Raw genomic sequence first — 144179 nt, 5'->3', positions numbered from 1 at the left:
TTTTTGGGTTCCCATCTTTCTTGTATGTTTATGGCGCACGTCCATATCATTAAAGCTTCCTGGAAGGTCACTTTGACCATTATCTGATCTATATTTAGCTTGTCCGAGGAGATATTCCTCCTCGGACCACTTTCCAATTTGTATCTTACTCAATAAGTCTTAAGTCTGAACCCTTCTTTACTATTCGTTTATCCTCAGACTACTCACGTTCTCGGCCAAGGCCCAAGGCCCTATATACAAATTTGGACCCAGCCCCCACATAAAGCTACATGTAGTAAACTATGTATATTTTTATGATTATAGTAATAACATTGCAAATTTGTATATTTTTAAATTGATTAATGTGGGTGATTTTTTTTTTTTTTTTTTTTTTTAGAGAAAAAATGTGGGTGATTTTAGAATTTAAAAATGTAAATTTGACATATTTGTTTACCGTAAACATTGATACAAATACAAATGCTCTTAGTACTAGTACAGGTGGGTTGACAATGGGTGCCCCAAACAAGGGTCCAAACATATTAATGCATAAATGTGTCTTAGTACCGATTTTGACAACGCTATTGGATTTGACATTGCATATTAGACTTGACAATTGACAACTTCATTGTAGTAGATACCCACCCCTCCAACCCTATTAAGCGTTCAATAAATGTGCGGAAGCAATTATAAATTTGGAACCTAATTGCCTTGTTAACTTCAAAATCCACTCACTATGGCCACAGTCAAGAGTCTGAACCAGCTGAGCTGCTGGTTAGTAATGCACATCCAACGTGGGAATGTGCTGTGTCTCATTCCTACTATTCTCGGTTCTTCAAGTGTCTCATTCCTAATATACTCATACTATTCTCAGTTCCCACTTCTTAAGGATGATGACCCGTATTAAGCGTATCTGATGACAGGAATGAAGTCAAAATATTGATTGAGGGGTCAAAGTATTAGAAGAAAAAAATCACGAAATACCCGCAGAAGTATGTGTGTAGTGTGCAGAAATGCATTAATTATAAATTTTCTAGTTCTCAATTTATAAATTATATGTGTGAAATGAAATTTTGCAATTAGGTAGAGATACTACAAATTTTACAACAAAAAAAATTACAAACTTAAGTGTCATTTTATATTTTTATATTTTGTTTTGTTTTTGAAAAGGTTAAAAAATAGCTTGTTGTTTTTATCAAAAATAAAATGACTTCTTGTTAGATTTGTAGTTGTCATTTGGGCTATTTAAGTTAATGTTTAACTTTATTTTTGTTGCAATTTGGGCTATTTTATGGTTCAAGAGGCCAAGAGTTATGTTTGGGGTGCTAAGTTTATTTTGGTAAGGATCAAATTCTAAATAAACCTTAAATATATTACATTATTATTATTATTATTATTTTAAACCTTATGATGGCCATGGTCTTTTGGGCTAGTACTCGAGGTTGTCCCTGGCTGATTAGGGCATAACTAAAATAAGGCATTATTTGGTTTGAGTGAGTGTTTTTTTTTTTTTTTTGGTTGCTGGGGGGACAGAAAAGGAGGAGAGAAAAATAAGGGAGATTTTGAATAGTGCTCTTATTAGGGCATAACTAAAATAAGGCATTATTTGGTTTGAGTGAGTGTTTTTTTTTTTTTTTGGTTGCTGGGGGGACAGAAAAGGAGGAGAGAAAAATAAGGGAGATTTTGAATAGTGCTCTTGTTTAGTTAAAGGTGTGGAAAATCGTTAGGAAGGAAAACAAAACACCCTAGGTCCACCATTTTGGGATGTTTTGTTTTCTTCCTAAATTGAGAAGAAAATGGAGGAGAAAGAGGGGCTTAGATGAGAATTTTCTCATTTCCCCCTCTTCTCCCTCCATGTTAATTTTTTTCCCCTCTTTATGTTTCAATGTTAATGTTTTGTTTTGTTTTTTCCTTTCTAAACATTTAGGTTTTTTTTCCTTATAATAAACTTTTTTTCTATGTAATAAGGGTATAATAAATTTGGGGTCATCCCTGGCTGATTAAGACATAACTAAACTAGGGCATTGTTTGGTTTGAGTGATTTTGGGGGGATAGAAAAAGAGGAGAGGAAAATAATGGGGATTTTGAATAGTGCTCTTATTTAGTTAGGGTGTGGAAAATAGGGAGGAAGGAAAACAAAACACCCTAGATCCACCATGTTGGGATGTTTTGTTTTCTCCCTAAATTGAGAAGAAAATGGAGGAGAAAGATGGGGCTTGGAAGAGAATTTACTCATTTTCCCCTCTTCTCCCTCCATGTTAATTTCCTCTTTTTTTCCCTTTATGTTTCAATGTTAATGTTTTGTTTTGGTTTTTCCTTTCTAAACATTAGGTTTTTTTTTTCTTATAATAAACTTTTTATTTTTTATGTAATATGGGTATAATAGTAAATTTATACAAACACCATTTTATATCCTCTTTTTATTTCTCAACCAAACAAATAAGTTTTACATATCTACATCTGAGAAAGGAGTGTCATCTGCATGAATCTGTGCTTGTTCAAGAAGCTTTGCTGCTTTCTCCCTTTTTGGACAATTTTTTGCAAAATGGCCTGGTCTTCTGCACACAAAACAGACTTTTGAAGTCTTTCCTTTATATTGCTTCCTTATGAGAAACTTCCATTTTTTTCTTCCTAAAAAATTTCTTCCCTGGTCCTACAGTGTGTCTCCTTTTCCAAGGATATTTCCTGAAATGATCTCTTCTTTTTGTTAGACAGTCACAATTTTCTCATAGCACTTTATCTGCAAATCTTTCCTTTTGCAACTATCTTTGAGTCTACTATGAACTTTGTCAATTTCTAAAAGAAATTTTCTCTAGTTATAGAGCTTTTCTAGAGCAATAAGAACATGCTGATAGATTTCTCCCAAAGAGGCTTGTTACAGGGTTATTTTTTGGAGGTTCATCGTGCTGAAAGTTTCATCTCTCAATGGTTCTGGGAGGGAGTTGAGGAACGTACGCTTGGAATTGACATCATCCATGCCATTGAAAGAGTAGAATCGTCTTGACATTCTATCAAAATGCTTTTCCAAATCTTTTCTTTCAAATGAGCAACACTTCATAGCCAATAATTCTTCTTGTGCTACTTCTGTATGGTGGGTCGGTAAGCCAAGGAATTCATTATGAAGAATTGTGAAAAAGTCTTCCAATGTTTTGGATTGGGCTGCCAATCTTTGCCGAAATTCTCCTAAATTAATCCACCATTTTCTTATTCTTCCTATAAGTCTCGCAACAAACTTGGCAATGACATGAGCAACAAAAGAATTTGGGGCTTGGAGTTCAGCTATGCACCATGAATTCATGTTAAAAATTTCATCATGCCACTTAGAAGGAGGAGCATTATCAATGGTAAACAAATGTATTGAATCTGTGGTTGATGGGTGGGTTAGACGTGTTTGGATAACAAGGACAAAAGGTGGTGGAGGAAAAATTGGCGGTGGCAATGGCAGTGGAGGTGGTTTAGGATGAAGGACATCATCTTCTTCTACAGTTGGTTGATCATCTGTCATAAATACTTCTTCTAGACCAAGATCAGACAGGTCTAACTCAGTGGTATCAATTACTGGAAGCACAAAAGGTTCTCTCGAATTTTCAAGGGTAAGGTTTTTCAAGAATGATGAGATTGGGTTTTGGGGGTCAGGATCCACAACCAACATATTCATGTCTGGAGGTTTTGAAGAAGCACCAATGGTTGGATCTAGAGGTTGACATTATGGCTCCTTGTCCTTTTTCTTAGAAGAAGGTTCATTCTGTGGCCTAGCTTGAGGTTCTAGTTTGAGTGGAGCTGGACATGTTATGGCTAGGAAAATTCCACTTGGCTTGAAGGGGTTATAATCAGGATGTGTCATGGCTAATGGTTGGAGATTTTGTCCAGGAGAGGTTGATGAATATGGAGAGGTTAAGGGTATGGACAGGTCTTTATATAATGATTGTCGAGGTTGATAAGGAGTATAGACAAGCATCGGAGAAGGTTGGTTAACTTCTTTCTATGATCCTTCTATGGATTGAAGTTGTGCCAACAATTGTTTTCTTTCTTTTTCTTCTGCTCTATAAGAAGGAAAGAAACAAACATATCTTTAACTATGGAAACAATTGTTGCAAGCTCTTTTTCAACCATCTTGATTTTTTTCTTTAGATCATCGATAATGTCCAAGTCCACCTCCAAAGTCCAAAGGCAAGATGTCATGCATTTGTATGTGGACCTATCGTATCATATACACGAGCTTGGAATTTTAAGGCTAATTTAAAATTTAATGTTTTTTTTTATACCATATATTGTGTTATATATGGTAGTACAAAAAAAAAAAAAAAAACAATTAAACATAGTTCAACATGCAAATGAAAATACTTTATAAACTAATTGATACATACACAAAAGATTAGAATGGGAATTAGCTCTTTCAAGAACCCCAAAGTTAGTTCTCTAGCGCCCTCGGCCTCCTGGATTATTGAAAATAAACTTTGGCGCAATAGTCTCTAATAACTTAATAATGCTTTTGTTCATATAAAAAATAAAAAATAAAAACCTTAATAATGCTTTTCGCCAAGTGCTGCACTCACAAAGCCGAAATTTTCTTTTTATGGCCTCATTCTCACTTCACTGATCCGAGTGATTCATTATGGGCCGAAGCTAAGGCGACTCTTTCTTTCTATTGCCTACTCTCTTTGATGATGCACAAAATCGGCAACAAGTCGATTGTCTATACACGTAACAATTGGAGGCACCTAAAAAACAAAAGGTGAAGAACCTATAGAGAGCACTAGTGGGGTGCTAGCCAAAGACCCTCTGAAGGTTAAGTCAGCGACAAAAAATCTCCAATAACTCAAAGTATGAGAGTTAGGAAATTTCACATACCTTGAAGAAGAGGAGGCTTCATGCTTATATAGTAGTATAGGGCTAACCAAGATCTCATGAACGTAGGATCTTCCCTTGTAAGGAAGATATGGACTCAATGTTACAAGATCTTTGGGTTTAATTTCCCATATTTAGAGAATTCGGATATGTAGAAGGATCTTTAGGCATGGCATGCGAATTCTATCTATATGAGGATGCAGGAGTGGAGAACACACAAACGGTGTGGAACTAAGTATAAGGAGTCATTAGTATGGAGATGCTCGTCGGCACCACGGGGCGACTGACTAGTCATATCTACTATCTCATGTCCCTTGAGGCATGAGTGACATGATGATCCCTCAGGAGACCAACAATGCTTATGAGCCTGACATGACTCAAACGGAGCCTATCTAGACAAACAAGGTGACATTCTTCTTTGGTGACTAGAGGCTGAAGACTCTTTAGTGGCCGAAGACCCTTTAAAGGCCGAAGATTCTAGGGTGTTAGTTGAATTTTTAGGAGTTGAAAATATTCCTTATCACTCTTAATCTTCCACATTGACCTGTTACTTCTATTATTGAAAATATTTGAAACAAACTGTCTTCTATTTTTTTTTGGGGGAGGGGGGCGGGTTGTGGTGGTATTGTCTATATAAACCATGTTATCAAAGAAGCAAACTCTTTGACTCATGATATTGCCCAATGGACCATTGTATCTTTGTTTTGGGGATTGATCTCCATCTCCTTGGTTCCATTTTCTTTGTTCAAGAGTCAGGACAGTGATGGAGATGCCCCCTCTTACTCAGGTTTTTGTCTTCGCTTTTTGTTTACAGAAGAGACGTATACAAAAAGTGTCTATCGAAATCAAACGGAGAGAATCGTTTTCCAAATGGTATACAGCTTTTACCTCTCTCTCATAAATTATTATAACGGTACTAGGTAGATATAAAAATAAAAATACAAAAACTAAAATATCCTCAAATTTTTTTTGAGAATCAAATAAAAACTAACAAGTAATGCTACTACAGTCACAAACTATTTTATAATATTTTTTAAATTGCTATTATGACTAACTTCTTACTAGTTCTCATTTAAGCCACCAATAACATTACTTTTTTTTTCAATAATCACTCTTCACATTAATAGTTTGCAAAAGTTTTTGTAAAAAAGTTTGTATCTCAAGCATTTTCCAAAACTAGATAGAGTAATGCTATGACCACAAACTAGTTTACAACATTTTTACAAACCATTGATGTGACAAATTCTTACTAGTTCAAATATGGGTCCACCATTAATATCACATTTTTGCTTACTAATAATTATTTGAAAAATGCTAAAGTCACATCAACAGTTTGTAAAAATGTTGTAATATAGTTTGTAACATTACTCAACTAAATATCCTCAATTAAAGTTGTAGCATACGTTTTTTGAGAGAACTAAAATAATCAAGGATATCATAAGTTTGGTCCCTAATCTTTACACTATATTTCAATTTGGTCTCTAACTTTTTAACTGTGTCATTTTAGTCCTTAACCTTTTGATATTGTGTCAAATAGCCCCAACTGTTAAGTGGTGGATGAAAAAAAATGACATAACTAATTAATTTTAATACCATCTAGAATTCCATGTAAGATGCCAAGTGGCCTAAATTATTAAAATTAAAATTAAAACAAAACAAAACTCAAAACATTTGAGATCTAAAATCCAACTTGGCATGGAAGTCCAGGTTAACTTAATCAATCCCTCCCAAATTAGACGGTGTCACAACAATTAAGAAAATAATCAAAATCCCCCAATCCAAAGACCCAATGTTGAATTTTGGTCTATCTTAACAACATTGACAAAATCGGACTCTCGCGCAGTCATGATGCCACGCCTTTCGGCATCAACCTTAACGAACCCCCTCTTTCTTCTCCTTGCGATACCCACCTCTTTCCCTCATCGCTAAGCAATGAACGTCGACGCAAAGCCATGCTTCTCGATATCAAAAAATAATTCTTTCGGCTAACTCTCCTCTTTGTTTTCCACTTAGTTAGCTCGAGGGATTTCAGATCCAAATGTTTTTTTTTTTTTTTTTTTACAAGATAGAATTTCTACTCTAGTCTAATCTAAGCATAAATGTGTGTGAACTCCTTCCTGGAGACTTGAACCTGACCCTTTCCCCCACACTTTATAAGCATTTATACTTATGAAGTGACCACCGCACCAAGAGTGCGCAGTGGTCAAATGTTTTTAGTTTGGCTAAGGTTTTTTTTTTTTTTTTTCATATTTAAAGGCCACATGGCAACTAGATAGCATCAAAATTTATATTTTAATCATCGTTAGCCACATCAACCTTTTCTATCCATCACTTAATGGTAGGGATAATTTTGACACAACATCAAAATGTTAGAGATCAAATTGACACATTTAAAAGAACAGAGATCAAATTAACATATAGTAAAAAGGATAGAGACCAAACTTGTAATTTACGGTATTTATCCAATAATCAAATATTAAATATAAATTGAAGCTTTTAATATATAATATATATATAGAGACAGCCAAATTATATGAAAAAAAAAAAAAACTGATCACTGTAGATTCTTAGGACCTCTTTGGGAATTGAAGTTTTAGTAACATAATCTAAAGGTGCATTACTTTCTATTTTTTCAACATTTTTTCTTTTAAAGATTGTATCGATGGTTCTTTATAAATGCCTTATTTTAAAATTTTAAATTACAATAAGGATCAATTAGTAATAAAACCATATTAGTTCTTGATGATGGAATTTGATCAATAGCTTGAACAATTACATTAACACCTACAAAATCGAAACAAACAACAACGGAGATTTGCTAAGCTATGTTGGCAGGGAAGACTTTGATGCTTATAAGTTCATAGATGATGTATTAGAGAGGATTCTTGAATTGTAGAATTAGGGATGTTGTTCATACCTATTATAGTGAACTAGCTTGTAACACCATGCATATACATTGTTGGGACTTGGTTTGAGCACTTTTATTATTAGATGAGTGAACTCAGGCCCAACTAACCCAATACAATAAATTTGTAGAGAATTGGTTTAATAACTAGGCCTTAGTGAGGGTTACAACAACTAGACACGGTTATGAGCTGATTTGAATAATAAGGACATGGACTAAAATATGAAATTCTGTCCTCGCCCCTCATCAGAGGAGCTTGTAGTTCTTATTATTTCTTTAGTGCTCCGTTACAAAGGTTTCAAAAATGATACAAATAGCTACCGTGTTTTCTGTTTCTAATTTCCGATCCCCTTTTCCTGGAGGATCTCTTACATTATATATCCCCTTTCAGTTGATCTTGGCCCTCATTTGTTGACCATGCAGGTCACTACTCGAGTGCTTGTCCCATCAGCCGCCTTTCCAAACCTTCTGTGAGTTGCAGCGACCAAGGTAGCACTGTTCAGGGGTTATTTCCTCATTAATGCAGCCAGAACGTTAATTATGGACATTTAATGCAGAGGTGACAGTTTCTCCTTTAATTGCTCCTCCACCATGCTTCCATGGCTAGCCCATTGTACTTGTCATTCTTCTTGGGATGCTCTGGGAGGCTGCCTTTGATGGCATGCCGCTCTTCCCTTCTATGATCTCGGTTGGTCGAGAACAGGATTGTCCTCGGCGATGTTTATTGGCAATTTAGACTTTCTTCGTTCGTCCTCGAACATTTCTTCCTCCTCAGCGTAGGCCTTGGGCTTAGTATAAAATGAGCCGGGATTGCCAAATTCTTTGACTCTACATACTTAAATATACTTTATATATATATATATATATCTATAATTTAAATACTATTGATATATAGTTATTCTTATATTTTGTTAACTCTTTAGAAAATCAAGTAAGAATATTATTAGGTAGAAAATATAAATTGTCCATATTTTAAAAAAAAATTATGAATTATTAATTTTTGATATTGTGAAGCATTTTTTTTTTTTAACAATTCATTAATTCTAGACTTTTAGTTTTTGTACTCAATAACTCACTTGGATGAATATTTATGATGTGGTCTCACAATTGGCTCCAAAATTAAGAAACAAAACTCTCTAAAAATAAATAATTTAGGACACATGACACAAAATTAGACTTTAATTGTAAAATCTAATTGGATTTTCTTTAAGATTTACCTATATATAGATATGTCCCCATATCTATGTTGCCTTTCGGGATTAGATTACTTCAGGATATCAATAACACTGGTTTCTCCACACACACACAAAAAAAAAAAAAAAAAAAAAAAGAAGTATATCAATAACATTATTCTGTGCAGTCTATTTCCTCTAATTTTTGGAATTATCATTCAAATAGTCAAATGTCAGGATTGGCATTGTTGATCATAGGATTCAGATCCTCTAGATTTTCTAGGGTACTCTGGTAGTAGATTTCTTTAAATCCTAACCATTCTTTTATGATTTAAGGGTCTAAATTCTATCATATCAATATTCTACTAACAATACTCTTAATTGTTTTGTTTGCAACATTTTTTTTAAAAAAATTTTAAGAGTTGCAATATTCTACTAACAATACTTTTAAAATAATAAAATAATATTGCAAACAAAACAATTAAGAGTATTGTTAATAGAATGCTAACATGGTAGAATCTAGACACTTAAATTATAAAAGAGTGGTTAGGATTTAAAAAAATCTATTGGTGGAGTACCCTAAGAAATTTAGAGGATCTAAATCCTTGATCCCAACATTGGTAGGTGAGTATGAATGCATGGGAGAGGCTCAAGTCCAATGTTCAGTAACAGTGGACCCGTTGAAATGGTGACACGTCTATTTTTAGACACATGTCACAATCAAACTGGGTCCAATACACTTAAAGTACTAGACCTAATCCGGACCCTAAATGCGTCCCTGTAAAAGAGAATGTTTAACTTAATTAGTTGGACTATATATTGGTTGAGCTTAGAGAACCCAAGCTAATTTACCACATCACTAGGCTAGGCTGCCACATTAGCAACCTCAAGTTGGACCGATTTGAGGTGTCAAGTCATCATTCTCCTCATCAGTTCCTGTAAATATTAGTTGGATCTAATAAAAATCATTATATATATATATATATGAATTCTAAGTATATTGAAGTAATAACATTAGAGAATTAAGAATCATACTATTTTGCCTTAAATAGTTAAAACGTGTAAGAGCATTCACTTTAGTCTCACCAATTTAATATTTCAACAAAAATTTATCTAAACTCAACCAAAATAAACGTGCATAAGCCTCACTAAATTAACTAAATTTTTTAAAGATGATAGTCTTATCTCTATATGTAGTGAGCCTCTATTTTCGTTACATTAAATTTCAATGTTGATAAAGTATTAAGGCTTATGTATATGCATAAAAATAATAAATAACTAAACTAGCAAAAGTAAAGTTTTTTTTTTATTAGTTTAGCTAAATATTTGAGGAGACTGAGACGTATGAACTGGTCACTCTCATGTTAAAGCACCAAATCACTAAGATTTACGATAGATCCAACTGTTTAATACTGAACTTAGCTTAGCAGAGTGATGGAACAATATCAAGAACCCACTGCATTATGTTTGGAAATTTCAGTTTAGTGAAATATCTAACTCACTATGACGACATCATTGGCCGGAGTAAAAGTAAAAATGATGTAGATCATAACAACTCAATAAGCCAGCTACTTAACTTGAAACTTGAAAGAAAGAACAAATAGATAAATGAATAAAACAATTTTTTTTTCTTGAACTTTCCACCGGTTAAAGATTCTATATATATCGAAGCCGACTTAGACGTAATGATCAGTCTAGAAATAATTAAGGTGAGGTAAGAAAAGTAATCAAAATTTCTGTGTTTCTCGAGGGATTCGTCTAATGGTTTTCAATGGGTTACTTTATTTGAGCTTGAAAAAAAAAAAGAATTGTTAACAGTGCTGAAAGCAACTATTTTTAGAACTTGTTTGTTGATTTTAGTAGAATTAATAAACTTTATTAAATCAACCAGTTATAATGTTCTATGAAATCCAGTTAATAAGTCACTGTAAACAAAACACTAAGTATGGTAAAGTGTTGTAAACTAAATGACATAGAAGTGAAAATCAACAAACGAATCCAAAGGAAAAAACAGTCTAGTGGTTATCATCAAGAATCTATTAACAGGCACTCTTTGATAGATCAAGAGATTTTTTTGAGAAGGTAGAGGAATCCGAAACTACCTCAAACTTAAGCTGATCGAATCTTGGACTTAGTCTTGAACTCAAACATCAATGTCACAACTTAATCAAACCTTGCACAGGTTTGATTAAGTTGTGACGTTGATATTTGTAAGGTTTGATTAAGTTGTGAGTTGTGAGTTGTGACATTGATATTTGAGTTCAAGACTAAGTCCAATATTCAGCTCACATTGTCATGGATTTGCCAAAACTATTTCTAATAAGTGCACAAGGAAAATTATTAAATACTCAGGGAGTACAATAAATGCGTAATTCCTCTTCTTACATGAATTACGGATTTTATTCTAAATTTAATTAATGTGATCAATTATTATGTAACAGGAATGGGTATGCATTTATATTACTATAAGAGCTATAATGGGAAATGCTAACGAGTGCCTTAAGGGCAATTCCTTAAGAATCTAGTTAAAGAAAGTTTTTATGGAAAAAGAAAAAAAAAAACAATTAATGTTTTGACAGCTTTTTATTTCCCATAAAAATTATGTCAAAACTTTTTTAAAATGGATTTTTTAACGAGTGTCTTAAGGGCACTCGTTAGCATGACCCTTCTATAATTACTCAGTGCATAAAGGACATTGGTTAAGATACATTTTGATGATGCTGAAAATATCACCAGTAAGCCACACAATGCTCGTATACTCGAAGCGTCACCTGCACAAAGAAAAGAGAGGACTTAACAGAGAGCACCAATGTGGTGCCGGCCAAATACCCTTCGAAAGTCAAGTTAGAACTTCTTACCACTCTAGAGTGCTAGAGAGGGATCAATTATGTGTACCTTGGTTTGTGAGGGTATTGGGATTTTTATAGTAGTAGAGGGTTGACCTCTCTTTCTTGGGCTAGAAGTCTTTTCATTATAGGAATCCTCATGAGCGTATATTGCATAATCCTTTCCTTGTAGGAGACTAACACTAAGCGTGTGATACAAGACATTTCCTTATATACTCATGCGTGATGGCCAAGTTACATTGGAGCCGTCAGCTTTAGGGTCGTCAGCTTTGCCAAATCCCTTGTCAGGATCGTTAGTTTCGCCTACTACCTCGTTAGGGTCGTCGACTTCGCCTACTACTTTATTAGGATCGTCAACTTCGCCTACTCCCTCGTCAGGGTCGTCAGCTTCGCCTACTCCCTCGTCAGGGTCGTCAGCTTCACCTACTACCTCGTTAGGGTCCTCAACTTTGCCTATTCCCTCGTCAGGGTCGTCAGCTTCGCCTACTACCTCGTTAGGGTCGTCAACTTCGCCTACTCCCTTCAGCTTAGTAGTCTCAGCTTTCTATTTATGACAAGTGAGGCCGATGGGTCTATTTTGAATGTTGCTTCATGATACTATATTCATGAGTATTCACATTCACAATTTCACCCTTATCAAGTAGTAACGTTAGGGTCGTCAGCTTCGCCTACTCCCTTCAGCTTTATTAGCGTCGGCTACCCATCTTCATTGCCTAAGGTCAACTCATCGGCTATGCGGTGAGTTTCGTGGACTCCCTAACATTGTCACTTACTAATGGATCCCGACAGAGGTTTGCTTACCTTCTTCAACTTGTTCTCATCAGCTTCCTCTTATGCTTACTGCCTTCAGCTTACTGCCTTCAGCTTACTGCCTTCGGCTTATTGTCTTCAGCTTACTCTTCAGCTTACTGCCTTCAGCTTACTGCTTTCAGCTTACTGCCTTCAGCTTATTGCCTTTAGCTTACTGCCTTTAGCTTGTTCATCAGCTTACTGCCTTCAGCTTACTGCCTTCAGCTTATTACCTTCAGCTCACTAGCTTTAGCTCACTGTCTTCAGCTTATTGCCTTCAGCTTACTACCTTCAGCTTACTCTTCAGCTTACTGCCTTCAGCTTACTGTGTTCAGCTTAGAGACTGACGGCTCTTATGCTTACTGCCTTCAGCTTACTGCCTTCGGCTTATTGTCTTCAGCTTACTGCCTTTAGCTTACTACCTTCAACTTATTGCCTTCAGCTTACTGCCTTCAGCTTACTACTTTCAGCTTGTTCTTCAGCTTACTACCTTTAGTTTACTGCTTTCAACTTATTACCTTTAGCTCACTGCCTTCAGCTTATTGCCTTCAGCTTACTACCTTCAGCTTACTCTTCAGCTTACTGCCTTCAGCTTACTGTCTTCAGCTTAGAGACTGACGGCTTCATCTTGCGTGATGTCTTCAGTATGCATAATAAAGCTGACGGGCCTTTGGAGATCAATAACTTCTTTTATTTTTCTAATTAAAAATTCCCCTTATTAGTTGCCCCCCCACTCCATAACCTCATCAGCTTTAGCTGACGGGTTATGGAGTTAACATCGTCAGAAAGGTCACTCATGTGTGACGCCTCGAGCCGCCTTTATTAAATGGTTGAGCACGTGGCACGAACTGATTGGTTCTGTTTCTAAACGAGCCTCTACAGTCAACACCCGTGGGCGACACTATTTTTGTGGAAGGTGACGATCTTACCAAGTCCGTGGCGGACCTAAAAGATGATAGCGTCGTCCTTGCCCAACCTGTTGTGGACCAGCCCGTCGTCCCTTTAACTCCGTCGGCAAACCCTCATGCTGAAGACCCTAAATGCTGAAGACCCTTTTGCTCCAAGAGTCCAGGCCTTTCTTCCAAAGGGTGATGAAAAGCCTCAAGACCCCCTGGCTTCATGAATTTAAGCTTTTTTCTTTCTTTATTGTAAATGTAAGCTAATTTCAGACAATATTTGACACCCGCTTCTTTATTTGTAGTATTTTACGCCCGTTAGTTTTTATTTGGCATGTGTGTCTATCCTTGGCATTTGTATGTATGTTAGGATACATTTGTACTTGGTAATTTAAGGCGAATCCATCCACTTAAGGTGTCTTTTAGACACATCTTCTTTAACGGTTTCAAACCATCTTCTTCTTTGAACACGTCCTTTTTGTGGACTGGTGGATTTGTTCACAAATCCGTCCATTTGTGGATAATGGTGTCAGCTTGCTTTTACTTGATGAAATCGTCCACTTGTGGAACAGGTCATACATTCGTCCACTTTGTGGATAAGTTCATTCATTTTTTAGGGGTCGTCCATTTTGTGGACTTAGGCTCATCTACTTCGTAGACTTGGTAATATGCCCATCCACTTTGTGAACTTAAGCTGATATGCTTTGTAGACTTTGGTCAAGTTTGTGGATTTATATTAAACTCCTCTACTTTATAGACCTGGCAATAGGCCCATCCACTTTGTGGACTTACGCTTGTCTACTTTGCAGACTTGGTAATAAATTTGTCCACTTTGTGGACTTAGCAGTAACCTCAATGATAAACTCGTCTACTTTGTGGACTTAATAATTTTTCATTCACTTAGGGTGAGGTCATCCACTTTGGACTCATCAATGTCGTCCACTTTGTGGATTTAATAGGGTCGTCCACTTTGTGGGCTTAATAAGGTCGTCCAGCATGTGGACTTAATAACACATGGTTGTCCACTTTGTGTCCATTTTATGGACTTCATAATTTTTTCATTCTCCTGGGATGAAATTTTCCATCTTGTGGACTTAATATTAGGGTCGTCTACTTTGTAGACTTGGATTCCTCCACTTTGTGGACTTGTTGAGGTGACTAAGTGTTGGTACCTTGTCATCTTGTGAGTCGTCCACTTGGAGTCATGGACTAATTGAGGTGACTAAATTTTGGTGCCTCATCACCTTTTTGGCTTTCTACTTGTAGGCGACTTAGTTTGGTGATCATCCACCCATAGTCGACTTTGATCATGCGTCTACCAGTAGGTGACTTTGCATAGTGACCGTCCACCCGTAGGCGACTTTGGCCATGCGTCTACCGGTAGGTGACTTAACATAGTGACTGTTCATCCGTAGGCGACTTTGGCCATGCGTCTACCCGTAGGTTGCTTAGCGTAGTGACCGTCCACCTGTAGGCGACTTTAGCCATGCGTCTAGCCGTAGGTGACTTAGCGTAGTAACCGTTCACTTGCAAGCGACTTTGGCCATTTCTAAATAAACTCCTCTTATTATAATAAACCATGCATTCATAGAAAAAGTAGTTCTTAAAAAGAAAACAAAGACCTGCCCTTTGGGCTTTAAAAGAATTATTGTAGCAAAAACTAAAATAGAAAAACTGAAAAGTATAGCTAAAATTCATTAAGGTAAACTAGAAATAAAGAGGTGTTGCTCTTTATGCCATCCTTTTTACTGGTAGTACTTCCGTAGGTGCTTGGTGTTCAACGAGTGGTGTAGCTTCTGTCCGTCCAACGTCTCCAGTTCTTGCCATCTTTTGCCCTCTGTCCTGTCGCGTATCATCCTGCCTTCCTCTCTTCTCTCGAGTCAGAAGCACGTCTTCAGCATTCATGTACTTGGTTGCCTTGTAAAGCACGTCCAACATAGTCTTCGGGTCGTTCTTGTATAGTGAAAATAGGAACTTACCCTTCCGCAACCCATTTGTGAAGCAACTACAAGTATCTTATCGTTAGCTTCATCAATTGAAAGCGCCTCTTTGTTAAAGCGTGCTATGTAAGACCTTAACTTCTCATCTTCCCGCTGCTTGATGCTTATCAAGCATGCTGTAGACTTCTTATACCTATGTCCCTCGATGAAGTGCGAAGCAAACTGGGCGCTTAGCTCCTTGAAAGTACTGATGGAGTTAGGCATCAGCATGCTAAACCATATCCTTGCGGGACCCTTCAGCGTAGTGGGGAAAGCTCTGCACATGATCTCGTCGGGTACCCCCTGAAGGTGCATCAGGGTCCTAACGGACTCCAAATGATCTAGAGGGTCTTTGTTTCCGTCGTAGTTTTCCACCTGCGGCATACGGAACTTTAGTGGAAGGGGGAAGGAGTTGACAGAGGTGGTGAAAGGCGAATCGGTTTGGTGGACCAAATCGTCAAGGTCGCTGGATACCTATCCTTTAAGGGCATTCATCATAAGGTCCATCATTTCCTTCATCATCTGCATCTCTACGACCATGTAAGGGGGTGTTGTATCTAAGCCGAAGGGACGACTAGTATCCTGTCGTTCTTATCAGCCTGGGGCGTTGCTGCCTTCAGGTCCCTCTTGGTTCCTTCTTTTTGCACTAGTTCCTTCTTGATCATCTCTTTGGTTATTCGGTGTTGCATTTTTCTAGCGCAGCTATTCTTCCAGGTTGTAGTTTTGTTTGGTGAGGTGTTCCACAGCAGCAGGGAGAGTTTGAACTTGTCTCTCGAGGGTGGTCGTGGGTGGTTCCTCTTCTCGAACGTCGTTAGTGATTGTTATCGAGCGAGTGAGCACCATGTAACTCTTTTGTCCAGGAAACTATAGTATGGCTTGCAGATCGCAACAAAACGTTCCCCACAGACGGCGCCAACTGATGATACTGAAAATATCACCAGTGAGCCACATAATGCTCGTATACTCGAAGCATCACCTGCACAAAGAAAAGAGAGGACTTAACAGAGAGCACCGATGTGGTGCCAGCCAAATACCCTCCGAAAGTCAAGTTAGAACTTCTTACCACTCTAAAGTGCTAGAGAGGGATAAATTATGCGTACCTTGGTTTGTGAGGGTATTGGAATTTTTATAGTAGTAGAGGGTTGACCTCTCTTTCTTGGGCTAAAAGTCCTTTCCTTATAGGAATCCTCATGGACGTATATTGCAGAATCCTTTCATAGTAGGAGACTAACACTAAGCGTGTGATACAAGACATTTCCTTATATACTCATGCATGATGGCCAAGTTACATTGGAGCCGTCAACTTTAGGGTCGTTAGCTTTGCCTACTCTTTCGTCAGGGTCGTCAGCTTCGCCTACTACCTCATTAGGGTCGTCAGCTTCGCCTACTACCTCGTTAGGGTTGTCAACTTTGCCTATTCCCTCGTCAGGATCGTCAGCTTCGCCTACTACCTCGTTAAGGTCGTCAGCTTCGCCTATTCCCTTTAGCTTAGTAGTGTCAGCTTTCCATTTATGACAAGTGAGGCCAACGGGTCTATTTTGAACGTTGCTTCATGATACTATATTCATGAGTATTCACATTCACAATTTTACCCTTATCAAGTAGTAACGTTAGGGTCGTCAGTTTCGCCTACTCCCTTCAGCTTTATTAGCGTCAGCTACCCATCTTCATTGCCTAAGGTCAACTCGTCGGCTATGCGGTGAGCTTCGTGGACTCCCTAACATTGTCACTTACTAATGGATCCCGACGGAGGTTTGCTTACCTTATTCAGCTTGTTCTCATCAGCTTCCTCTTATGCTTACTGCCTTTAGCTTACTGCTTTCGGCTTACTGTCTTCAACTTACTCTTCAGCTTACTGTCTTCAACTTACTCTTCAGCTTACTGTCTTCAACTTACTGCTTTCAGTTGATTGCCTTCAGCCTGTCTTCAGCTTGTTCTTCAGCTTACTGCTTTCAGTTGATTGCCTTCAGCCTGTCTTCAGCTTGTTCTTCAGCTTACTGCCTTCAGCTTATTACCTTCAGTTCACTGCCTTCAGCTTATTGCCTTCAACTCACTGCCTTCAGCTTACTCTTCAGCTTACTGCTTTCAGCTTACTGTCTTCAGTTTAAAGACTGACGACTTCATCTTGCGTGATGTCTTCAGTATGCATAATAGAGCTGACGGGTCTTTAGAGATCAACAACTTCTTTTATTTTTCTAATTAAAAATTCCCCTTATCACATTTATACTCCATTAAATTATGCATGTCTTTAAAATTAAATAAAGTCAAAATATGCACAAATATCAATAAACACACAGAGGATCACGATGAATTTGTTTGTGCAAACTAATGAATTGTTGAGAAGTATATTTCTCTTTTTAAAAAATTTGCATTGGAGTTCATATATATTATTCATAAATCTATGCTGTAGCTCCATTCATAATAATCTGCTTGCTTGCTCTTGGTTACGTATATTTTAGTGGAGCTTGCTAACGAGTATCCGAATAGCACTAATTAATAGAAAATATTCTTCTAAAAAACACGGTAAACATCCAATTTAAAAACACCCATAAATTATATCATATTTTACATGAGTTCTCAGGTTTTCAAAGCCATAGAGTACTTCAATTAAAAGTTTCAGTCTATTTCCAGTATTTATCTCATTTATTTTGGACACTAACGAAACAAAGAAAAACAATAAACCATTTATAAAAGTTTAATTAGTGCTTATTTGTAAATCAATTTGGCAATCATTAATTAACAAAGAGAATTGAAAGTGAAAACTTTGTTTAGAGAAAAAAACTTCACTTAAGAGTGAAAAAGTGAAAATGAATATGTCTTCTATACTAAAAATTGATGTTGGTTACTTTTTTTAATTTTTTGTGAGGGAAATGTTGGTCACTTAATTAGGCCAAAAAGCAAAATAAATCTTCATTTTATTTGTTTCATTATTGCCTAGAATAACAAAGAAGGATAACAGAAGTTTCAAATTGAAACAATTCCTTAAGTTTGGCACTTTTTTTTTTTTGGGAGAAAAAAATAGTGCACTTTAGTTGACAAAATCAAAAACTTGAGAATTAATTTGAAACAAAATATAAACTTTGGACCTTGCTATATAATTTTCCTAAAACTTTAAAAGTTTTATTTAATTAAATATTAAATACAATCTTTAGAGATTACTACTGTTAACAAAGGTCTATCTCAGCAAACTATGGTATTTCAAGGATTGTAAGAGCAACCACATCAGTTAGTGTAAAACTTTCCTTCTATTTTTACACTAAAAGCCTTTTTTTTTTTTATACACTCATTTTTACAAAACAACGACATCAGTTTATCTATTTTATCATCTATTTTATTCAAATAATCATTTTCTCACTTTTTTTATTATTTTATCTCAAACTCTCTCTCTCTCCATTCACAAGACTCCATTCTAGAGTCTTCTCTGAAACTCCTCTCTATTCCAACATTTTCACTCCCCTTTGAAACTTCACTTTGAAATTTCAATCCAAGCATGGAGACGATCTATTCCATCTGAAACTCTAATCCAAGCACAGCATTGATCTAAAACTCCTTTCTAAAACTCTGATCCAAGCACAGCGCCAATCTGAAACTTCGATCCAAGCACACCGATCCAAGCATTCCGATCCAAGCATGCCAATTTAAGCACTCAAATCCAAGCACGCTGATCCAAGCATTCCGATCCAAGCACGCCGATCCGCCACAAGCGCCAATCTACAAGTGCCGATCCACTCTCTCTGTTTTTGTTGGTGTGTCCGTGTGTGGGTGTGTTTGGTTTTGTGGTGTCTGTGGTTGATTTTGTTGTTGATTTTTTATTTTTGTAGTTGATTTTTTATTTTGTGTCTGTGGGAGTGTGTGTATCAGAGGAAGAAGCGGATGATAAGGGTGTTGGTTTTGCAGATGGAGAAGAGAAAGAAAAAAATGAGCGAAATTAGAAATTATTAAAATAATGTATAGAAGAGCTACCGTAACCGTGCATATATGCACAGTTATTGTAGTTCTTGTGCATTTATGCACAATTTTACACCCACTGGCGTGGGTATTTTTTTGGTCAAAATGTGTAAAAAGAGCTGTTTTTTTGTATTTTGCAAGATTATTCATGGACAAAGGCGGAATTGCCCTTGGACTAGGGGGGACAATGGCCCCCTCTAAATTTTTTTAAAAAAAAATATTATTATATATATATATGTGTATTAATTTTAGCAATTTTGCTCTATAAAATTATATTTTAATTCCCTTTAACAATATCATTAATTTTTTTAAGAATAATGGTATATTCACAAACTTTTTATAACATTTTTACAAACCATTTGGTAACAAATTCTTATTGGTTCGCATAAGGACACACCACTCACATTATTTTTTTACTTACCTGTACACTTATTACATAAGTAATTTATAAAAAACTTGCAACTCTAGTATTTTCCTTATCTTAGTGAACATAAATAATAATAAAAAAATTATAGATTTAAAATCTAAAACAAAATATACAAGCCTAAAAAACCAAATAGTTCAGCAACAAAAATTACGCATAAAACTAAAAACAAAATTAAGCTCAATTATTTAATTTTATCCAAAATAAATAACCCTACCCTTTAAAAAATTCTAAACAAAAATAATTTTGTTCTTACCTAAAAAAAAAAAAAAAAAAACTCTCAGCAACTAAGTAACAGAATCAAAGGTTAAAATCGCTGCACATAGCCAACAGTAAAACCGCCTCTCTAACTCAAAGTTCTGGTTCCGTTCCCTGGACTAATGCGGTTGCTCTAATAGATGATATTTTCCATCTTTTTCAATTGCTTTCAATCCCGTTACCTTATTATTTCAACATTATTTTTTATTGCCGGCCATACATGGTTGATCTATTTAATTTAGTCGGGTTTTGTTTCTTTCATTTTGTTTTTTTCTTCTTCTTCTTTTTTAGTCGGAGGGACAAATTACACTATATATAATTCAAACCAAAGTAGCTTATACAAAACATGCAAAGAACTTCTACTACTCCCCCATGGAAAACTTTGAGTCCGAGGTTGTCGGAATGCCTTTCCTTTACTTAATTGCTTTCACTTTGGTTTCAGCTTTCTCCTATCAAAATATCTTTTCAAGTCTCAAACCAAAAATCTCCCTAGTAGCTCTTTGGGGTATCCTTTAATTGGAGAGACATTGAGTTTTCTTCGAGCTCAAAAAGAAGATCGAGGCTGGGATTGGTTAGAAGAAAGTATATTGAAATAAGGTTCAGTGTTCAAAACCTCCTTAATGGGTTCACCAACTGTGGTTATAATTGGTCAAGCTGGTAACAAGTTTGTTCTTGGTGCTGAAGAAGATGTTTTTGCTGCCAAACAACCAGTTACCAGCAAGGCATTCTCGGAAAGCAAAATATATTGGAACTCACTGGTTCCAGGTACTAAATCACTAACTGTATACGTCGATAATTTGATATCGCTCAACTAATTTACTTATAAATCTTTTTAAAGGTGCAAGATTTTTGAGTTCCACTAATTTGATGGACCTATTCTCATTTGTCACACAGGTATAGACTGATAAAGGGAGCATTAGTGACCTTTTTAAAGCCTGAAAGCCTTCAAAATTACATCAACGAGATGGATAGTTTAGCCAAGACCTTAATATTGAGAGAAACTAAAGAAAAAGACACAATTAAGGCTGTGTTTTTTATGAAGAAGCTTACATTTACTATAGCATGCAACATCCTTTTTGGCATTAGCACTACAAAAAAAAGGGGTTTATGGCCACGTTTCCTATAACCGCGTTTACAAACACGGCATAAACACCGCAACAATAGCCCTATGGAAAACGTGACTAAAGGTCATACCTAAAGCCGCCTTTTTTTACCCTGTAAGATGTATTCAGCATCTAAAGCACTTTGGTCTCTTCCTATAAACTTCCCTGGCACTGTTTACTTGAAAGGCCTAAGAGCTCGGTCAAGTATTGCCAAACTGATTTTGCCTATATTGAGGAAGAAAAGGGAGGAGCTTTCAAGTGGGATTCTGAGCCCTACAAGCGACGTCATATCTTGCATGCTAGCATTGAGAGATGAAAATCCACAACCAATAGACGACGATGTCATTATAGACAATTGCATCACCCTAGTGATTGCTAGTCATGATACATCTACAATTCTTCTAAGTCTGATGATACGGCAGCTGGCTAGAGATCCTGAGATCTACAAGAAAGTTTTAGAAGGTAATTAGTCAATTTTATGGCTGCATCTCAATGACTGTACGTATTATCCTATCGATTGCTCAAAGTATATTTGCCTTTGTGCTGAAAGTTGGTTAAAATATAACTGTACCTCAAAAATGGTACTTCAAACAGTTGTATCCAAGCAAAAAAGTTAAAAAAGCTAAAAGAAAAAAGTGTTGTCAAACACACATTTCTCTAACATTTTTTTTCCTGCATAATCTTATAACAAATGGACATTGTAAGGAAGAGAGAAGGAAAAGAAGATAAGCTAACATGGGCCGAGATACAAAAGATGAAATACACATGGCGGGTTGCACAAGAGCTGATGAGAACAATCCCTCTTGTCTTTGGTGGCTTTAGAAAAGCATTGAAAGATACTAGCTATGGTGGTTATGCCATTCCCAAAGGATAGCAGGTAAGGTCTATTTCATGCCAGTAGTTACAATTCACCGGGCACAACTTTGCTTGTCAACTATTACTTTGTAATACAATTGTATAAGACGATTGTTATCCAACATCAGTGCATGGTAGTACTCAACTCACAACTTTATTTGCTTCTTCAAGTGTTTTGGTCCTCCGATGGAACTCATATGAACAATGACATATTTGAAAATTCAAAAGTGTTTGATCCCTCTCGGTTTGGGAACCCTTCCAAGCCAATCCCTCCTTATGCTTACATGACCTTTGGAGGAGGAGTCCACACGTGTCTAGGAAATGAGTTTGCCAAGGCTGAGACCCTGACTACTATCCACAACTTGGTGACTATGTACGAATGGTCACAATTGAACCCTGAGGAAGTGATTACCCGTCAACCAATGCCATACCCATCCATGCATCTTCCAATTAAGATCAAACCAAGGCATCTATTTTAGAGGGCTTGTCCCACATGTATTACTTTATTAATGTTGCATTCTTGTTTTGCCTGCTAATTAATGGAGCTTGCTTTATTTTAATCAATGTTGTCTAGCCAATTTCGTATATATGTATGAACATCAAAACATGTTCGTTTAAGAGACGTGAGACGGGTGAGAGACCATTCAAGCACGAAATCTAAGCGTACAACACCAGATGTATAAGCTTTTAAAATTATCTAGCTTAATTTAAACTCAAATAAAACTATTAAAAAATGGGTACTGAAATTTTCAAATAAAGTAAATGATAAATTAAAAAATTTATCAGCATTATGTTTATTAACTTCTAGAACTTCTATAATAACCATATTTTAGGACATCAAAATTACAATAAAGGACCAATAATACGAAATTTAAAGGTGGAGGTAATAAAGTTTATAGCATTGTATAGAGCTTTTGAACTTTGATGTTTGCATTGAAGTCAAAAAATAAATCAATAATGATGTTATTTATATATGCGTAAAAATTCAAATTATTAATACCATACGGTTTATACCATATCATTCAAAACAACAAGATTATAATGTAAGAAATAACAATTACTCTAATGGCATGCATCACTCTCTCTCAAAACATATCACATAAAATTTTCTAGTGTTTGGACTTTGGATTTGTACAACCATTTCAATGAGTTTTGGTTCATGTCAAATGTTCAACAACAACAGCAAAGTATCAGGTTAGGGCTAGGGTTGTGGCTCTATGGTTAGTGGTTAGGATTGATCATGGATCGGCCGAGCTCGAGTTGAGTATCAACCTACAACAACATTGGGTTCGAAAATGTTCCAACCAATGAGATTGAGAGACAACAAAATCGTCCATTCCGGATTAGGTAGGTGGGACAATTTTCTTGATCGGTCCCCTTCCCTGACTACTATCCACAACTTGGTGACTATGTACGAATGGTCACAATTGAACCCTGAGGAAGTGATTACCCGTCAACCAATGCCATACCCATCCATGCATCTTCCAATTAAGATCAAACCAAGGCATCTATTTTAGAGGGCTTGTCCCACATGTATTACTTTATTAATGTTGCATTCTTGTTTTGCCTGCTAATTAATGGAGCTTGCTTTATTTTAATCAATGTTGTCTAGCCAATTTCGTATATATGTATGAACATCAAAACATGTTCGTTTAAGAGACGTGAGACGGGTGAGAGACCATTCAAGCACGAAATCTAAGCGTACAACACCAGATGTATAAGCTTTTAAAATTATCTAGCTTAATTTAAACTCAAATAAAACTATTAAAAAATGGGTACTGAAATTTTCAAATAAAGTAAATGATAAATTAAAAAATTTATCAGCATTATGTTTATTAACTTCTAGAACTTCTATAATAACCATATTTTAGGACATCAAAATTACAATAAAGGACCAATAATACGAAATTTAAAGGTGGAGGTAATAAAGTTTATAGCATTGTATAGAGCTTTTGAACTTTGATGTTTGCATTGAAGTCAAAAAATAAATCAATAATGATGTTATTTATATATGCGTAAAAATTCAAATTATTAATACCATACGGTTTATACCATATCATTCAAAACAACAAGATTATATTGTAAGAAATAACAATTACTCTATTGGCATGCATCACTCTCTCTCAAAACATATCACATAAAATTTTCTAGTGTTTGGACTTTGGATTTGTACAACCATTTCAATGAGTTTTGGTTCATGTCAAATGTTCAACAACAACAGCAAAGTATCAGGTTAGGGCTAGGGTTGTGGCTCTATGGTTAGTGGTTAGGATTGATCATGGATCGGCCGAGCTCGAGTTGAGTATCAACCTACAACAACATTGGGTTCGAAAATGTTCCAACCAATGAGATTGAGAGACAACAAAATCGTCCATTCCGGATTAGGTAGGTGGGACAATTTTCTTGATCGGTCCCCTCCCTGTCTATTTTTAAGAACTTAGTGTAGGTTAAGTCCATAGTTTGAAACCTCAAGTGAACTCATGACATTTGTTTGGCTTAAGATTATTGTTGTCTATAGCCGAAAGCTACTGGAACCAAGGTGCAGGTGGGGTTAACGCTATTCACAGGACACTTCATAAGCCTAAGTTTAAAAATTAAAATAATGCAACCCTTAAATCTCACTCAATAAGCCAATTACAAAAACTTGAAGGAAAAAACAATTTTAAAAAACAAAAAACAAAAGTTTTCTAGTTTTTCTTGAAAGGTTCCTCCGGGGCAGTTGTCCCAACAATATTGAACACGCTGCATTGCTTGTCACATGAAAGGACCAATTGCATATCTCCATCAATTATCGTACGGTTCTCATTATTTCTGAGTTTTTCCAATCAGTTATTATTATTTTTTAATCAGGCAACCTTAAAATAATAATTTGTTAACTGGGTTTTGGTTACATACATGATAGTGATACATCTCAGCGGGCTTTCCTATTTTTAATAGCTTTTTAATTTCGTCATCCTCATTTGATAGTGATACATCTCAGCTGGCTTTCCTATCTTCAATAGCTTTTAATTTCGTCATCCTCATTCTTTGCCGGCCATGGTTGATGAGAACTCGGATTTGTGTAATACACAAGAACTTGTTTAGACCCTCAAATTAAAATTATGGCTAGATAGCTTTTACTCTAACTTATACTAAGTGCGAAACAAGAGTAAAGAAATGCAAACAACCGTTATCACTACCCTAAACTATATTTATCCATTATCAACAATAAAATGAAAGCTTAAGAGTAGAGAAAAGAGATGCAAACACATGATAACACCGAGACATGTTATTGAAGAGAAAACCGAAAAATTTGAAGAAAAATCTCTCCACGACCCTCCAAGTCGAAATTGATCAACTAAAGAATAAAGTTGGAGTACATGAATAATAAAAGACCCTCCAAACTTAGTCTACCCCATGTACTTGAATCCTCTAAGCTCCTGTTACCAACTGACTTCTCTGAGCCTTGTCTTCTCTAACTTTCTGTATCACGCAATTTAGCTTGATTACATCCACCAATGAATGACCCCTTCCACTGCTTCCCAACAGCACCAAGTTCTCACTTTACACTCAGGATGAGTTTGGTAACTATTTGGGTTATCAATCTCTCAAGGATAAGGAGATGGAGAGGTAGGAGTTGAGGAAAACCACAAGGAAATGTGTAGAAAATTGTAGATATAACAATCTCTAACTGTCAAGTATAATTTCTAGGGTTTTCTCTCTGAAAAACACCTTTTACAATTTGTGAGTAATGAGAGTATATATAGTGTGGGTAAAGACTTGGTAAAGCAAAACATAACTTTTTGCTAAACATAAAGTTTCGCGAGTACTTTGCGGGATGCCCTTTCCCGCGAGACACTCGCGAAAATCTCCAGCCTAGCATGACTCTTCATCTTCCAGTCATGTGCTCTACACGTGGCTTTTTTGTGGGCAAGTTTCTCGCGAGACACTCGCGAAATCCACTTGTTCATCCTTTTAATCTTGAGTCTTCACACTCTCTTACACTCATCTTTTACAATTGAAATCCTACATACATACAGGGAAATATGATTAAAGAAATTACAATCAAATTTGGCACAGAATTAAAGCCAACACAAAATAGTTGTAAATTACAACTTTATAATTGATAAATTTCTTAGTTTTTTTCTTTTCTTTTTCTTCTATGTTTCTATAAGATTTAGACCTTGTCAAAAATAGTGATTAGTCAATTTTAAGACCGAGTTGTTAATTAGATCTATTATGAAAGCCTTAGGTTAATCAAACAAGCATCAATATCATATTAATATTTTTTTTGTTCAAATATTTTTATGGTGATGTCCTACTTTTTATGACTCCAGCACTTTGTCACTAGAGCTTCACTTTTCTTTCCCCTTATATTTTGTTATTTGTGGATTGGATCCACAAAGGAAATGAATATGACACATGATATGATGACCCAGGAAATCTTATGAAACAACTTATTCCAAAGGAAAAACTTGGGAGACCAATCCCAAGATTGAGAAATCCAATATTAGATAGAGATTTATAGTTAGAATAATCATATTCGTTGTAAATCTAACTACAGTTTCCGAACTAATGAGCACTAAATCCCACAAACGTCCTTGATATAGATGTGTTCCAAAAATAAACCTCCAATCCACTACTCCAAGACCACTTTTGAAGGTTTTCTCCAACGTAGACCTCTAGTCTACAACTCCAAGATCACAAAATGTATTTTTGGGTGACGAAAATTTTCGTCACCAAATGTTCTCATTTCATTGCCTATAACATTTGGCGATGAAATCACTTTTGTCACATATACCCCATCGCAAAAAGTCCTAGCAAAGAAAAAATTCATCACCAAAAGGTTCATTTATTATTATTTTTTTTTTTTAAATGGCGACAAAACTGTTTTGTAGCTATAACCAATTCTTTTTTTTTTAATATTCCATATTAGGCAATGAATAGTTTTGTCACCTAAATCAACATTTTTTTTCCTTTTTTTTAAAATTTTTCTATATTAGGTGACAAATGTTTTCATCACTAAATGTTATTTACGTTTATTATTCAATTCAATAGCTATGAAACATTTCGTCACTAATTTTTTTTATTCTATTCTATCCAAACTATTAGTAACAAAATATTTTGTCACCAAATATTTATTATTTTTAGTCTAATTTTATAATTTTATTTATTTCTTTTGATATTAACATATGATTACATTATTAGAACCTCGCATTTGAACAATACATTTATATGCAAATCATCCATACAATCCCAAAGTAATTAAATAAAATAAGTATTAGATTCAATCCATCCATACAAGTTGTTTGCAACACAATTCTAACACAAGGTGTCTTATAACAATTCAAAAACATTAATGTAATATAAATAGTGTTAAAATAAGATATCTTAAAATGTTTTCAAGTAATGCCAAAAGAAAATACCCAAAAAGTCACCAATAATATATCAACATAAATATAAAATATTAAAAATAAAAAAAATAAATAAAAACTACACGAAAATCATAAAGTAATATCATTAACTATGTTATAAGAAATATTTCTAACAATACATTAAAACTAGTAACATCATTGAATTAAAATCGCGACTCCTTTTTTTTTTTTTTTTTTTTTGTGGTTGAGAAAGCCACAACTCCTAAACAATAAGTTGTAGAAAGCAAATATATATTTTCAAGTGTAATGTAATACAAATATTTTCTAACAATGCATTAAAAGTAGTCACACCATGTAATGCACAATTGCTAAAATAAAATACTAACAATAAGTCTTTTAGCTCTAAAACGAGCTACCCCTATAGTTTAGAGTGTCATTGTAACCCTTGCTCCTCAAAAATTGTAAGATATTATTGTTCACCTTGTCTTGCTTTGATTTTGCCTCCTTGAGCTCAACTATCTAACTCTCTAGATACTAGATATATTGGACTAAGGAAGTAGATGAGACGGCAGTCCTAAGAGATGAGGAAGGCCTCACGCCATGTCCCTTTATAATGCCAGATTTCTTCTGAAAATTTATGTTAGATATCTCCTTTTATGCATATAGCAGCCCTGTCGCAGACCAAGGCGGTCACATCCACAATGTCATAGGTACCCAACCATCATCTGGCCCTCCGAAGTGGGTCTCTGATCTCTACCACCCATCTCCCGAACGGCCTTTTCCAAATGCCTCGATACTTCTTAACCCCATTGGGCTTCCTTTTCACCATTGATTTCTATGTTGGCTTTGCATTTTGGTTCACGGCTCGACTTGAGACGTATTTTGATAAATATTTCATTCTGGTCTCGCTAATTTGTTTCTCCACTTGGTGTTGAACAATTGGCATTTCTTCATCATTTTCACTACTTGACAAGTCGATGGCATCATTATCGGTGGCGTCAAAATCAGCGACATAGATCCGGACAATTTTTGTTTTCATGCCATTGGATTTAGGAAACTGTTTGCCCAAAGAAACCAACTTATACATAATATACTGATGTTTTGAATACTTCACTAATAACTTATCATTCAATTTTTATGAGGAGACTTGTGTGAAAGTGATTTTCTAGACATAGATTATTAAGATGACTTATTAGTGAAGTTTTTGAGTTGCAGATAAATTTCCATCGGATACAGTGTTTGGACTGGCTTCTTGAGGAAGGAAAAGGAATTGTAACTATTGTTTCATGAGATTATATTTTTAATTTATATTAGCATTATGCCCATGCAATCAAAATTCATATGTAAACAATTTTTTTTATTAATTTACTTAAAATTAAATAATAAAATAGATAATAAAAATAAATTAATATTTTTTTGTAGGTGTAANACGGAAGAGGCCTCGCCGCCCGAGTTGGAAGGTGGGCCGCCATGCCGCTGGAGCACGGGAAGTAGACGCCAGGTCGATCCGCTTGTTGCGCCACCGTTCCCGGATGACAATACCGGCCGCAGGTCGCGGGGGCACGTTGCCCGAGCCCGTCTGAGTTTGGTCTGTTGTGCGCGGCCTTTTTCGAACTCGGGTCGGCGGAGCGGGAGGCGAAGCATCATGGCCGGGAGTCTGTTGTTGCTGCACGGTTGGCGGGCACTGGGGACAAAGCGGTCTAGCGTCATCTTCCTCCTGGCCACCATGGCGTAGCCTTGATCGATCCTGTTTCGGAAGAGTCAGTCGGCTTCCGCGGCAGCATACTCCCTTCCCGAACAGATGCTGGGGCTCTACGGGTCTCTCGGGCTGCGCAGGAGTTTCTTGCTGGATCTGCTCGTGGGCACGTCTCCTACACTCGTGGATACGCGCTCGGCTGAATCGTCGCGAATTGGCTGTCGCTCGTCTGAACAGATGTACCGGGGACCGAGATCACGCGCCTCGCCTACAGTTAGCCTTGGGGGAGGAAGTTTGCGTGCCGGACGTCTATATACGAGATGAGAGGACTATCAACTAGCAGGGCTTGGCTGAACGGCTGCCAAGTTGAGTAGACGGGATTGACTCCGAGGATGAGATGGGACGCTCGGAGTTGCCCGTCCGTATGTACGAAGATTTCCGACCTGAGCAAGAAGTTCAGATCCCGAAACATGTACTACTCTGATGTCCGGCTTGAATCTTTGGTCTCTGCACAGAAAATAAGGGTTAACATTCACATAACCGGACCGAAGTGAAGAAATCAAAGAAAATAAAGGTTAGTCACCGACCAACGTCGCGGCGAAAACCGCAGGGTATCTCCTCGGCAACCAATTGCCGCTCACCCGAACGAAATCTTTTGCCGAGTTACGGTTCGAATCTGGTAGGCATGAAATAAGCCGTACCCGCGCATCCCTAGTCTTTAAGTAATAGTCAGACTCGACATTGCCGCACAGGCTATACATCTGATTAATGTCGTGGTGGTTTAGTTGCAACCCGTACAACTGGTTCAACCTACTCACACACACTCACCATCAGGTAAAAGTTGGGAGGGGAGTTGGTCGGGACAAAGGCCGTAAAATCTAAGGGTACTAAGAATCAGAGGGTCGACCGGGAACCTAACCCCACCCTCTAAGATGGCCATCAAGGGAAGAACACTGTGTTCTCACCACGGCGCCTCTGGATGTCAATATCACCCATATTGCAATAGGCAATGTCTACATCGTTAGGAACGTTATAGGCCTCCCTAAATCTAGCCAAAGCATGCTCGGTTAAAAGGAGGTGAGAGTAACTCATTTTTTCAAAACGAGTGTTTTTCAAAGAAAATTGAGAAAAGAAATTTATAAATACCAAAGAATCGATTGAACTGGCTAAACAGAAAAATGAGAAGAAGGAGAGGAACTTACTGAGGGCTCTAAGGAGGAAGTGTGTTCTGGGCCAGGAAAGAACCACGAAGGAGGGATGCTCGGCAGAGTGAAATATTCTAAGTGAGGAATGCAAAAGTGAGAACCAGAGACTAGAGGGACTATTTATAAGCATGGAGAGTGAAATGGGAAGCATTAAATGATCCCTGGCGGGAAAACACGCGGACCGCCGCCTCAACTGCCACACGCGTAACGCCTCGATTCACGAACCGTCAGGTAATAATGACGGACAGGTCGTCAGTCGACTCCAATCGCGTCTTTTGAGACGCATTAATGTCCCATCCACGACCGAGCACGACCTTCGACTTCCCCGACGGGTATCTACCCCCTACGACCCTTGATTCACCCCCGAGAATGGGGAGCGAATCAAGGGGGGCTATTGTACGGCCCCGCGTTGTATCTACATTGGGCCTTGGACCCTGGCCTGGGTATATGGCCATGAGGCCAATCCCCTTATACCGCGGCAGCCCACCCCCGGGCCACGCGTACTGCAAGCCCGAGCCTTGCTTCTTCATCGTTTCTCGGCACACCTTTCCATGGAGTAATAGATATTTGACTCACGGGAAGACCCGCACTGTACCTACCCGGCCGCGCCCCGGAGAGCCACCGCTCCCGAGGACTATCGTGGAGGCAGGAACCAAGTTCCAACGCCACCTCACAATTTCCACTCCTACCTGACCACCCACTTACGATCGATAATAGTGGACCGCCGGTTGCACTCGTTGGCAAGTAATTATGACCTCTCCACTAAACTATGGCCTATAAATGCAGGAAGTTTGGAGAAAAGGGGGTTGGAAAAAATGGCGCGCAGTAAGGAGAGTGTATGAAAAGAGTGAGCAAAAGAGAAGGTGACTCAGACCCACAAGGAAAGAGAAGAAAGGACCTTAGGTCTTAGCGAGAAGAACGACCCAGTGTGGGAAATCCAAACCCACTATACAAGTAAGTTGTGAGCCCAAGTGAGGCCAGTCAACGGGTTTCGGTATCGGGCGCGCAAATAACCTTTTTGCCCTCACACCAGACAATTACCAAATTCAGAATAGTCATGTATTATCCACAACAAAGTTGCACGCATCTGGAAATGCTCTTCATTATAAGCATCATAAGTTTCTACAAAATCTTCCCACAACTCCTTCAACTCGTCAACCAATAGTTTCAGGTAAATATCAATCTCATTTCCCAGTTGATGGGGTCTAGGACTAAGTAAGGACAACATAAAATATGACTTCTTCATAAGAAACCAAGGCAGTAGTTTTAGGGATAAGTATGACTGATAAGCCACATACTATAGTTGTTGTTCATGTTCCCAAAAGAGTTGAATCTGTCTGTAGCAAACCCTAAGCGCACATTGCAAGGTTGAGGGCAAATCAGGATATTGCAAATTAAACTCCTTCCATTCCTCACTATCAATTGGATGCCTCATTATTTCATTGTTCACATGTTTGTCTATGTATCATCTTATGTCCTTAGCTCTTTGTTTTGACATGTACAATCTTTGCAATCTCGGTGTCAATTGGAAGTAACGTAATACTTTATGAGAAATCTTCTTACACGTCTTCTTACCACAACGCATTGAGTATCACTTGTGATCTAGTGCGCCTTCACACAGCCTGATAGGCGCCCACCAGAATTTATCAAAGTTTTCATTTTCCTTTCAGAATAGTGCACAATCATTTTTACTGGCATGAATGTGCTCGTATGACATGCCCAAGTCATGTAATTTCTTTTTTGCTTCATAAGTTGACCTCGGAACCAAGTTATCTTTTGGTAAAATCTTAATCAACAATTCGCATATCGTGTCAAGTCCCTTATTACTCAAGTTGGTCATTACCTTTACATTCAACATCTTAATAACAAACTTCAATATAGTATAATCTAGGCAACCCAAATACAACTCATGCATTGCATCTTCCTCAAATTTATCTAAATTACGCACTTCCTCATCTTGGTTTGCATTTCTTGGTTCCCCTCTAATTTAGTCAACCATCAAGGCATCTATACCATCCAAATGATCACCATCCAACATTTCATTATCATGAATGTTCTCATTCTATACACAAGGTTCTCCATGATTATACTATTTAGTGTAAGATTTCATAATCCCATGACAAAGCAAATGAACACACACAACATAACGAGAATGTCGATAAAAATTCACACATTGAATACACGGGCACGGAATATTACCACTGGAGTCCACAACTGCTATTGCAAAATCAATAAATGAATTCACCTCACTAATATATGGTTCACTTAATCTACCACTAGGTGTCTTACCTAATGTCATCCAACTTTTATCCATGTTTGATTACATATGCAAGGAGAATGTCAATTCATCAAAATAATGACAAGTCATGCATAATGTATTCTAACATCTAAGTCTCTAATCTACTTAGATAAATCCCTATCCCATTCAAGAATGCACAAGTCTAAGTCATGTCAAACAAGTCATACTACTTCGTCCATCTCCAATGGATATCCAGCAGCAATCCTCATAGTTCCCTATGACAAGTTCTTTCTCTATTTTTAATCTTTTATATTGAGAGTTAATGTTTTACACAATCACCATAATTTTTTTTTTATGAGTACCATAATCTTTTATTTTAAGTGCAAATAAAATTGGAAGTTTAAAAATTAGTTAATGTTTTTCGTACTCAAATTTATATATACCTTAATACTTAAACAAATATACACAAAGTAATCAACACTCCCAATATTAATTTAAACCACCATATAACATCATGCAAGCCACCCACTTGCTCCAATTCAACAACCCATCACAAAACCAATTATCAATATCACAATATAAAATTGCTTACAAGCATTGAAAATTTTTTTTAAAATTAAAAAAATATAACTCAACAATATGTATCCAAAATTTCTAAAAATAATAAATGGTGTCAAGAAAAACAAAAAGTAAAAATCATTGCATCCTATTTTATTTTTAGAAAAATAAGATGAACCCAATAGGCAACATTTACTATATACCTTTGTTGAAATATTGAGCTTTACAAGGCAATCTGATTCAAGTTGTGCTAAAATGGGTATAAATAAAAAAAATATTAAAAAATCCAAACCCATAATACAAATCAATGGACAATATGTGAAAAAAAAAGTAAAAGATCAAAGATTAGATCAAGAAGAAAAAAATAAGTTGCAGAAAATCTTATTGCATATTAGATAACCCACAAAGATTAGTAATTTTTTTTTCAAGCAAGTCTAATCTGCAACAACATACCATTCAAAACCCATATTAGATTACCCACAAAAATTAAAATAAAAAATTAGTTTTTCCATTTCTAGCAATTTTTTTTATAAATAAATCTTGAAATAAGGAAAAAGAAGTTACCAAAGAGAGAGAGAGAGAGAGAGAGAGAGAGAGAGTATCATCGAAGCTTGAAGAAGTAGGTTCAAAGGTGTGAGGTGGTTGACAGAGTGGAAGAGACCAAGGACAGTTGCTATGGTTGTCAAGGGAGGTAGTGGCAACGGCGGAGTGGAAAGAGAAAAGGGAATGAGAGTGAGTGGGGAGAGAGAGTGAGGTGGGTGTGAGAAGGGAGGAGATCGGAGAGAGGTGACAATAGAGGGAGGCAATGGTGGCTCCAGTGGCTATGGGGGAAATAGTGGGGGTAGTGGAGGGGAGAGAGAGTAAGGGGAACAAGAGAGTGAGTGTTGGCTTTGAGAGTGAAAAATGAGGAGAAAAAACCTAAGTCTAAAAGTTTAAGTAAGCTTTTTAGTGACAACTTATTTCATCCCTATTAGTGACCTTTCGCGACGAAAATTGTTTTGTCACCTAATCTATTCCCAAAAAACCTATAGTGACGAAATTATTTATCGTCAAAATGTTACACTTTGAGTGACAAAAACCTTCGTCATCATAAATCAATTCAATTTCGCACCCCACTTTTTTCTTTGGTGCCCTACTTTCAGAACAACTAATAGTGACAAAAATATACTTTTGTGGCCAAAAGTTTTTTTTTTAATAGAGAGAGAGAGAGAGAGAGAGAGAGAGAGAGTATCATCGAAGCTTGAAGAAGTAGGTTCAAAGGTGTGAGGTGGTTGACAGAGTGGAAGAGACCAAGGACAGTTGCTATGGTTGTCAAGGGAGGTAGTGGCAACGGCGGAGTGGAAAGAGAAAAGGGAATGAGAGTGAGTGGGGAGAGAGAGTGAGTGGGGAGAGAGAGTGAGGAGGGTGTGAGAAGGGAGGAGATCGGAGAGAGGTGACAATAGAGGGAGGCAATGGTGGCACCAGTGGCTATGGGCCGGGGAAATAGTGGGGGGTAGTGGAGGGGAGAGAGAGTAAGGGGAACAAGAGAGTGAGTGTTGGCTTTGAGAGTGAAAAATGAGGAGAAAAAACCTAAGTCTAAAAGTTTAAGTAAGCTTTTTAGTGACAACTTATTTCGTCCCTATTAGTGACCTTTCGCGACGAAAATTGTTTTGTCGCCTAATCTATTCCCAAAAAACCTATAGTGACGAAATTATTTATCGTCAAAATGTTACACTTTAAGTGACAAAAACCTTCGTCATCATAAATCAATTCAATTTCGCACCCCACTTTTTTCTTTGGTGCCCTACTTTCAGAACAACTAATAGTGACAAAAATATACTTTTGTGGCCAAAAGTTTTTTTTTTAAATATATAAATGGCACCCTACTTTTATATATTATTTTTTGTTGAAAAAAATATTTCGTTACTAAATTTCGTTACCAAAAATACATTTTGTTTTAGTGTAGTTTGCAACAATTTCAGATCTACCAGTTTAAATTATATGTATATTGATTTCCGGTAAAGACTTTGAAGTAAGAAGATACAAAACCTTTTACAACTCAAATGAGCAAATCCCCGAAGTCTTCTAAAACGTGACTTAGGGTATCTTTTATTTACTTACTAAAGTAGGTCTAAAACCCTAAACATTTGATGGGCTAATGGGCTGAAATTTTTTATACTGTAGATACGCATTTTGATAGTTTGAACTTAAGTTTCGATTGGTCAAAATTAGTGAAATTTATGTTCTTGAATCAATAGTTTTCTTGTTCTTGTACACTGACTAGCAACACCTTGATCATTGTTTAATCATTTCTATAAACTTTATGATCTATATCTAGACAAGTTTATAATGCTCACGTGTTTGCCAACAAACCTATACAAATTTAGAACCTAATAGTTTCTATTTTTCGTATAGAGGGTCAATTACACTATAAAAAAGCCATAGTTGCTTCATATAAAGAGCCTTTAATGCAAAACTCAGAGTTCGAGTTTGTCCAAATGTCTTTTCTCTTCTTAACATTAAGACTGTCTATCCATTAGATTTAAAGGCTCTTTATATGAAGCAACTATGATTTAAAGGCTCTTTATGATCTGTATCTATCCATTGGCCTATGATTATGACAACAATGCTATGTACGATGGCGCATCATTGTCATAATCGTAGGCCAATGGGATTATGTCACTTCATTATCCTTGAAAGGAACAATTTTTATTAATCTCTTCTCAAACAACAAAAAAAAAATGTTGTGTCTAATCCTAATAGTAAGGATTCACTATAAATTTTAATTCAATATTCCAATTTAAGCCCATTATATGTCGTTTTGATTGTTAGAACTTCTAGCTTTGTTCTCGATGAAGTTTTGGAAGATCAAACGATGAAAATTATGATTTTTCCACTATGCCATAAAATGACCGAATTTTCTCTTGAAATGAAGTTAAATGGAGGTTGCAAGATGGGGTGTCTACAATTAGCCTATTATTAACTTGTGTCAACAAAAAAAAAAAAAAAAAATCTCCACCAATGGTAACCTAAGCACAAATTAGTGTTGGCGTCCCAAAGTCATGATAGAAGGAGCCATGAATTAGTTTTTTGAGAAAAAGTGCATAAATAGTATGAAGTGTCATTTGAACTTAAGGAGCAAGTTAGATATTTTTTAAAAGTTTTAGTAGCAATTTTTTTTTTTAACCCAAATCAACATAACAATTGTTGCGTACAATATGAATCACTTCCCGACAAAATTGTTTGGTAGTAATTACTACTAAAAGTTTTAGTAGTAATTAACCCAAATCTATATAACAACGGTTTAGTAGTAATCAATAAATATATATATATATATATAAGTAGAAACCTCATTCGAAGAGCATGAGATTTTACCATATGACGCTTTATATGAGTAGTTTTTCATTTAACCTTTCACCTAGCCTCATCTTCTTATCAATGACCAGTTTAAGTCATAAATGCAAAAAATTAAGAGATTTGGTTCCACTCCCTTTTTCAACTTTTGGAACTTTTCCACTTTTAATTTCATAAATGAAAGGTTTTCTCCGTTCAATGTTAGTTTTTCATGATATAACATCTGTTATTTTATATATTTCAGTTTCACAAAATATCAAAGAGCCAAAATAAAAGGAGAGAGAGAGAGAGAGAGAGAGAGAGAGAGAGAGAGAGAGTAGCTTTGGTTTTAGGTGCATATAATCTAAACTTCTTAACAACACTGTCAAAGCTTGATACAGTGCTTTAGTGGCATATGAGGTTTCTAAAAGGTATATTTAGGAAAGACATAAAGCTTTTATATGTGTTATTTGTGTTTATTTATATTTTTGGGAAGTGCTTAATCTTTGTAAGTGATTGAGGTAATAAGATGTATGTAAACTTAAGCTTGAGATATGAAATAGCATAATTTTATATTTCTTTGTTCAATTATTGTTATATTTTTAATCTCTTGATATGTATATTTAGTTTTGTAAATTAAAAATTATAAACCTTAAATCTTACATATTCAACCTTCAAAAGTTTTTGTGTTTTTTTTTTTTAATAAATACTCCTTAAAAAAAGAAATAATAAGAAGTTTTATATTGAAAACATCAAATGTAATAACCAAATATACATGTACACCTCATAAAAAGTAATCAATAGGCAAGTGGTGGTATTTTTAGGGTCTAATTAATTATGGTTACATATGGATATATTGTATATATTACAAATATTTTTTTCTTCATTATTTTAGTGACGTAGAATACATAATCAAAATTAATCTTTCAAACATTATAACACATATAAGTATTATAAAATAACTAATAATGAACATGCGCATCGCACAGGACATCCGCTAGTTACTACTAAAAGTTTTAGTAGTAATTATGTTGTATGCATGCATACAACATAATTTACACCCCCACCAAAATGAAAGAAGAAACAAATACTGAATGACACAATAAATGTAACTTTTGCAAATTATTTAGCAAAAATAAAATAAAATGTAACCTTTGCCTTCACAATAAAATAATAGGACAAAGAATAATTTGACTAAGCAATAATTTTTTTAATAAAAAAAAGAAAAAAAAAAGGCTTAAAATAAGGCATTTGAAGAAACTTTCACGAACGATTGGCAAATGAAATTCCTCAAAATGCGAGGTGGTGGGGATGTGTTGGAGTATAAGGGGAATATGGTGAGCCCATGACAAAAGAGGGGGGTCCGGGTTACTGCCAACATGGGCCCTTGGGTTCATTGGGCTTCTTGGTCTAGATGACACCACGCCATTGTGACCAGACCCTCTTTTGCCACTCCTCCTGGGCTCCTTCTCAGCCCACATAAGCTCTACCTGCTTAACCATGCTAGGGTACCTCCAATTACAACACCCTACCTTCCCTGCTCTTTGTATGTACCTATCAACAATCACAAAAAACCAATGGCCACAAATAACATTATTATTCATAAAATAAGCAATTAAGGCATTCTATATTGGTATAATGCAGTAGATCTAGATGACACCACGCCATTGTGACCAGACCCTCTTTTGCCACTCCTCCTGGGCTCCTTCTCAGCCCACATAAGCTCTACCTGCTTAACCATGCTAGGGTACCTCCAATTACAACACCCTACCTTCCCTGCTCTTTGTATGTACCTATCAACAATCACAAAAAACCAATGGCCACAAATAACATTATTATTCATAAAATAAGCAATTAAGGCATTCTATATTGGTATAATGCAGTAGACATAATATTTTTCACAATATTTTTTCTCGGAACACGTTAAATTAATAAATTATAATTAGAGTAACATCATTTTCATATGAACCCACTATTGATACCACTTTTATTATGCATTGAACGTAACAAAGTTATATTTGCAATTGCGGAAAAGTTGTGTTTTTAAATTTGATGATATGCTTTATTGATGGATGACAATCACATTTGACTATGTCATACGCAATGCTTTTACTCTAATATTTTTGAGATAAATGTCTTGTGGTACTTCTATATCTGGTTTAATATACTTTAAAGAGGTGATCATGTTTCTACTGTCCAAATAATTTGGTGAAGAGGTCCTTGTCTTCATCTACGGTCAGTTTGCTAGCTAAGTGCCAAGTTTATGAGAAGGTTCACTCAAAGAGCTGGCGTCTGCACATGATTGCCGGCCTATTACTAAAATTCTCCATAAACAACCATTATATAAGACGGCTTTGGAGACCCATTATCCGTTAATATTTTTGTGAGTTTTTGGGAACCATCTGATTAATTCATGAATTTGATTTGTGATCCTAGCTAGTTAATCTAAAACTCATATCTTTTTGCTGGGTATGTTAATTAAGCTGTAAAATACTTGGTTGTACTCGAGCCCATGCAGGTCTAATTTTGTTTTGGGGTAAGGGGAATATAGAGAATCTCCTCCCTAAACATTCTATGCACTTCCTTCCTTCTGTCATCTTTCCCATACCTATGTTTACACATTGCCTGCAATACACTCTTCCACAAACCTGCACACAAAAGTTCTCGTTACGTGTTTCCATTCAAATGATGTAAAAGAGAGAGAAATATAAATCATTGAACTTGGAGGAGGAATATAGTTTCTCACAAGGTGAGACTAAAGGTTGAGTTTAGTATTGGCTTAAAAAACTAACTTTTTTTATTACTTAGCTTATACTATTTCAGCTATCTTTTAACTTTATTTATAGTACTTTTAGCAAAAAAATTTCAGTTTCAGCTAAATAAGCTATTTCCAAACGGACTTTAAGTGTTTGTTTAAAAACAATTTATCTAGTTTTTTATTGAAAACTTTTTGTTAAAAGTGTACTAAAATATATTTGTACTTTGAAAAATATAGATTTTAAAAAACCATACATAAAAGCTAAAAACTAATATCAAACATATATTAAATGTTCACGATTAAAATGTTTTCTTAGAAGTCCTAAAACATTGTGATATATATATATATATATATATTGGCTAATTGTAAATTGTTTCGCATTAGAATAGGTTAACCATATCGATTTAACAAGTTTAATAAATTTGTCAATCTCATGTTGACCTAATGCCATTATTCATGTCAAGATAGGTTAATTAGCTCATTTTGACCTATATAAATAAATTTAATCTCATCCAAAATAAATTTTAATTTTAATTTTAATTTTAATTTTAATTATTGAATTGAATAATTGAAAGAATTTTAATTGTTATATTAACCAATTATTCTATAAACTACAAAGCCGCTTTTTAACCAAAATAAATAAATAAATAATTTCCTTTTATTTTATCTTAAACATTTATTTATAAATTTGAATGAAAATTCATTGGGTTGAAATAAGAAATTTATAATATATTCTAATAGATGTTATTATAAATTCTAATTTATGTAGAACTTATATATTTATATATAATTGATATAAGTTATGCGCTTACAAAATATAAAAGTATGTTAATCATGTCATATTAGGGTTTATGAGTTTCAACAAAATTATTAAATGCGTCATATTAAGATTGATCAATGTAATAGAACGTCTCTATTTAATCAAGATCACAACCCACCAACACACAATTAGATAGCTTTTATATGTGTGTGAGAGAAGCTACCCACGGACACAGTTATATGCAGCTTATATATGTAAAAGCTTTTCAAGTATGATACGCGTACGTACCAGGCATCGATTCCGGAGTATATAGACGTAGTTAGAGCAGATGGTACAGATATTAGAGTGAGGAATCCCAGGCCTCCTTCGTCCAGCTCTCTCTGGCTGGGTACATGGAAGCCCTGCGCATGACACTGGCATCATCATAAGCTATACTACCCTCCACTGCGAGTGGCCATTTGGATTCACATGGTTCCGATGGCTATGATGATGATGATGGCTTTGGCTTTCAACACCAAGGCTGTGGTGATGATGAACGCTATACAAATCACCGCTGTCCCTCTGGAAGTGGTCCAGATGATGATAATTATGATGGTGGTGGTGATGGTTGTGGTTGTGATTATTGGATGCTTGCAATGCTTGGCTGAAATCAAGGCTGGGAATTCTGAGTAAAGGGGTTCCTTCTTTTGAGGTTTTGATGACTTCGGGATTTAGTTCCTTTGAGTTGGATTTTTTCTTGTCTGTTGCATTTTGTGTCGCAACTGCAAGGTCTTGAAAAGTAAGGTTGACAGAATCATCTGGGATTCCCAGATACATTTCCTCAAGCTCTTTCCTCGCCTTTGCCAACGTTGACAAATCCCCCATGTTAGTGTTCTGATGATCCTGATCACATAGAGAGAAAGAGAGAGATAAAGATTTGGGTGAATATTGTTGAAACTAAGGTAATGGGTGAATTGTTAAAAGGAGGCAAAAATTTAAGGTGTTATATTAAGTTACCGTGGAAATGACGACGATGACAAAACGACAAGCTATGAGATCGGTCTTGGACATTGCACAAGATTCTCTTCCAACTGCTACGTAACACTAACATGTGAATACACAAAGTTGAAATGGGTGTTGATTATTAATTGACAATCTTAAAATCCTCTTGCCAAACGACCTTAGTTTTTCACGGTCACTGAGCAAATGGAATTTTGGCCCCTGGCTACTATTACAGCTTCATTTTGAGACTCGTTATATCCGAGTAATAAGTTCATGGAAAATGTGTGCAAGTTCATTCGGCTACTAGCTTGGATCACTACTTAGGGACATTAATGTGCATTGTCTCCAAGTATAGAAATTATTCGTACGGCACACACAAATATCAAGAACAATTCGGAGAATGTAACTATGTAAGAATGAATTTGTAAGATCGGAAGCCAAAATATTCTATATGTCCGAACGTTCTGGTTAGTTAATGAAGGCTAGCTATTTCTTGGTTAACTCTAAGATCCTAACTTCATAAGTAAGAATCGTTGGTATCCGATTGTCTGTATTGTGACTAACCCCTTGTTATTTCCAATATATGGTTCACCTCATGCATAGATAAAACTAGGAACAGAATTACCAGGCAACTATAGGAAGCAAATTAATATGGATGTAGTTAAAGAACTACCTCAGTTGCGGGTGAGAGTATTTTTGTTAACACCAAAACACAAAATAAAAATTAGGATGCTCAAAGTCAAAAAGGTGAACTTAATTTGCAAAGTAACCCTTAACATTAGTAACATGGTGTTTTCATGATTAAACTGAAATTAGTCCGGTTCAAAAAAAAAAAAAACTGAAATTAGTCATCTCAACCAAGGGCGGGGCAAGGGGGTCGAGGGGAGCACTTGCCCCCTGGCCCGCCAAAAAAAAAATTAGGCACTTAAGAGATATTATAATTTTGCCTTATGATGGTTTTATTTTCTTGTTTTCATCAGTTCTAAACGTATGGAGTACATGAAGAGAACTTAATCTAAACTCCAGGAATGGGACCAACACTACTGTGACTACTAGATATTAAGTTCTTTGAAAACTGGGCTATATTCTCCTAGCGTTACACATCTTTTTTTTTTTTTAGTGCAACATGTCTTAGTCTCGGGTATTAATATCGGTTAGCAGGTAAGCTTTGATATACTGTTCTATAGTATACTCTATTTTTTAAGAAGTAATAGTATTTTTCTATTCTTTTATTTTAAATTATGTAGGTCTTATTACATTAAAATATCACTAAAATATAGGCAAAATTTGCCGAATAGTAGCTTTTTAGAAAAAAATTTGGTATATAGAATGCGGATGAAACATTTTAGTAAGTTGGACTGTTTTTGGAACTCAAGTTTAACAAACTCGAGTTCCAACCCAATTCTCTCTTGCGTGAAGTCTAACATGGACCCAAAAAAAAAAAACGTGGAAATCGAGTCTAGGAAACTCGAGTTCCATTTCAACAGAACTTGAGTTTCCTAAACTCGAGTTCCACCTTTTTTTTTTTTTTTTTTTTAAATAAATAAATAATTTCCTTTTATTTTATCTTAAACATTTATTTATAAATTTGAATGAAAATTCATTGGGTTGAAATAAGAAATTTATAATATATTCTAATAGATGTTATTATAAATTCTAATTTATGTAGAACTTATATATTTATATATAATTGATATAAGTTATGCGCTTACAAAATATAAAAGTATGTTAATCATGTCATATTAGGGTTTATGAGTTTCAACAAAATTATTAAATGCGTCATATTAAGATTGATCAATGTAATAGAACGTCTCTATTTAATCAAGATCACAACCCACCAACACACAATTAGATAGCTTTTATATGTGTGTGAGAGAAGCTACCCACGGACACAGTTATATGCAGCTTATATATGTAAAAGCTTTTCAAGTATGATACGCGTACGTACCAGGCATCGATTCCGGAGTATATAGACGTAGTTAGAGCAGATGGTACAGATATTAGAGTGAGGAATCCCAGGCCTCCTTCGTCCAGCTCTCTCTGGCTGGGTACATGGAAGCCCTGCGCATGACACTGGCATCATCATAAGCTATACTACCCTCCACTGCGAGTGGCCATTTGGATTCACATGGTTCCGATGGCTATGATGATGATGATGGCTTTGGCTTTCAACACCAAGGCTGTGGTGATGATGAACGCTATACAAATCACCGCTGTCCCTCTGGAAGTGGTCCAGATGATGATAATTATGATGGTGGTGGTGATGGTTGTGGTTGTGATTATTGGATGCTTGCAATGCTTGGCTGAAATCAAGGCTGGGAATTCTGAGTAAAGGGGTTCCTTCTTTTGAGGTTTTGATGACTTCGGGATTTAGTTCCTTTGAGTTGGATTTTTTCTTGTCTGTTGCATTTTGTGTCGCAACTGCAAGGTCTTGAAAAGTAAGGTTGACAGAATCATCTGGGATTCCCAGATACATTTCCTCAAGCTCTTTCCTCGCCTTTGCCAACGTTGACAAATCCCCCATGTTAGTGTTCTGATGATCCTGATCACATAGAGAGAAAGAGAGAGATAAAGATTTGGGTGAATATTGTTGAAACTAAGGTAATGGGTGAATTGTTAAAAGGAGGCAAAAATTTAAGGTGTTATATTAAGTTACCGTGGAAATGACGACGATGACAAAACGACAAGCTATGAGATCGGTCTTGGACATTGCACAAGATTCTCTTCCAACTGCTACGTAACACTAACATGTGAATACACAAAGTTGAAATGGGTGTTGATTATTAATTGACAATCTTAAAATCCTCTTGCCAAACGACCTTAGTTTTTCACGGTCACTGAGCAAATGGAATTTTGGCCCCTGGCTACTATTACAGCTTCATTTTGAGACTCGTTATATCCGAGTAATAAGTTCATGGAAAATGTGTGCAAGTTCATTCGGCTACTAGCTTGGATCACTACTTAGGGACATTAATGTGCATTGTCTCCAAGTATAGAAATTATTCGTACGGCACACACAAATATCAAGAACAATTCGGAGAATGTAACTATGTAAGAATGAATTTGTAAGATCGGAAGCCAAAATATTCTATATGTCCGAACGTTCTGGTTAGTTAATGAAGGCTAGCTATTTCTTGGTTAACTCTAAGATCCTAACTTCATAAGTAAGAATCGTTGGTATCCGATTGTCTGTATTGTGACTAACCCCTTGTTATTTCCAATATATGGTTCACCTCATGCATAGATAAAACTAGGAACAGAATTACCAGGCAACTATAGGAAGCAAATTAATATGGATGTAGTTAAAGAACTACCTCAGTTGCGGGTGAGAGTATTTTTGTTAACACCAAAACACAAAATAAAAATTAGGATGCTCAAAGTCAAAAAGGTGAACTTAATTTGCAAAGTAACCCTTAACATTAGTAACATGGTGTTTTCATGATTAAACTGAAATTAGTCCGGTTCAAAAAAAAAAAAAACTGAAATTAGTCATCTCAACCAAGGGCGGGGCAAGGGGGTCGAGGGGAGCACTTGCCCCCTGGCCCGCCAAAAAAAAAATTAGGCACTTAAGAGATATTCTAATTTTGCCTTATGATGGTTTTATTTTCTTGTTTTCATCAGTTCTAAACGTATGGAGTACATGAAGAGAACTTAATCTAAACTCCAGGAATGGGACCAACACTACTGTGACTACTAGATATTAAGTTCTTTGAAAACTGGGCTATATTCTCCTAGCGTTACACATCTTTTTTTTTTTTTAGTGCAACATGTCTTAGTCTCGGGTATTAATATCGGTTAGCAGGTAAGCTTTGATATACTGTTCTATAGTATACTCTATTTTTTAAGAAGTAATAGTATTTTTCTATTCTTTTATTTTAAATTATGTAGGTCTTATTACATTAAAATATCACTAAAATATAGGCAAAATTTGCCGAATAGTAGCTTTTTAGAAAAAAATTTGGTATATAGAATGCGGATGAAACATTTTAGTAAGTTGGACTGTTTTTGGAACTCAAGTTTAACAAACTCGAGTTCCAACCCAATTCTCTCTTGCGTGAAGTCTAACATGGACCCAAAAAAAAAAAACGTGGAAATCGAGTCTAGGAAACTCGAGTTCCATTTCAACAGAACTTGAGTTTCCTAAACTCGAGTTCCACCTTTTTTTTTTTTTTTTTTAGTGTAATTTACTAAAATGTTTCATCTGCATGCTTTTTTGCTAATATTTTTCCAAAAAAATGCGTTTCTGTAAATTTTGCCCTAAAACATGTGTATTTCTTTTTTATATCAAGTAATATACAACTACATGTCCTAATGAATATTCATAGTATATATCAATTTTGTTTCCTGAAGTCAAATCTTGAGTCTTTTACTGTTCTTAACCCATTAAATGTAGAGCTGTACAGATAAACGACAATGATGCCATATTTAAGGTAGATGGTCTCAACTTTCAACTGCATGCGCCTACAAGAAAACAAATGTTTTGTCAAACCTTTTGAAAACTAGTAATAGATTTCCTGCATGTGTCCGCTCCCCAAAGCGTGTCTGGCTAACTAGCTTTCATGCTTTGTAGATGAAATCAATGCATGTATGCATAATAAAAGGGTAAAATAAATATGTCCAATTCAACCACAAAAGAAAAGGACCTATTTACATGTAATAGCTATATATCTTTGTTTATTGATGAAAAGAATGATTGGTGTAAGTGTAATCCTAATGTTGAAGAAGGAAGGGTGTTTATTTGATGTGTCATATGACTTATCTTTATTGGTAGATGACATAAAAGTCCTACATTAGATTGATGACAACTAAATCCTTAACTCTTCGCCAACATTAGACGAAAAAATAATATCACAACCGAATGGAGGAATGAGAAAGACATGCAAGAAGTATTGTGAGCCTTTGCAAATTGTAAAGAAAGAACTCATATCCCCATGTCGTGGAAAAAACACAATAAAATATATATGCTTTTCTATGTTAATTGTCGGGACACCTTTAGGTTTTCTTTTTTTTAAGTTCTTTCATGACATACTACGTGATTTATTTTAACTTATCATCTTCCTTTTTTTTCTTTTTATATATAGATTGTAATTCTTTTGTAATTAGCTAACGAATACACTAAAACAAAAAACAAAAACCTAAGGCTACCAATTGTGTAATTGGTTAGAAAACAAGAGTCATAGTGTCATACTACTATATCGTAGACTACTGTAGTTTGACTGAGACAAGAAGCCGTAAAAGCAGAAACCTGGCTTAACCTTCCTGGACACATTGGTTAAGGCAATACCCCAGGTGCTAGTTGCCACGGATGGCTGTATAATTACCATCGAGACATGTTGTGGATCAACCCCTGAAGGGCCTCTCTACTGCCTGATGGATGACTTATGGTGCAGAATTCGGACTAATGATCCCATGATGTGCACCAGATGGAATCCGCAAAGGGCAGTCAATGTAACTATTTGGAACATATTGGCCAACATGTACTAGTCTATTAATATTATGCCAGAAATGGCAAGCCTATTTGTTTCAACGAATAGGCTGAGCATGGACTGTAATGTACAAACATGCTTGCTGGCAGAAAAAGAGAGATGAACAACTAATTATAAAGACAATTAGTAAAAAACAAGAGATTACATTTGTAAACTGTAGAGAGAAAGATTTGTAACACCGCCTCATTAATATTAGAAAACAAACAAAACTATACTTTCAAAGAGAGAGAGAGGGAGGAAAAAAAAAAAAAAAACTCTTTCATTAAAGATGGTTTCAATCTAAATTGGACTCATGATAACTTCCTCCATCACCTCTACTCTCATGCTCCCAAACCCCAGATGCAAGGCTCCCTTCATCAGACAAGCGTTTCTTGTTCTCTCCAGAAACTTGTGGGTGTATACCGGAACCTAGACTACCCTGTTGATCACATGTAAAGCTTGTCATCCTTTGCTCCATATAATCCTCTAATGGAATGCTGGCTGCTTGAACAAGGCTCAACAGGCTCATTCCTGGTACATCCAGATCCAGTTGCATGTCTTCACGATTGGGATGAGAATTCAAGTCTATTTGTCCATTGCTGGTCCCAGCCACCTCAGCTTTAATTCTACTCTGACTTGCTTCATTCTCCAGATGATTCGTTGGCAACTGTGCATCTTTGGGTTTGCCATTCATTTCTGATTTATTCCTAGGGTGCTTATGATCCTTCTGGGCAGTCTCTGCTTCACGTTCTGATTGGCGTTTCTTCTTGCGCAGCATAAGGGTTTTAAACCTGCGCTTTACAGTCATGCATACGTTGCATGTGCAGGTGGGGTTGTGCTTGCCCTTCCCGCTTGGGGGCTGGATGCACACAATACAACTGCAACCAGGGCGGTGTCGGGGATGTTTGGTGGTGGCTCCAACCGATGGTTCACCTGAATCCCCCACATTGTCTCCCAGAACTGCAGCACTAGCCAAAGCATCCAAGCCAGAAGGCTCACGTTCTTGAGCTGACTTATGGCTTCCCACAATTCTTCGCTTCTTGAAATCTGGGGAAGATATAGAGGGGGCTGAAATGAATCAGGAAATATTTTGAAACTCTGTTGAGAATAAAGATCATAAATTTTGAATGATGTTAACAGTGACCCCATGACCAATTCATGGATTTATCATAGGACTGACTTCATCACTTGCAACAAACATATGTGCCTTTGTATGGAATAAAAGAATATTGTCCATCTATTTATCTAAAACACATATAGATGAAGTCTGGTCCTTTACAAATTTTCAAATCCATATATCCACATAGAGTCAAAACTGAAACACCTGTTTTAATAGAAACATCAAGACACTGTACATGCGTGCACCATTCTTACAAATGAATTACGTCTTAAGAATTTTATTATATATAGTTTTATTACTAAAACCATTTTGTAAAGTACTGCAACACAGAAATATCATTATTAAGAAGAAAAATAAAGGCCAATGTCATACCTTTGCTTGCTCTCAAAAGATTCTCCAATTCCTTTTGACTGATCTCCTCCAGAACAGAACAGGAACACCTATGAGAACATCACAAACCGTAGGAGTATAAATTATAAAGAATAACTTTCGTCTCAAGAAAGATCTTCAAAGGGAGAAAACAGAATCTTCGAATAATGTTAGACCTGCTTGAATCCCATTCATTTTCTGAACATGTCCATTTTGGAGGGAGAAGAACTTCCACAGGCAACCTTCGCCATTTGGAGCAATCATCACACTGAGCCCATTGTTCCTGGCCCCTAGATGAAAGTACTCAGTATATTCAGCATATATAAATATCTAACACTTGATTAAATGCACATATTCTTTGGCATGCATGCAGTGATCTGAAAATGAATTAGAGGTTGGATCTTCTGGTCTCTACAGTCTATTGTCCACTGTGAGTTCTAAATTCATCATATTTGTACAATAAGGGTCAGGAAAAAAAAAAAAAAATGGGGGGGGGGGGAGGGTGGTATTCCTCGGACTCCCACCTTGTAAATCTGTCCCTGAATGAGGACTTATTTGCCTGCATGGAAAGTTTCTACTCCATTGCATCACTTATTCAATTGTTTTTTTGGTACGTTAATGCATTGAGTCACACCTTTGACATTCAACATTTTGGTAATATAATAATATTTATTTGAAGAAGATGCAGCCTAAAATATTAGTTTAGACAATGAACTCCAGGAAACATACAAAATCAGTGCAAATAACATTTCAAACAAAGTATTTATCAAAAACAAACATTTCAAACAAACTGAAAAGAAAGAATGAAATAGCTGGTAGAAAACTACCCCAAAAAAAAAAAAATGCAACTATCCCCTCAGAGCTGGGTTACTTCACCAATACAAAATGAAAACTAATAAGATATTACCAATCAAAAAAAAAAAAGATAACTAATAAGATATATTACACATGCCCTTACCTAGATGGCCGAGCAGTGAATATAGTCCTTTTTCCAAAAACAGGAGGTTCCTGAACAAGATGAACAAGGAATCAACACTTAAATCAATTACACCCAGGGAATATGCTGGAACCTGAGGTCCCACGCTTTAAACCCATTAGATATTCATTACTGAGTCAATGGTAACGATCATGATATACTTACATCATATTCCTCAAATTCATGGTCCTCAATAGTAACAACGCTAGGCTTGACACTTGGAGGTGGACGAAGCAAGTCCTGTGCTTCTTCCCATGTAAGTCTCAGCTCCAAAGCCTCTTCACTATTCATTAGCAGTCTCTTACTTTTAGCACCAATATTTCGAGTCCTCTTCTTCTCTGAAATTGGCATTGGTTGCTGCAGAGAATCTTCATTTGTCCCAAGTCCATGGTTATCACTTGTATGCAACCTGATATCCCCATCCCCCGAATGCAAATTTTCAGATAGGATTAGGTGAGGTTCTGTGCTTCCTTTCATTGTTTGAAAAAGCCCAGAGTAACCGTTTCCTGAAGGCAGATTCTCAATAACACCAGAGAAGGAGGCTTCCCCAGATGGTGTGCCATTAGGAAGGGCAGATGTGTGGGCATCCTGTGAATTTAACAATTGTATAGAAGTAATTATATCAGTTTCCAAGACACAAAAAGAATTAAGATTTGATCTGAAAGCAAGAAGATGAAGATGGTGGAGTGAAATACGCCAAAAAAGCTATACCTGTGTATCAACAGTGTTTGACGCCCTTCGAAACCCCATCACAAGTTTGCCTCCGGGATCTATCCGACTAAATGTTACTGCATTAAAACAGAGAAAAATGGTGAAACAAAACATAACATATTAGACATTAACTTCCAATTTTTCGATTAAAAGAAGTACAAAAATGTGATAAAACTAGAACAAGAACTTCTACAAATGCACCAAAATCTCTTGATCATCAAGCCAAGAGCTGAGACATGAATGTGAAGACATACTTAGTCCTGAAAGAAATCACATTACATATCTCACCAAATACCGTTGTACAGAGACATATATCAATGACAGGAGGCTATATAGATACATTTGAATTCCCTTCAAAAATAATTTAAAGGTGTACAACTAAGAAAAAATCTAGATTCCCATTATTCCGCAATAAATAATCACTAGGGGCAGAGCTAGGTTAAGCTGGTCCATGGCCCCTTAAAACATTAAACTTGTTTTGCTGCCTTAGCAAATAATATAAAATCTTTAAAATTTCGGATCCCCCCACCGTCCTTCTAACAACTTTTAGGGATATGTTGGAACTACATGGAAACAGTGTCATACATGACACTAACCACTGAAATATCACAAAAGGGGAGCATTAACAAGCAATATTCCAATGGATATGATATCAACAAAGCTGACTGAAGAACACACTAGTCGGACTCTAATATAAAAAACAAGAGAAGTAACAACTACACAGTATCAATAGATGGGATCGTAAATATAAATCAAAATAGTAATAACATTCCATGAGAAGGATTACAAATACTAAATTGTATACAAATACTAGCATGGCTCAAAAATTTTCCTCTTCATGCCAAACAATGTTCAGAAGGTTTTCCATAACATACTGCCATGGAGCGTCTCACAAATCAGTCCGTGACTTAAAATACAATTTACAGAATAATAATCACAACATACATGTATGGAAAATCCATGAATAAATATGAACCTTTATACCAGAATATAATGAAGCATACCAGTGTCACCCGCTCGTAATTGCATAGACTGTATGCAAGGGGTTACACCCTCTAAAACATACATCCTGCTGTTGTTATTGGGCCAAAATCTGAACTGAAACGTCCACTCATTCCCCTTCACATCTTGAATCCTTAAAGGCAAGCCTTCTGATTGAGAAATAGGAGGAAAATATGCCTGCATTGACTTTCAGCTTACACACACCCCAGGAAAAGAAAGAAAAAATGCAAGAAAAAGAAAAGGAAAAAAGAGAGAGAAAAGAGAACCAAACAACCAATTCAACCATATTAGAAAATGAACTTCTAAACCTACCTCAGCACATGCTTTTGGGAGAACCAAACGACCAATTCGACCAGCATCACTGGCACTCAGCACTTTCTCAAACAATGGCACAATAGTGGAATTCAAACTTTAAAAAATAACAAAGTTAAGGGAAGCACTATGTGTGAATCACTGGATAAACAATACTATATATAACATTATTAACAAAGTTATTAATTGATCATGGAGAATAAAAATAATAAAAAATAAAACCCAAGAAAATAGAAATGTGACAAAATCAGGGATACTCTCCAGATAATTTCTCCAGTTCTTGATCAGTAATCCTTGGCCAGTATCGAGGAAGTAATTGATTCTTCCCCCGTCCTTCAGCAGGTGGCCTAGCAATTCGCATCTGAACCACCCCCTTATTTGTCTCTGAACTTGCACTGAGGCCACTTTTTAGGGGTTTGGGCAATATAGGGCGAGATCTTTGCCCTTTTTGTAAAGGAGAAGGTGTTTTGCTCTGCTCATCTAAAGGTCCACCAGAAAATGGTATCATGAAATTTGGAGTTCCCAAGGTCATACTCAAAGACGGCTGAGTTAATGATTCATGCATATCTTTACCCTCTAACAATTGTCTACTACTCTCTGACTTGGCAAATGTTACTGATCCGACGGATGGTTGAGTCACATTAGAAAAGCCTGTGCCAACTTGAGATGCATTTGCTTCTCCTGTCTGAGATTGAGGCAAAAGGTTTGGTGCATTATCCTCTGCGATTCTGCACAATTGCATAAGTTTTCCCTCGTTGACACCCTCACTGACCAATTTTTTCTCAAAAGGACTGGATAATGAATCACCAGCATTATTCAATGTAAATGAACCAAATCCATTAGGAATTTCACCCCTCCAGATCTGCATCAAAAGAATAATAAAAGTCTGTGTAAAGCATGTAGTCTGACAGTCATATAATCTACTTCTATTCTATTGACACTGAAAGCATTGCATGTGACCACCCCATACATCCAAAATGTTGGTCAAAAGAGAAGGTGGATAGCATCCTCAACAAATAATACATTCAGCCAAACATCTATTTAAAAATAAGTTCTAAAAAGGAAGCAAAAAGCCCTTCCCATGATCATTTTAAGCACATCATTTATGACTGATGAGATTCTGCATCCATTTCTGTGAAAGGAAGGAAGAGAAAGTGGGGGGCAAGAATGAAGAGTAGTCTGACCAAATTACAAACATTGTCAGACTTCCAACAGTGTACATACATACACAAACACCCCAAAAAGCATGACCAGGGATGAATTAGACTGCAAACAAATGCTTAACCCATATATAACATAACTGAATGAGCTAAAATACAGTGATTGCAACATTTCAAGACAATTATATAACCTAATATATTGGTAAATCTTACCGAATAAAGTCCAGAGCTCTTTGCACAGCTAATACACTCTACACCCCCAAAATCCAGGTACTCATACAAAGGCTTAGACATTATGCATCCACAGTGGATACGCTGTCATTTAAAAAACTCAATTAAAAAGAAGAAGATGAAGGAAATAAAGAAAGAAGGAAGGAAAATCTTGAAACAGGGGGAGAAAAAAGGAAGAAAATAAGAAGGGGAAAAAAAAACACACCACTTTAAGTTTACCTTGTTGCATAAACTGCATTCCCTCCAACCAGTTTCCTCCAGGTGGAATTTATCACAGAAAAGCAGATCCTCAAAGAAAGATCTAAGTAAAGACATTGCCACATCAAGAATAAGCCAAACAGGACATTGTGAATCCAAAATGATGAAAGTAAATAAACAAATAGAATGATATGACATGCTTTATCAATTATCTTTACGGCATAAACTAGAAATTGTTGTAGAGACCATCCGAAGTTCTGTAATCATGAAAATTAGTGGAGGAATTTTCAAAGCATAATTTAAAATTTCTAGCTCATACCATGAACAAAGAGAAAGTATTTATATTTCTTACAAGCAGAAGTGGAAGCAACATAACAAAAGTTGAACAAAAATCAAATAGGATAACCGATAACTTGAACATATAAATGCATAAGGTTGCCCGTGCCCAGGGACATTTGAATCACTTGATAGCTATTATTGTATTACATTAAACAGAGGATAACTGTGTTAATTAGATAAATAATCCAGATAAGAGTAATTCTTAAAAGGTTTTCAAGAATCCAGTACACAGTAAATCCAGTCGCCTATAATGCAGTTGATATCCTTAACTAAATTCGGTACCTAGTCGAATCGGAACATATAAATTGCATAACATGATAGCCATTGTGAACCATGCATACGTTCAATAGGCTGTGATTTCAGATTTCTCTTTTTTATTTCCAATTTCCCCGTTCACAAATTTATAATTTCAGGGGTAAAAATGAAAATTTGAGCGTCAACTATAGTCTATGGTAGCAGAGATACTTAGTTTAGTTAATATTATCGTAAGAATAGTTTCTCTTATCTAATTATAGCTTTTCTAACAGCAATGCCACCAATTTTTGCGTTATAGAAATTCACATTCTAAGCTAGACAAATCAACAAACACAAAAATCTCAACTTTAACACAATTAAAATAGCTTCAAAAGCAGCCCATTAAGTCAAACCCCCAATACACGGGGGGAAAAAAAAACCCAATAACAAAAATTCAATTCAACACCTTTCTTAAACCCAAACTACCCTTTGCAAAATCAAATCAAGCCCAATAAAGTGTGATAAATGAAATTGCATTGGATTCCCAGAGCAAAAGGCTATGAATAAAAGGAAAATTACCCGCACTTGTGGCAAAGATCGGCGAATCCACCGGATCGTAAAGGCCAGCCTCTCTTCCATTCGTGCGTATTGGTCGCTTTACACGAAGCATTCATGCAAATCTTGGACCCCATTAACCCAAAATCGAAGTCTGTCAAGCAAAGCAAGACACAAATCGAAATCAAAACCCTAAAACCCCTTTTGATAAAAATCGAAAATTTAATCACAAAATCATCATTAGAGACAGCACACACATAACACACACGTACGGAGACAGACAAGACACAGAAACACACATACACATACGTTTGAGATTCGACAATGATTAAGGAAATCTTTACTAACAACTATAAAAATATATAAAAGATTAAAAGAACCAACCTTGTCCAAAATCTTTAGGCCCCAATCTAGAATTGGTCATTCAAACAAACAAACAAACCTAAGAAAAAAAAAACATGTTTGTTATAGACTTTAATTTAAGAGCCCAAATAGTACTAAATAAAAAAAATAAAAATTTTTTTTTTACTAATAATCAGAACTAGTTGAAGAAGAAGAAGAAGAACCAGAGTGAAGTGGATTGAGATTGGCGGTGGTTCATGGAGGGTGAGAGAGAGCGTTACGGCGGTAGTGGGGCTGTGCGTGTGGGTAAGACCAAGAAAGCGTGTGTTTTTAGAGAGAGAGAGAGAGAGAGAGAGAGAGAGAAAAGAGGAGAGAGAGTGCATGCAAAGCAACAGATGCATAAAATGCATGCACGACACTTGAAGACACGCCGCTTAACAAAGTCGTCGCTCTCTCTCTCTCATCTCTCTCTCTCTCTCTCTCTCTCTTTCTCTCTCCTCCTACTACTTAAAAAAAAAATCTTCCGATAATTATACAATACTACTCCTGAAGTACGATAAACACATCTTACTAATTGATAATTTTTAATTTATGCCATACGCTCTGATTAGCATTTTTTATCGTCAAATCAAAATACTAATTGATTTTTTTGATATACGTTGGAATCAAACTCGGATCTTTTCTTGATAATAACAAATTTTACCGATTGAACTTAACTGAAACCCACCACACTTATTATACATAGTGTATGATATTGAAAGCTTTCATTATTTTTGTAAAAGGGAAGAGTACAATTGTACGACATTATTGTGTAGTGTATATAGTATCTTTTTTTTTATATACAAGATAGAATTCTACTCTAACATAATCTAAGTGTATATATATGTGAAACTCCCTCTTGACAACTTGAATCTCAATCCTTATCTTTCAAACTCTATAAGCACTTATATACACTAAGTATATAGATAATTAATTGGAGTAATTCTTGCGGACTCTCCCTGGTCCATTTAATTGTTATTAGGACAGTTGATACGATGACCTGGTGGTTTTGTGGGGGTGCGTGACCTGTCAATTGGATTTTAGGGGGAGGGGGTCCACTGTGGTGGCCTGCGGTCCAATTGAGTTCGCATGAGCTTTGTCTCCATTGGGACACGTGTACTGTGTAACGTGGGGGAAAAGGCAAAAAAAAAAAAATTGTGATATGGGTCTATTTAAATCCAAAGAGATTAGAGAGAGAGAGAGGATGAGAAGGTTCAACAGTGAACTGTGGGTGGGTCTGTTACAATAATACAACGTGAAATTTAATGCTCTTACAGTTGCATATAATTCCTCTCTCGGAGGAAAAAAAAATGTTGCATATAATTCCTCACCTTTCCTTTTTCTTTTTTCTTTTTTGGCTGAATATACCTCCCCTTTCCTTTGTCTCTTTACGTTAAATTCCAATGAATTGATTTCTTGTTATTTTCCTAGTTGGTGTTGTAGGCATGCTTCATATTTCACCTTCTTATATGACATGATTTGTTGTTATTATGATTATGGTTCAATTATTCTATACATATTCTTTGTAAAGGAATGATTTTGATTATTTTACAATTAAATAAAGGATTATTTTTATATTATTTGTGTGATTATAATATATATATATATAAAAAGAGAGTACAAGTCTGAGAAAATTTATACTTTTTTTTTAATTTTTATAGTACAATAGTTGGGGGAAGAGAGATCTCTATTAAAAATTGGCATTGTTGATTTTTGAACTATAAACCATAATCAATGGGCTAATCATAACCGGCCAGCACAAATGTATCGTCATCAATGGTATCGTTATTGTTGTCATGATGATTATCACCATTGTTGTAGTAACTATCGTTATCGTCGTCTTCTCTTCCTCTCTCACCCTCAGCGTCCTCGTCATCCTCTCATCATCCTTTTCTCTTTTCTTCTTCTTCTCCTTCTTCAGTGTTGTTGCTTCCGTCCTCCTCGTCATCATCTCACTATACCAAAATAAGTATATAATATCAAATGCTAATGCAACAAAAATCAATATAGAGGTATTAGACATATTCATTATGTATTATTGGCATATTCATTTGACCCTACAAACAACAAACCTATCAACTTATTGATAGGGTCAAATGAATATGATTGATTCCGTAAATTGAATATGAAACTTTTTTCTAGTATAATACATAATCAATTATTGATTATTTTCAGGATTTAAAACACTAAATTCCATTTTCTGTAAATGGTTTATTTAAATTGTATTAAGAAACAAATTTTGTGTGCCTTTTATTTTGTTAACATTAAATGAATTCCAATTTTATCTGTCAAATCATATTTAGCATGTTTCTTTGAGCCCAAAAGGTGCCTCACATTCACCTAACAAAATAGACTTGCATTGCTCTTTAAGGTAGCTTATACCAACCCTCTAAAGGTTCATTAGGCTTATGCCTTCAATCAAGAAGCTCATTGGGTTGCTCCACCAGAATGCTCGAGCCAACTTCGATCTCTATAAGCGCGCCCCACACACGGATCATATACAAACTCAAGGAGGAAGAGGATGCGATGTGGACGATGGTTGGTCACAATCTAAGAATTTGAGAGAGAATTTTGGGTTTCTTTTTTTTTTTTTTTCTTGAATTTTTTTTAATGGAAATTTAAAATTTTAAAAATCAAAACTACATTGTTTTTGAGACATTAATGGCACAATTTTGATGGATACCAACGAAATGAATGAATCGAACAACGTTGAAAATAAAATGACTAAATTGAACGAAATTAAAGTTATTTAATTAAATAGAGTTTTGGGCAAATTTAGAGGATGTAATTTGTAATTTAGGCTTATTGCATTAAAGGTATCATTGCAATATCTAAAATTTACTGCAACTTAATTTTTTGTTGCATAAGCCTATTACCTTAGACTCAATATCCCGCATTGAATATTTAATAATTGTAATAACAACTTTTTGCAATGACAATTTTTTTTTTTTTTTACTAATATTTTGGTAACAAATTTTTTTTTTTTTTTTGGGAGAAATTTTGGTAACAAGTTTACATTGCCCAATGGAGAAGTCTTCTTAACTATATGGATAAAAGTGGAGACAAAATCCCAAGCTTGCAGCACACCTAAAAAAAAAAAAAAAAAAAAACCCTTATAGTGTACAAAACTCATACATGTCAGTAGGGGTGCTGGGTGTGCATGAGTCAAGTTGAGTAAGCTTGCAGCACACCTAAAAAAAAAAAAAAAAAAAAACCCTTATAGTGTACAAAACTCATACATGTCAGTAGGGGTGCTGGGTGTGCATGAGTCAAGTTGAGGGTTTTTTCAACCCAACCCACTATGATGGGTGAAAAAAAAATTCAACTCAACCCACGTGGATCAAGTTGGACCCATGGGTTGGACCTTTTTTTAAATTATTATTGTTGTTATTATTATTATTATTATTATTATTATAATAAAATTGAGCATTAGAACAACATCATCACAAATAAGAGAAAATTTAAAGCCAAATAATCTTAAGCATAACATCAAACTAACACAAACTATACAAGGAGAACTTAGGGTTTGGAATTTATTTAGGAAGATGGGCAAAAAACTAAATATCAAAATTGTATAATATATTTTTAAATATATATTAAATATATGTGTGTTAGATTGGGTTAGGCAAGATTTGTGAATCTTATGACCCGAACTCAACCTAACCCACTATTAAAAAAATTCACAACCAACTCAACCCACCAACCCTTAAAAACTAACTCAACCTGGCGGATTGGGTTGGATGAGGTCGATTTTAGCAAGTTGATTGCACACCCCTACATGTCAGAGTCATGCCTTGAGTTAGAATCGATAGGCTGATCATAACCAACCAGCCCAAAGCCATCATCATTGGTGTCATTATTGTCCTTGCTTTCATCATCATCATCTTCTCCTCCTTCCTCATACTCACCACCATCATCATCCTCTCCTTCTCCTCCTCCTTCTTCACCCTTATTGTAGTCTTTATCATCATCATCTAGATATTAAACATATTTTATTATATTACTATATAAATATAGTATTACTAAGATTATCCAAGAATATTGTAGTTGAATTAGTACCTCTTGATGTTTCTACGTAAACAGACATAGAAGGTATGTAAATTTACACATAAGTTAGAATTTTTCCTCTAGCATGGTTAATGGAAAATTTTGAAAGGCAAAGGTGAAATGGCTCTCTAGCTCCACCTCTGTCTAAGGTTCAAATATTTGCTTCCTATTGGAATTATCAAATTATTTATATATATATATATATATATATATATATAATACTATTTGATTGAAATGATACAGTGTCTTGGAGATCTTAGACAATTACCTAAATGATCAAAGAGAAAACCAACCAAGTCATTATGTTTCACAATAGTAAGAGAATGAAAAGGTAAAGTTTCTTCTCCTTACATGTATGAAGATGCATTTTAATATTATGAATTGTTTCAAAACATATAAAAAATCAAAAATAAAGCATTACATAAGTATATCAATTACACTACATAAATTAAAATGATTATACTTAAGGTATTTTTTATTTTTTATAATTAGATAGTTACAGCGGTGAGGAAGAATTTAAATTTTGAATGTCTTTATTAAAAACACTAAAATATGTCAACCGGTTAAACTATAAAACTTTTGATTTATTTAGAATCAATCTAAACTGTACTTACAATTACAAAAGTTATTGTTATTATTATTATTATCATTCAAATATCCATTTCTCCCGTATTCAACCCAAACTCATTAAAATGTGGATATAATTTATTGTAAATCATTCCCAATGCGTTCCTTGGCTTCTCAAAAAAAATTACTAATAGCAAACAAATTGTAACCAGGGTCGGTAGCGTTTGATTCTTCTTACTATTTTTTAGAAAAACTTTGATTCTTCTTTCTAACCAATGAAAATACCGAGCATATTAATATCAATCGAGAGAGATAAGAGGTTACTATTTTACTTTTGGGTTGTGAATAACTAATACGAACATTGACATTTTGTTCCTCTTTAATTTTTCGGCATTTGAACCTACAAGTGTGCGTGACATTTACATTATCTTATTATTATGCTGACTTTCTCGAGCAAGATGCAAAAATAAAGTAATCGTGTGATATATACTTGATGGTATATCTTTATAATAAAATTTTCAAAGTCAATATTTTGCATCTACTCCTTATTACAAAAAAATATATATATATATATATATATATAAATTAATCTGCAACTACTTTTAATGATATTATGGACAAATCTATTTATCTCGGAAACTTGCACATTTGTAAATAACCACGGGAGTCGAATTGAACTACAATATTTTTGATTTTCAAAGAAGAATTTAGAAGCACTAATTTAGGAGTTTGGTTTACATTTAGTACTTTTTCAATTGAACATGTCTTTTTATTTTAAATATACAAGAGTTTAGCTTACTTTCGGTACTTTTTTAATTGAGGTCTTATTTTGTTTTAAATACACAATAGTAAGTGGTAGTGAGTTTTAATCTCCATATTTTATTTAGTTAATGGGTGATGTGGCAATTTATCATTAAAAAAAAAATTTCCAGTTGAAAAAGTACTGGAAGTAAGCCAGACTCAATATACAATAGCAAGTAACAGTGAGTTTTAATCTCCACATTTATTTAGTTAGTGGGTGATGTGGCAGTTTCTCATTAAAATAAAAGAAGATTCCAATTAAAAAAGTATTGGAGATAAGCCAAACGCCTAATTTAGTAATTTCATTTTTTTTATACGAGGTAATACTCAATAAGTCAATACTAATTTCACTAGGAATGAAACCGAATATCCGTACAAGTAATTTCTCTGTCTTTGTGATATTTCTAAGATGGAATCATGATATAATTTGCTTTAAATAAGTTATGAGGGGGTACGAGGATCCAAAGCAGTAATCAAGTGGGCAAGGTTGTTTCCGAGGAGGGTACTTTCATGAGGAGTCTTTGGAAAAGAACTTCTTTTCTACTAAAGGAGTTCGGGATATTGTCGTTAAGAAAAAATACCGGGAACCAAGGACTCCATATTAACCTCGGAAGGTCGAGAATGAGCATGGTGCAATCCCAAAGGAGACAAAGATAACTTGATATAAAACAAGGAAGAGAAGAAAAAGGGAGGACAAGACGGCCATCCCCTTCATATTAAATGCACCACAACCACTTAGCTAGCCGCATTAATAGGAAAATGATCCTAAACAGTGTCCCACACAGCTCATGTTCCAGTGTAAAAAACTTCTAGCAAGGCATTGATGAGACAATTGCCAGGAGAGTTTAATCATAGCCCTCCAAATGTAAGATCCAGATGTGTTCTTGCTGAGTTATATAAAGCCAAGAAGCGTCTGGATCAGAATGGCAGTGAGATTTTAGTAGAAGAAAAAAAAGGAGAGAAAACGAAACCAGCCATTGTACCTTTTTCCTCAAACAAAACCCAAGGACAAACACTTAGTCAATTCTCAATCTATTTTGTTAATTGTCAAGTTCCAGGATTATCATCTTTTGTTATAAAAAAGGATATTTAACGTTGATCTTGCATTCCATCTCTAAAAATTTATTATGTGGGTAACATAGTTTCCATCTTTTCTTTTTCTGCCCGCCACAAGTTACTTTTGCTGGGACTTGCGCCTTTTTTGTTTTTTTAATGAAAAAAAAAAAAAAAAGGATTTTTGCTGGGACACACAATTGAACCCACACAACGTACTCCTATTCTAATACCTGCCGTTATTGAAATGTACAAGTTATTCATACAGTTCTTTATTTGAATTAATTTTTTAAAAAATATATATTTTATATAATGTTATTTAAGTTAAAGTCGAAACAAGTCAGCCGTCCTGTTAAATTGGCCGAAATTATTAGTTTAAATTTTTAATGTAAGTATCATGGCTTTAGATTAAATTTAACACCCATACAAATATATAATTATTATATTTTAAAATCCACCATACTGCAAATGGTAAAGTGATGCACTTCTTTTGCTAAGGTAAGGTCAGATTTGGACAAAAGAAAGCACGTTGAATGGAATAACATCTACTATACAATATCAAATTGCTAACGTGTTTTCTAAGCCTCAAGCTTCTTTAATGGCACAACCAATGATCCGATGGTCCCCACCTCCACTGGGTTTTATCAAGATCAATGTGGATGCAGCTATTGCTCAAAACAACTCAGCTATTGCGGTGGTTGCCATCATGGGAATGTACTGAAGGCTTGGTCCAAGTTACTGCCAAAGAGATCACCAATTGCTGCTGAAACTGAAGCTATTTTATGGGCTCTTCATCTTGCCAGAGGCGAAAACTGGAGGGAGATCATTGTGGAAAGTGACTCAAAAGTTAGTATTGATTCTATCCTTGACCACTCAGGTTGCCCCCAATGGGCCATCTCCTCTTTGGTGTCTGACATTTGTTTGCTGGCAAATGCCAGAGGCGAAAACTGGAGGGAGATCATTGTGGAAAGTGACTCAAAAGTTAGTATTGATTCTATCCTTGACCACTCAGGTTGCCCCCAATGGGCCATCTCCTCTTTGGTGTCTGACATTTGTTTGCTGGCAAAATCCTTTGTTTCATGTTTGTTTTTGTGGGTTAAAAGAAGTGGAAACGCTGCTGCCCATGAAGCAGCAAAGTACACACTGATGTCCTGTTCTTCGTTTTCATTTTTTCCGGGCAATCTTCCAGCCTCTGTGGCTTTTGCTTGTAAGGAAGATGCCCTTTCTTTGTCTTGTTCTTCTTGTTTTTGATATTTATATTGAGGGTTATCAAAAAAAAAAAAAATTCAATAAAACATGCATATAATATATTGTTATAAAAGTCTATTTGTATAAAAAAATAAAAAAATAAAAAAAGTCTATACACTTGGTTTTGCGGGTGAATCATGCATGCATTCTTAACAATCATGAAAAAAAAGATGAAAAAGGCAATTTTATAGACATGATAGGATTGAAGCCTATGGATTGATCCTTATTATCAGATATATATATATATATATAATTGATTCCAAATTCCTTATTTGACCACAAAAGGTTGTATTAATGTTTTTTGATTCCAAATTCTTTATTTGACCACAAAAGGTTGTATTAATGTTTTTCTTTTTTCTTTTTTTTTTTAAATAAAAACAACTTACCAATTAAGTTAACTGAAACCTACTCATTTATTATTATTAATACAATTATTGATTCAAAAGAACAGATGGTAACATGTTATAGCAAATACCTGGATAATAAAAAATATGCCTGAGAAACATCAATTTATCATTTTTGTTCTAAGACTCTAAAGGTAAAGACAGACATTGAGAATCTGAGATAACTAGATAAGAATGATCCAGCCAAAGAAGAAGAAAAGAAAAGAAAAAACACACAGATAAGAATGAGGTTATATAAAAAATAAAAAAATAAATAAAAAAAAGAAGAAGAATGGGGTTATAGTGTGGGATGAGGCCTGGTTAAGATTTTGGGCCCAAGGTCATCATGTCATATTGGGCCCAAACTAGGTCAATCTGAAACCCATGAATCAGCATTTTCTATTCTTTGTCAACAAAAAACGTAAAAAAAATAAAATTAAAAAAAAAAACCGGGAAAATGAAAAAGCATTGGCGGGAATCTCATACGTACATAGTATAAAAAAACAGGTACATGGCTGGTCTGTGCATCAGATTTGAATTCTTAAAAGTCGAAGACCAAACAACTCTCCCACCAAACCAAATACTATAACTCTTCATTACCTTAATTTCTTCGCAAATCTCTGCTTCTGATCCACCATTGTGTCATATCTTCATCAGGTCAGTCAGTTTTTTTTTTTTTTTCGTTTTTGTTTTTGTTTTTAGGGTTACTCAGCTAATGTTGTTTGCGGTCAAGAGCTAAATATACATGGGAAATTATCAAAATGTTTTATTTTTATTTTTACCAGTATTTTTTTTTTGTTTATTGTTTGATTTAATGTGCATGGAGTTTATATAATGGTTGATTAGCGTGAACTATGTTGTACATCTTAGATTTGGTGGTTAATAACTGGGTGTAAATTCTGTTTAAGTGGAACATTGGATTCAATATATGCTTTTCTAATTGCAACTTTGTTTACTTCATTGGTCATTTAGAAAGCTTCTTAGTGTGTGTGTGTGTGTGTGTGTGTGTGTATTTGTTGAAAAGGAAGCCAAATTATTTGAGGATTTTCTTTTCTTTATCTTGTGATTAAGTGTGAAGTGATTAAAGAAATCTGTTAAAATTATGGTTAAATGATTAAATTCATTTTTTTCCCAAGTTTAAATTTTTAAGACAATCAGTAATTTATCAGAGGCCTATTAAAAAATGTCACTATGTTAGTAAGCTATATAACTTGGGAAATTTGGATCCTGGTTTTTGTAGTATCATATGCTCCTTCATAGTTTGTTTACATTTGTTAATTTGAGTACTCCCGTTTTTGCTAGTTGGGTGTAGTTTGAGACTGTGAGGTGTTGCAGGTATTGGGTGCTGTCATTTCAAACCTTCATAGTGCAGAAAAATCACACACAACAAGTTTGCCTTGGTGAACAATACAAGAAGCCTCAGATTAGTGAGGGCTTATAAGCAACTTCTGGTGTGCAATTTTAAGAAGGAACATAGAGGAAATTGTTGCTAATTGTGTATGGATTGTAAATTTGAAACCCGGTTCAGTGACAATGCAGGGTGTGGAAATTGTAATGCTCTTTTGGAGAAAAAGGACCCTATGAAATTGTGGCAAGAGATGAAACGGAATGGTTTCCTCTCGCCACCTGCTTTCACACCAACACCAAACAAGCGTGCTAGCAAACACAAAAATGAAATGCCCAATAGAAAAATGAAGTTTGCCAAGATAGAACAGACTAACAGGTTTACTGAGGTTACAACACGAAATGGGTTGCTTGATGAACTGAATCCTGGGATCATGAACCAGTTAAGAAACAGCAAGGTTGCAAAGGTTAAAAAGGTAGACAAGTTCAGTATGGTTGCTGCACCAAGTGGATTGCTCAATGAACTGAATCCTGGGATCATGAGCCGCTTAAGAAACAGTGAACAGGTCTATTCAATAATTTGGGCCTTGGTTAGAAGTGAGATGTTAGAAAATACTCAAAGCAAGCAGGAAAGCCGATTTAAAGAGGAAATCAGGGATAATGATGTGAGTGAAGGTTCAAATACTATATCAGTTGGCAGTCAAGTCAGTGGATGCTCCATGTTTCTGACTAGGCGTATGCACATGAATTCAGAACACAGGGGAGGGGTTGATGATATGAGTGTAGCAGTGAGAAAAGATGAAGATGGGTTTGACAAACATGAAGTAAAGTCATGGTCATCTGTAACCACGGCTTCAGAGAACGCAAACTCTAATGACGAAATTGTGTCATCAGAGAATACAGGCTCTCAGGAAGAGTCAGCAATGGTTCCTCCTTTTGATCGCACAGGTATGTTGTGACCAAAATTAATAGAGCGATTCTCATGCTTATTACTTTTCATTAGTCATATATCATTATCTTAGTGAAGGCTGGTTGGAAATGGAAAAATCTATGTAAAAGGAAATACCAAACACCTATGGCCATAAAAATTGCCACTGTCAACATAAGTCATCGTTTGTTTTTTCAAGTATTGCAATTGCTTAGAGTCAGGTTGCCTTGTCAACTGAAGCCTTACCCTATACTAAAAGCTTCTACCGGGCTAGCTGGAAAAACAAATACAGTTAGTGTCAGATTCTTTTCAAGAATGGAATACTTTGCATTTCCAAGCTAGGCATCCAGAAAGGGGTTATTCAATGGATCTGGCATGATCTTAGCAAGCATATCAACAAGGTTGCTTATTCCTTTCCAATCCACAGTATTACATTTTAGAGATTATGCAAACTTGGTTAGGTTTCTGGATTGCACTCCCGCCATTTTGGCCTGTTTCCTTCTCAACAAGGTTTTAATTCGTAAATTTAGGACAACCCCCAAGGGTGGAACAATTGGCTGGGGACCAAATCTCATGAAGCGGAGGCCATTAGGGCTCAAATGAATCATTGCTCTTAAGCTGCAGTTTTCTCTCTTTTTCACACCCTATAATCATTGCTCTATTCAATGATTGTTGACTGATTGTACTCCAAGTCCATGCCCACTCTCTCTCTATGCTTATATTACTTGATAAATAAAGTCCAAATAAAGTGCCAATATCAGATGATTTTCTTCAGATTATGATTTTTTTTTCTAAGACTGATTATCAGAAAGCATATGACATCTTAAACTGATTTGGATTTTATCCTTGCTTCCCAGTTGCAAATCTAGCTTCTCAATGGTTGGTTCTCCTTTGCCAGAATATCAAAGGGCGCCTTGCAGGTGCATATCACTCTCTTGAAGCTTCTATGAACATTAGGGGAAATTGTTAAACTTAATATTTATGTTTATATAACTTCCTGTTTGTTTGTGCAGCACTAAAGCGTAGTAGGATGAGAGTCAAGGATGTAATCCAGGTAGAACTGCCTTTTCTGGTATCAAAAGAGTCCTCACCTGTCAAAGACAATGACCAATTATCTTCTGTGGAATGTCCCATGAGTACAATTCCTTACATGCATCAAGCAAAGTGGACTGCACTGTTTGATCAGATGGATAAAGCACTTTCTGAGGAAATGAATGATCTAGTAAGTTCAATAGGACTTAATATTATTGTCCGGTGTATCATCTTAGTTGCTAGGTGATTCTGAACTGTGAAATGTATGCTTCTTTGGTTGACATGATTAACTTCCATGGTCAGAACTTGAAATGTGCACTGCCTGAAATGAAAAGAAATGGGGGTTGAATGTAGATTTATAATGGCTTTGGCTTAAAATATTTCTTTATGAATTTCACTTCCACTACTTATTAAATCACATAATAAAGTGGCATCCGTGTATTTCTAGATACATTACTAAGTCCCATGCAAGCATATTAGTGCTGAAGGTAAAAAGGTTTGTGGCTTTTGCTTTTGGATAACATTTTCAAATAAAAATTTATGCTTCTCATTTTCTTCTTGAAGAATGCTTTATGGATATCCTAGAATTGAAGGATTATTTTTCATGTAAATATTAATTTTGAGAGGGTATTTATAGTTGGTAAGCTGGACTTCTATTTCAGGAAATCTGGCTGAACCAAATTGAAGAAATGCAATTACATGTGGGTCAATTGGAATGCAAGACAGATATCAGTTGACAGGCATAAAAGAGTGCAAAACTAGGTATTGCCTTTTAACCATCAACAAGCACCCCCCCCCCCTCTCTCTCTCTCTCTCTCTCTAAAAAGAAAACAATAATAGTTAGATTTTTTATTCAAATACTCAAAAAGAGTTAAGTTCTTAAAGTTCTCAAATATTGTGGGATAATTTTTCATTGAGCTGCTTATCACAATTTTACATGAAAGGATGATATCTAATTATAACTTAGAATGTTAAGAAGTCTAAAAGAGCAATTGAATCAAGAATCTTTTCCTTGGTGTTCGTGTAATCCTTTCTCAGAAAACATGGAATTTTCTAAACCATTTAAGAAGACTCATGTGCAACTCTGCAAGTCTGTATGAACTATGAACTGCCAAGTCTTTCATTAATTTTCCAGAAGTTCACATTCCATAAGTTCTTTAATTTGAATATTATACTCATCTAGATCCTGTTTAGTATTGATCATGGGTTTAACTCTAATAATGACATTGGGATCTTTTAAGAACTTGTTCACTTGTGTAGTGGAAAGTTTAGTTTGACCAATATTATATGCTATACTTTTCAACTGATTGGGCTAATTTATTTCATCAGTTTCAGAGATTTCAGAAGATTGTGTGAATTTTCATCACATACAAGAGGAATAATCTGGGTCTTGTTGGCAGTGGTTGGAGATGAATCTATACAGCTGAATCACTGATCGAGATCATACAAGTGTAATTCATTGTTACCCTTTGTAAAGTCCTGGAGATTATGCACTAGGCTGGGTATTACTTCAACTTAAAGCCATGAGTTTCTCATTCACTAATTGCCATGTTCTGGGTAGACCGACAATGTTTTCCCATTCTGGCCTTAATAAGTTCTTAGAGACACGAGACTGGCTTCATATCATCTCTCTCTAGTATGTACAGTTGCAGCTCATTGATCTGTTTTTCAAATCTTTTTTAAATGTAATAATAATGATTTGGTCAGATTTTCTGAAACGAAATTTAATCAAGGAATCCTGTACAATGGTTTGGGTTGGTCTCTTTTTTTTGATAGACACATCCTTTGGAACCATAAATAGCTGGTTGTGAACAAACTGCTAGGTTACCTTTTGCCCTTCTTTCAAGCCAAATGTGTTACATAACCAAATGTATCCGGTATCAAAAATTCAGTCTCTAATAAATTATTTAATTATTCAAGAGATAAATTGTTTACTTCTGCTATTTACACTCAGTAATGAACAAAGTTTGGTCATTAATTGTTTAGGCTTGACTTTATAAAAATCTTGTTTGTGCTTGGTTTGTTTATAATTAAGTTAAACTTGCACTTAATTTTGAAACTTGATTAACAAAATAGTCAAGTTTAAGAAGTTTTTTTTAGTGAACAAGCTTGTGAACACAGGTTTTAAGGTTAAATTAGTGGAGGCTTGAGTTAGGCTTTTTAATAAAATTTTGTCATGAGTTTGATAAAAAAAATAAAAATAAAAGAACTACAAAATATCTGAACATGTGATTCTCTCATTTGCAATCTGATGGTGCCTATTCAAGGCCTAGGCTTTAGGCCCCCACATGTCTCCAAATTTTTTTGTAAAGGTTCCAACTTTCAACACCACCCCCCCCCCCCCCCCAAGGTCCCAAAATTGCAAAAAAAAAAAAAAGAAAAAAAAAAAGAGAAGGATCCAAAATTTGTAGAATGATAGCTATTTTTTTTTAAAAGAAAAAAAAAAGTGAGTTTTACATTTCTTTCCCTCATTTTCAAGATATCATCATGAGACGCTCTTTCATTAGATGCTAAGCAGAGTGGACTAATAAATAAGTTCCCATAGTGAGAGTTAAGTGAAGGTGCTATTCCAGGGGGAAAACAAATGGTTTAGCACCAATGTATCTTGCATCTTTAAGAATGTTCAACATATATATAGTTATATATATAGCATTGTTGAAGATTGCTTTAGTTTGTAATTAGCTTTGCAATTGTGTACTAAACTACATTAGTAGTTGTAAATAGAAGACTGTAGCTTAGTAGTATTCATATTTGGTTAGTTTGTTAATACTTAGTACTGTCCACTGTATAGAAGCTATAGGTTGTAAGTTAGTTTTTCTATAAGTTTTCTGCCTCTGTATCTAGTATTAAAGAACAGAGCAAGCTAATTATCAATACAAGAAATTCTTTCACAATTCTTGCTTCTTGCTCTGCATCTCTCTTTCTTGTGTGTTGAGCAATCCTCCATTGTAGAAGCTAGGTTCTGGATGAATTTCAACATGGTATCAGAGCTTAGAGAATCAATTCCCTCTGGTATTCTCTGAATTTTCTTCATTCATTTCCTTTAGTACTTTCTCGCGAATCAAACAGATTTTCCATCTGTGTTCTTTCTTGATTCTTGCACTATTGTTTCACTTCTAAATCTTGATCTAGGGTTTTCAATTGCTTAATTGAAAATTCCATAATTGGTTCCTGATTTAGGGTTCTTCAATTGCTTAATTGTAGTCTCTATTTTCTTGGATTTGTTTGATCGATATAGTTTTGAGATTGATACTCTGTGATCAAGAAGGTTCTTTGATTGACTAGTACTTTGAGGCTATTGTTTTTGGATTTCCTATGTGTTGAAAATGGCTGATGCTACTTCTAGCACCTCTGTACTCGTTGCTCACCATGTTGCTTAACCATGGGAAAATCCTTCTAGTCCTTATTTTTTGACTAGCAGTGATAATTTTGGTGTGTCCCTTGTTGTGGAATGTCTCACTGAAGAAAATTATAGTACTTGGAGTAGGGTTGTACTGATTTCATTGGATGCCAAAACTAAAATTGGGTTCATTGATGGTTCAATACCAAAACCCCAATCACCTGATCATCCATGCTATACAGCCTGGTGTAAGTGCAATAGCACGGTTTTAGCCTGGTTATTCAATTCAATCTCAAATGATTTACAACCCAGTGTAGTTTACTTCAAGACAGCAAGGGAGGTTTAGGTTGATTTGCAATATAGGTATTCCTAAGGTAATGGACTCAGGATCTTTGAGCTGAGAAAAGAGGTTTTTTCTTTGGCTCAAGAAGATATGTCTATCAACGCCTACTACACCAAATTCAAGGGTATTTGGGATGAATTCACTACCTACAAAAATTGCACATGTGGTCATCAAGTGGAAGATTGTACAATATCCTTTCTAATGGGCTGAATAACACCTATTCTACAGTAAGGGGACATATTATACTCATGGATCCTATCCCTCCTTTGAGCAAGGTTTTCTCTTTTTTGCTTTAAGATGAAAAGCAAAGAAATGTTGGAGCTAGTAAGAAGTTTCAAGTTGACATAGCTGAGTTTTGGCAGCCTTGGGAAACAAGAACAATGCCAAGAATTTTAACAAAAACAAGGCTGGGAGACCTCAGTGTACTCATTGTGGTGCCATGGGACATGTGGTAGATAAGTGTTACAAACTACATGGCTACCCACCTAGCTATAAGTTCAAGAATAAAGTTGGTTCAACTACTTTTGCCAACAATGTCATTACTGTTGAAGAAGGTTCAAATGAAGGTGTGTCTCTAACCAAGGTAGAATACCAACAGTTGATAGGATTGTTGAATTCTTAGTGTCATTTTGGTACTCAAGCTCCACTGGAAGCTGTTTTAAAACTCCTCAGGTTGCCAATATCATTGCACAACCTTCCATTGGACTTCAAGGTCATGAGCTCTCAGGTATTTGGTCTTTTCCTTCTTTAGAGTATTCTGTGTTTTCTTCTACTGTTGATATTTCTCATCTCAATCCTACTAATTGGATTCTTGATAGTGGGCCCACGGATCACATGGTCCATTAATCACTTTCTTTAAAACCATAACTTCTTCTGGCCAAATTTTAGTTAGGTTGCCTAATGGAGACATGGCTAAGGTTACTCACATAGGAACTGTGCAAGTTTCAGCTTCTTTGATTCTTGAAATGTTCTTTGCATTCCATCTTTTTCTTTTAACCTTGTCTCTATCAGTAAATTGACTTAAAATCCTTCATGTTGTTGCATTTTTCTTTCCCATTATTGTTTTATACAAGACTTGCAGCTTTGGAGGATGATTGGGTTGGGTAAAAAGCAAGGTGGTCTCTACACTTTGCAAACTTCTACACATATTGCTTAGCCAAAGTCTGTTTTTGATGTTTTGTCCAAGTTTTCCTCTCATTTTCTGTAAACAATGTCCATTCTTATACTTCTGTTTCTTCAAATGATGTTTTTAGGCTATGAGGTTAGGCCATCCTTCTTCACAAAGATTAGCTTTGATGAAATCCATTGTACTTAACTATAATTCTTGCAATGATAATAAAGTTTTTGAATGCAATGTGTGTCCTTTGGCTAAACAAAAGAGACTTCCCTTTTCTCATTCTATAACTACATCCCCTTCTTGTTTTGATTTGGTTCATGATGATATCTGGGGACCTTATTCCACTCCTACTTTGTCTGGTTTTAAGTATTTTCTTACCTTGGAAGCTGATTACAGTAGGTGCACTTAGGTTTACTTAATGAAACATAAATCTGATGCATCCTTGCTTGTTCAGTCTTTCTTTAACATGATCTTGACTTAATTTAAAACTTCTATCAAGGTATTGAGAACTGACAATGATCCTGAGTTTGCCACTGACTCCTTTTATGCTTCTAAAGATTAGCTTTGTTGTACGCCAATTATCTTGTGTTGAAACACCATAGCAAAATGCAGTGGTTGAGAGAAAACACTAACATTTGTTGAATGTAGTTTGAGCATTAAGGTTTCAAGCAAACTTACCATTAAAATTTTGGGGGTATTGTATTTTGACTGCCACCATTAAAATTTTGGGGGTATTGTATTTTGACTGCCACTTACCTTATCAATAGAATACCTAGTCCATTTCTTCATGGTTTAACACCTTATGAAAAGTTGCTAGGTCATCCTCCTGCTTACGATCATCTTAAGGTCTTTGGCTGTTTATGCTTTACTTCTACCTTGCATAGGAATAAGACCAAATTTAACCCTAGAGCCAAAGCTTGTATTTTCCTTGGCTATCCTTTTGGTTCTAAAGGTTACAAATTATATGATTTTTCCACTAAATCTTGTTTCATTTCTAGGGATGTTGTTTTTAGAGAGTCTGTTTTTCCTTGTTAGCATTGGACATCCAAATCTGGGTCATCTTCTCTTCCTATCAATCATTCTATGTTTGCTTCTCAACCATTAGTTCCTGACAGTTTCCAGGTTCAAGTCCCTTTAGTTTCTGTAGAATTTTCCCCTCCTTTGTCTTCTATTGATGTTGCTGTTCCACCTGATGAGTTTCCAGATTTGGTTCTGCCTGATCAGGTTGCTTCTCACACTGATCATCATAATGATCATATTGTTTCTTCTCCTAATTTTATTCTTGATGCTCCTATTCTTGCATCTGAACTTCCTACCCTTAATATCACTGCTCCTACACCTGTTAGAAGGTCTAATAGACCTCATAAACCTCCTTCATACCTCCATGACTACCACTGCAATCTTGTTTCTGCACATGTATTGGCTTCAACTTCACTAACTCAGTCACATGAATCCACTGCTGCTAGCAACTCAGGTATTCTTTATCCTCTTTCTTCCACTCTTTCATATAGTAAATTGTCCACTCCACATAGAATCTTTTATGTTGCCTTGTCTGTTGCTAAAGAACCAGATTCCTATGCTCAAGCCTTGAAAGATCCTTTGTGGAGAGCTGCAATGTAGGCTGAGATTGATGCACTTGAGGCCAATCATACCTGGGTGATGACTCAATTGCCCTTTGGTAAAGTTCCCATTAGATGTAAGTGGGTGTACAAGGTGAAACTCAAAGTAGATGGTTCTCTTGAGAGGTACAAGGCAAGATTAGTTACTAAAGGCTTCACATAGACAGAAATAGTTGATTTTTATGAAACTTTCTCACCTGTAGTGAAGTTTGTGACTGTCAGAACTTTGTAGGCCTTGGCTACTGTCTATGATTGGCATCTCACTCAACTGGATGTCAACAATGCATTTCTCCATGGGGATTTGGATGAAGAGGTATATATGCTTTCTCTACCAGGTTTTGGCAACAAGGGGGAGGTGTGTAGGTTAACAAAGTCCTTATATGGACTTAAGCAAGCCAGTAGGCAATGGTTTACCAAATTGTCATCCACTATTATTGATCTTGGTTTTCTTCAATCAAAATTAGATTATTCTGTTTTTTCTAGGATCAATAAAGGTTCAATCATCATTCTTTGTTCTATGTGGATGATATACTAATTGCTAATAATGATGTAGATGCAATCAATGTCTTCAAGCAATTCCTAAACAATAAGTTCAAGCTCAAGGACTTAGGCACTTTGAAGTATTTCCAGGTCTTGAAGTTGCTAGAACCACCAAAGGACTGTCATTATGCCAAAGAAAGTATACATTGGAGCTTTTTCTGAGACTGGTTTACTGGTAAGCAAACCTACCAACCTTCCAATGGAGCAGTCTGCCAAGTTCAGCAATTATATTGGTGAAGATGCTCTTGATCCAGCTCTCTATAGAATATTAATAGGAAAGCTATTGTACTTGACACTCACAAGGCCTGACATTTGTTATGCAATGCATAAATTAAGCCAATTCATGGCTACCCCTAAAGTGCCTCATTTGCAAGCTGCTTACAGAATTCTTAAGTATTTGAAAAGAAGTCCAAGCCAAGGTTTATTTCTCTCTGCAGAATCAAAATTGAGACTTAAATCATATTGTGATGCTGACTGGGCAGCATGCCTTGACACTAGGAGATCTGTTTCTAGATTTGTATTTTCCTTGGTGATTCCTTGATCTCTTGGAAGTATAAAAAACAGCACGTAGTATCTAGATCTTCTGCAGAATTCGAGTATAGGGCGATGGCCACAGTAACAAGTGAGATAGTATGGCTCATATCATTGCTCAAGACTTTGGATTAGAGCATAAACAGGTAGCTTCCCTTCACTGTGACAGCAGGGTAACTTTATATATAGCAATCAATCCAGTGTATCATGAAAGAACAAAACACATTGAAGTTGATTGCCATTTTATTTGAGAGAAGATTCAAGAAGGTACAATTAAAACATTGAATGTTCCCTCAAGACATCAAGTTGCAGACTTCTTCATTAAAGCACTTGGGCATAAGCAGTTTCATAATCTTTTGTCCAAGATGAACCTAATAAATATATATAGTTCATCTTGAGGGGCAATGTTGAAGAATGCTTTAGTTTGTAATTAGCTCTGCAATTGTGTACATAAACTACATGTAGTAGTTGTAAATAGAATGACTTGTAGCTTAGTAGTATTCATATTTGGTTAGTTTGTTAATACTATAGCTGCCACGTGTATAGAAGCTATAGGTTGTACAGTTAGTTTTTCTGTTATAGTTTCTCGCCTCTGTATCTAGTATATAAAGAACAGAGCAAGCTAATTATCAATACAAGATATTCGTTTCACAATTCTTGCTTCTTGCTCTGCATCTCTCTTTTCTGTGTGTTGAGCAATCCTCCATTGTAGAAGCTAAAGTTCATGGATGAATTTCAACATGCATTGACACAAGATGTCTCATTGTGAACATGTAATCTCAATGCTATGGAAGTACTTCAAGAAATTCTTTGCAGGGAAGTGTTTTTAGTTTTTGAATTGCATAGAAATCAATGCTAGGGACAATGAAATCGTTAACATTCACCACAATAAAAGTGGAAAATTTCCCTATGATCTTAGCGAATAACAATAGAGAATTTTTATGTCCACAACAAATAATAAGTGACAAATTGTTACTGACTATTACTAATGAGTTAAAATCAGTGACAACTTATCACTTAAAATTTGTCAAAGAAGTATTATATAATAGTGTGGACAAAGCATATCTCTAAAGAATAACATGCCAGTGACTAGGAGAAGCAAACATTGAGAAACTTCGCAAAATATTGGTAAGAAGCTTGTGTTTTATTGGACCCTTCATTATCGGTCATTGATATGAGTATAGTGTAATGTAATCGAGCCGGGTCAAATTTAGAAACAATGACCGATAACGAAAGGTCTAGTCACTAGTGTTGACCCTTGCATAGTATCAGGGCTGTGAAAGATAGGAACAATAACCAATAATGAAGGCTCTCTCTCTCTCTCTCTCTCTCTCTCTATATATATATATATATATATATATTTTTTTTTTGTTGGGGGGCGTGTAGAGACTAAAGAGAGCCTTTACATTGATATGAATATATAAAATATCGTTACCCTGAACTTGGACAAAATATTGATAGCTTTCAAAAATCCCAAAATTACAATTAACAATGTAATTTTATGTGTTACTAACCAAGCCGAGTTGGAAATTTGTCCCACTTCAATTACAACCCTTCACTCTATTTCTCAACACCTTTGTTTGAACAATTAAAATGATTATGCAATCCCTATAAAATAAAATAAAATGATTATGCAATCCATTTTTGTCTTTGTAATGATTTCAGAGTATAAAATCAATAGAAATCTTCAGATTCTTCTGCACAAGAAGATTATGCCAAAAAGGTAATATTTTCTAGCACAAGCAAATAAGATCATGAAAATAAAAGTCAAAAACCCATCCAAATGATTTATTCTGATCTCTCACACACACATGCTGGACATACAAGAATTATGTTATATATCAATTATACGATTTACCTACCTTTTATAAGAGCATTTGCATTTTCATTGACTTTTCAATATGCTTGAAGAAATTTGGATTACGAAAATAGTTTATTTTTTCTCCTTTAGTCCTTTTAACAAAAGGATTGATTTTTTTTTTTTTTTTAATTTCAATATCAAAATGGAATCTGTAGATTGGTTTAAGCCTAAACTTCCACATTTACATAAAAAAGAAATACGCTTCTTAAAAAAAAACATAGAAAAGAAATATCACTGCAAGGTTATATTACTTAGAATCATTCAATTAACCTTGACCATGCTTTAATATACGCATGCCTATATATAAGCATATGAGTTCAATTGCTAATTTAGGCATATCATTAAGTATAGTTATCAGTTTCTTTCTCTTGTGTTTTATATGTAGTATAACTTATCACACATTCTCTTAAAAGTTACATAACTATTAAGTAGATTTTGTGGTGTAACTTTGCCTTAGGACATTTTTTTTTTTTTGGTTTAATTAGCTGGCCAACCGGAAGAATAAATCCACAATCTGATCGCTCCTAGCCATTGGTATCCTCTGCTTTTTCTTACAACCATGCTAGGAGTCTTAGCTTAGCTTTTTAGGTCCCATTGTCCCTTGATAACGTTTGGTAACGTGTAGATTGTGTAGATACCATTTTTGTAAAACGAATCCCTTAATCCACATGGAATAAGAATAAACTCTAACATTTAATATAAACAAGATTCTACTACAATATTTTGTCCAGAGAATAAAATAGGGGCTCCTCTCCTTCCTAGCCTAAAAAAGGAAGAGTATAAATAGAAGAAGATACTAATTGAAACAGTTTTGGTGAGCTGTAGGATCTCTCTCTGGCTCTTGGGATCTGAATTTGGTTTAGGAAGACGAGGTGGTGACACTGTTGTTGTTTGTGTAACCCAAATACCAAAAAGGATCACGAAATATCTGTGACACCTTGATTTTGTAACTCATTTCCTTTTCTTTTTTCTGTGCTACTATTCTTAATACTCAGACCCTCTGTGTTTTTTTTTTTGTTTGTTTTTTTTTTTTAACCTACAAGAGCAGAAGGAGGGGCCCCCACTGTCATAGCCCCACCCCCAACACAATATATTGTTTTCACATAGCTAGGTTCGTACCCTTTTAGGCCGAGTTTGTCAGAGAAACGTTTTTTTCTTCTCCCTTTTGCTGTCTTGTTTGTTAAAGCGGTCTCTTTTCTTGTCTTCCTTTAAAGGGTTTTGTGTGCATATAGCTTTGGGGCTCTCATTGCAACCTTCAGGCATATGAGAATGGCTTCTTCTTCTTCTTTTTCTTCAGCATCAATGGCATTGGGGGATGAGAAACCACATGTTTTAGCTGTTGATGACAGCTTGTTGGACCGTAAACTCATTGAAAAGCTACTTACCAACTCTTCATGTAAAGGTATATATGCCCCCTCTCTCCTTTTCTCTTTCTTGGTTTTCTTGATTTTCTTTTCCTTTCTCATTTTTTTTTTTTTTTTTTTCATAGTAAGCAAACAGATGCTATAGAACATTATGTCTTCATGTCAGTTTGTAACTGAACAGTCATTCTCTCATAACTATTTTCAATCTCAGTTCTACTATTTCAATAGGCAGTTTTTAGCGGTTTATAGGATGATTTAAACAGTAGTAGAAGTAGAAGTTGGTTAAAATGGTAGTCTCAAATTCCTACTTAAGTCTTAACACAAAAGAAGAAAAAAAGAAAGAAAAAGGAGTGGAAGTAGTTGTCTTGTCTGAGCGAGGAGAGACCATCCATGGTTCACATCTTAGGGGTGCATCTTACTGATCTTGGTCACCATCACTCAATATCCTTTGAGGTATGTGGATCCCATATATAATGTGTGTCTATTTTCACTGGCACTCATAATAGAAACACCAAGGGAGACACGTCCTTAAAAAGCAACTGCACAATGTCCAGGTGTCTTACCGTAGACTTGACCAGTTGTCACCTAGTGGGCCGAAGCCCAGCAAGTTTTTTTTAACTTTTTTTTTAGAGAACAACTTTCTCTTGATGGTAGGGTAACAGGGGAATCAAAAATGGGAAAATTAACGCTTCATATACACTCTATTTAAAATGTATTTTGAAAATATAGGCAGTTTGTTATCAGTGTTTAAACAATAGTTTTTAGTGTTTAAATAACATCATACATATTTTCAAAAAATACAAACAATATTACTAAAATAACATTACCAAACGGGCCCTAATTTTAGTTAAAATTTTGAAATTATATTATCAAAACAAAAATTTAATCCATGAGACAATGTGTGTATGGTAAGTATGTAATAATGAGTTTGTGATAATCATTACTTGTAAAATTTCATGCATTGAGAGATGTTTTTTTAACTTTTTTTTTTTTCTTGGAAAAAAAAAAAAAAAAGACGTTCTGGGTTAAGCTAAAGACCCAAAGCTTGACACATCCATACACTTTAATCGTGTTTATCACATTTCTCAGCTAATGTGCTCCGTTGTTCAGTACTAATTATATGACCCAGATAATTTATTTCTTTTTTTAGGGCCAGAAGGGCCACTTCCTGAATTTTTAATGCATCTCACTATAACCCTTCAACTTTAGAGGCTTTACTTACGTTATGATGTACTGATGCCTAATATGTAATTTGGGTTCTTTTCGTTTAGTAACGACAGCAGAAAACGGGCAAAAGGCACTGGAGTTGTTGGGCCTGGGTGATGGGCAACACACCCTCAATAGCATTGTAAGTAGCCTTTAAACTCGAGGAAGAAAAGTAATTTTATTATCATTTTAAATAACCATTTACCTAATAAGGCACTGCATATTATTGCTCTGTTGTTCATAGGTGTTTCATTTATTTATTTATTTTGTGAAGAGGTTTGTGCAATTTGGGTGGTTTTTGAGAGTAAAAGCATTGCTTATCCCAAGCTGTTTAACTTCTCACATTATTAAAAGTTGCAACCCTCCCAAACTGGCTCAAAATAGTGGCAAGTAACCCAAGGGATTACCCCAGTCAGATGGGCTCCCTCAACTACTCAATGGTTACATAAAGAATGTGGATCAATAATTGCACTGACTTAGCTACTCCAATGGCTACATAAAGAATGTAGATCAATAATTGCATTAAAACTTTTTTTTTTTTATATGCAATAATTGCATTAAAACTCATCAATAATTGGACGTGTTACCTTTACCTTTCACTGTATAACTCATAAGGTATCTCTTTGCAGGCTTCGAAGGTAAACTTGATAATCACTGATTATTGTATGCCAGGGATGACAGGGTATGAACTACTTAAAAAAATTAAGGTAAGAAAACTCTGTTTGTGAGTCTTTTATTGCATTATTGCATCAATCCCAGTCTCTAAAGATATACATCATTGATCATTTATTTAATCATTACTTAACATACCATGAAAGCATCAGAGTATATAAGATGTATTAAAGGGTCTCCTATTGACATATATGTATCAATAGCACTTAATGACAACTCTAACCATAAATCTGTCCCTGTAAGCAGGAATCCCCTACCATGAAGGATATACCAGTGGTGATAGTGTCATCTGAGAATGTCCCAACTCGAATTAAGAAGTAACCACTAGCACTAAAAACTACATTTAATTTTTCTACTCTTATTTTCTTTTTCTTTTCTTTTCTTTTTTTCCAAACGTTATTTAATTTTTATTTTGTCTTCTGTTTTCTTTACTTGATCAGGTGCATGGATGAAGGAGCTGAGGAATTCATGTTGAAGCCGCTCCAGAAATCAGATGTTAATAGGTTAAGATGTCAGTTAACAAAGTTCAGCAATCCTCACAAAGGGATGCTTTGCATGGGAAGATAAGTGCCTCCTTTAGAAAAGAAGAATATGCACCAAAAAATCCATAAGAAAAGGAAAATGAAGACTGACCTAAGTGCATCTATTGCTGTCTAGAAACGGTGTTAGTTTAGTTTATCTTTCTATAGTTAATCTAAAAGTTTTGCTATGTATATAGCAGCACATTATGTGGCTTTTGCTCTTTCTAATTGGCATTAGTGCAAATATTTTGTGGGGCTATGGCAAAATAACAGTAAAAGTTTCTTTATGATCTTTTTATCCATGACTTTCAAAAGAATCCACAATTCTATTACAAGTGGTGAAGGTGTTATACCTTCTTCACGGTGTCCTGTGCAGATGCATCCTTCAGTACCTTTTGCACACAAAGAAGCTGAAGAACATAGCTTTCAAGCATCATCACCTGACAAGACGAGTTGTCACAGTTACTCTCTGTTTTCCTTACTATCCCTTTTTCCTGAGGTCCAATATCTTGTATTTCTGCAGCAACATACAAGTAAAACAGTTTAATTCCATAGAAAGAAAATGATGAAAAAATTTTGAACTTAAAAAATTCCATAAGAATTTTGTGAATGCAACTTAAAGGGTAGTTCATGAGAAAAAGTCCAACAAATACACACCTTTATTCTCATTTTGACATGGAAGAGTAGCTTCATCACCATCATAATGTCTGGCCACAAACATAACCATTTTAGCCTAGTAGGTTTAATATATGAACTCTTAGGCAAGGGAACAAAAAACAATAACAAGAAGACATGTAACTTACTCATGTTCTTCTACGATGCTTTGAAGTTTTTCAGAGATTGACAAAGACGATGACACCCGCTCTGCATGGTCTGGAGAAGATGTTTCTAAATTTTGCATTACTTCTTGAGATTCACCTCTCTCTTCCTCGCATCCACAACCATTGTTGCCTGAGCTCAAACCATCTATTGCCTTTTTATTCTCTGAAAAAAGGTCATTACCCATGCAAATTTCTTCAATAAGCCCCAATTTTTTGAAGGGGGCTGGCTGGATTTTTGCTTTATTTTCCACTTCTCTACTAGCACTTTCCTCTGCTGATATATCAGGAAAGGGTGTCTCACCATGAGAGCCAGCCAGATGCAAGGAACCCAGAGGCGTGCCTTCCAGTTTAGAATCAGGAGATAAATCTGGCATGGTTGAGCCAAACTTAACCTTGGAGGATATAGGGGAATCATGAAATGCAAACTTTTCAGTGATGAAACTGCCAGAAGGTGAACATGCTAAACGTTCCCCATACTTAGATCTATCAAAAGAAGATTTGGCATCAATATCTGATCTAGGGACAGGCAACTCAGTGGAAGGATCTTCCATCCAAATCTTGGAGCCTGAGAATGGAATTTTTGTCTCTGAATTTCGAGAGAAAGAACTGAAACCTGAATTCATTTTAACTGAATTATATCCATCCTCATAAAACCAACTGTCGTTTTGTCCTAATTTTCCTTGAGAGTGATGGGATGGTTTTGACTTTGATGGATTTGACATATTTGTACATTTTCCCGAACCACACAAATCATTTACTTGTACAGTTTCATCCGTCTCTTTGGCAAAAATTTTCTTCACATCATATTTTTTTCGAGGGCTAGCAAAAGCATTGCTATGTCTCCTTCTCTGTCTTGCTGCAGCATTTGATTCTAAATGATTGGTTGCTTCACCCCACACTATCACAAATTATGGGAAAAAGATCACTTCAGTAAACCATAAGAATGTATTCATAGTGAATATAGAAACAAACTAATACTGAGTAGTTAATAAAGTTCTTTGTAATCAAAGAATATAACCTGCACTGGATGAGCAGGACTCTTCGCTGCCAAAAGTATACAATGGGTAATGAAGCATTTATGTCAAAGTTGGAAAAAATAACAAAAAAAACCATGTGAAATGACTTTGAAACAACTTGCAATTACCTCAGGGTGCTCAAATTATCTTTTGCATCCTCTGTTGTAAAGCAAAACCAATCTGATTGATTGGTTACATCTCTAAAATCAAACTTTCTTCCCAAAGTTGGCCGTCTATCATCAAACAAAGACAGAATCTTGAGACTATGCAAGTTACTTATAAAACCGTCCTAAAAACTTGGCCTACCTTGCTCTACTTGAAATCATGAAGTCAATGTCACTTTCTGATGCTTGGTGCTTGTAAAATGAAGCAGGTGACTCTGATTACCAAAATGAAGTGAGCAAAGCACAATACTAACAAAAAAAAAAAAAATGTATATATATATTTTTAAATCCCTAAAACAAATGAACCTACATTCTCTGTATTCCAAAACCATATCCCCTCCTCCTCCCCCTCCCCACTCACCCAAAAAAAAAACTTATCTAAATAGGATAGAACTGTAGCAAAACAGGATCCCTGAAAAAGTTTTAAGGTTAACCCTACCTTCTAATCCTAAGGGACCAAAATTTTAGGATAATAATATATACTGTTATACAAATGATTTCCCTAAGTTCCAGAAGAAACCACTACAGTAAAGCACTTTACCATGCTACATACACAATCTGAAGGGACCAGGGTAAGGTTTCCAAAGAACCAAGGAACTATAACCAATAATGATACTAGGCAAGTGCAGTTGGCAGTTTTTCTTTTTAAAAAATGTACAGAGCAATGACAGAATATTTCCACTCCACTATAGTTTCATGAACTTGATTACAATATGTTAATAGAGGTACTATTTCATGGTTCAGCTGAGACAGAGCACCTAAGATGTTGAATCTGTCCATTGCTGTTGCAGCATCCCTGCACAGATATAACAATTTCATGAATAAGCTATACAATCATTTCTTGAAAATGAGAATACAAAAGATCGGTCTTATTAGAACACCTTTTCTTCAGCAGATGGGATTCTTCAAAAGCATAATCTGACATCTCCGAGTGTCCGTATTTTAAAAAATCCATAGAATTACTCTCAGTTTCAGGTGGCCAGTTTTTCCAAGATACTTCATGCTCCCTCTCATCAAGGAAGTTGTCATCTAGGAAGCAAGACCTAGCTGATGGACATTGAAAAAAAGAGAGCAAATTAACAGAATGATCACACCAGTTTTTATTTTTAGTAGAAAATAGAAGAATGGAGATGCAGATCAACTTATAAGCTTATAACTAACAATGATATGGGGAAATATACCAAAATTTTTTAAAGATAAAAATCATTTTTAAAAAAGAAGAAAAATAGTAAACTACCATCCCATATATCCTCATTGTTGTTCTCACGGTCATAAAAGATTCTTCTGTCACCAAACAAACTATTTGTTTTACTATCATGACTGTCATGTTGCATCCAAGTTCTGGCAGAGACTGATTTCTGCTTGGGATTGCTATATGAATGCGTTATGCCTGATGAAAACTCCAGAGAACTGCCACATAGGGGCATATTGATATCTTGCATCATTGTATCCTGCATTCAGCATGTCAAAATAATTAATCAATTTTTTTATTGCCGGGCTAGTCTCAGAATATAATAAAAACAACAAAAGAAAAGCTAACTATGGCATTAAGAAAAGCTTTATAGCTATGGCACATGAACTATAGAAATTAGAGTGATGCAACAATTTAATTTGTATAAGAATGCATTCAATAATGCTCTCACCATTTCAATTTCAATTTCACCCAGCAATGAGTTACGGTTCTTTGACATAGCTACTTGCCTTGCAGCCTTCAAAGGTGAGCAACCAAATGAGAAGTATCTATAATCAAACAAGCATTAAGAGTTAAGATGGGAAAGTGAAACAATAAGCTCATGAAGGATGATTCAGTACTGGAAAGTCAAACATGCAAGCTTTAACAAGAAGAGCAATGTGACCCTTTCTTTCAACAGAAGTAGACATCAAAAGAGAACTGAATCAAAGAACCAGATTTTTTTAATGGTTTAGTATTGTCAATCATGAGCAGATCACTTGCAGCGAAATCAACAGTAAGTCTAAAGCAGATACAAGGAAAACTGAAGAATATACTGGGATCGCAATCCAATAAGCACCCCTTAGCACATAAACAAAAGAACATGGACTGGATGTTTTTGCATAGCATTTTCTTTTAGCACTTAGCACTAGTAACTTGAACACTGGTAGAAGCATTTAAATAGGCATTGCTTTAAGATCTAGAAAAACAAACTAAATAGTTCAAACAAATTTCTCAGGCATTAGCATTGGACACACCTTGAAGCAAATTTCACCAACTAGACAAAGACAAATCAGCTATTTTTAAAAATGTGTAATTTTCAGTTCCTAACTATGAGAATACTCTTGCTTGTTTTCCAAAACTTTTTCATCTATACAAGCAAATACTCACTAAGTAGGAGGGGATTTTGACTTTCCAATGGCATATCAATTTATAAATATCTAGTCCTAGAGTTCCATAATTTTTTTTCAAAAAAATGAGTATATCATTTCAGTTGGAGAAATATCCTACTGATATCATTTTATTAAAGAAAGACTACTTCATGTACAAAGACACAAAAAAGCCTTAAGAATTACAACATCCTACTGATCACTATGATCATGATATGGTGTACAAACCAAATTACAATGATGGTATTAGAATAATATGGATGGAAGATGGCAGCAAATACGTTACATGTCAATAGAATATCAGAAAAAGCTAATACAGAATGATGATTTGGAAATGTCATATCTGAATTACCTGCCAGGTTGTTGTGGTGAATGGACTGGTGTCTCCATTCCCACTTTACCCAAACCTGATGAGTAAGAAACGCAGTAATAAATACTAGTTTATGTTGTTTAACAAATAATCTACCAATATATTGTGTTTGCTAATATTGAACACTATGAATTGAAAAATATAAAACCTGGCTTCATACACAAAACCAACATCATACCTTCAACAGAAAATGCAACATGATCTTCATGCATCGGATGGACTTCTTCATTGCCGTTTAGTTCATCATCACCAAGCAAATCAAGAACAGATAGCTCTAAGAGAGAGATGAAGGGAAAAAAGTTATGAAAATTCAACTTTTTTAGTCACACATATAATGAAGCACTTTCAAGGGAGGTTAGACAAGGGGATCCATTGTCCCCATTGCTGTTTATACTGGATATGGAAGAGTTAAGTCGGATGTTGAAGAGAACAGAGGTAGGGGTACAACAACTAGGCTCTCTATCTCCCATCTTTCAATTGCAGATGATACAATTTTATTGTGATGCGGATACTGAACATATTCTTTGTTTCTGAAGGATGTTGACTTGTTTCAAGGTTGTTACAAGCCTGAAAGTAAATATGGATAAGAGTGAGATGGTCCCTATAGGAAATGTGGGCAACATGGAAGTTCTAACAAATATACGTTGTTGTAAAGTTGGGAGTTTGCCGATGACATACCTAGGGATGTCATTGAAGGCTTCCTTTAAAGCTATATTTGTGTGGAACCCTATCCTAGAGAAAGAGGAATGTCGATTGTCACTGTTAAAAAGCACACTTTCAATCTTACCTACATACAATCTTTCTCTTTTTACCATTCCCACCTGCATGGTCAACAGGTTGGAGATATTATATAGGAACGTTTTGTAGGGTGCCTCAGAAGTTCAATTTCTCATTGGTGGGACGGGATACAATCTACTTTCCTCTTGCAAAGGGTGGATTGGGGGTAAGGAAGTTAGAAATCTTTGACAAAGCACTATTGGGGAAATGGCTTTGATGCTTTGGGAACAAAGACACTTTTTACGACGACAAGTGATAGCTGCTGGGCACGGGGACAACTGGGCTGGGTGGACTTCAAAGTCAGTTAGAAAGCCCATGGGTGTAGTTTATGGAAAGAAATTAGGGCGAGATGGGACAAATTTATTCTACATTTGCATTCCACTGTGAGGGATGGCAAGCGCATAAGGTTTTGGCATGACCATTGGTGTTGGAACCATTCTTTGAAGAATTTGTACCTTGCTTTGTATGCTTGCTTAGCAATTAAAGATGCCTCACTTCACTTCATTTGGGTTAGCCTGGTGGACGGGGTGGGAGGAGTTGGAACCTCAAGTTCCACAGGTTTTTTGGTTTTAATGACTAGGAATTAGAGTCTGTGAATTCTCTCCTCGATCTTTTATACAAAAATGTCCATTTTCAGGGGTGAGGTGGGTGATAAGCTAAGATGGAGACTAAATAGGAGTGGTAGGTTTAATGTTCATTCGTATTAGGAGGCCATCTGAGATACCATTACTACTCATTTTTCCTTGGAAGAGTATTTGGTGTGTCAAGGCTCCAAAGAGGGTTCATTTCTTTGTTTGGAATATAGACTAGGGGGATTCTTATTTGTGAGAATCTCATCAAGAAAGGTTTCTATTTGATTGGTTGGTGCTGTATGGGTCTGTGAGTGGGAATGGAACAAAAGCACGTTTCAAGATGTAAAGCTTGTTGACTCAATTGGAATCTTTGATGATTAGAGATCTGTTTGATTGGTCCCGTGTGTGAGATCTTACCAATAGCAATTCCCTACTAGATTTTAAAGAATCGCTTTACTTTTGTGCATAATTTTTTGAATTATTTTTAAAAATCTTATTAGGCTACTTTGTTTTCATTTTGTGTGCATAAAGTAACCTATTTTCTTAATAAAATACCACTACAATAAAACACACACATATATGTGCATATATATCAATAACCTTATTTTTGAAAGCCTGAGCCTAGCAGGGAAAGCATGGAAGCAAGGGAGTTCAAAGGTTATTGCCAATGAATGTTTGCTACTTACGCTGATCATTAGCTGTCTTCCATTGATCATGTTTTGAATCAGTTCCCTTGAAAACAGCATTGTTATCATTATGGGCACCAATTCCAACCCTGTAATAAATACATCAACTCTTCATGAGAAAAACATGCACTCTTCAAGCAAACAATTCACAGATAAAATCATGTTATGATATGAAAATAAGCAGATTTGGTTTCCAGAAGTCGCAACAAATTCAAGTACAACCACACAACATATGTGGAAAATACATCCTTGCTCTATTGGAAGCATTGTAATTATAATAGTACTGAGAACCACATCTCTTTAGTTGTTAATAAGTTGAAATAATGCTCTGTTGAGGGGAGTTTAGAGAGATGTTCTGAATACGTATCAAGATGTATAACATGTGGACATACACTCGTCACTCACTTCTTTGGAGATACAGTCTCCACTCGGCAATGTGATGGGCTTCCTGTTTACGAACACAACCATCATATGTTAAACATCTCATATCCACTTATAAAAGTCCAGAGAACAGTGGTCAGAAAACATGCCTAAGTTCACACAGTAGTGGAGATCCGTTAGAGAACATACTTGCTTCCTTGAACTCGACAGAATCGGGATGAGTAACTGTGTGGGAAAGGATTGTTGGTGGACCCTTTGAGATATTGTACTTCACTGTCGAAGCATTAACCTCTAGATCTTCTTTTCCTTATATAATTGTACAGAAGGACATAGAAGAACAGATAAGAAAGCATATATATTCTAAATAGCAAGAATAAAAACAAGCATATAAAACACATCAACAACAACACATCTTATACGGCAAGGCATCCAAGATCTCTGGTGAATCTATATTCATATTGCTAACACATTACTGCCCTTCCAGATATTTCATTAGCAGATTTAATCAAACTGACTCATTCACCAAAATTAGAAGCCCTAAGCCAGTGGCCATTAAAACAATACAGTACAAATGTTACTAAAGATTTTTTTTTTTTTTTTAATAAATTACCAACCGAAGTTTCAGAAAGAAAACAAAAAACTGGAAAGTGAAAAAATAGGCAGCTAATTGGTTTATTATGAAGAGTTAAGTTAGAGCTTGGAGCCCAATAATTGACTCCAGGGGCATGGAGACGGTCCTGTCACCAGCCTCTGACAGTCAAAGATGGCTCAATGTGCATGTGTGTTTGCTAGATAGGTTCCATCTCCATCTGTCTAATTTCAACAATTAAATATCCGATCCAATTACAAAATATAATTAGGAAAATTTCAGCATCACATCATTAGTCTTAATTCTCAATTTATTTAAACAAACTCAAGAAAATCTGCCAGTAACTTTTGGTATTGATAGAATATTAATATACTTACCACTAGGGCAAGCAGAGTAGCATTCTTGAGAAACTGTTGACAAGTTAAGCAAACTAAGAATATCCAGTGATCGCTGTTCTTTGTGATGTTCGCCACATGCGTTCATTCCATCAGCATAGCTCTCTGACCCAGCTGTCTGCTGCTGCTGTTGTCGTTTCCTTTGCTCAAAGTATTGCTTTTGCCTTCAAAGATTAATAAGAGTCACAACATACAGATTTTCTGTATCTAACAATATCCTATAAGTCAGAAGAACAGACATGGACACAGGAACGGATAAAAGTATGACACGAGCAATTTCTGAAAAATTATAACATAAAACGGCCAATACAACACCCTAATGAAGTGTCCGTGCTTCCTAGCCTATAACACCCATCAAACAGAAATTATTTTCCCACCCTTGAAATAATTATTCATTAAAAAAAAAAAACCCAAAAATAAATATCATCCAACAGCAAAATGCATTCACAAATATAACCCTATAACTTCATTTTTCAGCTTCTGCTAAAGAATTTCCATGCAGTTGATAAGAAAATTGTATCGAAAATTTAATTTAAAAAAAAAAAAAAAAAAAAAAAAAGGACAAATGTAACACATATCTATATACCTCTTCTGAGTAGACTTCCTTGACTGGATTTTTAGCCATTCCAGCAACAATTCAATGAACACCATGCACAAAATCAGAAATTCACACATATCAGAACTCAAATTCACCATCATTTCACAAAACTCTGAAGTTGCTTTCAAAAAAATTGAATGTTAAAAACATAAATAAACTTCATGATCATACAATGAATTTGAAAAACTAATTGAACTCTTTGACGCCGAAACAGCCACACTTACATTCGCCACTTTCCGCCTCGACCCTCCCATCCATTGCAACATTGTCAGAGACTCAAAATCTGAACCCTAACCGCTAATAAAACCAGAGTCAAAATTCACCGAAAACCTAGCAAAATGTAACAATTTTGGTCAAAAAAACAAAAATACGCAAATAATATCAGAATTTGAAGAAATGTAAATCGCATGGTGTTCAATTATAGAAGAACAACTACCGAGTCCGAAAAGTTTCAGGAACTGAAGCAAAATGCTCTTGAACACGAAGCTTGAGCTTGTTCTTACACTTGAAAACCCTAAATTTTTTCACAAAAATTAAAGTTGGTTTAAATTAACAAGGAATAATAGGTAGGTTGATTATCAAATAAATACTTACGAAGCAAGCAAGCAAAGCAACACAGAGAGGAACTGATTTGAGAGATTCGTCTGCAATTAACGAATTGATTGCGCTTCTCTCTGTGCCAAATGCCAATGCCCAATATCTGATTATCATACAACAGTAGAAATTTAAAAAACAACGAAGGTTCAAAATATTTCAAACTATTTGTATTTGTGACTGTAAGGACTCTGTGGCGCCTTTGTTAGTTCGTTACATAAATATAAATAAATAAAGAGTAAATTACAAAATTGACCCCTATACTTTAGGACATATCTCAATTTGGTCTCTAACTTTTAATTGTATCAATTTAGTCCTTAACTTTTTTAATACTATGTTAATTTGGTTATTACCGTTATCCCTTGGATGAGAAAAGCTAATATGTCAAATGGAATAATAAAAAATGATTTCTCATGCCACATCAACCACTAACTATAACGCCATATCAGATTTAAACAATAAAAAATAAAAATAAAAAACTCAAATTGAAATGTTAAATGACACATGGCAATTTACTTATCCAACGGTTTAAAAAAAAATAAAAAGCACACTTAATTTGTGTAATTTCCTCATCTTCTTTCCTCACCTCACTTCTCTCTGCAACATTGCTACCATCACCAAAGCACGAGAGACCCATCAATGCAACTCTGATTCAACCCAAGATTTCAAAGAAAATAAATCAAACACCATCTCCCTTCTCTAGACCCATTACCTAGTAAGATTAGAATTTTAAATATAAAAAAACATTGAAAACAACTTTTTGGATCTGTTAATATTAATCATTGTTAAATATAACAATATAAAAATCTGAAAACAATTCTAATATCAATTCATTCGAATCATATAGACATTTAAAAATATAGATCACAAACAATAGGGAACATCACTACATTGCAGAGGCATTATGCCCAATCTCCAACAGCAAACAATCCTAATCGGCAAACTTGTTGCTCTACTTTGCATCCTGTCTTACTGGGTAATAAAGTTCGGCTACCCAATCAGCTTTTTGGCACCTCCTATCTCTAGCCGCAAACCCATCCACACCACCTTATAATTTCCCCATCTTCTTGTGATCAACCCAATGTGTGTTCTGAAATTTCCTGACGTTGGTGAAGTGGACTATGGGGGTGGACCAGCAAAGGACAAAAACTTCTGAATTACTAACTTTAGAATTACTATTTATTTATTTTTATTTTTTTAATAAGCCTGGTGCCACACATTTTGCCACCCCTCCACCAACCACAACTCGCCATGTGGCAAGTTGTGACATTTGTTGTGCCAAAATGTGTGGCTCTACTTACTATTTTTTTTTCTTTTTTATTTTTTTAATTTGATTTGGTAAAATAGTTAGCAGTTGATGTGGCATGAAAATTTAATTTTTATTATTTCATTTGACACATCAGCTTTCTCTATCTAAAAAATAACAGCAGAGACCAAATTGACACAACATTAAACAGGTTAGGGATTAAATTAACACAATTAAAAAGTTAGGGACCAAAATGAAATATAATATAAAGGATAAGGATCAACTTTGTAATTTACCCATAAATAAATAAGACTTTTTTTTTATGGTAAATACAAAATAAGACAATTTATTATTGAATAATCATTTGCATTTGTCTTTATATATGAATAATAATCTCTATATATTAAGAAGATTCAGAAAGCTAGTTATGATTTTAGAAAATCTCAAAAATACCTTTAATCTAATTAGATAATCCTTATTCTTAAAAATAAAAAATAAGGTTAAAATTGTAATTCAAAACAAAAAAAACTACGGTAGAAACTTTTTTTTTCCTAAAAATTAGTGCACACTCACTGTTTAAATATATCTATACACGTTTGATACATTATTTGAAAATGGAATTTTTGAGGTGCCTACACATAGTGTGTTTGATAAACTTCAAATTACAATCAAAGTAGCATAAAAAAAATTTAAAAAATTTTTTAAAAAAAATCTAGAGACAGAACAGTTTTAACAAAAAAAAAAAAAAAAGAGTTTACATATGGTGGGTTGTTAGTGGCGGAAAGAGAACCAATGAAAATTTGCAAACTCAACAAACATTAAAAAAAGTTGTCAAAGCATCTCCAGCAGATTCACCAAATTTTTGTACTATTTGGATAATGAACAGTGACATTTAGTTTCTACCTACCACTTTTTCAAATACACTTTCCAACAGATTTTTTATTCATTTCTCCATCTCATTTAAATATTATTTCTTCATTCATTCATTATTCTTTTTTTATCATCATTTTTTTTAACAACTATATTTTTAAATGAGAAGTGTTATATCTGCAACATTTTACGCAATACTTTTGCAACAAAATTTATGTAGAAAGTTGTTACTAGTTCTAATTTTAACTCACCATTGAAATTATTTTTCTTCTCACCAATATTAACTAATAATAATCTGTTACTTAAAATTTATTGTGAAAATATTGTGGTAGAATTTCTCAATTAAGATTTTTTATTCTTTATATTATTTTTCTTTCTTTCATTTCATTCTCCTCCACACACGTGCCCATTGTCCAATGATCTCAATCCCCCTTCTTTTATTTCTTTTTCTCCTCACGAACCTTCCAGCAACCTCATTCACTCTTCACATGAGAGAGAGAGAGAGAGACTGATGCTCGTTTGCTACCCCACCGCCGATGCAACAAAATTTATGTAGAAAGTTGTTACTAGTTCTAATTTTAACTCACCATTGAAATTATTTTTCTTCTCACCAATATTAACTAATAATAATCTGTTACTTAAAATTTATTGTGAAAATATTGTGGTAGAATTTCTCAATTAAGATTTTTTATTCTTTATATTATTTTTCTTTCTTTCATTTCATTCTCCTCCACACACGTGCCCATTGTCCAATGATCTCAATCCCCCTTCTTTTATTTCTTTTTCTCCTCACGAACCTTCCAGCAACCTCATTCACTCTTCACATGAGAGAGAGAGAGAGAGAGACTGATGCTCGTTTGCTACCCCACCGCCGATGGAGATCGAGGTTGCTGAAAGGACAAAGCCGGTGGAGATCGTTGTTCCCCATGCAGCACTACCACGTCCACCGCCCCACCGCTATTCGTCCTTCTCCCTACCACCAAGCTGGGTCAGATCGGCTTGTTCTTTTTTTTTTTTCTTTTTTTTTTCTTTTTTTCATATTTGCTTGTTCTGATTCAACTTTATCTTAAGAATTGGATTGTGTTTTGTGTTTTGTGTTTGGATTATGTGAGAAACGGAGAGAATGAGAGAAAAAAAAAATCCAAAGGAGAGAGAAAGAATTGATATAATAAATAGTTGGTATAATTTTTTAATCCAAGAAATTCAATTGCTAATGTATAGTAGCCCATCAGACTTGATGAGTTATTGTTCTCCAAGTATAGAGAAGCCATTGGAGAGTGTTTTTATGGTCCCATTCTCTATTATAAAGATTTTTATGCTTTTAACTATACAGTTGGAGATGCTCTCAAATTTTTTGGATATGTAGCATTAATCTAAAATAAATAATGAAACCATGAAAATTAAAATTAAATGGTCTTATGAGAAGCTACGCCGTTGCCATATGCACTCCACAACATCTAATTGGAGTTAAGATTGAATTTCTTTGTCTCTAATGCAAGGCATCAAATGAAATTTGTAAGCTTAGTTGAATGCTTGTGTTACACTGTTGCATGGATGTTTTTAGACACTTATTCATAACCGAAGTCTTTTGCTCCATTGACATCATGTTCATCTTTAATAATCATGTTATGTTGTATTATGTATGCTTTCATAATGTCTTCATGAGTTATATGATTCCAAAAATGTGTAGGTCAATTCACAATTATAAATTATGTTACATCAAAGTGTTTCCTCTTATAGGCATTTTTGTAGTGATATTATGGGTTAAGTAATGTTTTTGAACTTAGTGAGAAAGTGTAATTAAAGTGTGTGTATTTAGCAGTAAATTTGTTTCTAAAAAAAGTGTTTTATCTTATTTCTTTATGGAATTGTGATTGTTTTACAAAAGTTGACTAGCATAGCTATATATCATTGTAGAATAGTATCTCATTATATAATTATGACCGTTGATTTAATCATCAAATGAGCTCACCCAAAAAATGATCTTACACATTAATATCATTTAAAAGCCCATGTAACCCTCAAAAACTGCTTGTCAGATCCAAATATCTTATGATGCTACCACATCCAAATAATTGTTGGTTCATTATAATATCTAGAATACTGACCTTCCACTAATATCAGTCAATTTTCCATTTCTAATGTATACAATCAATGTTCCCTTAAATCCCTAGATATCCACACATTTGGACAACTACAAGCAACCTAACCATGTCGTTAGTATGTGGTAACCTCAAATATTCGTAAGATGAAAATTACCAACCACCACTTTAACAAATTTTTGAAACTTTCTATTGCGGTGAGTTGTTTCTAAAGGGAAGATGAATTGACAATTTTTTTTTTTTTTATAAGGAAGACGAATTGAGCATTCTGACATAATTTATATTTTTTTCATGATGTTGATGCTCTCTCCCAGTCCAGTAGTTCTTCTTTCCATTGCAGGAAGTGGAATTAACTCAAATCCATCATTCAAGAGTCAATGAGAAGTGTATGCATATATTATTTCAAGCCATATACACGCGAGTGAATATTTTCTCTAGGTTGTGTTTGAAAACTTGAATTTAAATTTGGATTTAGATTTTAAATTAATGAATTTGATTTCAAATCCATTAATTTTAGCTGTTATTTCAAATCTATTGATTTTAAATCCAAATCTTTAACATTTTTTAAAATATTCAAACAAGATATTTAAATTTTCATAACTCAAATCCAAATTCAAATGTCAAAATCATACCATCCAAACGTACCATAAAACGGATCCAATTGGGTTGCTAGGGTCAGTGTGTTATGTGTTTGCAACTTGAGAATTTTGGGCCTCGGCCCCATTAGCAACCCACAAGGCCCAAAACCCAAAAAGGCACAGCCCAGTTAATTTATTTAGTAGAATCGGGCTTTTCGTAATTTAAGGAATCTATAGAGACTTTGAAAACCCTAGCTGACCCTTCCTTCACCTATAAATGCAGGTTAAAGAGAATGAATCGTTGCGCCTCACAAATCTGTATGATAACAGCATCTACGCTCTCTGCATCTCATATTCAAATCTGGGTCTTCATTTTTTTTCATGCTTATATCTTCCAAATCAAAGTTTTTCATATCTAAAAGCTCTGCATCCATGGAATTTTGTAGCATTACAGTGTATTTTTAATCATTTGTTGTTAGAGCCGTGTACAATAAGCCGATGCTCTGGATTACAAAAGAATGAAGGAAGCATGGTAGTGTACACGGAAATTGAATTCATGGGTCAACATGTCTGCTCTCTCTGATGCTTTCTCTTGATTTGAGGGCCTGGTTTAAGACCCACATCTTTTCAGTAAATAAATAAATATTTTTCTTTCATTTTTTTCAATCTTTGTTTGATTTATTTTTGTTTGTTGTACATCTCAGAGGTAGGTTGTTTTTAAATTCTTTATAAAAAAGAATAAATTATTTGGACCTTCTTGAAGTAGAGAGTTTTTACTTGGTCTTTGGAGATGAACACATTGACGAAGGAGTATTAAACTCGGCATGGTTCATGTTTAACCATGACAAGTTTTAAATATTGAAAATATTCAGTCATTTTGGAATCGGTCAATGTTTATTTTTTGGGTGATAAGTGATAATTTTAATTTTTTTTATATTATATTTAGTCGATAGTTTAACTTTATTTTCACTTTCATTAATAAAAAAAAAAAAAAAATTTCTTTACAATTTGATATAAGGAAGAGTGTAGACTTGATCTTGGATGCCTGCCTCCTTGGATGGAGCCAAAGGCCCTTTTGACTACACATGGATAATATCGATCATCTAGGATTACATTACAATTACAAAAATATTGGATATCATTTGCATTCTTCAATTTTTTTTATTTGTTTATAGAAATTCAACGTGGGAATTGAACTTCTAATTAACCATTTGAGACTATCAATTGAGCTAACTAGAAGTCATTTCAATTTTATTATTCTCACAATGAAATATCAATAGACGCAGTGGATTATAGTTAGCTCAATTGGTAAAGTCTCTGATGATTAAATAAGAAATATGAATCAATTTATACCAAAAATCAATTAGCGTCACGAGTATCCACGTATAGCGTATTGTCCTATTCAAAACGGAGTTACAAAAATGACCATAACCATCAACCCCATCTACTAATCACAAGCTATTTATCATTCAATTGCAAGTTTGGATTCTTAGCAAGAGACATTTTAAAAGACGCTCTACGAAATTCTCTTTGAAAATGAACATTTAAAAAACAAAAGATCTTTGTTTTCAATTCTTCCTCTACATAGCTAACCATATCCTGTTATTAAGGCATGCTCGGGGAATGGTTTTACAAAATCATCTCACAATTTTTCTATCAATCAATAACTCTAGACACATTGAAAACTTCACATACATTTTCATAGCAAGTCTTTTTCTTTGAGGTGTAGTAGGTTCAAAAGAGATGAATAGCATTATGCGTGTATGAAATAGTATGTGGAAAAATCAGTGCTTCTAATAGCACATTTCATCAATAGAAGTCACATTATCTTTAAGCGATTTTTCTTATTTAGAAATGTATTTCCATTAGTTTATATTATCATTCTCGTCTTAAATAGAGTCAATTTGCTAATATATTGTTCTTAACAACCCAACATTTATAATCAAAGTATAACTGGCTGTACACCAGTTTTGTAAAACTTTCTCTAGTTCCATGTGCAATGTAGAGAAATTTTGAACCCAAAATCATCAGCTATTTAAAAGGTTTAATTGAGCCCATACTACTCAAGTTATAAACAAAAATAAGATTTTATGAGAACTCATGGAGATTTAAAGGCATTGTTAAGAGAGAAAAAGTACCCACTGCCCATTAAATCAATATGATCAAATTTGGTATCAGAGCAGGATGCAACACTAAACAGGACCAACTAGGAACAAACAGTAGGTTCTCTGACCTTCTTCATAGTGGCCACTCTCATTGATTCATTGAAGTCGCAAATTATGTGCCAGCAAAAGTAGTTAGCACTTCCTGCAATGTTGCAAACTGGCAATAGAGTTTACAACCTCACTTTGTTCAGATCAGGCATTAAAGGGGATACCAGTCTACATGTGGAGACTGAAAAACCACAAAACATTGAGCCACAATGCCAAATTATTTTATCCAAGAAAGACACATTAATATTGTGAAATAAATGGTGAATGAATTGGTCCCTCTTCCAAGTTATTGGAAATTGGGTCATAGTCCTTTAAACTAGGCAGCGTGTGATGACAAAGATGTGTGTGACGTGTGACAAATCTGTTTTGAGACCTAGACGAGACATAATACAAAATGTGACCTAGATGAGATTCATTTATAGATTAATTGAATACATTTTAATTGCAGTAGTTGTTGAAAACAACCTAAATAGAACCGTGGAGGAGATTATACCAAAGGAGACCCAGTTTACCAGTGATATGATTGGGAGTGTCAGTGTCACCCCCATGGGTCATGGTGCATATGAAATTTTTAAGAGGCTGTTTGGTGCATTATTTTAAACATATATTTTTAATTTTTAAACAATATTATACGCATTTTCACACATTTTTTTATCTACATGTATTTCTAGAAAAATTGAAAACTGTTGTTTAAATATACGTACTAAACAAGCCCTAAAACATTACACATTTATTTCATGTTGATTACAAATTTCTAAAAGTTTTTAGTTGATGGGACTGACGAAATCAACTGCAGATGAACTCAATAAGACAGGTGAGACCATTCTCTGAGACGAGCCCAAACAAGTGCCCACGTCACCAATGAGGGTAGCAAGACCATTCAATACCGCCAATAATGCTTCGGACGGTTACAAAACCAGCTTTACAAACCGTTGGGAGCATATTAAAACTCCATTACTAAGCAGAAGGCATTACCAAGAAAGGCATTAACACCACAATATCAACTACAACGGCTAGAATCGAAGGCAACATATATAAAGCCCTCACATTGCCAACACAAGGTAGATAGACACACTTAGAGATATTTCTTGCTCTGTTACATTGCATTATTCTTTCCCAAAGAGTTTCTTTATATTGACTTTGGCATTGGAGACGTTGTGGCAGGCACCACACCGGTGACCATCCTAAGGAAGCTAATCTACCATTTCTGCAACCATAGAGACAACATCTTGGCTCCATCTGGACGTACTCACTTAGACTGACGAATTTGCACTTCATCAGTTTGGCGTTGTTTGTGGGGAATGACATTTTCGTATTCAGACTCGAAAATGTAGTTTCCAGTCAACTGTTACATTTAGATGGAGTCCAATCAAGATTCCACAGCCTTGGCTTAGAAAGTCCAAGCTCTTGCGGCCACCGTCGAAGAACTTACCAGACAAAATCAAGAAATGAAGCTACGACTCCAATGGGAGGAGAATCGGTCCAAAGGCAACCTGAATGACGAGGGAGATAGCCATAGAAGAAGTGACCATCGAAGACCTACTACTCCAGATGAGCAGAATTCAGATCTTCTTCGAGAGATGAGGAAGGAGATGGACGAATTGAGGAACGCCATCAAGGAGAAAATAGACCGAAGTATGGATAGAATGGTCAGGACAATAGACTCGCCCTTCACTACGGCAGTCCTGGAGTGTCCGGTGCCGTCGAAATTTCAATTGCCCCAACTTAAGCCATTTGACAGGCTTAAGGACCCCCAGGACCACCTCAACACCTTCAAGACGACGTTAGGCCTTCAACAGCCACCTGACGAGATACTGTGTCATTCATTTCTCACCACTCTCAAAGGAGCGGCAAGAAAATGGTTCACCAAGTTGCCAACATCGTCTATCGATAGGTTCGAGCAATTGAGTAACGCCTTTTTATGCCACTTCATTGGAGGACAATGCCCTAAGAGGCCTGCAGACCATTTACTCACCATTAGACAAGGAAAGAAAGAAACCCTGAGGTCGTATGTACAATGCTTCACTCGGGAGACCTTGGAGGTAGACGAAGTTGATGACAAGGTGCAGCTGACAAGCTTCAAAGCGAGGCTAAGGTCCAGAGAGTTCGTGGCTTCACTTGTGAAGAATCCTCTTAAGATGATGGCAGATACACTCCTGAAAGCACAAAAGTATATGAATGCTGAAGTCGCATTAGCAACCATAAGGGATGAAGAGAGACCAGGAGACAAGGTAAGGAAGGAAGACGATTGTAGAGGACAAAAGAGGGAACGCCCATATCGTCGGACCAATGACGGAGGAAAAAGGAAAGATGATAAAACTCCTTGAATGATAAAATTCACCCATCTAGTTATGCCTATTGACAAAATTTTAACGCAGATTAAGGATGAGCACTACCTCAAGTGGCCGAGGCCATTACATTCATCCCCAAATGTCTATGATAAGAATAAATGCTGCCGATTTCACAAGGAACAGGGCCACTACACAGAAGATTATCGGGACCTAAATGAGCAAATATAGGAGTTGATACAGAAAAGGAAACTACAAAAGTATGTGAAGAAAGGAGAGTCTAGCAGGTTCAGGAACAGTAACAAAAACCAATGCGACCCCTTCTCAAGAGATGAAGATAACACGTCCCAACCCCCACAGAATGTAATTAGGGAGATAAAGACAATTGCAGGAAGGCCATTCATAGGTGGGTCATTCAGATCCTTCAAGAAAGCATGTCAGCAGCAGGTGAACAGTGTCCACGTGATACCCCCATTCAAGTAGAGACGGACGGACCAAGACATGTCTTTCAACGAAGGCGATGCTAAGGGAGTGAAGCAACTTCACAACGACCCCTTGGTCATAATGCTCACGATAAAAGGATTTAATACCAAGAGGATCCTTATAGACAACGGTAGCTCCGCAGACATCATTTACCTTCTTGCTTTCCAATAGTCAAAGCTAGATCTAGGAATACTACACCCATTTGACTCCCCCCTCCTCAGTTTCAATGGAGACAGGGTATATCCCAAGGGTATAGTGTTGAAGGTAGCAATGGAGACTTACCCAAGGCAGTTGACCCGTTAGTTAGACTTCTTGGTGGTAGATTGCCCCTCATCTTACAATGTGATTATTGAAAGTCCCACACTAAACCGATGGAAGGCAACCACATCCACTTATTGCCTGAAGGTAAAATTCCCAACGGAGAACGGTGTCAGCGAGGTAAAAGGAGATCAAGTCTTAGCTAGAGAGTGCTACCAGGCCATCTTGGCTGCAAATAAGAACCATACATGGATGATCGAAGAGAATGAGGAAGATAAAGTGGAAGCCTAGTGGAACTAGCCGAAAGAGAGGCAACCAAGATGAAAAAAATAAGGACGACACTAAGTCCTGAGATGAGAACAAGGCTCGTCTAATTCCATAAAGAAAACTTAGTCGTCTTCTTATGGAGTCACAAGGAAATGCCATGCATATCTCCAGAAGTCATTCAACATAAGTTGAATGTGGACCTGGAGAGAAAGCCCATCCAACAAAGACAGAGAATCTTCGCCCCAAAACGAGACCAAGTGGTTACAGACAAGGTTAACAAACTGTTGACGGCAGGCTTCATCCAGGAAGTGTACTATCCTGACTGGCTTGCAAACGTTGTCCTAGTGAAGAAAGCAAATGGGAAGTGGAAAATGTGCGTGGACTTCACGAACCTGAACAAGGCGTGCTTGAAGGATAGTTTCCTTCTACCAAGGATAGACCAGCTAATGGATTCTACAGTCGGGCATAAGTTGCTGACGTTTATGGACGCTTTCTTAGGATACAACCAGATAAAAATGGCTAAAGAAGATCAGGAGAAAACTGCTTTCATCACAAGTCAATGTCTCTATTGCTATAAAGTAATGCCATTTGGATTAAAGAATGCAGGAGCTACTTATCAAAGGTTAGTGAACAAAATGTCCAGCAAACAGATAGGCAAGAATATGGAAGTATATGTGGATGACATGCTCGTCAAGAGTAAGGAAGAACTTGCCCATCTGAACGACCTGAAGGAGACATTCGCCACCCTCAAACAAAACCAGATGAAGTTGAATCCTAGTAAGTGTGTTTTTGGTGTAGTTTCAGGAAAATTCTTAGGATTCATGGTGTCCCATAGAGGAATAGAAGCAAACCCAGAGAAGGTGCAAGCCATAATCAACATGGCATCGCCCAAGGCCGTCAAGGAAGTCCAGAAGCTAGCAGGAAGGATTGCAGCTCTTAATAGGTTCGTCTTTAGAGCAACGACAAATGTTTGCCCTTCTTCAAGACCTTGAAGTAGGCTTTCACCTGGACTGACGAATGTGAGATAGCGTTTCAGGAGCTCAAACGTTACCTAAGTAATCCACCCCTCTTAAGTCCGTCAAAGGAAGGGGAAAACTTATATTTGTACTTGGCAGTATCAGCCACAGCTGTGAGTGCAGCCCTGATCTGAGAAAAGGGCAAGAGACAATTCCCAGTTTACTACGTCAGCCAAGCTTTTCAAGGTGCTAAGGCCAAGTATCCAAGGATTGAAAAGATTGCATTCGCATTAATAGTAGCCTTGCGTAAATTGCGACAATATTTTCAAGTAAATCCTATCCTGGTGATAATGGACCAACCCATCAAAAAGTCCATGAACAAACCTGAGACATTTGGAAGAATGGTCCAGTGGGCAATTGAACTCAGCCAATTGGACATTGAGTACCACCCCAGGACAGCCATTAAGGCACAAGCTTTGGTGGACTTCATCGCTGAATTCACCCTTTCGGACGAGGGCAGTCTCACCAACGAGGCAGAACGATGGACGGTACAGACCGATGGTTCGTCAGCCCAAAAGAAGGGAAGAATAGGGGTCATCATAACCACCCCTAGTTGCTATTGATTACTTCATAAAGTGAGTCGAAGCAGAGGCACTAGCAACCGTCACTGTAGCAAGAATCCGGAGCTTTGTGTGGAAGAATATAATTTGCAAGTTCAGGATTCCAAGAACAATCATATCAGATAATGGGCGGCAATTCGACAGCCAAGGCTTCAGGGACTTTTGTTCAGGCCTAGGCATCAAAGAACCAGTTCTCATCCCTAGGGCATCCACAGGCGAATGGATAGACAGAGGTGACAAATCAAACACTACTCAAGATTATCAAAGCTAAGCTGGACGACGTGAAAGGTGCATGACCAGAAGAATTGCCTAACGTCTTGTGGGCCTACAGAATCACAGCAAAAACCCCAACGGGAGAAACCCCCTTCAGACTTACCTATGGCACTGAAGCTGTGATCCGGGTTGAGGGAGGAGTAACTAGCATCAGGCGAAAGGTATTCAATGAAGAAGAAAATGACGATCACCTGCGAATCAACCTGGATTGTCTAGACGAAGTAAGAGACAGAACTTCCTGCCAAATGACGGAGTACCAGCAGAAGATGGTCGAATACTACAACAAGAGGGTAAAGCTCAAACGACTTGACATAGGCGACCTCGTTTTGCGCAAGGTCACCACAGCGACTAGAGACTCTGCCTAAGGAAAGCTTGGCCCCACATGGGAAGGACCCTACCAAGTCGTCCACTACTCCAGGCAAGGCAGCTATCACTTGGAAACCCTAGACGGACAGAGGCTCCCGCGGCCATGGAACATTGAACACTTGAAGAAGTACCACCAATAGATGTAACAAATAAATGTATTTGTAGGGATTGGGTTTGTGCACTTCTTTTACTGGAAGAGCGGACTCAAGTCTAACTAGCCCAATACAATAAATTTCTAGAGAGTGGGCCAAAGAGCTAAGTCTTAGTAAGGGATACAACAACTAAGCACAGTTATAGGTTGATTTGAATAACAAGAACATGGGCTTAAAGTATGAAATTCTGTTCTCGGCCCTCATCTGAGGAGCTTGCTATTCTTATTACTTCTTCGGTGCTTGGTTACAAGGACTTCAAAGACCATACAAATGGCTACTGGGTTTTTTTTCTTTTTTTTTTTTCCTGATCCTCCTTCTTGGAGGATCTCTTACATTATATACTCCCTTTTAATTGATCTTGGCCCTCCATTTGTTGACAATGCAGGTCATTACTCGAGTGCTTGTCCCATCAGCCGTCTTTCCAAACCTTCTATGAGTTGAAGCAACCAAGGTAGCACTGTTCAGGGGTCATTTCCTCATTAATGCAGCCAGAACGTTAGTTGTGGGCATTTAATGTGGAGGTGATAGTTTCTTCGCAAATTGCTCCTCCACCATGCTTCCATGGCTGGTCCATTGTACTCGTCCTTTTTTTTGGAATGCTCTAGGAGGCTGCCTTAGGTGGCGTGCCACTCTTCCCTTCTATGATCTTACTTGACCGAGGACAGGATCATCCTCGGCGATGTTCCTCGACAATTTGGGCCTTCTTCGTTCGTTCTCAGACATTCTTTCTTCCTCTGTGTGGGCCTTGGGCTCAGTATGAAATGGGCCGGGGTCGCCAAATGCTTTGGCCCCACAATATTCATTCTTGAAATTAATAAAAGTTTTATTCAGCTAATGTCTTTGTGTAAGCAGGTCTAGTCAGCTGTAAGTCCAAAGAATGTAAGTTACTAACGAAGCCAAAAGAATGACAAGATCCCTTGAAGAGACAAGAACCTTGCAACAAACTAGAACAAAGCACAGGTTGAATCTGAGCTCTCAACCAATTCACTGAAACCCTCGACGAGATCCCTTGAAGAGGTGCAAGTTGTAGGAAATCAACTAAGTAACAGAATCCGCACAAACAAAATCGTTGACGAAGAAAAAGGAAAGTCACAACTAAAAATTTTACTAAAGCTCTATCTGCATCTCATATTCAAATCTGGGTTTTCATTTTATTTTTTCTTGCTTATATCTTCCAAATCAAAGTTTTTCATATCTAAAAGCTCTGCATCCATGGAATTTTGTAGCATTACTAGTGTATTTTTAATCATTTGTTGTTAGAGCCGTGTACAATAAGCTGATGCTCTGGATAATAAAAGAATGAAGGAAGCATGGTAGTGTACACGGAAATTGAATTCATGGGTCAACATGTCTGCTCTCTCTGATGCCTTATCTTGATTTTTTTTTTTTTTTTTGGGTTAAAAGGAGATATATATATATATTAGACAGAAACCAAAATACAGTTTAGATTACAAGCTGGCCACAGCGGCCAAAGTAGAGGCAACCTGCCTATAGCTGTACAGACCATTTCTATCAAAGTTAAGTAAACTATCTAATTCATCACAGGGAGCAGCATCATAAATAACAAAATCCTCCCTCATACAGCGCCCAAACTTGGCCAAATAGTCAACACACCTATTCGCCTCTCTAAACACATGAGCCACTCGAACCTGTGCAAGCTTTTCCATGAGGGATCTGCAATCAAGAAGCAATGGAAAAAGCTTTTTGTTAGAGCTGTTAGCATTATTTATCATCTCCACAATTGCCTTGGCATCAAGTTCTACTTCCAAATTACTGATTCCCAGCTGAATGGCAAGATACAAACCATCCCTTAAAGCCCACAGCTCAACCATAACACTTGTGGTGTAACCAATAGATCTAGAGTATCCCCTAATCCACACCCCGTCACTATTCCTTATTAATCCTCCACCACCAGCTCTACCTGGATTCCCAAATGAAGCTCCATCTGTGTTGAGCTTGTACCAATTTGGACTAGGCTTGTTCCATTTAATAGGAATGACAGCTCTTGATGTAACTTGCTTAGCTTTGCTTACACAGTAAAAATACTCCCTAGCTTGGCTAAGACACACCTTATGAAGCATGGTGTCAGGAATAGAGTTTTCAAATACCACTTTATTCCTATTTTTCCACAAATTCCAAATAGCAAAAAGAAATAGAAAGCACCAAGGAATAGATCCTCTATGCCTGACTTCACTCAAACAATTATACTTCAGCCAACCTTCAACAGTATCGGTAAAAGAATTAACAAGAGACGGAGGCACCTCCAAATTCCTCCATAGATTACGAGCAAATACACAATCACGAAGTACATGGACTATAGTTTCATCCTGAACTTTACACATAGGACATATCTTATCACACATTATGCCTCTTGCCAAAAGAACATCCTTCACTGGAATACTATCATGCAAACATAGCCACAGGAAGCAAGTAATTCTCGGCAATATATCTAATTTCCAAATCCAGTTTCCATGAAATGGCATGATAGGTTTCTCACCTTGAATAACCAAGCGATAAGCTGATCCAACAGTGAATTCTCCATTCTTGGAGAATTTCCACCACACTGCATCTCTCCCACTTCCATGCAATTGAATTGGGACAGCCTTAATTTTTTCTGTAATGTGCTGAGGGAGATCAAATGAAATCAGCTCCCAATTCCACTTCTGACCACCATACAGCTCCGCAACTGTCAAGTTTTGCTCTCCTTGCCCAAGCGGCCCTTCAATCATACCCCTAAGAGAATCACCATTAACCCAATTGTCCATCCACACCTTTACCCCATGTCCATTCCCAATCCCCCAAGAAATACCTTTTTGGAAAATAGGGAAACCCAAGTTAATGGCTTTCCAATTAGGAGACGATGGCAATTTATCAGGATTTGTCGATGTAATTCTAGATTGGGAACAATATTTATTCAGAATAACCCTCGCCCACAAAGCATCTTGTTCATAAAACATCCTCCAATTCAATTTGGATAGCAATGCTATATTCTTAGCTCTCGCCTCCTGGATTCCCAATCCTCCTTCTTCTTTTGATTTTATAATCTTGCTCCAACCCACCATGGACATTCTTCTTTTCTCATTTGTCGACCCCCATAAAATATCCCGGTTGATCTTATCCAATTTCTCACATACTTGGACTGGAAGGACAGCCCCTTGCATTATGTGGTTTGGGATGGCTGACATGACTGATTTTATTAACACAGCCCGGCCAGCAAAAGACAGAAACTTCGCTTTCCAGCCAGCAAGTTTACTCATAACCCTTTCTACAACAAATTTGTATGGATTCCTAGGAACTCCTCGGTGTTTAAGAGGAAAACCAAGATATTTTCCTATGTTATTGGTCTCCCTAATACCCAACCTGTCACCTAATTCCTCCTTCAACTCATCACTTACATTAGGAGAAAAATAAACTCTAGATTTGTCATGACTAATCTTTTGGCCAGATTCTCTACAAAAGCTGCCAAGCACATCTGAAATTGCTTCACAGTCATGAATATCAGCCTTGCTAAACAGGATGATGTCATCCGCAAAGAGGAGATGAGAAAAGCCTACATTATTCTTCGAGGCCTTTAAAGGTGTCCAGATACCACTTTGACACTTCTGCTCAATGAGATGTCCTAAGTACTCCATGCATAATATAAAAATATAAGGAGACAAAGGATCCCCCTGCCTAATACCCCTAGTAGGCTCAAACTTTTCTAAAGCACCCCCATTAACCAGAATAGAGGTACTCGTGGATGTAATACAACTCATTATGATCTTAGATAGTTTTGGGGGAAAATGAAACGCTTGGAGCACTGTATAAATAAAACTCCACTCTAGTCTATCATAGGCCTTTTCCAAATCTAGCTTCACAGCCATAAAGCCCGTTCTCCCTTTCTTCCTATCTAAAGTATGAAATAATTCCTGGGCAATCAGTACATTATCTGTGCCCCTTCTACCTGGAACAAAAGCAGACTGGACCGGCGAAATTAACCTATCAAGGAGCGGTCTAATCCGAGCCACAAGAATCTTCGAAATAATTTTATAGACCGAGTTGCATAAACTAATAGGCTTATAATTGCTCAAGGATTCAGGATTTTGACATTTGGGAACCAAGGAAATTAAAGTCTCATTAAGATAACTCGGAACACATCCTTTCTCAAAGACACTCTTTACCTCCTTACACACCGAATCTTTGACCTCCATCCAGAAATGTTGATAGAAGCCAGCATGCAAACCATCTGGTCCTGGTGCCTTAAAAGGCTTAAGACCCCATAAACCAACCCTAATCTCCTCTTCAAACACATCCCCATCAATTCTAGATCTATCCTCCTCTTCTAAAAAACAACAAGAAAACTCTGAGACATTGGAACTCAAGGAGGTTAGATTCAATTCAGTCATATACAGCTCCTTAAATCCATTTCTAATATACTCCTTAATTTCAACTTCATCCGTCAACCAATTACCCACCACATCCTTTATACACCTAATTTTGTTCCTATGCCTCCGGACCAGTGTAGAAACATGGAAGAAATTAGTATTGCGATCACCAAAATTAGCAGCACTTAATCTAGATTTGAGAGCCCAAAATTCTTCTTCTTGCATTAGAATTAGGGAATAGTCTGAGATCAGTTGTTGTTCCAATTCCAAGAGAAATTCAGACGGATTATTAGCTAGCGCTGTTTGGACACCATTAAGTCTAGCTAATATCCTCCTCTTTCTAGTAAACAAATTCCCAAAAACTTCACAATTCCACTTCCTGGCTCTAACAACAAAATCCAAAGTTGCATCCTGCAAGGCTCTACCTTCAGACCAAGCTTGCTGAACAACTCTGGGAAAGTCGTAATGTAGTAGCCACATGGTCTGGAATCGAAAGGGTTTATGCTGCTGGTTGGCACTAGCTCTACCTAATTCAATTAAAATAGGACAATGGTCCGAAAAAGTCCTAGGAAGATGAGTCACTAAAGCTTCAGGGAAGAGAATACGCCACTCCGGATTAGCAAAGCATCGATCAATTCTTTCTAATATCAGATTTGAAATGGGCCTACGGTTAGTCCACGTGAACTTTGGACCCGCAAAGCCCAAATCCAACATATTACACTCATCTAAACAATCCTTAAATTCTAAAGCTCTATTTAGATTGACATGGTTACCACCAAATTTGTCCTCACCACACCGCACTTCATTAAAATCTCCCAACAAAAGCCAAGGTAAATTATGGAGATGGGCAACAGTTTTTAAATTTTCCCATAAAATTCGTCGTTCAGCTAACCTAGGACTAGCATAAATAGCAGTCATAAGCCAAGTGAGATTGGAGGAACGCACCTTAACCGTAGCGTGTATCTCCTGTTCTGTGGAAGATAAAGGAATAACTTCCACTTCATCAGATTTCCAAAGAATCCATAGACCTCCAGCAAAGCCAATGGTCTCCGTGGTAATGAACCCATCAAAAGGCAGCCCTTCAATAATTTTAGCTGCTCTATCTCCGCCCACTCTCGTTTCAGTCACTACTAGCACGGCAGGACGATGATTGATTGCCATTTCAAAAATCCTCCTCTGAAAGTCCGGATTTAAGGCTCCTCTACAATTCCAAAGTAACACATTCATATTTACAAATTGACCTAATGGTACCTCAATCTCCGATGGATTAGTATTCATGGCTGCTGCTTCCACCATACTCCACCCCATTCTTCTCAGCAGGTCTTTGGATGCCGTCCAGTTTGGCTTCCAAATGATCATGTGTTTCAAAATGCCTATGATGTCCTCTCTGCAAGTCAGAAGCACATCACAAATTTGCACCGGAGCCATCATTTGGATCAACTTCAGAGTTTGGTGGTTTCCCAGGTGAGCCGTGGCCATCCCTCTGAAGTCCACCAACTTCCGCTCCTGAATGATCCAGCCGGATTCGTCCCAATGGGGCATCACGGATGGCCTCTTTTGCCTACTCAACGCCTCTGACGCTTCGCATGAGATCCCCGGCACGTCCGTGAGGAAGTTCCACCATGGATTGGGTGTGAGAGCCCAAGCCTTGTGCTCCAAAGGAAGGTCCCCCAAACTGATACTCTCTGGTGTTATGGGAAACAGATGCTTCCACGCCTGTCTCAGTTCTTCCTCGAACCATCCCGGTGTTTCCGTTGGCGCCGCTCTTATCTGAGCTATTATCTCCTCTGGAATGGCCACCGCACGGCTCCTGTACCAGATTGCCCACCCGGATCTTGGTAGTGGTGTCAGTCCTATCAAAAATCTCTCCATTCTCAACTTGGTTGCCACTCCCCAACTCCTTTGAAAGCAACAGCAGTCCACTTTTTCCCTCAGAACTGCTAGGAAGCCGTTTATGGTTCTTTGAAGTTTTTGCGTTTCTAATGCCCAGACTTTCAGTACCTTTACCTTTGTTTTTTACAATACCTTTCCTTTTGTTCCCTGGAGAATGCCTCGAATCCAGCTGACACCCATCACGTGAATTTTCAAGGCACTCCTCCATCACACAATCGTTCCGCATCTTGAGAGCACTCTGCATGTTTAGGTCTGCTCCAACACGTGTTGTCTCACTATTTGAATCAACTGGATCACAGTGGACTGATTTATTCAAATCCTCACTTGCTTCCACACGTACTGAAGCTTGGGAAATGTCCACAATGCCCTTAGAGTCAACCTGGGAATAGATATTAATCTTCCCTGGCCCACTAGCCTTTCCCATCCTACTCTGATTTTTTTTCTTTCTCGTAACAACCATCCAAGGCCCATAATTCGAATCTGACTGAACTTCCCCACTGGCTTCATTGTTTTCCAACGTTACTCCAGCCACGTTCTCACTATTTGGTTCCTTCCTTTTCAGACCACAACTATCCTGCTTATGTCCAAGTTTGCCGCAACAAAAACAGAGGGAAGAAATGCCTTCATAGAGCACTTTTTGAACTAATCTTCCCACACGGATAGAGCTGATAAGCGGCTTCTCTAAGTCAATCTGGACACAAAGTCGCGCATATCCTCCTCTAGTCTCCGAAGCTGTGAAAGAATCAATGCGTAAAACTGGACCGATAATGCTCCTAATTTCGCGCAACACAGCAGCATCATAAAACTCAATTGGAAGTTCAGGTAATCTTACCCAAACTACAACCGACGTAAGCTTTGCCTCAGAAGCAATAAAATAAGGCTCCCATGGCTTAATTGCAAGAAAGTGTTCTCCAATAAACCACGGGCCTCCAGAAGCACGAAATCATAGTCATCACTGCCGCTAAAGCGAACCAGAAAAAAGCCTTTACCCATGGCCACACAGTCCATCTTCGCCGTCGGCTTCCACATAGCATTGAGCTTGAACGTGAGGTAGTTAAACCCAACAGATCTGCCGTACACATTCACAATCAAAGCTCTTGACCAAGGCGCTCGAATTCAAGCTTTAGTTTCTTTGGAAAGTTTGACCTCAGCCATCCCCTCTATTAAAGGCTCCATCTCATCCTCCGATTCATAGTCGTCCTCCCACTCCTTATTGAACTTAAAAGCTTGCGCATACGCTCCAGGAATGTCTCCCACGAGACTGTCTTTGTAACTAACAAGCTTTCTTGGCGGCAAAAAACTCCTAGCACCATCACTTTCTTTAAACTTTTTAACACTACGTTGAAATTCATCCTCTTCTTCGCGTGAACGCTGGGTTGGTACAGAGAACTCTACATCCATCTTTTTTCACCACTATTTTATTTTGTGTGTTACAATAATTCGGTCTGCCTTATCTTGATTTGAGGGCCTGGTTTAAGACCCACATCTTTTCAATAAATAAATGATTTTTTTTTTTTCATTTTTCAATCTATGTTTTGGTTTATTTTTGTTTGTTGTACATCTCAGGGGTAGGTTGTTTTTAAATTCTTTATAAAAATAAATAAATAAATAAATAAATTATTTGGACTAGGGAGTTTTTACTTGGTCTTTGTAGATGAATACAATGACGAAGGAGAATACTGTGGATGTTTACTTTTATCATTTCTAAAATGAAGTACTCAATTGTGGATGAGGAATGAGGTTAAACTCGGCATTGGCTCATGTTTAACCATGACAAGTTTTAAATATTGAAAATATCCAGTCATTTTGGAATCGGTCAAGGATTTTTTTGGTGATAATTGATATTTTTAATTTTTTTATATTATATTTAGTCGATAGTTTAACTTTATTTTCATTTTCATTAATAAAAAAATTATTCTTTACAATTTGAAAGTTGGAAGAGTGTAGACTTGAACTTGGATGCCTGCCTCCCATGGAAGGAGCCAAAGGCCCTTGACTGCACATGGACAATATCGATCATCTAGGATTATCTTACAATTAAAAAAATATTGGATATCATTTGCATTTTTCAATTTTTTATTTGTTTATAGAGTTTCAACCTATGCTCTGTAATTGTGTTTTCTGCTCTTATTATTAGATCAAAACACCAATAAATTTTTAGTATAAATGAAGATTGAACATCTAACTAACCGTTTGAGACTATCAATTGAGCTAACTGGAAGTAATTTCAAAATTTTATTATCATCACAATGAAATTTCAATATAGTAAATCAACAAAGTCTAAACAACAAACAACAACCACAACATCACTCTGACGATAAAAAACTATTGTTGAGAGTGGACACGTTAAAACACGTACCCACATATGGCACATTGTCCTATTCAAAACGGAGTTACAAATTAAAATGGCCATAAGCATCAACCCCATCTACTAATCTCAAGCTGTTTATCATTCAATTGCAAGTTTGGATTCTTAGCAAGAGACATTTTAAAAGATGCTCGACGAAATTCTCTTTGAAAATGAACATTCAAAAAACAAAAGATCTATGTTTTCAATTCTTCCTCCACATAGCTAACCATATCCTGTTATTAAGGCATGCTTTGGGAATGGTCTTACAAAATCATCCCAAGCTACTCTCGTACAATTTTTTTTTTAATCAATCAAAAACTCTAGACACATTGAAAACTTCACATACTCTTTCATAGCAAGTCTTTTTCTTTGAGCTGTAGTGGGCTCAAAAGAGATGAATAGCATCATGGGTGTGTGAAATAGTATGCAGAAAAATCAGTGCTTCTAATAGCACTTTTCATTAATAGGAATCACATTATCTTTAAGCAATTTTTTTTATTTATAAATGTATTTCCATTAATTTCTATTAACATTCTCATTTTAAATAGAGTCGATTTGCGAATATATTGTTTCTTAACAACCCAACATAATCAAAGTATAATTGGTTGTACACTAGTTTTGTAGAACTTTCTCTAGTTCCATGTACAATGTAGAGAAATTTAGAACCCAAAATCATCAGCTATTTATCCAAGTTATTGGTCCCTCTTCCAAGTTATTGGAAATTGAGTCATAGTCCTTTAAACTAGGCAGCGTGTGATGACAAAGATGTGAGTGTGACAAATCTGTTTTGAGACCTAGACGAGACATAGTTCAGGATGTGACCTAGATGAGATTCATTTATAGATTAATTGAATACATTTTAATTGCACTAGTTATTGAAAACAACCTAAATTGAACCGAGGAGGAGATTATACCAAAGGAGACCCAGTTTACCAATGATATGATTGGGAGTGTCAGTGTCACCCCCATGGTGCATATGAAATTTCTAAACATTACACATTTATTTCATGTTGATTACAAATTTCTAAAAGTTTTTAGCTATCAGGAAAATTCATGTAAAGCTTTTTGCCTTATTTAGTACCAGCAATTACAAGTTTGGAGCTCTGTTGTGTAATGCTAGAGCACACTGTCTTTGGTTTTTGCACGCCTTTGTAGGTAGTGTAAGTTTGTCAACAAAAAAATTATATAAATATGAATTGAGAATATAGACTTATTGCAAATTCTTAAAACCATTCCAAGTTCATAGATTTACACAGTGACATCCCACATATATTGTTTTTTCAGACATAGTTCAGCTCAATCCCACATTCTTAAAGTTTAGCATTGTTCAACATTCAATACACCAAAAAGGAAGTCCCTAGCTGGAATTTAAAATACTCTGGGCTTTGCAACAATGGTAGAATGCTTCAAAATGTGCAAACTGAATTGCCCACCTTTCTCTGAGGTATCAATCTTTGACTGTCCTGGAGGAGGCAGGAGCTCAAAATTTTGTACCAAACGTCCCAAAGTAATACCAAGAATTGGCAATGCAAGAATAATTCCAGGGCAGCTTCTTCTTCCAACACCAAAGGGAAGGTACCTGAAGTCATTGCCATTGGCCTCAACCTTAGACTCCTCTTCCAAGAACCTCTCTGGCCTGAACTCTTCCGGGTTTTTCCAGTTGGCCGGGTTGTTGGCAAGCCACCAAGCATTTACTAGGATCTTGCTCTCTGCTGGGATATCAAAGCCACCAAGCTTTGCATCGTGGAGGTTCATGTGTGGAACAAGCAGAGGAATTGCCATTCGGAGCCTAAGAGTCTCTTTGACCACAGCTTGAAGGTAAGGGAGCTTTAGGGTGTCAGGCTCGGTGACTTGGACACCAGGTCCAAGCACAGTATCAATCTCACGCCTCAGCTTCTTCTGGATTTCAGGGTGGTTCACCAGCTCCGCAATTCCCCACTCAACTGACCATAGCGTTGTTTCAATTGCTGTTCCACAACACAAGATTTTACTTATTAGCAAGATTGTGAGGCTAATACAAGCAAAATTCTAAAAGAGAATTCAAAAAAAGAAAAACATGTTGAACAGTCCTAAAAAAAAAAGCAACCAATAAGAATAGAAATCAGGTATTAAGTATCGACTCTTATTAGAGAAATGTTAGAGACAAAACAGTTTTTACATTTTTTTTTAAACAATTATCGACATAACTTATTATGATCTGAACAATATCATTTTCATATCAATTCATTAGTGACACATTAATTACGTCATGTCAACCATGACTTGTTTTTTTTTTTTTTTAGGGGGAAATCATGACTTGTTGGCAAATCCATTTTGCACGATCTGAGTTAGATTAAGAAAGTCTTTCTTAAAACATTAAAATACATTTAAAAAGAAAATAGAGAAAAGGAAAGGTATGGTTGAGTGCATTTTGCCATAACTCAGGATTGAGGGTCGTCCACACATTTTCATATATTTGATTATATTGGTTCACCTAAATTCCTAAAAAAAGGTAAAACATATCATGAGGTGCCATTGCCACCCACCACAGCTGGTGGGGTTCAACCAACTTCGGTCTGCTAATCGTATTCATACCTACTACAAGGCACTGCTGATGCTGACTACAAGAAGAAAGCATGTCAGTTTTCGGCAGCAGTAAGACAAGTTGTCCACAAACTCTGGCTTGCTTGGCCAAAAAGGCAAAATGGGCTAGAGCTTATCATTTCTAACTGTCTAAAGCTTCTACTTGGATCAAGATAAATAAGGAAAAAAGAAAAACAAAGAAAATTATTTATAAAACAAGCATTATGCTATGTTTTAAATTATTCTACATTGTAAATTTCAGTTAGCTCAATTGGTAAAATTTTTTATAATTAAATAAAAGATTTAGAGTTCAATCCCCACCTACACCAAAAAACTTATTAGCGTTTTAATCTAATAATAAAAAGTTATTATTAAAAACGAACACTATAAATTAAAACTATCTAAAAAAAAAATTATTCATCAATTATCATATGGTTTGTCTGATCATTGATGAACTCATGGGGTCCAATATTGTATTTTATTGACACTTTGGCTCCGCAATGCGCATCTATTCAAACTTCAGACCTTGCCAAAAGTTAACACGTTTTTTTTTTTTGTGTGCACTCAACAGCTTCAATCAGAGAGAGCTAATGAGATTTAAGAGTCAAGAGAGGTAGGAGAGAAAATGGATTAAGAAAAAGAAAAAAATTGGTGGTAGGTAAGGTTAGAAGGCTGGTAAGTAGTAACATCAGGGAACCAACTAGTCCATCAAAGAGTATTAATTCAATGTAAACTCTGACATACCCATGCCCTCTTAATCATTATGCCGACACATCTGGCTACTTATGTTAGGATAATTTGTGTTTGGCTAGCTTTACTTTGACGGCCATATTGTATTATATAAGATTTGTTTTAGAGGAGCTCTATATATACGAGAGAAAAGTCATGTTATACATTATTAGTTCAATAATTAAAGTTAGTATCACGTACTTTACTAGACACGCCTGTATTGAGATGTTTCGCGATGAAGTATATACTAACTTTCCCTAAAATTAAAAAAAGAAAAAAAAAATAAATAGAGTATATACTTACTTATTTTGGGGGTCAAGGTTATTAACAAATTGTGATTTTTGTGTAGTATTATAACCACTCTTGAGTCAAGACCTCAAACCACCGTCGCAAATGAGTTAAATAAACTCGAATTTATATCTTAAGGCATGTTAGTCCAAGCTCTTGCCACTAGACCAAGCAACTCGTGTGGTTATCCAGGTTGATTAGAAATACAGATATAGAATAATCTCAATCCAAACGCCCTCATTAGGAAACAAGAATTTATGGACCCAAGAGGGACAACACTAAGGTCAAGCGTTTTGCGTTTTACTAGTTTCATGAAGAATATTCCGTATACCAGAAATGAATAAGACAGACGCAACACCATCCATCTAAGTTCGTGGCGCAATTATTAGTGTCACAATCACTCCGTTGCGAAATTAATACTATTTCTTTCATTTTATTAGTTTGTTGATAACATGTTCCCCCGCTGTAGAAATTAGTTGCTTAATTAAAGAACCCGTGTGTCCTAGTAAAAATGACCCAAAAATTAAAAAAAATAAGCTGCCCGTGAAAAAAAGAACTAGTAATAGCAATTAATAATAATAATTATCCCAATTGATTTTAAGACAAGAATACCCTTATGTATTGCAATATTACTAAAAATAAACATGGGCATATATGGTAAAGCACAAATATAATCATATTTTAAGAACCAGAAAACCTCATGTAGCCGGCAATAACGTGTGGGAAACTTACCAGCAACATTAATGTTCTCAACGATGTAGAGCACGTTATCTTCGTTGATCTCCCCCTTTTGCTGAGCATCCAAGATGTGATCTATGGCACATTTCAAACCTTCGTGGTCAGTGGCCTTGGTGCTTGAAAGTTTCCTGCAATCAATTATACATAATTTATTAAAAATTATATTACTCTTAAAAAAAAGGTTAATGAATACTACTTTAAAGACATTGGTCTAAAAAAAAATTTTAAAATTTTTTTATTGAAAAAAATAATAATATTTTTGATAGATTCTTATATTTTCTATGAAAATGAGTGTCAAATTTTTTTATAAAACAATTTATTACCTATAAATTAACCCTTATTATTTTTTACAAATTTCTTTTTACAATTCTTCTTACAAGATTAGTCAATATTAGTTATATTTGTGGAGTAATCATTGTATCAATATGCCGGCCAGAAAAGTTAAATAATATCGTAAAAACAAGAAGATTTAAAAGAATAAGACAACACACACACACACATGTATATATATATATATATATTTTGTTTTCACTTACTTCCTCTCATCGACGAAAAAGTCCTTGAAGAGCTGCAATCTCCTCTCCTTGACTTCCTTACAGATCTTAAGGTACCCTCTCAAAAAGGGTCTCAAGATTGGAATAAAGTCACCATAGTTGTACTCAAAGCTCTGAGCCAACCTACTCCTCTCTCCATTCAAAGCCTTGAGCTTCATAAACAAAGGATCATCCTCTCTATCAAACCTCCTATCAAACATAATCCTGTACATGTTGTTGTACATCATCATCTGCAACCTTCTCCTTATAACAATCCCAGTCGTCGAAGCCTCAGGAGCTTTCTTCACATCCTCGACCACACTGGCCGCCTCAGCTTCCCACCCATGCCTGTATTGCTGAACCACCTTGTTTGTGAAAAAAGGCACGGTCATGATTCTCCGCATCTTTCTCCAATGCTCGCCGTAAACCGTGAACACCATGTCCTGACCTTTACCAGTGAAGATATCGAACACAACGTTCCTGGTTCTGGAGCCGAACTCCACACCCTGTGTGTGCAAAACCTCTTTGGCTAGCTCGGGCGAGGAAACCACAACGAGGTTTCGTTGACCCATTCGGAGGAGGAATATGTCTCCGAATTTTTTGGCTAAGTCAGTGAGGTTACGGTGGTTCAAGTCATCACCAACTTGGAGCCAGTTTCCGAATATGGGTACTGGTATGGGTCCTGGTGGGAGCTTAAAGCGTTTGCCACGGAGCTTGGAGATGGTGATGGCTACTATTACGGCTACGAATAAGGCTAAGAGGGTCTTCTCCAAAAGGAGGAGATCCATTTTCGTTAATTACAAGGACAGGTAAGAGAACACAGAGAGAGAATGAAAGAATGAAAGAAAGAAAAGTAAGAGAGTTTGTGTTTTGTTTGGCTGGGTGAGATAGTGAGTGAAGGAGTGGGAATTTATAAGGTTTTGGAGGGTATTGAAAATTGAAGAGTAGCATTTTGGTTTTGTTGTGTGGTGGTGGGTTTGACGACGCCACACGTTAGGTGAGAAAGAACCATGTGTCAATATGCGTGGGGGTGGGTGGACTTTAACGGCGTTATTTTTTTTTTTAACGGCGGAGGCTTTATTCTACTATATTGCAAAAATTTGGGTTCAACAGGCTTTACGTAGTAGGTAAGCGGGTTGGTGGGCAGAAAATGTCAAATGCGAAATGCAACTTATTATGTGGGACCCACAGGCTTCATTTTCTTTTTTTTTTTGGGTATTGAAAATTGAAGAGTAGCATTTTGGTTTTGTTGTGTGGTGGTGGGTTTGACGACGCCACACGTTAGGTGAGAAAGAACCATGTGTCAATATGCGTGGGGGTGGGTGGACTTTAACGGCGTTATTTTTTTTTTAACGGCGGAGGCTTTATTCTACTATATTGCAAAAATTTGGGTTCAACAGGCTTTACGTAGTAGGTAAGCGGGTTGGTGGGCAGAAAATGTCAAATGCGAAATGCAACTTATTATGTGGGACCCACAGGCTTCATTTTCTTTTTTTTTTCTTTTTTTTGGGTGAACTCGCAGGTTTCATTTTCATTTTGTTGACATTAAGAAAAATTTATGGTGTCACGCTCAATTAGACAATTTTGTCCATAACTCGTTCATGTGGTGAGTTGTAGTTAGTGGAAAGATAATAGTGGATTCATGTGAAGACACTCTTCCGTCAACCACAACTCGCCACATGGGTGAGTTGTAAGTAAAGTTATGTAATTACATGTGACATCAAATTTCCCTTACATTAATTTATATGTATACGTTTCTTAATATGGTTTGTTGCTTCTTGTTTTGTTTTTAAAAAAAATTGTAATCATGAATATCACGATTGTGTTAATAAGAATTCTACTAGCGATCGATCTGATCTATGCACTAATTTATGACACTATATCTTAATTGGTGATGTAATGATGTTGGTGCTGCGGATCTTGCAGCTGTACTAAATGAAAGGTATGTCCATGAACAGCAATTGTGGGATATGGGTTAGCGGTGGGAATTCTTAGATCGTTTTATAAGATGCTTGGTAAGTTTCATTGTATTGTGCTCAAAGTGATAACCCTATACAGGTTTAATAGTATATGTGATATTACTGATTATCGTGAGATCAATACTGAGGCCATTTTTTTATTAGGAAAAATAAATAAGTAAATAAATAAAAAGGTGGCCCCACCATTTGTGTTCTGCTCGACTGTAGTACAATGGCATATGATTATTCACAGGAAAAAAGTTTTAAAATATGGCACATGATTAACAGCCTTCATAGAAGTGTGTGGAAATTAAGTTTTGAGTCTTTTGACCCATCAAAAAAACAAAGGTTGGGTTTGGATACGATGGATAGTCACGGCGCATTTTGCTTCCTGCGTTTTCTCTTTTCTTTTTTTCTTTTTTTTTTTGCCGCAATTGTTGACATTTTGGGGACAAAATTTACTGTTCACACACTGTTCATGCACTGTTCACGCAATATTTAATATTAAAAGTGGGTCCCACGATACTATTTACACATTTAAAAATTATTTTGCTACAGTGTTTTCAGCAACAATCAGTTTTTATCAACTTTCAGCAACAATAATAAGCTCTGAGCCAACCTACTCCTCTCTCCATTCAAAGCCTTGAGCTTCATAAACAAAGGATCATCCTCTCTATCAAACCTCCTATCAAACATAATCCTGTACATGTTGTTGTACATCATCATCTGCAACCTTCTCCTTATAACAATCCCAGTCGTCGAAGCCTCAGGAGCTTTCTTCACATCCTCGACCACACTGGCCGCCTCAGCTTCCCACCCATGCCTGTATTGCTGAACCACCTTGTTTGTGAAAAAAGGCACGGTCATGATTCTCCGCATCTTTCTCCAATGCTCGCCGTAAACCGTGAACACCATGTCCTGACCTTTACCGGTGAAGATATCGAACACAACGTTCCTGGTTCTGGACCCGAACTCCACACCCTGTGTGTGCAAAACCTCTTTGGCTAGCTCGGGTGAGGAAACCACAACGAGGTTTCGTTGACCCATTCGGAGGAGGAATATGTCTCCGAATTTTTTGGCTAAGTCAGTGAGGTTACGGTGGTTCAAGTCATCACCAACTTGGAGCCAGTTTCCGAATATGGGTACTGGTATGGGTCCTGGTGGGAGCTTAAAGCGTTTGCCACGGAGCTTGGAGATGGTGATGGCTACTATTACGGCTACGAATAAGGCTAAGAGGGTCTTCTCCAAAAGGAGGAGATCCATTTTCGTTAATTACAAGGACAGGTAAGAGACCACAGAGAGAGAATGAAAGAATGAAAGAAAGAAAAGTAAGAGAGTTTGTGTTTTGTTTGGCTGGGTGAGATAGTGAGTGAAGGAGTGGGAATTTATAAGGTTTCGGAGGGTATTGAAAATTGAAGAGTAGCATTTTGGTTTTGTTGTGTGGTGGTGGGTTTGACGACGCCACACGTTAGGTGAGAAAGAACCATGTGTCAATATGCGTGGGGGTGGGTGGACTTTAACGGCGTTATTTTTTTTTTAACGGCGGAGGCTTTATTCTACTATATTGCAAAAATTTGGGTTCAACAGGCTTTACGTAGTAGGTAAGCGGGTTGGTGGGCAGAAAATGTCAAATGCGAAATGCAACTTATTATGTGGGACCCACAGGCTTCATTTTCTTTTTTTTTTTCTTTTTTTTTTGGGTGAACTCACAGGTTTCATTTTCATTTTGTTGACATTAAGAAAAATTTATGGTGTCACGCTCAATTACACAATTTTGTCCACAATTCGCTCATGTAGTGAGTTGTAGTTAGTGGAAAGATAATAGTGGATTCATGTGAAGACACTCTTCCGTCAACCACAACTCGTCACATGGGTGAGTTGTAAGTAAAGTTATGTAATTACATGTGACATCAAATTTCCCTTACATTAATTTATATGTATACGTTTCTTAATATGGTTTGCTGCTTCTTGTTTTGTTTTTAAAAAAAATTGTAATCATGAATATCACGATTGTGTTAATAAGAATTCTACTAGCGATCGATCTGATCTATGCACTAATTTATGACACTATATCTCAATTGGTGATGTAATGATGTTGGTGCTGCGGATCTTGCAGCTGTACTAAATGAAAGGTATGTCCATGATCAGCAATTGTGGGATATGGGTTAGCGGTGGGAATTCTTAGATCGTTTTATAAGATGATTGGTAAGTATCATTGTATTGTGCTCAAAGTGATAACCCTATACAGGTTTAATAGTATATGTGATATTACTGATTATCGTGAGATCAATACTGAGGCCATTTTTTTATTAGGAAAAATAAATAAGTAAATAAATAAAAAGGTGGCTCCACCATTTGTGTTCTGCTCGACAGTAGTACAATGGCATATGATTATTCACAGGAAAAAAGTTTTAAAATATGGCACATGATTAACAGCCATCATAGAAGTGTGTGGAAATTAAGTTTTGAGTCTTTTGACCCATCAAAAAAACAAAATTGAGTTTTTGGGGAAAATTTAAAGTCTCATGCGATCAAAATATCAAATCAATTGAATGGCACATTCGGGAGAAGTTATAAGATTCACACAATGGACAAGTGATGTGGTCCATCATTTCACTAAAAAACTTCTACCTGTTTAAAATTGTTAGTTAGAAATTTTTTTTAAACAGAAATTAATTATTGACTCAGCAATTTTAAACAAGTAGAAATTTTTTAATGGAATAGTGGACCACATCACTTGTCCACTAGACGACTCTATAATTTTTCCACCTTCGGGCTTCAGCCTCCAACTAGGGATGTCCATTGGGTTTCCTTGCATGGTAGAACTTTCAGGTTTACCCCTAACTGAACTATTTTATAAAAATAATAATAATAATAATAATAATATATCAATTTTTAATTTAATTTATGTACTCAGATTTATGAAAATTATTATAAATTATTTTAATGATCATTTAAGTGAATAAAAATGAAATCAATTTTATTTTTATTTATCGCACATTCAGTTTCACCTTACAAATAAGAATTCGAATATAGTGTCACTCAGTTTATTTTGATAGAAAACTTTATATGAATATAATTTTTTTGTATTTTCCCATATTTGATAGTATCAGAGGAAAAAAAAGTCAAAGGAGAACTATTTCTTGATTTTTCTTATTTAGCTTGGTGTAAAATAAAGTTATTTTCTACTAAAATTTTATCGAAAACAACCATATCTCATGTCAAGCTGAATAATGGAAGTGAAGATATAGTTTTCCAACTCAATTTAAAATCATTATTATAGGAAAATGAAATAGGTTTCTAAAAAATAAGTTTTGGAAAATTATTCATTTTCCATAAATAAAATGTTAATGTACCAATTTTCCTTTCTTAATTTTAGGCTTTATCATTTGAAAAACTTTCATTTATGAGTGCCTTAATTGATTGTCATACTTTAATAGCCATATTACTAGAACAGATGTTATGAACAGTTACTTTAAATTCATTTATGAGTTACACACATATAAAATTTTGTAATATAGATACTAATTACTAATAAATTAGATTAGTTATTTTATACAAATTTTCTAATTTTGATTTTAATAATTTTTTTAAGAGTAATTTTAATAATTATTAATTGTGTTGGGTTCAAATTACACCTGGTGTAACTCTAAAGAATATTACACCACCCAATAACTTGTTATTGAATTCATATTTTTAAAGTTTGACAGTTGAATTACATGTTCTATATGTTTTTAACATGCATGATGATTTTCATGCCAATTGGATGTAATTTACCATTCGATCCATAAACTCATTTTGTATACATTATTTTAAACAACAAAAATTTAAATTTAAATAATGGATTGATGACATGACTATTAATCTTTTATTATTTTTAATTTTTGTAAGTATGGAGAATATACGAAGATAATTTAATCCAATGGTAGATTTATCAAAATTTACATCTAATTAGCAAATATTCGGTAGTGTAACATTATTTAAAGTTATACTAGCTGTAACTTGAACCCAATTCTAATTAATTATACATATATCACATATAATTTTTTTTTTTTTGAAATTTTTTGTGCATTGCTTGTGTTACCTACTAATGATAATATAAAATAAAAGCTATTGGTTTTTTGTTAACTTCTTTTAATGTTGCCACATAAGCTCTTGAAAGCTCTTTTAAAAAAATTATTTCAAGAGTTATAGATAATGTTAAATTTTTTTTTTTTTAGAATTTCAACCTATAACGTCTGTTCCTGATAATAACTCTTTATCATCAGACCAAGACAGCAATCGATTTTTGGTGTAGGCGAAAATTGAATCCACAATCTCTTATTCAACCATCAAATATTTTACTAGCTGAGTTAATTGAAACCTACAAATAATTTTAAACTATGTTAACTTAAACTATAATTATAACTTATCATTTTGTTATAAAGCAATCTAACACTAAACAATTTTTTTATTATATTAGGTTTGATATTTTTTAAACATATTCTAATTAAATTAAGTATTCTCTCAAAAAAAAAATATTTTCATGCCAATTGGATGTAATTTACCATTCGATCCATAAACTCATTTTGTATACATTATTTTAAACAACAAAAATTTAAATTTAAATAATGGATTGATGACATGACTATTAATCTTTTATTATTTTTAATTTTTGTAAGTATGGAGAATATACGAAGATAATTTAATCCAATGGTAGATTTATCAAAATTTACATCTAATTAGCAAATATTCGGTAGTGTAACATTATTTAAAGTTATACTAGCTGTAACTTGAACCCAATTCTAATTAATTATACATATATCACATATAATTTTTTTTTTTTTGAAATTTTTTGTGCATTGCTTGTGTTACCTACTAATGATAATATAAAATAAAAGCTATTGGTTTTTTGTTAACTTCTTTTAATGTTGCCACATAAGCTCTTGAAAGCTCTTTTAAAAAAATTATTTCAAGAGTTATAGATAATGTTAAATTTTTTTTTTTTTAGAATTTCAACCTATAACGTCTGTTCCTGATAATAACTCTTTATCATCAGACCAAGACAGCAATCGATTTTTGGTGTAGGCGAAAATTGAATCCACAATCTCTTATTCAACCATCAAATATTTTACTAGCTGAGTTAATTGAAACCTACAAATAATTTTAAACTATGTTAACTTAAACTATAATTATAACTTATCATTTTGTTATAAAGCAATCTAACACTAAACAATTTTTTTATTATATTAGGTTTGATATTTTTTAAACATATTCTAATTAAATTAAGTATTCTCTCAAAAAAAAAATTAAGTAGGTTCTTTTCAAAAGTTCTCTTATTTGATTTTTTTTTTTTTTTTTATGTATTAGTATTAATTAATGAAGAAGCTTTTCAAAAGTTCTCTTATTTGATTTTTATTTTTTATTTTTTATGTATTAGTATTAATTATTGAACTTCTTCATGCATTGTGTGGGTTTATGAATAGTTACCATATTTTTTACCCTTTTTAAATACACTTATTTACAATATATTACAGTGTTTAATACAATTTATTCATCGTAATAAAAACATAACCAGAATAATTTAATAATAATTAATATTATTACATTACAGTGCTTATTATAATCTACTAAGCATGCTCTAATTCTTTTCGTATTTTTTTAGTGATAAACACCTCTTGTATTTGATTAATAAAGCTAGACAGTCAAGCAAATAGTTTTTTTGAGAAATAATAACAATATACTGCTAACCCCGCAACTCGAACCCTTTTCTCCTAGACCTCCAAGCACTTTGTACATGGAGAGGTGTCAATTCAGTTATAAGGCCTTTGGCAAGCAAATAGTCAAAAGAGTCCATTTGAGAACAACTTATTTAACTGAAATTTTTTTGCTGAAATTACTGTAGATAAAATTAAAATATAGCTGAAATAGTATAGTGAATAAGTAGCAAAAACTATAATGGAACTCATGAATAGTAACAAAAATAAGCTGAATAATAATGAAAATAAGCTAAATAATAATATAAAAAAAATAGTTTTTTAAGCCAATGCCAAACACAACCTTAATGTACTAAAACCAAAGATAGAGAGTTAAGCAAAAAATTAAATTTAGTATGTTAAAACCAAGACCTTACTTATGGAGTTGTACTAGTGCCACATAAAGTGGCCGAATTTATGTCATAACTCGCTCATATGACGAGTTATGAATGATAAAAAAATAATGATAAATTTATATAGAATACTTCTTTATCATTCACAACTCACCACGTAAGCGAATTAAGACACAAATTGTGCCACTTTATGTAACTCTGGCATAACACTTACTTATGATGCCCAAAAAAAGACGTTGACAATTAATATTTCTTAATACTGTTTTATTGAAGACCGTCCACTGGATGAGTTGATTAGCAATTGTAGCTCCCTGTCAAGCAGGAAAACTACACCCCTGACTTTTACCTCACTGCAAACGTGAATCCCAATCCTAATTTTTGTAATGTGATGTAACCTGTTGATGTAACCTGAACTCTTTGTTTATTATCCCAAAAAAAAAAAAAAAAAAAAAAGGTCGGCCACATAAACAAAGTAAGTTGCTTGCTGCTAAATGTTTGTCACATCTTGGAGTCGGAACATTAAGCTTAAGCAAAGTTTTTTTTTTTTTTTTTTGGGTGTACCAGTCAAGAATTTAAACTTGTCTTTTCATTCTTATCAAAGGACACGACTTGTATTCAATGCGTTAGGATATGAACCGTGTTTAATCTGCATCCTAACGTGTCAATTACACTAATACATTAGAGAACACTTGAAAAGACGTTAGACATTTATGTTTTTTCAGTTTTGAAAAGACTTTATTAAAAATATAGTACCAAACATATTTTTTGCATTATAAATACTTTAAATACATATTTTCACAATATTTTTTTACAGTTTTACATCATTTTAAACAACAATATTTAAACATCTCTACCAAACAGGCTCACTATTATTTGATATGTAAGTTCAAACAATGATTTTTAATATTTAAATAATGAAAACTGTGAGCCAAAAAAATATTTTGTCTTTGGTAAAAGTGTTTAATTAAGAGTATTTGACTCACAGTTTTCAATTTTGGTTGTTTAAACACTAATTAGCTGCAATTGTACTTGCGCAGGACAGCAGCATGAAAACAAGGAGTGAATGTAGCTGAAGAAAACTATAGAAAATCCTAATTTGATGGCCTCCAACGTCGCATGATTTGTCAAAGATTGTGGTTTGTTGATGATAACAATATTTATGGTGGAAAGGAACTCTATAAATAAAAATTACGTTATTCAGACAAAAAAAAAAAATGAAGGTCTGGTTAATTTTATATAATTGTAAGCTCATTCTGCTCTCCAATTTTTAAAGCATGAATAGATCTAGATTCGTTCACTATAAATAAAAATTACATTATTTTATAATAATCAAACAAAGAGCAATAAATGGAAGACATATGATGTATTTGGATACCGCTTATTTTACTGAAACTGAAAAATTATTTTTGAAAGTACTATTGATAAAAGTAAAAGTTAGTTGAAATAATAACAAAAAGTGCAGTGAGGTCCATAAATAGTAGTAAAAATAAATTAAATAGTGAAATAATTTTAATTTATAATTCATTTCCAAAGGCACGCATTGTCCATTAATCTTAGAAAATCCCATGTCAAATACCCAAAATCTCATCTCTCCAGTACGTGTCACGTACGTTACTAAAATGGTACCATATGAATATGATTCCCCGTACAAATAAATAAATAAAAGCTCATAAATATTATTCAATTTCTTTGGCAAAATAATTATAAAAAAAAAAATCCTCTTTATTTTTTTAATGTATATGGGAACTTCATTTCAGTTGAGTATATTTAAAGAGTGATGAATCGAAGATATTGTCCATTAATCTTAGAAAATCCCAGGTCAAAAACACAGAAGCTTATCCATTTAGAATGTGCTACTGTACTAAAATGGTACATATACATGTAATTCCAAGTGGGGAAAAAAAAATAATGCTCATAATAATTCAATTTCTTCATAAACCAAAAAAAAAAATCTCAACTTTAATTCAGCTGAGTATATTTAAACAGTGATGAATATAATTATTCAAATTCGTCAGGAAAAAAAATTCACAACTTCAATTCAGTTGAGTTTATTTAATTACATAGGATGAATATATAGATTAATATATGTGGGGACAATTTTTGCTTCAAGGCCAAGGGCTAGACCATGGTTGGAACCTTAAGCAATTTTTGTTGTCCCACATTGGAAGGATTGCCTTCCTCTTTGCACCTTATGATGGTACTCTTCAATCATTGGCTCATTCCTTATAAGGTGCAAAGAGGAAGACAATCCTTTCAATGTGGGACAACAAAAATTGCCTAAGGTTCCAATCATGGTTTAACACTTGGCCTTGAAGCAAAAATTGTCCCCACAATATATAATTCCAAATCCTAGTAATGAATCTATGCATACCATTTCATCTATGGTTTTGCTCTTGCCTTTCAATTTTGAAAAACAGTAATGCTATACAACATCTTCGCAACAAATTTCACGGTTGCTAAAATAATTAATTTTGAGTGATAAAAATATATAATTAATCAGTCATGGACTCTTCACTTTTTTCCTATTATTCACAATCGATCAATTCAAATATTGTGATATATGTTGTCAAAAATGTTGTATCCATTGATCCAACTAATAAGTCTACAGTTATAACAAATTTCACAACTGTCTGAAATGACAAGTTATAAATGATGAATAAAAAAGTAGTCTCAATGATGGACCCATACAAGAATAAATAATAATCTATCAATTCAATAATTGTGAAATTTGTTGTGAAAAATATTGTGTTTGTAGCATTACATTAATCATATCCAAACCAACCCTATTTATCTATAATATTGTTTACTTATTATGATATAGGTTGGTCCTAAAAGATATAGTTGTGTCAAGTGGTTATGTTCTCAAAAGAAAAAAAGTGACAAGAGTTTACACTTTTATTAATTATTAAGCTAAGTTAGCTTGTGGGTTCCAGTTAACTCAATAGTTTACTTTATATAAAACTTTGTTAGTTATCTAAATTTTGAGAAATTTAACATTATACTTCAACTAAAGTTCTAAATACCAAAGTTTTCAAGAAATAAAAAATAAATTTAATATTTATTCGAATTATTTGGATCATCTATCTTAATTTTATGCTATAATATAGTAAATATATATGTACACATATATATGTATTTTTTAAATTTACATAAAATTTTTAACTAAATTGCGCATCACACGGTATAATACTAATTATGGCTTGAGACCCATGTCGAAGCCTATAATTGCACATGAAGAAAATAGTGGTATTCATGGCAAGCTAGGAAATCATGCCGAGGACAATTCTATCCTCGGCTATCCAAGGCCGAGGTAGAAGAAAGTTGATTCACTAGCGCAGGCAATCTTCCATAGCACTTCAAAGAAAAAAGCAAGTACAACAAGTAAGCACGCTGGAGTATAGCGGTAGAGCAATTCTAGGAAAAGTTGCTGCCTCCACATTAAATGCTCCACAGCTAACTCTCTGGTCGTATTAATGTGGGGGTGATACCTGAGCAATGGCTTTTTAGACTCATAGCTACTACTTAGGAGCTTTAAGAGGAGGTTGATGTGACAACAGACCCACAACAGCAAATCTAACCTACACGTGTACGGTGGAGATGAAGGAAGAAGCTAGTATAAAAGGAAGAAGGAGCCCTAAGAAAGGGGGGGAGATTTTACTAGAGAAAACACTGTAACAATTTGAGCTAACTTTGTAACCATTGTCATTGTTATTCAAGAAATAATAAATGGAAGCTTCTTGGACTAGTGCCAATGATTGAATTGCTTGCCTAAGTCCATATTCGTTTTACTTATTCACTCTTTAAATCATCTTTAGCTGTTGATACACTCTTTAAAGCCCAATTCTTCTTCCCACTCTCTACAAATTTATTGTATTGGGCTTGAGTCCACTTATCCCTTAGGCAAGGCGCTCAATTCTGGTCCTTACACTAATATATATAAAACTAGAGAAATTTTAATTTTAATTTAGTTTTATACGTTATTATTTTAATAAATATTTTTAATTGATTTTTAATTATCTTTTATATTTAAACCCTCCGTTAGAATTTTGACTCGTAATATTAATTTTCTTTAAATCGTAGAATAGAAAGTTAGGATAATTATTAAGTACTCTCATAGTATAATAAATGCGTATTCCCTCCTCTCATATAATTGTGAGTTTCATTAATTAAATTTATGGTAAGATTCACAATTTATGTGAGAGGGGGGTGTACACATTTATGATACTCCTCGAGTAATAAATAATTTTCCAGAAAGTTATATATACAAACAGTCATAATAAATATCTATTAATAATGACCATGATTATCAAATTTAATTTCTAGATAAAAATAAAAATATTTTTTGTTAAACTATCCCTTGCATTATATGGCATACTAACTGTAGGGTTAAGATTTGTGGCCCAAGCCCAAAACAATGAATTTGTAGAGTATGAGTGAAAGAGCTAGGTTGATTATGGGATCAACAACAACGAATCACAACCCTCAAACATAAATCAACATGAATTTACACGTAAATAACGTATATCCGAAGAGCTATATTATTGATTATGTGGTGAATACAGATCTTAGGGTTACAGTCAAGCTCTTATTCTTTTCTTTTTCCTCTCCCGCTTCGTTAGGAGCTTCTTTTCTTTATATAACCTCCCTTCTCCTCATCTCCATCGTCCACTTGTACCTCATTCGTGAGTTTACTTGAGTATATGTCATGTCAAGCATCTCCTTTAACTTTGTGTGAGTGGCGGTAGGTGAGGATGTACTGTTCAGGGGTCTTCTCCACATAAATGCGGCCAGAAAAGTTGCTGCAGAGCATTAAATACAGTGGTAGCAGCTTTCTTTTTAGATATTTCTTCATCCTTATCGTCTTCAAGCGTACTCAGAGCTTATCTTGATCAGGAGGAGTCCTCGGAAGATCATCTTGACATTTTATACGTTCAATTGGTCCATACTATTCGCATCAGAGGAATATAACCTCTTCGGAGAGAAGACGACCTCTTCGGATTGTAATCACTTTTCTCTCTGGGGATTCCTCTTCCAGATGGGCCTTGCCCTCGCTATCTTCTTCTTTTCGGACGCACAGTAATCCTCATATGGGCTCTTGGCCCACTATATTAGACTGGGCTCTTTTCCCCCCACACTAACTAGTTTCATATTTTCATTAATATCGTTAAAGGTACATATAATTTAGACTACACTTTCATTAATATAGTTAAAGGTACATATAATTTAGACTTTAGAGGTTACATAAGAAGTAATTATTTCCTTTAATGTTGATGAGAACTCTCTAAGTAATCAAACATTAAAAATATGTGAACACAATCATCTTTAAAAAAATACCACAGTCCAAAATATCATTATAATTTGGACTATGGTATATTTAGAACAAGTTATCATCAGAAACGGACACCAAGTTTGAAACTCTCTAAAAAAAAAAATCACTGAAAAAAATACCACAGTCCAAAAATATTTTGGATTGTGAAATTTTTTTTTAGTGACTGTTTTTCAACAGCAGTAAATTTTTTTTTTCTTAAAGGGGATCAAGGTTATAATGTGATATATGACAAATTTTAGAGTTATTAAACTTATCTGAATAATATATTTTGATAATTCAAGTTTTAATGGGAGTCACAAATTGATTTAACGCAATAAAATTAATACTATTTTAATTTGTGTAACTCACTAAGTAGAATTAACATCCTGATCAAAGGAAAAAAAAAAGGTAGAATTTTTTTTTTGAGAGAGAAAAAGGGTAGAATTAAATTACCACCAGTTGCACTTGCATAAAATATAAGAAATACCATTGTCATAGATATTTTATTCACGAAGTTTAATGAATCCCAATCTCATTTTTGCTGATATATTTACCATTTTTTTTTCCTTTCATTTTCTTAAAAATAAAGGTGAAAAATGAGTTGTTAAAGGTATCTGAATACAACACTTGTAATGATTTTCCTAAATTAATAAGTCAGGTGACTCATTTAATGCCATATTATGAAAATATAACGACATCTATATTCCTAAATAAAAAATCGTTAACTATTATTTTTAAAAGAGAACTAAAAAAATACAACTTAAAATAGAGATTTTTTTTTTTTAAAATTTTTTTTTAACTTTAGTTGTGCTATACCAATACAAAATATAATATATATTCGTAAACACTCAAATAAACCATTAGGAGAAAACATCGTCTCCCTTTCACTTTAGGGGTGACAATTTGTGTTAGTGGGGTCGTGTCAATATTGTGTTTAGGTATGAGTATTCGGATATATGGTTTAATGCACCTTAATACATGGTTAACACAACACAATTTATTTCAACTTGTTAAACACACAATCTTAAAATAAAAAAAAAAAAAAAAGGTTTTTTATTTTTATTTTTTTTTATTTGGTAAAAGAGTTGGGAACTTTTTAGAATTTAAACAAAGGGTTAATGTTGATTGGTTTTTGACACTAACCCACAAAAAGCTGTTGTTCGAATATTGCCACATTTATAGTCATATACTACACAAAAAGGAGGAAAAAAAAAATCAAACGTAACCTTAATTTTTGATTTTTTTTTAAATAAATGTACTTTAATAAAGATAATATAAAATTAATTGAAAAAAGAAAAGGAAAGATAATTCTTCAGTTACATGGTCGAGGTCGACCAATTCCGCATATCATGTCAAGATCTCGGAAACATAATAAATAAAGATGGTATTTAGTTTGACAATGAGAATTCAGATATTTGTTTTCAAAAAAAAAAAAAAATAAAGAGATAATTTTAAAAATTATATGTCCAAAAATAGAGAGAAAAAAAAAAGAGTCAAACCTAAAATCTTTAAAATAGTTTAGCTTTATAGCTTGCTTGGACACCTGGACTGCAACTATGCAACTTGCCGATACTGGCGTCTGTGGGATAATTTATTTTCTATGCAACTTGCCGATGCTGGGGGGTCTGTACTCTTATCTCTTCAATTCTCTCTGGGGATATATTTATTTTCTATGACGATAGCCTTCTTTTAATTCTATCTTTGTTTAATACACGATGTTTTTTTTTGAGAAGTAATACACGATGTTTGAAACATATATTTGAAAAATAAAATAAATTTTTTTTTTTTTTAAAGTAGCTTTAGCTGCAATTGCCGTTTAATTTGACGGTGTCTGCATCTAGGCTTGTTGAAGGGATGTTTAAGTGCATAACTCCCACATGCTACCTACCACCCCATCACACAATCTCTCATCTGACCTTTTGGATTTCACCTTACACCTTCTGACCCTTTGAGAATTATATACTTAAAATTTGTTAATTAGGCCCCCTGCACTAGTATTCAATTTAATCAATATTTAACAATCCAGGAAAATGAAAAAATTATTATTGTCAATTACGTATAGTGACTCTTTTTTGATTGGTTACTATGTACTGTACAACATATTAAAAAGCTTAGGCCACATACTTTGTTACAACTCACTCGAATTTTGTGAGTTATAGTTAATTCAATTAGTAAAACATTTGATTGTTGAATAAAAGATTTAAAGTTCAATTTTCGCCTATATCGAAAAAATTAATCAATATCTTGATCTGATGATAAAAACATAATTATTAAAAATGAATTCCATAAGATGAAACTTTGTAAATAAATAAAAAATTTGTCCGGTTTTTAAGTGGTCAACATATATGTAATCAAACAAGTTGTGACAAAACGTATCTCCAAGTATACGTGGTCCTAGATCAACCCACAACATATTTAATCTTTTTATAATCTGGAAGAAACCAGACTCCAGAAGTACTTGAAAGGTTCTTTTAGAACTAGGCTATTGGCAGATAAAAGTAGTAGCAAAAGAAAAGGGTAGCTAAAAAGAGAGACCGGTACGTTGAAGGTTGAAAACTTCACAAGGGCTCACCTTCACCTACTACCATGGAAAGGGACGTAGGACATAACGGATGGCACCAACTACCGTCCAACAAAGCCACTACTGCGATGTGCTCAACCTTAAGCTACCTCCACCACTCCCATGTTGCGAAAACATTCGTCCACGTCACCTCTATGTCACTCAGTTTTATGTTTTTATAACATCAGCAATTTGAAGCCCATAATGTAGGATTGAGATCCGGTGTAATTGTAATATGCAATTGCACCATACAATTAACTCTTCTCTCTTTTATAACAATTTTTTTACTAATTTTACTTTTTTTTTTTTGGTACTTTTCCTCATTTTTATATTCAATGGTTGAGATTTACAGTTGTGAATTTTTTGTAATTTTAAATCTTAGTCATTCATAACAATTACATCAGGTGCAATATTTGATCTCAATCCGATAATATAAATCATCTTCATAATTTTTGACGTTGGATATTAATTACCTAATTAATGACTAATGAGAAACATAAGTAGAACTTGTTATATGCAACAAACATATATATGTTAGAAATAAATTCTTATTAGAATGTGTAAAACTTGGGCAATGAAAGAGTTATTTGGGATGTATAAAGTCTGAAATGTGTAAAGTCTATAAGGTTGATGTATATCCATAATTATCTTCATTATTGTAACCTTATCCTATGAACACTACAAGTATTCTAAGATTCTATATATATTTGTGATTGTTTTACTGTTATTGTACACATCTAAAAGATATAAAAAAGATTGTGGATGACCACTTGAATACAATAATTTATCAATATATATTTCTTGTTTTCTTCTTACTTAGTCTTATATATTTCTTTTATTTCACAATAATATAATGTTTTTTAAAAACATGGCTAAAATATACTTTTTGCTCTTAAAGTTTGTGACGGTTTTTATTTTGACATTTATACATTTCAAAATGAATTAAATATGAACTACCAAAATGAAAATTTTAAAATGTTAAAAGCCAATATGAAAACATAATTAAATATGAAGGGTTAAAATAACTTTTTTGAAATGTAAAAAGCCTAAATGAAAACAATTCCAAAAATTAATTAAGAACAAAAAAAATGTACTTTAGTATAAAACTATCGAGTATATAAAACCTTGGAATTTTTTAATTTAGGCCATGTTTGTTTCTTTAATAGGAATCGTTTTTAAAAAGTAACTTGAAATTTTTATTTTTATTTATTTATTTATTTTTATTTTTGCTTTCAACTCTAAAATAGATCCCAAAACGTTTCATGTCATTGGGGTCCCATGTAAAATTAGTGATAAAATTATTGATATTTCATTTGGAAGTAATGGTGACAACGGTGGGGGCGGCGTGGTGGTGACACCGTGACAAAAACAGTAGTAGTGACGATATCAAATGGTGTGTGGTGGTAATGATAATGTGTGAGATAATATTGTGGTAGTGATGGTGATCAATGGTGGTAGCAGTGACAACGAGACAGTGTTGGTAGTGGTGGTGGCATTATTAATGATTATGGCAATAGTGTTGGTGGCGTAAAGGAATGAAGGGAGTGAGAGTATAAAATAAAAGATGTGCTACGTTCACAATATTTTCACAACAAATCATAGATGGTTAGTTGTTATTGGTTCAAATTTGAACCTAACACTAAGATTACTTTTTTGCCTCAATAATAATAACCAGTTACAACTTGCCACTTAGAATTTGTTGTGAAAATGTTGTAAAAATGTTGTGGATAACATTTTTCACAAAATAATTAATAACTGAAAACATTTTTTTGTCATTTTTGACTTGTTTTTCATTAACCTTCATTTTATGCCAAAACAAATAAAGCATACTTAGGATCTACTTATTTTGTTAAAACTGAAAATTTTTTGTTGAAAGTATTATAGATAAAGATAAAAGTTATCTGAAATAATACAGTGAAACCCATAAATAGTACTAAAAAGTGCTATGAAACCCATGAATAGTAGCAAAAATAAATTGAACAGTAACATAAGTTGACAAAAATAATATTTGCTAAACAAACACTTAGGGTGTGTTTGAATACTGTTTATTTGTTGAAAACTAAAAATTTATTACTGAAAATACTGTAGTAAAATAATTTTTAAATATGTGAATAGTGCAGTGGGACCCAAAGAGAGAGAAAACTGTGTTTTGTTGACTTTTGTGGGTCTGTGTAAGTACCCATGGACCTACAAAAGAAATGCAGATGCACGGATTAGTTGAAAAACGCCAATCCAATCATACACTTAGGGCCCGTTTGGATACAGCTGAAAACTGAAAACTGAAAACTGAAAACACTGTAGCAAAATAATTTTTAAATATGTGAATAGTACCGTGGGACCCATTTTTAATGAAAAAGTTGCTAAAAAGTGAAAATTGTGGGTCCATAAACAGTAAAATTTGGGTTGAAAAGTCAATTATTGCGGCTCGGCTGCTGATTGAACAGTAGCCGCTACAGTGCTGCACAGTAAAAAACCGGCTGGAAAAAGCTTGAAACGTGTGTGAAAAAAAAAAAAAAAAAAAAAAGAGCTGAAAACGTAAAGCCAGACGCAAACGCGCTGGCCAAACGGTCTCTTAGCATAGTATTGTAGCTTTGTTTTTTCTCAAATTATATAGTCCGTGCAATGGCATGGGCCCATGGGTGAGTTGTCTAAATGTGGACAGTCATACATTATCTTTATATGTGTACTTACTCAATGAGTATTACTTATGTTTTCATTTTTATTCTATCAAATTTTTTTTTAGTTGGAATTTTTTTCCAATGAATTGAAAAAAAAAAAAAACACAAAAACAAATCAAATCGTAGATTTTATGTGTAGTTAAACAAAAGAACACTATTGCTCTGTTTATCTAAACAAATGCATTTAGCTTCCAACCATCATGCTTATGAACACTGTCTCAAAATTTAATAATTTATAAAAACTTCCTAAATATTGAACAATTAGTTAAATCAGTCATACTTACAAAGAAATCATCAAAAGTATATTGTTGCCCTCTGAAATGGAAAAAAAAAAAAAAAAAAAATCCTAAATATGTATTCCTCAGTATTCTTCCGCCTTTTTCTTTTCCAATCGATTGAACAGTGAACATACTTCTTAACTTTTCTGGGATAGTACATAGAAAACATACACGTCTCACATTTCAAAGACCTCTTTGAGTTTCTTAATTAATATTGTATATTTACTCATTTGCACCCAAAAAAAAAAAAAAAAATCCAACCAAGCAATCATCATGGCCTAAGAAGCCCAATTATATTGTAAAATCCGTGTATACCAAACTCTACCTCTTAGTTTTTATATATACCTTATTAGGATTCGTTGTGACAATTGAACATGAACAAAACTTAGGTACAATACCTTAAGTGTTGTTCTTTAAGTTCTTTACTTAAGATTGAGCCATGTGGCTACTCAACTAAAAATTACATTTTTATTCTATGAAGAAAAATTTACATGACAGAATCTTAAGAAGAGAAGCTAAGGAACAAAATCTAAGTACTTTACCCAAATATTGACCATTGAACATAAAGTAAAGATATAACTGTGCTGATTTGATCTCGTAAACGTAAACTATTGGGCTGAATTATATAATTTTTTGTGTTTTTTTTCACACTATTTTCTATTTCTCTTTATCTTCAACAAAAGTAATGACATAGCTATAAAAATAAAATAAAAAAATAAAAAAACTCACACACACACACACATAATAATATGTGTGTGTGTCTCCGAAGAAAATGTGACATAGTTATAAAATTACATATTGTGAACAGTAATTAAGTACTTGATAAACTTGTTTGTTGATTTATTATATTAGAAGCCACAAAACACAATGTTATTGAATCGCATTAGAGATAAAATTAACAAAATAATATACAAAAAGGGATTTGAAATGAATAATTGTTATTCATTGTTGAGATTGAGGTTGCGTTTTGGTGGAAAATCTGGGTCTTCAAAGATTAAAGACTCATGAAAGATAGGACATTTTTCTACGTAGTATAACATCTAATATTTTCCCATCAAAAATGGGTAAAATGCAAAACTGATCCTCTAAATTTTTTCAGATTTCATTTCAATCATTTAACTTTACTTTTATTCATTTTAGTTTTCTAACTTTCAAGTTTATTCAATTAAGACTTTTCCTTCAACTTTTATTATATGTTGTGGTTAATTTTTCAATTTTATAAATTTTTCTTCAATTTTTTTAAATTAAAAAAAATTCAATTAATGATTGAAAAATATTTTCCAATTTTTTTTTTCAAAAAATTTCAACAAAAGTTAACGGAAATGCCTTAATTGAATAAATCTGAAAATTAGAGGACTAAAATGAACGAAAGCAAAATTAGATGACTAAAATGAAATTTGAAAAAAAGTTAAAGAGTCAGTTTTACATTTTAGCCAAAAAAATTATTACTAACTTAGTGGATTCCTTTGAAAATGTCAACGTGCGTGATTTAGAAAAAGTAATCTACACAACAACAACAACAGTTGAGGAAAAACATTAATGGTAACAACTTTTGACATATGTATAATCTTAGTAGTTGGGTGAAAAATGAGTGTATGAGTTACAGTAGCAAAGTTAACAACAATGGTAGGTAGTTCCAATGAATTTGACTTGGGTCTAGAGTCCAGTTATACTGAACCCAACTTTTGACATATGTAGAACTCCTAACAAAATGGAGGAAAAATGAGCGCACAAATTGTAGTGGCAAAGATAATAATAATTGTAAATAGTTCCAACAAACTAGGCTTGGGCTCAGAGTCCAATTGTACTAAACCTAACTTTTGACATATGTAGAACTAATAATAGTTGAGGGGAAAATGAGCATATGAGTTGCAGTAGCAAAGATAACAACACTTGTTAATAGTTCCAACAAACTAGGCTTGGGTTCAAAGTCCAATTGTACTAAACCCATTAGGATGATGACTCATGTCCAATTCCAATATTGACAGTATGCAAAGTGTTTTAGTAAAATGGAGCATGCCTCCTAAGTTTGGTGTCAAGAATGGACTTACAAGGGACCAAGGAGGACCATGTGACTCCACTTGATTATATATATACATATATAACATTTTAATGTTTGGGTAAAAATAATTATATTTGGGCCCCTTCAAAATAGAAAGTCGGCGTGAAAAGGTCAAAAAAAAAAAAATGGTCACTTTATCCATCTCTTGGTTGGTGGTCCTCCCATCCCTTAAGGGCTTTTTGGATTGAGGAGGGAGGGAAGGGGAATTGAGGAGAGTAGAGTAGAGTTGGTTAAAAATATGCTAAAAATAAGCTAATTTTAGGCCAATTTTACTTTACTCCCCATTCATATTTCTCAATCCAAACAGACCATTAGTGTTTTTGGTATTAATTTGTGCATCTTTAAAAGATAAATTAAAATGGTTGTATTACTCTCTCTCTCTCTCTCTCTCTCTCTCTCTCAAGAAGTTCAAATGGTTATTTGTTTAACACTTTAGCTAGTTGCCAATTTGCCTTTTAGGACAAAAAAATTACAAGAATGTGATTTTGGGACTGGGTGCTGCCATGTTGTATGGTTTCACCTAAACGGTTTGTTTGGTTTTTTTTTTTAATTTTATTTAAAGAAAAAAATTGGCAATATTTTAAAATAATTTTAGACATAACATGGAACATAGTATTGAGTAGTTTCGACTTTTTGTTTGTGTGCTTCAGTTTTTTCTTTAAAATTTTTTTATATGAAAAATTTGTTTACTTGGTAACACTAAAGTTATAAGAATATTAGACATATAATGAGATAATAACATAACATTTATTTTATTTATGACAAAATTTAGTTACAAAATTTGTTAAGGTTACAACATTACTCAATAAAATAAATATTATTACATATTTTGAAAATATAACTGTTAAATTACATGTTCTTTTCACTCTTAATACATATCAAATTATGTGTCAATCATATATTATTTACTATATAATCTCTAAGTTTATATTTTACACATAATTTTAAAATGCAAAAACTTGCAATTCAAACAATTTATTGATAACATAGTTATTAATCTTTAATTTTCTAGAAATTTTGCAAGCAAGAAGGATGTAAGAAGAAGATATAATCTAATGGTAGAATTGTCAAAATTCACTTCCAATAAAAAGATATTATAAGGTTGTAGTCTAAGGTTATAATTAATTTTGTAACTAATTTTTTTCTCTTAATTTGTAGACTATTATGGGAAAACCAACAACAACAATACTTGACTTTTCCAATCATGGGTAGTAAAATGAAAGATGATTTACCAGCAGATTCTTTATTTTTGTACATTGAAAAAAAAAATTACAGCAATAATTAATAAAATGTAATCATAAATGAGCTTTGGGATTAAAAAAAAGTTTAAATTTCATTTAGATAAATGAATGAGTAGAAATATATTAAAAATAATTATATTTTTTGTTAACTTCTTAAAGGATTTGGCTTGGCTCCAATGTTCTGTTGCACATGACTCAAACCTTACCCACTACTTAATGTATGCTAGTTTATTCTTCATAGTTTCATATTATGTATTAATTCACCAAAGGCCTTAATTGAATTGGTACTTCACCATGCACAAAGTACTTGGGGGTTTGGGGGGAAAGGGTTCATGTTGTGAAGTTAGCAATATACTGTAATTATTTATAAAGAATATATATATATATATATATTATATGCATTAATTTAGTCTTCCGTCTTAATATACTTCTTATTTCTTAATTGTATTTTTTGTTTTTTCATTCGTATTCCCAAAGATGAAATCCATGGTTGGGTGGGTCCCTAGTTGGAATGAATGTTGATGTAGCTACGGTTCTAGTAAGGTAAGGACAAAGTTAATACAATTTTATGCAAAGATTGAGATGGTAGAATTGTGGTGATTGTAAAAGGACACGTTAACAACAAAATAATTGTTGTGTTGAATTGAACGGGTGCAAGAAAGGTTCCAGCTAATGTAAAGTGGGAGAGTGTTCTAACTATGGAGGACACTAAGTGTGTGTTTGGTTGGAGTGAAAAATAGGGAGATGAAAAACTTAGGGGATAAAAGTTGATAAAAAATACCATGGTTTTAAAAACCAAAATGGTCAAAGAACCAAAAAAGAGACCGATTTTCGGTTTTCTTAGTTTTGACTGGTTTTTTGCACGGTTTTTACCGTCCCAATTTTGGTTTCAATTCTTAGTTCAATTGGTTGAACCAACATGTCCGGTCCAATTTTAAAAACAATGGAAAATACCAATTTTCCCTTGTTTGGTTCACAAGCGAAAAGTGAATAAAAAATGGTGGGATTTTGATGTTTTTCACTTGGGCCCACCAAAATGTAAATTCCCCAAATTTGGAAGAAAATGTGAGTTTAAGTCAAATGACTTAGCTGACCTTCCCCCACAAATATTTTAAGCCTTTTTACACATTATTTATCTCTATCTTTTTGACGCCACCTGCACCTACTATGTTGTATGCCCAACAAGTTTGTCAAGAATGTGATTCTATGCAAGATTATGGGAGGTAGGTGGGATTGTACATCGTAAGATCTTACCTATTTTCATATTTAAAGCAAAAACACATTGACAGTGACTTTGTATGTTGAATAATCACGTTAATTATGAATTCATCAATAAAAAAACGAAGATTTGCATTATATGATGTAATTTACGTGTCATACATTGTTTTTTTTTTTTTTTTTTTTTGAGGAGGACGTGTCATACATTGTTACGTCTATACAAACGAAACAAATATATTTAAAATTTGACTCAATGTATCTAAAAAATTCAATAAATGTTTAATTAGCAACCAAGTACCAAAATATTTATCAACGCACATGGAATATATTTTCCAAGTTTTAAGTTCCAATTTTAAAATCCAAAATAAGTTAGCAACTAGAAACTAGTTAACTACAATATGAAATCCAATAGTAAAATGAATATTAAGGTGAAGTAAACATTTAATCATTTCCATTCTAAAGTTGAGATTAAATTCTATAAGGATGAGGTGTAAAACCTATGTTTTACACCATCCAATAAGTGATTGCCACATCAGCATTTTACTTAAAATTTATTAAAATTCAATACATCCTACCACACCTAATAACATCTCGATAGATTCTCAATTTGGTTGGATTTATATATGGGTATTAGAATTGATTGAGTGTAATTGTGTTTATTTTTAAATATGTGATAAGATGATGTGGCATGTTGGGATTGGAAGGGTAAAACATGGGTTTTACACCACGTCCTTATAGAATTTAATCTCTCTAAAGTTCTTATAACCACTATCCTAATCATCATCATCCATATCATCATCTATGTAGATATTGTATATTTGTATACTAGAGCTGCAAAAGACATCAACATACAGCTTCACACTTAACTATTCAAGTTATACCACTCAGCAACAATTACAGAGCATGCAAAAAAAAAAAAAAACAATAAATCAGTATACAAATACGAGCATAACTGATAAAATTATATATAAAAAAAACATTTCAGCAATAACTGAACACAAATTAGTATACTAATCAAACAAATTTAACAACATTATAACTTAAAAGGCAGTAAAGCCAATATCAAATTCTTCATTTAGAAATGATGAAGCATTTCTTCATTTTAATTACAAGTGAATTATAAACTAGAAAACATTTGTCTATGTTAACATAATTCTATAGAAAAAAAAAGTCATACCATCACAACGATATGGAAAAATAAAAACCCTTAAAACTTCATCAAAACCAAACATTTATCCCATAAAAAAAAAAAAAAACCAAAAATTTATGTTTTGGTAGGATCCCATACGATCTTACAATTTTTACAATCCTAGTACGATACTAAACGTTTTGATGAGATAAGATCATAAAATCATGCGATTTTACAATTCAAATCGCAATTTTGACAACTATGACACCCAACCACCCAAGGCTTTGCCCTTTTGTTTATTGTTATATTTTATTCTAATAATTATAAATTTTGAATTAAAACAAATTTATGGTTAAAAAAAATTAACAAATTCATTTTTATTCAATATAGAGGGGCATAAACATAATAATAAACTCATAAAACAACATTTTCTATCCTCTTATTTTTCTTCTTAACCAAATAAAAGATTTTTTCATCTCTCCATTTTTTTCACCTTTCAAACAAAGTAATAAACACAAATGAGAGAAGCTAAAATCTCTTTTATCCTCCTATTTTTCCAACCGCATGAGAAGATTTTGAAAATTTGTATGGGAAAATAGAGAAAGGCCAATAAAATCAGGCAAGCCTTCAACCATTTGGGCCATAAATTCTAGCTACAGCACAAATCATAGAAGGCCATTTCTAGCCCATAGATTCTCTCTCGGGTCTTCAGCTTTAGTCCACAAACGGCAAAAAGAGATATCCAGTCCACCAGGGCGCAAGTAAAAGAAAGTTCAAATCAAAGACCAACAATATATCCCTGAGAGACTCCGTCTGACTGTGTTATCTTCTTCAGCCTCAACTCTCTCTCAAAGCCTTAACAGTTAACACCCAAAAAAAGAAAAAAATCAACACCTCTACTTCACACTTTCATACACTGAAACCTCTGTTCAGAGAAAACCAAAAAAAGAAAAAGAAAAAACCTTCCCGTACAATAGAGAGCAAAAACGATGTCGTACGTGCCTCCACACCTCAGAAACTCAGGCCCAACCACTACCACCAAAATCTCATCCGTAAACCTAGACAATGGCCGTACCAACCTCTCCTTTTCCTCCTCCGACTCCAGCTCTTCTCTCGCTTCTCCTTCCTCCAATGCCTTCCGCCGCAGCTCCGCCTCCTCCGTCCCCAACTCCGTCCTCCCTCAATGGCAGCCATCCGAACGCGTTCTCCGCATGAAGCCAGACCAGGTTCGTTATTCGCCTCTGCTTTTTTTTGCTTTCTGAGCTTCTTTTCTATCTCAAAACGCGTCGATTCGGTGTTCATTTCTTTGATTCTTAGCTCTGAATTCATTTCCTTAGGGTTTTTTTGCTACTGTTACCTTGTAATTTTGTACACTGTGTCTGCTGTCAATATGTTTTGAATAATTGCTTTCGAAATATAATCAATGATCTTATTTCCATTTCGCTTAGTTTGTGTAAAATGTCATTATCTATATCTATGTACAGATTGAAGATGTTCGTTTGCGGCTCAACGTTGATGTTACTGTTGCGTCGGACTCATCTCCGGCGCTTGCACCAATCGAGTCCTTTACGGATATGGTAATATTCATAGTTTTATATCTCGTTCCAACCGGTCTAGTGTGTTGCTTAAAACGTACGAGTTTAAGAAAATTTTATGCATTTCTATATTTTCAGTGTTTGCATCAGAGCATTATGAAGGATATAGAGATTCATGGATACACTACGCCTACTCCTATTCAGGCGCAGGCAATGCCAGTTGCCCTCAGTGGAAGGGATATGCTGGGTTGTGCTGAAACGGGAAGTGGCAAGACGGCTGCATTCAGCATTCCGATGATACAGGTCTTATGTGATGAAAATTTGATATTTCCTTCGTTTATTATGCGGTCACAGATTGAATATGTAGCCTGCTAAGCGGATCTCTTCTCTTTTACTACATCTGTTGTCTTACTCTTCAGTTTATATCTTTTAATTTTGGTTACAAAATCTTTTTTTTTTCAAATGCAGCATTGTTTGGCGCAACCTCCTGTTTGTCGTGGTGATGGACCTTTGGCATTGGTACTGGCTCCTACTAGAGAGCTTGCCCAGCAAATAGAAAAAGAGGTGAGATAGCTATTGCTGTTCTTCAGCTACATAACATCAATGATCATAAGTTTATAACCTTTTTGATTTTTTAAATTGGAAATTTCTGTCGGTGTTTTTCTTATTAATCATGTCACCATGCAACACTTTACCCTTTTATTAACCACGGGATTGTCTTTTTCTATACATAATGAGTTCTACTTTTTAACCTTTCATATTTTATACCTGAATTCTTTGGAGTTTTTTATTTTATTTTTAATTTTCATTTTGTATGTGATATGTATGTTTGTTGGGGCCATCAAGTTGGGTATCCTTTGATATATCTAATTCTTTACAGGTTAAGGCTTTTAGTAGATCTCTTGAGTCATTCAAAACTGCAATAGTTGTGGGTGGAACAAATATCTATGAGCAGGTGAGTAATTTTGGCCAGATAATTTATGCTTTGTACTCTTCAAATTCCGAGGTTTATTGAAGGAATAGGGACTTTTCTTGTCCTGTATTATACTCTTATTGCTGTTGAAATTTCTGGTTGTGGTCAAGAAGAATAAATTAGAACTTTTCAGTTTGGTAACCATTTATTCCCCCTGAATGCGTCTCCATTGGCAGATGGTAGAATGTAATCCTCAACTTTATCCTTTTTTTAACACATAAATACTGGAATGTTCCTTTTATGGTCTGATCCTCCGTGAAAGTTGGGTTCCATATAGCTTACCTTATATTTTTGCTGGATGTTATGACTTATGACAGAGGTCTGAGCTAAAGGCAGGAGTGGATATCATTGTTGCTACTCCTGGAAGGTTTATTGATCATTTGCAACAAGGAAACACTTCCCTCTCTAGAGTTTCATTTGTTGTTTTGGATGAAGCTGATAGAATGCTGGATATGGGATTTGAACCACAGATAAGAGAGGTATATGGTGTTTCAATTCATTCTATGGAAATGCTCCCCCTCCCCCCCCCCCCCTCTAAAAAAAGTAACACACAAGCACACACATGTAGGTACTTTGGAGAATCAGAATTACTTAACAGATTGCAAGTAGACACACTAACACTATAATCATTTTGTTTTAAAATATTATTTTAGGTTACAGAACATATTATTAAATTTAATGGTTATTTTGTTTAATATGCATTTTTTTTAATCAAATTAAAGAATTGTGTTTGCTTAGTGTCAGTCATAGTGTTGCTCGATAAAGCTATACTTTTCCACTTTAGTTTATGAGTGAACTGACATGAAAGAAATATCAATAAATGGGTAGCCTTGAATTGGGTGGCCACATGCCATTTTGTTCTATATGCATAGTCCATCAACATTCCAGAAGAAGACATGTTACTCTATGTTGACCCTGTTTCAGGTGATGCGGAGCCTTCCAGAAAAGCATCAAACTTTGCTGTTTAGTGCAACCATGCCTGTGGAGATTGAAGCATTAGCACAGGTTAGGTCTCCTGCTGATCTTCTATTGCTATCACAAGCATCATATAAGTTATATAAGTATGTGAATGTTCTCATGTGTCTCTCCTAAGGAGGGTGAGTGAGCAACACTAAGTTTTTAACGTCTTTTTCTTGGGCTTAAGAAATCTTTCTAATGCCTGAGTGAGATCAACTGACCTTGACTATGCATCAATTTTGCATACTTTTTACAGGCAAGATTCTAGCTTGATACCTATCTGATTATACCCCATTCAATTACCACTTGAGAGAAAAATATTTAGATATAAATGTGAATGGAAAGTTGAGTGATTTAGATTGCATATATATATTTTTTCCATATTATATGAATATGATACACTTTTAACTCTTAGACTTCCTTTGAGAATTATCATTTCTTTGTTTTGTCCAATGACAGGATTACTTGACTAACCCTGTTCAAGTGAGGGTTGGAAATGTGAGTAGCCCAACAGCAAATGTATCTCAAACATTGAATAAGGTTTCAGAAAGTGAGAAGGTATGCTTACTTAGATGCATAATGCAAGTTTTCTTTTCTACATATGATGTTGAAAGCTAGCTTAATATTTGTTTGAATCATCTATACTGAAAATTTTGGTTCCTTTTTTATTCTTTTGTTTATGAGGGCTCCCTTTTTGCCCCTGGAGGGTGATTGAAGAAGCTTATGCTCCTTTAGATTTTGCTTCTTTGTAGCTATGAGTTCCGTTTTCAGTTTAATCATTTCCATGTGGGTTTAAACTAAATCAATTACAATTTCTGAGTGGAAAGGTCACTACAAAGTTAGATACATAGATTGATATTGCTTACTATCTTGTGTCTTGATTTGATGATATGGAAAGATGTGGTGGATGTTTGGTGGAATGTATTTGTTCTTTGGCTACCGTGTGGTTTTACTTCCATCAATCAATTTTCTTCAACAAGATTCTTTTATGTTACATTCTTTTTCTTGTGCTCTGTTTGATTTGTTGGAGCACATTGTAATTTAAGAGGTTGATTGTATTGTTCCCATTGTATATTCCCTCTATAGTAGGGAATTTCTTTCTACATTTATTAAAGTTTTGTAATTTATATAAAAATATGTTACTCTTATATTTACGTCTTTGCTTTTGAATGCATCTGGTCCTTACTAGATAAAGTTTTTGGCCTGCCTTAATGTGGTTATTACCTTTAATATTTTGTAGATTGATAGGCTTCTAGCTTTGCTTGTAGAGGAGGCATCACAAGCTGGAAGATCTGGTCGTTCCGTTCCTTTAACTATTGTGTTTGTGGAAAGGAAGGTAGCCAAGTTTTTCAAATTTATTATGTCATTTTTATCATCATTTTTTAGCCTATAAGTTACAATATTTTGCTTGTAAACAATTATGTTCATTTTTCTTGCACCAACATCTTACTTTCTAGAAAAGCGTTGTTGATTCAGACACGTTTACATTTTGCTGATGCTATGCTCAACCATGCATGTGCATCCCAACTTTTGAGTGTATATTTTTTAAAATGACCTAGTGTAAATCTTCACACCTACCATCTGGAGCTTGTGTTTTGCATTCATGTACTGAATAACATGACACAGTTCAAATTTACACATGACATTTCTAACTCAAATCATCTCCAAATTTGAAAGAAAAATATTGTGAAATTTGAGTTCACATTTGGCTATTCTCTGAATTTCTTGCTGTTACATAATCTTGAAAATGTAGCGAGTATCTCATTTTCTTTTAAAGAGAAATACGGTAGAAATGTTGCAATTACATTTTTCCCTTGCTGCTCTTTTCCTTAAATATCATAAAATTGCATACCCTAAGAGTTCATTTGGGAACAGTTTATTTAGCTAAAACTGAAAACTTTTTGCTGAAAGTACTGTAGATAAAGCTAAAAAGTAGCTAAAATAGTACAGTGAGATCCATGAATAGTACCAAAAGTGTAATGAGACACATGAATAGTAGCAAAAATAAGCTGAATAGTAGCAAAAATAAGCTAAATAATAAAAAAAGCTGGCTTTTTAAGCCAATGCCAAACGCAACCTAAGTACATCTCTCTCTCAAATAAACTCTAGTTACCTCTGATAGTTTTTTAAAAGACCATTTATCTGACTTGCTATTATGCAATTTTGTTTGTAAGGTCATTGCATGAAATTTAATAAAATAAAATATGGTTCTGCTTGCAGACAAGGTGTGATGAAGTTGCTGAAGCCTTGGTAGCACAAGATTTACATGCAGTTGCTCTTCATGGTGGCCGTAGTCAGAGTGAAAGAGAGGCTGCTCTACGTGAATTTAG

General features: G+C 35.0%; 10 protein-coding genes, 2 non-coding genes and 1 pseudogene across 18 annotated transcripts in view; 8 read left to right on the top strand and 5 right to left on the bottom strand.

The window, feature by feature from the left end:
- Positions 1–20661: 20661 nt before the first annotated feature.
- LOC112005170 (cytochrome P450 716B2-like) lies at positions 20662–22478 on the top strand (annotated as a pseudogene).
- A 23993-nt stretch (positions 22479–46471) lies between these two features.
- Positions 46472–54305, bottom strand: LOC112005142 (B3 domain-containing transcription repressor VAL1). 3 transcript variants are annotated; one of them, XM_024037393.2, is made up of 14 exons: positions 54101–54305; positions 53919–53976; positions 53559–53688; positions 52428–52509; positions 52191–52292; positions 51075–51679; positions 50818–50914; positions 50508–50682; positions 49504–49580; positions 48958–49380; positions 48775–48824; positions 47993–48106; positions 47820–47887; positions 46472–47395 (listed from the first exon to the last, which is right to left on the bottom strand). In XM_024037393.2, the coding sequence occupies exons 2-14, from the start codon at positions 53956–53958 to the stop codon at positions 46623–46625; spliced, it is 2736 nt and encodes a 911-aa protein (XP_023893161.1). In that variant the 5' UTR covers positions 53959–53976; positions 54101–54305; the 3' UTR covers positions 46472–46622. The 3 variants fall into 3 exon arrangements, with proteins under 3 accessions (XP_023893161.1, XP_023893162.1, XP_065629136.1); XM_024037394.2 differs by having other exon boundaries at positions 46472–47374; positions 54101–54304; XM_065773064.1 differs by lacking the exons at positions 53559–53688; positions 53919–53976; positions 54101–54305 and adding an exon at positions 53028–53095.
- An 8040-nt stretch (positions 54306–62345) lies between these two features.
- LOC112005112 (uncharacterized) lies at positions 62346–67075 on the top strand. Its single transcript, XM_024037362.2, has 6 exons — positions 62346–62671; positions 63350–64306; positions 65144–65206; positions 65300–65508; positions 65981–66080; positions 66648–67075. The coding sequence occupies exons 2-5, from the start codon at positions 63514–63516 to the stop codon at positions 66053–66055; spliced, it is 1140 nt and encodes a 379-aa protein (XP_023893130.1). The 5' UTR covers positions 62346–62671; positions 63350–63513; the 3' UTR covers positions 66056–66080; positions 66648–67075.
- Positions 67076–75748: 8673 nt separating this feature from the next.
- Positions 75749–78719, top strand: LOC112005141 (two-component response regulator ARR17). Its single transcript, XM_024037391.2, has 5 exons — positions 75749–76071; positions 77305–77381; positions 77869–77946; positions 78158–78228; positions 78352–78719. The coding sequence occupies exons 1-5, from the start codon at positions 75933–75935 to the stop codon at positions 78476–78478; spliced, it is 492 nt and encodes a 163-aa protein (XP_023893159.1). The 5' UTR covers positions 75749–75932; the 3' UTR covers positions 78479–78719.
- On the bottom strand, positions 78700–88839 carry LOC112005140 (uncharacterized). 4 transcript variants are annotated; one of them, XM_024037389.2, is made up of 22 exons: positions 88626–88839; positions 88322–88382; positions 87736–87841; positions 87578–87655; positions 87366–87471; positions 87130–87152; positions 86526–86707; positions 85749–85865; positions 85584–85626; positions 85179–85267; positions 83322–83417; positions 83126–83180; positions 82077–82173; positions 81671–81884; positions 81315–81480; positions 81192–81229; positions 80576–80648; positions 80398–80502; positions 80272–80297; positions 79236–80151; positions 79090–79139; positions 78700–78949 (listed from the first exon to the last, which is right to left on the bottom strand). In XM_024037389.2, exons 5-22 carry the CDS (start codon positions 87405–87407, stop codon positions 78780–78782), a joined length of 2502 nt encoding a protein of 833 aa, XP_023893157.1. In that variant the 5' UTR covers positions 87408–87471; positions 87578–87655; positions 87736–87841; positions 88322–88382; positions 88626–88839; the 3' UTR covers positions 78700–78779. The 4 variants fall into 4 exon arrangements, with proteins under 4 accessions (XP_023893157.1, XP_023893158.1, XP_065629134.1 ...); XM_024037390.2 differs by having other exon boundaries at positions 87366–87431; XM_065773062.1 differs by having other exon boundaries at positions 88709–88822.
- A 4208-nt stretch (positions 88840–93047) lies between these two features.
- Positions 93048–93156, top strand: LOC112005226 (small nucleolar RNA snoR100). The gene has a single exon (XR_002882192.1). It is a non-coding gene; the product is annotated as a small nucleolar RNA snoR100 (small nucleolar RNA).
- A 3036-nt stretch (positions 93157–96192) lies between these two features.
- Positions 96193–97263, top strand: LOC112005171 (uncharacterized). The gene is made up of 2 exons (XM_024037420.2): positions 96193–96975; positions 97123–97263. The coding sequence occupies exons 1-2, from the start codon at positions 96193–96195 to the stop codon at positions 97261–97263; spliced, it is 924 nt and encodes a 307-aa protein (XP_023893188.2).
- A 2083-nt stretch (positions 97264–99346) lies between these two features.
- Positions 99347–100254, top strand: LOC136067354 (uncharacterized). Its single transcript, XM_065773083.1, has 3 exons — positions 99347–99557; positions 99646–99849; positions 99956–100254. The coding sequence occupies exons 1-3, from the start codon at positions 99347–99349 to the stop codon at positions 100252–100254; spliced, it is 714 nt and encodes a 237-aa protein (XP_065629155.1).
- Positions 100255–101704: 1450 nt separating this feature from the next.
- LOC112005227 (small nucleolar RNA snoR100) lies at positions 101705–101818 on the top strand. The gene has a single exon (XR_002882193.1). It is a non-coding gene; the product is annotated as a small nucleolar RNA snoR100 (small nucleolar RNA).
- Positions 101819–101855: 37 nt separating this feature from the next.
- Positions 101856–106313, bottom strand: LOC112005172 (uncharacterized). Its single transcript, XM_024037421.2, has one exon. It carries the CDS (start codon positions 106311–106313, stop codon positions 101856–101858), a length of 4458 nt encoding a protein of 1485 aa, XP_023893189.2.
- A 3911-nt stretch (positions 106314–110224) lies between these two features.
- Positions 110225–114760, bottom strand: LOC112005113 (trans-cinnamate 4-monooxygenase). The gene is made up of 3 exons (XM_024037363.2): positions 113868–114760; positions 113326–113459; positions 110225–110981 (listed from the first exon to the last, which is right to left on the bottom strand). Exons 1-3 carry the CDS (start codon positions 114650–114652, stop codon positions 110383–110385), a joined length of 1518 nt encoding a protein of 505 aa, XP_023893131.1. The 5' UTR covers positions 114653–114760; the 3' UTR covers positions 110225–110382.
- A 1635-nt stretch (positions 114761–116395) lies between these two features.
- LOC112016165 (trans-cinnamate 4-monooxygenase-like) lies at positions 116396–117200 on the bottom strand. The gene has a single exon (XM_065773082.1). It carries the CDS (start codon positions 117083–117085, stop codon positions 116396–116398), a length of 690 nt encoding a protein of 229 aa, XP_065629154.1. The 5' UTR covers positions 117086–117200.
- A 21983-nt stretch (positions 117201–139183) lies between these two features.
- The window catches only part of LOC112005197 (ATP-dependent RNA helicase DBP2), a 9208-nt gene continuing 4212 nt past the window's right edge, over positions 139184–144179 (top strand). Inside the window, exons 1-10 of one of the 2 annotated variants that reach the window (XM_065773061.1) lie at positions 139184–139610; positions 139869–139961; positions 140058–140222; positions 140388–140483; positions 140800–140874; positions 141210–141371; positions 141817–141897; positions 142309–142407; positions 143090–143185; positions 144070–144179. The exon at positions 144070–144179 is cut by the window's right edge and continues 22 nt beyond it. In XM_065773061.1, coding sequence (XP_065629133.1) covers positions 139374–139610; positions 139869–139961; positions 140058–140222; positions 140388–140483; positions 140800–140874; positions 141210–141371; positions 141817–141897; positions 142309–142407; positions 143090–143185; positions 144070–144179 — 1214 coding nt within the window. In that variant the 5' untranslated portion in view covers positions 139184–139373. The remainder of the gene's footprint in view (positions 139611–139868; positions 139962–140057; positions 140223–140387; positions 140484–140799; positions 140875–141209; positions 141372–141816; positions 141898–142308; positions 142408–143089; positions 143186–144069) is intronic. The other variant, XM_065773060.1, reaches the window with a different exon arrangement.

This window comes from Quercus suber, unplaced genomic scaffold, assembly GCF_002906115.3.
Source record: "Quercus suber isolate HL8 unplaced genomic scaffold, Cork oak 2.0 scaffold_68, whole genome shotgun sequence".
Classification (NCBI taxonomy): domain Eukaryota; kingdom Viridiplantae; phylum Streptophyta; class Magnoliopsida; order Fagales; family Fagaceae; genus Quercus; species Quercus suber.
Note: the sequence above shows the minus strand (reverse complement) of the source record. Positions and strands in the feature narration are given on the sequence as shown.

Excerpts from the sequence above, each read along its gene's own strand:
- LOC136067354 (XM_065773083.1), top strand. The coding sequence starts at position 99,347 with ATGGACCAACCCATCAAAAAGTCCATGAACAAACCTGAGACATTTGGA. Across the intron at positions 99,558-99,645 it reads ATGGACGGTACAGACCGATG|AGGCACTAGCAACCGTCACT; the intron begins GTTCGTCAGCCC and ends GAGTCGAAGCAG. Across the intron at positions 99,850-99,955 it reads AGGCGAATGGATAGACAGAG|CAAAAACCCCAACGGGAGAA; the intron begins GTGACAAATCAA and ends ACAGAATCACAG.
- LOC112005142 (XM_024037393.2), bottom strand. The coding sequence starts at position 53,958 with ATGACCAATTCTAGATTGGGGCCTAAAGATTTTGGACAAG. Across the intron at positions 50,915-51,074 it reads CTGGAGAAATTATCTGGAGA|TTTGAATTCCACTATTGTGC; the intron begins GTATCCCTGATT and ends TATTTTTTAAAG. Across the intron at positions 47,396-47,819 it reads TCTTTTGAGAGCAAGCAAAG|CCCCCTCTATATCTTCCCCA; the intron begins GTATGACATTGG and ends GATTCATTTCAG.
- LOC112005141 (XM_024037391.2), top strand. The coding sequence starts at position 75,933 with ATGAGAATGGCTTCTTCTTCTTCTTTTTCTTCAGCATCAATGGCATTG. Across the intron at positions 77,382-77,868 it reads AACACACCCTCAATAGCATT|GCTTCGAAGGTAAACTTGAT; the intron begins GTAAGTAGCCTT and ends ATCTCTTTGCAG. Across the intron at positions 77,947-78,157 it reads AACTACTTAAAAAAATTAAG|GAATCCCCTACCATGAAGGA; the intron begins GTAAGAAAACTC and ends CCCTGTAAGCAG.
- LOC112005113 (XM_024037363.2), bottom strand. The coding sequence starts at position 114,652 with ATGGATCTCCTCCTTTTGGAGAAGACCCTCTTAGCCTTATTCGTAGCC. Across the intron at positions 113,460-113,867 it reads TTTTTCGTCGATGAGAGGAA|GAAACTTTCAAGCACCAAGG; the intron begins GTAAGTGAAAAC and ends AATTGATTGCAG. Across the intron at positions 110,982-113,325 it reads TGAGAACATTAATGTTGCTG|CAATTGAAACAACGCTATGG; the intron begins GTAAGTTTCCCA and ends GTTGTGGAACAG.
- LOC112016165 (XM_065773082.1), bottom strand. The coding sequence starts at position 117,085 with ATGGATCTCCTCCTTTTGGAGAAGACCCTCTTAGCCTTATTCGTAGCC.
- LOC112005172 (XM_024037421.2), bottom strand. The coding sequence starts at position 106,313 with ATGCCCCATTGGGACGAATCCGGCTGGATCATTCAGGAGCGGAAGTTG.
- LOC112005112 (XM_024037362.2), top strand. The coding sequence starts at position 63,514 with ATGGATTGTAAATTTGAAACCCGGTTCAGTGACAATGCAGGGTGTGGA. Across the intron at positions 64,307-65,143 it reads TCCTCCTTTTGATCGCACAG|TTGCAAATCTAGCTTCTCAA; the intron begins GTATGTTGTGAC and ends CTTGCTTCCCAG. Across the intron at positions 65,509-65,980 it reads CTGAGGAAATGAATGATCTA|GAAATCTGGCTGAACCAAAT; the intron begins GTAAGTTCAATA and ends CTTCTATTTCAG.
- LOC112005140 (XM_024037389.2), bottom strand. The coding sequence starts at position 87,407 with ATGTTGCAATGGATGGGAGGGTCGAGGCGGAAAGTGGCGAAT. Across the intron at positions 86,708-87,129 it reads AGGAAGTCTACTCAGAAGAG|GCAAAAGCAATACTTTGAGC; the intron begins GTATATAGATAT and ends TAATCTTTGAAG. Across the intron at positions 80,152-80,271 it reads GTCCTGCTCATCCAGTGCAG|TGTGGGGTGAAGCAACCAAT; the intron begins GTTATATTCTTT and ends AATTTGTGATAG.
- LOC112005171 (XM_024037420.2), top strand. The coding sequence starts at position 96,193 with ATGAAGCTACGACTCCAATGGGAGGAGAATCGGTCCAAAGGCAACCTG. Across the intron at positions 96,976-97,122 it reads AAGAGAGACCAGGAGACAAG|ATTAAGGATGAGCACTACCT; the intron begins GTAAGGAAGGAA and ends ATTTTAACGCAG.